The sequence below is a fragment of the Neomonachus schauinslandi genome, chromosome 15, assembly GCF_002201575.2.
Source record: "Neomonachus schauinslandi chromosome 15, ASM220157v2, whole genome shotgun sequence".
NCBI lineage: Eukaryota > Metazoa > Chordata > Mammalia > Carnivora > Phocidae > Neomonachus > Neomonachus schauinslandi.
In genome coordinates this window covers 26475904-26620082 of record NC_058417.1, presented here as the reverse complement: position 1 = coordinate 26620082, position 144179 = coordinate 26475904, and the positions used below count along the sequence as shown (strand labels likewise).

Genomic DNA, 144179 nt, shown 5'->3' with positions numbered 1-144179 from the left:
GCTGAGGAAATGCAAAGGAGTTTGGTCTGGAAGGATAGGGAGAGTGTCAGAAGAGGAGTGGGGTAAAAGGTAAGTCACGTAGAGCTTTGTAGCTCTTTATGTGGGCTTTGGACTTTATTTTATAGATAAAAGGGATTTGTTGAAGGACTAAGTAAAGGAAGGACAATATTAGGTTTGGGCTTTAGAAAGACATTCCAGCAGCAGTCTGCAGGAAGGGTTATCCTGGGGAAGGATTGGAGGCAAAGAAAGCAGCAAGAAGCTTATTTCCATAATCTAGATGAGAAGTGATAAGTCGTGATAGTTGAAAAAGATGGAACAGAATGGATTCAGGAAGACTTGAGAGATTGAATCAGTAAGACTTGATAATTGATTGATGGGGATGACGTCAGAAAGGAAAAAATCTTGACTTAGGAATCAATAGCCTGGGTAGATAAGGAAATGAGGGTTCTATTAACCAGAGTAGCTAGTAGAAGAAGAACAGGTTTGGGAGGAAAGATAAGGACATACTGCCTTTAAGATGTGTGCATGACATTCACGTGGGCAAGCTCCGTGGCTATTAGAAACATCTGTCTAGAGTTGACAGGAAAAATGGAGGCTAGAGGTTGACCAGGGGATAAGTGGGTGCTGAGACCATGAAATTAAATAGCACAGACCAGGCCACTAAAGGGCAAAGATTTTGAGGGCAGGAGGAGTTCCCTACAGCCCCTGGCATAGTACTTTGCATAAAGCAGGCAGAAACTATGAAAAATGCTCAGATACATGCATAAATATACCAATCTGGAAGTTGCTAGTAACACCTAGATGCCCAGAGACCTCCAATTTGGAGTCTTTGCAATTTTACAGACTTACTTTAGGGCCAAACTGGCAATAAGAAGAATGCAAGCAGCATACTAATATTCAAAGAGATTCTAGCCTTCCACTAAATTCCATTTAAAAAACTACTGTTACCACCATGTGTATTTCTTTGCATTTGGTCTTCCAGAGGATACTATAAAATGAGGAAGCTGGGGTAATACAACTTATCAGAATTAGGGGAGTTTAGTTGCAGTTGCTGGAACACAGAAATTGGTGTCAGCGTGTTTGACCTTTAGGAAAGTCATTCTGAGGGCAGCTTCATGGTGTTTTAGGAACTAAGCAATGTCTTCTTCAAATGTCACACAATGTTACAGTTCTTTTGCATTTGCTCATTCTTCCAGCAAACATTGTTTGAGCACCTCGTATGTTCTAGACACTGTGCTAGGGACAAAGGACATCTTCCCACCCTTCAAAGAGCTCACAGTCCAATACAATTAAAACATAACTGTGAAGTATTATGATAGAGGTAAGCACTGTGTGCAGTTGAAGGCAGAGAAAGACAACCCAGCACAGAGGGGAGGAAATGACGGTGGCAACATGGTTAGAGAAGTCTTTTCAGAAGAGACAATGCCTGAGCCAGGTGATACAAGGAGGGGATGAGGTTCCAGATCAAGAAGAGAGGAACTGTAAAGGCAAGGAAGAATAGAATTCAGTGTGGCTGAACGTGGAGGGGAATGGCAAGAGAGGAGCTAGGACAGGTGGAGAGGGACCTCATCAGGCCCTGATAAGCCCTTCCTATGGAGACTGAACTTTTAGCCTGAAAACAATGGATAGTCACTGAAGGATTCTTATAGAGGACTTCAGAATTCTTGTGCTTTTAGTTTTTGTCTTATTTTCCATTCTCCCTCCTTCTGTCTGTTTTGACAGCTTGTCTACCTTTCTTCCTCCCTCCCTCCCTTCCTTCCTTCCTTTCTTCCTTCTTTCCTTCTTTCCTTCCTTTCTCCTTCTTTCCTGTGAGCATGATTTTGGAAATTGCAGCTGATCTGGCCTATACCTAAAGGGCAAGTGATTTATTTATGTTTTGTCCATGCTTGGGCTGAAGAAAAAGAAGGGGTTGTAGATCCCAGAAACGTGAATTTTGATGGTAGTAATAAGCAAAGTTAGAGAATCCCGAAACAATTAATACCACCCAGAGACTCTCCTTTACTCAAACCTGGAGATGCTTATGTTCAGTTTTGAGGAGGGGGGCGTTACCTCCAAGGTGTGGACAGGAATCTTAACTGAAGAGAGATCTACACTCTTGCTACTTAAAATGGGGTCCCTTTAGATAAGTGGAATTTCAAGCTTCAACCCAAACTTACTAAATCAGAATCTGCATTTTTAACAAGATGCCTAGGTGATTCCCATACACATTCAAGTTTGAAAAGCCCTGATCTACAAGATAGGAAAACTGCTTAGCTGGTAAATCTTATGTCACCATGTTGCAATCTGTGTTGTTTTGCATGGCTGATTGATATGTAATCAGTTTGTCAACCTCTATGATTATAAATTTATGTCCCACAGTAAACTCAATCAGGGGTTAAACCACTTGTACTCCACTGAACTTTTCCAAGAAATCTCCTTGGAACCAATGATGTTGAGATTCTTTTAAATAAAAGATTTGCTCTCTGACTGTTGGATAAAAGATTCATTTTTCCCTTATTGTGACAAAATATACATAACAAAGATTTACCATTTTAACCATTTTTAAGTGTGCAGTTCGATAGCAGTAGGTACATTCACATTGTTGTGCAACCATCACCATCATCCATCTCCAGAACTTTCTCATCTTCTTTTTTTTTTTTTAAGATTTTTATTATTTATTTATTTGAGAGAGAGAATGAAGGAGAGAGAGCACAAGTGGGGGAGCAACAGAGGGAGAGGGAGAAGCAGACTCCCTGTTGAGCAGGGAGCCCGATGCGGGACTCGATCCCAGGACTCCAGGATCATGACCTGAGCCGAAGGCAGACGCTTAACGACTGAGCCACGCAGGCGCCCCACCTTTCTCATCTTCTTAAAATGAAACTCTGTGCCCATTAAATAATAAATCCCATCGCCCCCTCGCCCCAGGCCCTGGAAACAACCATTCTACTTTCTATCTCTATGAACTCTAGGTGCTTCATATAAATGGAATCGTACAGTATTGGTCCTTTTCATATTTGGTTTATTTCACCTAGCATAATGTCTTCAAGGTTCATCCATGTTGTGGCTTGTATCAGCGTTTCCTTCCTTAAAAAAGGCTGAATGACATTCCATTGTATGTGTCTACCACATTTTCTTTTTTACCATTCATCCATCAACGGCCACTTGGGTTACTTCTGTTTTAGCTATTGTGCATAATGCTTCTGTGAACATGGATGTAGAAAGATTCATTCCTATAATCAGCATTCATACCAGGCATGCAGCTCCCTTCTCCCAGCATCTCCACATTATTTCCCAAAGGTGTGCCACAATAAACATAAAATTCACAGCTAATGGATGTTCTCAATGAATTTTCTTTAATGTATCAAGTCTCTAGTTGACTCCTCATTAAGAAAAGGGAATTTGCTGTTGTTGGGAATGAAATGTCTGTTCCATTTAGTGTCTCTTTCTGGGAGCAAGGGCCTCCTGAATATAAACTCAGAGCCAGAGCCAAGATATTAATCTGTGAAGCTCAAGTATTGATTTGGTGATGCCATTCTCTTCCCCTGATGCTATTCCTATCAACTCAAATTATCTCTCTGAATATAAGAACCATTTTTTTTCTGGGTGCACCGGGCAGCTGGTGACAAGCTGCTTGCTGATGGGCTGTGACAGAGATGAGCAGTCAGCTGCTCCTGGGCAGTCGAGGTCCTCCCTGCCAGAGTGTTGCTGGTCAAAGGAATTTGCAGTCCTGAAGCCAAGGGGCGGACCGACATCCACTTGGACAGACTCGGGCCTCCAGCCTGATTTCAGTGACCCCCAACAGCGCTCAGAGAAGGGGAAGAGCCCCTGAGCTTATGGTGGAATTATTCTAAAGAATTATATAAAGGGTGTTATCTCCTCAGATTATCATATTTCTTTTCTGGAATCTCCAGTTGACCTGTGTGGCTCCAGGAAGCTGGCGGGACAGCTTTCCCTCGGGCATCCAGTGGAGGCGCTCTTACACTCTCATTTCATGCCCACTGTGTTTCACCCCTGGGTCAACACTTTGGGTTATCAGGTATGTGTGTGAAGAAGAGAGGGATACAATCACACCAGCTCATTTGGAAAATAAACACTGAAACTGGATTTCATTTTCTGTGCAATCACTTTGGCTTTGAAACTCAATCTGGACGTAAAGACGGGAACAGTACAAGTTTCCAATTTTCATGTTAATTCCTGGCCCTCGAGGATGATTAACTATCTAGAAACTGAAAACACGGTTTGGACTAATCTTTTATGAGATCTGATTAAGAGCTTTACAGCGAAGATTTGCGCCACATTAGAAAGGCTCAAACAATTTAGGAGAGTGCGCATGTAAGGAATTTCCTTTTACCCGATTATAAAAGAAGAGCTAGAAATCACAGCCAACTGCACAAGAAAGGAAAGGGTAAGGACCGGCCTATTTGATCCCAAGGAAAAAAGTTTGCATGTTGGTGAGCACATTTGAAGACTTCCCATGAGAACCCCTGTCGAAACCAAAAGACATAACATGTGATGAGGTTACATGCATGTGGAGTCACAGCAGCATGCGATGTGTTGTAAGGATCCAAGGGAAGTCTGGGGACCTGCATAAGATCATAAAATATCTGTAGGCCACTGCTTAGGATTTACACTTTGCCTCCTCCTGGGTTTTATCCTGATCTCTCCACTTGAAACGCCTTCCCCTGTCCTTTTCCCTCTCCATTAATACATGCTTACCAAAATCTCTCCACCCGACACCTCACAGACTGACACCTCTTAGCCATAATCGTTCTTTGCACCCTTTCAAAATGTGTGTGTTTTGGACGCCTGGGTGGCTCAGTCAGTTAAGCATCTGCCTTCGGCTCAGGTCATGATCCCAGTGTCCTGGGATCGAGTCTCACATCGGGTTCCCTGCTCCCTGGGGTGTCTTGCTTCTCCCTCTGCCTGCCACTCCCCCTGCTCATGCTCTCTCATTCTCTCTGATAGATAAATAAATAAAATCTTAAAACAAAAACCAAAATAAAAACACCGCAATGTGTGTATTTTATATGTCCTAGGTCAGCCTACCTGGCGTTAATGATATACTTCTTAGTGGTCACTTTCAAGACATTTTTCACATGTGTGGTTTGTGCTCTTAAATCAGTCCATAAGTTCTTTGAGGTAGGTACTATTTGAGGGTGTATTTCTGTAGGGTGTCCTAAAGCTCAAACTTTAATATGCATGGGCCTCAATAGGGGATCTTGCTAAAATGAAAATGCTGATTCAGCAGGAATGGGATGGGGCTGAGATTTTGCATTTCTAAGCAGCTTCCAGGTATTGCTGCTGGTTGGAGGACCACCGTTTGAGTAGCAAGACCCTAAAACACCCAGGATGGTGCCTTAGGATTTACACTTTGCCTCCTCCTGGGTTTTATCCTGATCTCTCCACTTGAAACGCCTTCCCCTGTCCTTTTCCCTCTCCATTAATACATGCTTACCAAAATCTCTCCACCCGACACCTCACAGACTGACACCTCTTAGCCATAATCGTTCTTTGCACCCTTTCAAACAAGTAAACTTGTTTGAAACATAAACAAGTAAAACTTTTTATTGGTAATAGTTCCAGCCAAATTTCTCCTGTGAGACCCTGACCCCTTCAAGTAAATGCTACCTCACGATCAAAGGTAAGTCCTCTTCCCTTGGGTCATGACACTGCCCTCTAAACTAACTGAAGCCTGAGGACATGATTCTGTTATAATGCAATTGTTTGAATTTGTGTTTAAATTCGAGCAGTATGAGTGGTTTTACTAATGTCATTTGAGGGGACTGGTGAATTATTTGGGTGTACATGGCCCAGCCCTGATACGCTAGGCCACTCTTGATAAGAGCCACAGTTAATTAGCTGATCCCATAAACTAGAGCCCACACTAGCCTGCATAGAGTGTGGAGAGCCATAACTCGCCTTCTGGATAAGGGGCCCTCACTTTTCTCCCAGATGGGTTAAGTAGGTGGAGGCCGAAACCAAGCTTACTTTTGTTGACCTGTGTCCAGTTAAGTCTCTGTTTCCTGTAAGAAGTCCTGCTCAGTCAGAGGCCAAAAGCCCCACCTTAGTTTCACCTTCAAAACTAGGAAAATCAGTCTTTGACTATACTAAGCAGACTTCAGTAAATGCTTTTGAACCAGGAGGTTCAGACCAGAAGGATTGGCGGGCACGAATGAAGCTACAGAAATGTCTGACTGGTCTCATGACCTGGCACCGATAGGAGGCCAGTCCAGCCTCTCAGGACCTCGGTTTGCTTATCAGCATAATCAAGGTGTTGGACTGGAAGCTTCTTATCAGCGCTAAGAGTCTGTGGTTCTGATCACCATATCAGGGAAAGGCAGGGGAGACAAGAATTCCACACTTGGCTCCGTGACAGCAGTGTGCCTGGGAGCCTCTTGGGGGGCTCTTCTCCTCTTGCTGGTCTCAGCCCCAGTGCTTGTCCTAACCAGGCGCTAAGTTACCCTTTCCTAGACAATTGGGTGCCTCACATCCACCAGCCTGGTGTAGAAAGGCTTGAAAAGATATACCCTGTGCTGCCACCTAATGGCTCCGATTCTCTCCAGGCGATTCTTCAGCACCATTTGGATGTTCCAGAATCTCTAGGCCCTCTATAAAACACAATCCACCAGCGATGAGAACCTAAGGTGAGAGAATAAACATAGGGTACCTCCAGGGGCCACCTCATCACGGGAATCAGGGACTATGACTGTAAGAACCATAACTTTTTTTTTTTAACTTGGTGATTTCCTCCTTGTTATTTCCTGTCTGTTGCCCCGTAATGATTAACAGTAAAACTCTAAAAACAAAAAGGGCCAAGGTGTTTGTTTTCAAGGGCAGCAAGGAAGCAAGGAACTGGGGGAGACAGCACTCCAGGGGCTGGGGTAAACAACTCCAGGGGATGGAGTGGGTGGAAGGAGCTGAATAGCTGGAAGGAAAGCAGGTTGAGTCCTCAAGCTCATTTGAAAAAGGAAAGAGGGGGTGGAATAAAGTTGTGTTCTAGGGCGCCTGGGTGGCTCAGTTGGTTAAGCAACTGCCTTCGGCTCAGGTCATGATCCCAGGGTCCTGGGATCGAGTCCCGCGTCGGGCTCCCGGCTCAGCAGGAAGCCTGCTTCTCCCTCTCCCACTCCCCCTGCTTGTGTTCCTGCTCTCGCTGTCTCTGTCTCTGTCAAATAAATAAATAAAATCTTTAAAAAAAAAAAAATAAATAAAGTTGTGTTCTAGTGGGAATGAGGGTAACGGTCTTAATAGCGTTGTCATTCTTTCCTGTTTTGTCTTCAGATGTACCAGTCTATTTTCAATCCAAGAAGATGAAGCTGTAGACTAGTGTTCTAGTTCAGGGGCCTTTGTAGGAAATGATACTCCTAGAGTGAAGATCCCCAATACAAAAGTCTACAGAAGGGCCAGGCAGATAAGGTACCTGGCTGGGGTCGGCCACGGGTAAGACTATCGCGAGTGGGGGACTGTGGGGAACTGGGGAGCACTTACCCCATCTGGGGAGGCAACAGCTGCTCAGCCCTAGGTGGTTATGGCCCTAACCAAATTGTATGCTCACATTGCCTGATCTTTCAAATCTTCAAGAGAAGCTGGAAATTTAGATTATTATGTGAAGTCTCCTTATTTTTAAATGTTGGCAGCTAATGCTACTTTTAAAACAAACAACAGCTGGGCGCCTGGGTGGCTCAGTGGGTTAAGCGACTGCCTTCGGCTCAGGTCATGATCCTGGAGTCCCGGGATCGAGTCCCGCATCGAGTCCCGCATCGGGCTCCCTGCTCGGCAGGGAGTCTGCTTCTCCCTCTGACCCTCCTCCCTCTCATGCTCTCTGTCTCTCATTCTCTCTGTCTCAAATAAATAAATAAAATCTTTAAAAAAAATAAAAAATAAAACAAACAACAGCAACATTGTGTGGGCCAAATAAAACATGTCAATGAGACATATTTAGCCCAAAGGCCAACTTTTTGAAAACTTGGACCTAGAGCAGTTTGCATTCTGGAATCTCAAAGCATTAGGAGGCTCCTTGTGAGGCATATGGTCTGTCAACAATAGCAAACTACAATCAAACAAGCAAATGTCAGATAAATTGGGGAAGTATTAAATGCTTTGTGTTTAGATTTGTTGGTTTGTTGATTTATCATATCCAGGTGAAAGCTTTGAATACATTCATTCAATGAATCAGGAAGCATTGATTGAGCACCTAATATATGCTAAGTAATGGTAAGTAAAACTTTTTCTGTAAAGGACCAGATAGCAAATATTTTAGGCTTTGAGGGCCAAATCGTCTCTATCACAACTACTCAGCTCTGCCAGTTGTAGTTACAAAGCAGCCTAAGACAATACATAAACAAGTGGTGTGCTGTGTTCCAATAAAACTTTATTTACAACAGACAGCAGTCCAGATTTGGCCCCTTGGCTATAGTATGCCTATCTCTGATCTAGAAAATCTTAGGGAATTTGAAGCCTAATGCAACAGTTTTCTTTAAGGAAATCTACATGTTTATGCTTTGCCTATTCAGACAAGGAATTAGGGTGATATCACTATGATTTTAAGTTATATTTATAAGTAGTTTACCCCAAATATTACTCTGTTATCATTTAGTATAATACAGGCTATCATAATTATTCTATAAACATTAACAAGTTACCATAAACATTGGAAATAATGCTGGTCCAACCAAGCTACTGAAGTTAGTTTGGCAAGACTATCTGAATATGAATTTAATTTAGGATAATTTTTCAGAAGGAGAACCATTTACGTGAAAGAGTACTGAATAGTTGACTGAGCTAGTTATCTTAATGGTGTGATTCAATTCCTGTTTTGATTGCATGTGAAACTGTTGTGAAGAGATAACATAAAGCTGAGCAAACCTGCTTGTCCTCTGAGTCCTATGGGACTTACTAACTACTTGGAACTTTCAAAAAGATGTTATAAAGAGAACAAATGAAGAATATATCACTTTTATCTTTCTATTCTCAGTGAAGTAATAGTACATAGAAGATGCTCAAAAAATTTTTGCTTTATAAATGGAAGGCAACAGACTTTGGTTGGCCATGGTAACTTATTTAGATGTCACTTTTGTGAAATATTCACTAAAGATACCTAGCTATTTACAAGCCTATAGATACGTGTGTTTGGGCGCCCAAAAGCTCTTTGTAGCTCCCTTCTCCTTCACTTTCTTCTACTGAAGACTGCCTTGCAGGGAAAGGGACCATGATGTTCCAATTCTGGCCAACAAGATATAAACATAAGGATCTGCTTGGGGCTTCTGAGAACATTTCCTGATAGGGACTGATTCAGTTTGACCTCTTATCCCTTCCCTCTTCTTCCTGACACAGATACAATACCTTAGAAGTTCAGTAGCCATCTTAGAATGGGACAAAAGCGACAGACTAAGGATGGTGAAGTAAAAAAGAAAGAAGAAGCCTTGACGACATCATTGAGCAGCTGCATTAGCCCCGAACTGACCACATTTGGGTTTATTACATGAGAAGAAATTTAGTCCCCGTGGGGTAAAGCCATTGTTTGGCCTTCTATGACTTGCAACCCAACCCAATTCTATCTATTTGGGGGCTACTTAGAGTTTCCTTCTATTCCTTTTTTTTTTTTTTAAGATTTTATTTATTTATTTGACAGAGAGAGATAGCGAGAGTAGGAACACAAACAGGAGGAGTGGGAGAGGGAGAAGCAGGCTTCCCGCAAAGCAGGGAGCCCGATGTGGGGCTCGATCCCAGGACCCTGGGATCGTGACTTGAGCCGAAGGCAGACCCTTAACGACTGAGCCACCCAGGCGCCCTGAGTTTCCTTCATTCTTATACTCCATCAGCATTGCTCAGGAGATGAAATTTCCAGCATCCAATGCAGCTGTATTAATTTTCTGACTCTTCCTGTGCCACTTTGGAAAGTTGTGTTAAAGACATTTAAAATCTTGTTATAAACTCAAATAATATATAAAGATCAAAATTCGTTTGTATACTTAGGAAGAAGTCCTATTACAATACATCAAGTTCAAAGAAAATGTTTTACAACATAGCTTCTAAGAGTATCAAAGGTATTGTCAACAGATTGTTTCTGAACTTGTTTTAGGTAGCAAACACTTTATGCCAACAAACTATCCAAAAAGTATTTAATAATATATGAATATGGTGTACTTTTTAGAGTTTCATGGCCCCTAAACCATCATATTTTGTGACATATACATTAGCTTTTAAAGACCTTTCAAATCTTGGATTTTAGGAGCACCCAGTTGCCAAAATTTGGGCAATTTGGGCATCAAAAAATTAATGATGGTAATGGATTATAACACATTAAATGAAATGTAAAAATATCTATGAGTTCACAGTGATTCAAAAGCATGCCAGCTAGTAAATGTAGATGAATAAGGGAGTTTGCAACTGCCAATATAGTAATTGCTTCAGTGTACCATCATTAACAGATGCTAAAGCTATTGAGTGAAAGGATGTTAGGGAACAAAATAATCACATGGCTTCAAAGTAGCATCTCAGAGATCAGTTAATAATTCCAAGAGGAAGATGTACCTTTACCATGGTGAGACCTGGTAAACATACTCTTCCAAGCAGTCAAACTTCGGCATCAGCAATGGTAAGACAATGGGCACTGATCTTACACACTAAGAGGTACACAACACCCCCTAAGCAGAATTCTTTCCTGAATCTAAACAAGGAAATAGTCAAGCAAATCCAGAATTTGGAAAAAAACCTGTATAAAAAAAAAAAAACTAGCTTAAAATGTCAAGGAAACCACCAAAAGGCAGAGATTTTTCTTGGCTAAGAGGGAGTAAGCAGATAACAACCAAATGCAATGTGTAAATCTTCATTAGACTGCACCTTAGAGGAGAAAAAAGTCTGCTTATGAAAGACATTTTTAAAATCTTTAAAAAAAAAAAAAAAAAGGGACACCTGGGTGGCTCAGTCCATTAAGCATCTGCCTTCGGCTCAGGTCATGATCCCAGGGTCCTGGGATCGAGCCCCGCGTCGGGCTCCCTGCTCGGCGGGGAGCCTGCTTCTCCTTCTGCCTGCCGCTCCCCCTGATTTTGTGCTCTCTCTCTCTCCCTCTCTCTGACAAATAAATAAATAAAATCTTATTTTTTAAAAAAAGACAATTTTAAGACCATTGGAGGAATTTGAATATAGAGAATATATTCAATTGCATTATTGAATTAATGTTAATTTTCTTAGGTGTGATAGTAGTAGTATTGTGGTTATTTATTAGAATGTCTTTTTTCTAGAAGATCCATATTTTAGGCATTTAGGGGTAAAGTGTCATGATGACTGCATCCTACTTTTTTTTTCTTTTTTTAAGATTTATTTTTAGGGGCACGTGGGTGGCTCAGATGGTTAAATATCTGCCTTTGGCCCAGGTCACGATCTCCAGGTCCTGGGATCGAGCCCTATGTCGGGCTCCCAGATCAGCGGGGATTCTGCTTCTCCCTCTTCCTCTGCCTCTCCCCCTCCTTGTGCTCTGTGTGTGTGTCTATCTCTCAAATGAATAAATAAAATCTTCAAAAAACATTTATCTTTATGTAATCTCTACACCCAACATGGAGCTCTAACTTACAATCCTGAGATCAAAAGTTGGGGAATATTAAAGTGGAGACTTAGATACATAAATGAAAGGAGCACAAAGATTGGTTTAAGGGGTATTGAGATAATGTCCAAGTTTTCTACACTATTCTAGGATATGCTGGTTTGGTTTCACCTGGAGAATCCTGCACCTCTTTATCACACAAAGTTGTATCGCAGGCAGACTAGGCTGAATCCCACCCAGGGTGATCACCTGTCCCGGTCTGACCAGGACCAAGGGATTTCCCAAGAATGGGACATTCAGTGCTAAAATTGGGACAGTCCTGGGCAAACTGGCTCTAAGGTCACCCTAATATTTCTACTTACCACCTATGTGACCTTGAGCAAATCATTTAGCTTCCCAGAGTCTTGGTTTCCTCATCTATAAAAAGGAGATTACATATGTGCTACAAAATGGATGAACCTTGAAAATATTATGCTAAGTGAAAGAAGTCAGACACAAACATCATATATTATAGGATGATTCCATTTATATGAAATTTCCAGGATAGGCAAATCCATAGAGACAGATAGCAGATTAGTGCCTGCCAGAGCCTGGAGGGTATGATTGCTAAGGGGTATGAGATTTCTTTTTGGGATGATGAAAATGTTCTAGAATTAGATAGTAGCAGTTGTACAGCCCTGTGCATAAACTAAAAAAACCACTGAATTGTACATTTTAAGAGGGCAGATTTTATGATATATGATGATATCTCAATAAAGCTGTTATTTAAATAATTGAGTAACACAGCATCACCAACAATTCCACTCTTAGGAATAGGTAAATCTATAGAGACAGAAACAAAATTAGCGGGGCGCCTGGGTGGCTCAGTCGTTAAGCGTCTGCCTTCAGCTCAGGTCATGGTCCCAGGGTCCTGGGATGGAGCCCCGCATCGGGCTCCTGGATGCTCAGCGGGAGGCCTGCTTCTCCCTCTCCCACTCCCTCTGCTTGTGTTGCCTCTCTCGGTGTGTATCTCTCTGTCAAATAAATAAAATCTTTAAAAAAGAAAAAGATTTTATTTATTTATTTCACAAAGAGAGAGAGAAACAAAATTAGCGGTGACCTTGGGCTGGGAGGCGTGGAGGAAAATGGGGAGTGACTGCTCCTGAGAGTGGGGTGTCTTTTGGAGGGATGAAAATGTTCTAAAATTGATTGTGGTCATGGTTACGTATCTCTGTCAGTATACTAAAAACTAATGAATGGTACACTTTAAGATTTTATTTATTTATTTGAGAGAGAGAGAGAGAGAGATCAGGAGCAGGGCAGGGGTGGGGGAGAGAGAGAGAGAGCATGAGTCGGGTGAGGAGCAGAGGGAGAGGGAGAAGCAGGCTCCCCGCTAAGCAGGGAACCCAATATCAGACTTGATCCCAGGACCCTGGGATCATGAACTGAGCAGAAGGCAGATGTTTAACCAGCTGAGCCACCCGGAGGCCCCATTTGAATGGTATACTTTAAATGGGTGAATCGACTTGCATGGTATGTGAATTATACCTCGATAAGGCATTAAACAGGTAATACGGTAAAAGTATTTTAGGTTAAACAAAGGAGATTATAATACCTGTGTGAGGTCTAAATGAGTCTTTGCTCTCATAACGCTCACACCCCCTCCCAAAACACACTATCACACCAAATCATCATTGTGTAGGCTTTTTTTCTTGCCCACTGAGCTGAGAACCGTTTGATAACAGAAACTTTCTAATTCACAGAGGGCCAGTTTCCTGGGCATGGAACCTACTCAGTCACACAAGACCCCTACTCAGAAGAGCCCCACATTTGGTTTAACGCTCTGCTGTCACTGTCTTGAAATTCTTAATATCTGAATGAGGTGCAGGCGACCCTCATTTCCATTTTGCACTGGGCCCGGCAAAGTTTGTAGCTTACTGAATCCACCTTTGTACCCCCAACATTTAGCATAGTACTGATGCTCAGTGGGTGTTCTCTATCCCAATCCCAGTACCCTGAGACTTTGCTCAGAACAGCTCATTGACTTTCAACACCGATTTATCCAGAGTCTCCTACGTGCCAGGAAGCGTGTCAGCAGCTGGGGACACCGTGGGGAGCCAAAGCAGGCAGCAGGCTGCGGCAAGGGACTGGCTCAGAAGGAGGCTGTTCCCGCAGGTAAATGTGCCCACCTAACCACTTGTCTCAGACAGCAGTGACAACGTTTGACTCATTTGTACTTTCAGTTCAAGAAAAACACGTCACCTTGGGATCCGATTTTGCAAGTTCTGCTTTATCACAGGAACTAGAAGACTCTGATGAATGAGGATGGGACTTCAGTTCTTTTCCATGGTGTGAATAAAAAGTCGACTCTGCCTTTTTTTTGGTCTGTCCCAACACAAGACCCCATACTTTAACGATAGATGAAGAGATCTGTCAGCACCTTTTAATTCCATTTAGTTCCTATGTACAAAACACTAGGCTAGGCCTTGCTGCTGCTAGGAAGATTGCAGCTAGATCTTTTTAAGCTTGTCACACAAGCTCTTTGGGTAGTGATTCCGGTGGGCTACAGCATCATGGCAAGTCAGCAGAGAGCAGCTTGAGTCAAGACTCTGAAATTCCTGATATACCTGCCTTCCACTTGCTAGATGTTCTTAATTATGGTGAATTCCAGGGGCAATTCCTTAATCTCTCTGAACTTCAGTTTTCCAATCAGTTCATTGAAGGCTGGTGTCCAAGGGCTATAGTAAAGATTAAAAGAGATAGTGCACGCCTAACTTTTGGCATGGTGTCTGGCACTTAGTAAGAAACCCACAATAAAAACAAAGGCTAAAACATTTTTCCCTTCCTACTTTTTTTTTTAACATATAATGTATTATACGTAAAGACTTCTTTGTACTTTTTGTAGATCTGTTCAAGATTGTGTTTGCTTTCTTTTAAAATCTTCATTGTTGTATAGGCATAATGTTCACATAATCAAAAAACAGCAACAAAAAGGACTTGGTTTCTGGAAATTGACAGGACTGGGTTTGATCCCAGCTCTGAAACTTATTCTCTGAGTGACTTCTATATAGTGACCTGTGTAGTGAAAACAATATTACCTAACACACCGGATTAATGAGAAAATGTACCTGGAGTACCCAGCACGTTCAAATTTCTTTCTTTTTTTTTTTAAGAATTTATTTATTTATTTGACAGAGAGAGACGCAGCGAGAGAGGGAATACAAGCAGGGGGAGTGGGAGAGGGAGAAGCAGGCTCCCCGCCGAGCAGGGAGCCCGATGCGGGGCTCGATCCCAGGACCTGGAATCATGACCTGAGCCGAAGGCAGACGCTGAATGACTGAGACACCCAGGCGCCCCACATTCAAATTTCTTAATAAATGTTTCTTCTTCTTCTTCTTTTCCTCCTCTTTTATTATTATTTATTCTGCATTTCCCTGTCTGAGCACAAGAAAAAATACTGGGTTCTTACTCTCTAATAATCCACACATATAGTCTATTTTCTAGCACATTGATGTTGGGTTTTTTTTTTTAGTATTTAATGAAATTCTCATCCTATATCCATTTTATGATGTTCCCACCTCTGGCCCTAATTTGACAATGCAGTGAGGCCTCTTTGTTAACGAATTTTAGTGTCATTTGAAAAATATGTTTACTAGGAAATCTCTTTAATGGACCTCAATTCTGTGGGCTGTTGTATCTCTTAACACTGAGTAAACAATGGGGAGATTTAAATCACTTGGCCCACTCACCAGTGAAACTGTTTTCAAAGATCATCTACATTTCATTTCCCCGGTAAGTAAAAACTATGTCGGCTGAGAAGATCATAGCCCTATTTGGGAATGTCCTTGAGATCTTATATATGGCCAGGATTAACCCTAAAGGCAACACTCACTGTTTGAGAGGCCTTGTGCCATATAAATGAATCAAACACAGATCTTATCTTCAAGGAGTTGGAAATTGTATAGAGATACGACATGTATATAAAGAAATTAATACAGGATGCCTGGGTGGCTCAGTCGGTTTAGTGTCTGCCTTTGGCTCAGGTCATGATCCCAGGGTCCTGGAATTGAGTCCGCCTTGGTCTCCCTGCTCAGTGGAGAGCCTGCTTCTGCCTTTAAAAAAAAAAAAAGAAGAAGAAGAAGAAAGAAATTAATACAACATAGAAAGCAGTAAATGTCCATTATGGACATTTGGGTCAATGTTTGTGTTGCCCCCAAATTCATATATTGAAATCTTAACCCCCAATGTGATGATATTAGGAGGTGGGTCTTTGGGAGGTGATTCAGCCCTCACAATTGGGATTAGTTCCTATAAAATTAGTTCCTTTTATATTAGTTCCCCAAAGAGGTCTCCCACTCCTTCTGCTATTAGAGGACACAAGACAGTGGCCATCTATGAACCAGGAAGTGGCTTCATCAGACCCTGAATCTTTTGGCAGCTTGATTTTTTTTAAATTTAATTTAATTTTATTATGTTATGTTAATCACCATACATTACATCATTAGTTTTTGATATAGTGTTCCATGATTCATTGTTTGTGTATAAAACCCAGTAACCATGCAATATGTGCCCTCTTTAATAGCCATCACCAGGCTAACCCATCGCCCCAGCCCCCTCCCCTCTAAAACCCCAGTTTGTTTCATGGAGTCCATAGTCTCTCATGGTTCGTCTCCCCCTCCGATTTCCCCCCTTCATTTTTCCCTTCCTACTTTTTTTTTTTAACATATAATGTATTATTTGTTTCAGAGGTACAGGTCTGTGATTCAACAGTCTTACACAATTCACAGCGCTCACCATAGCACATACCCTCCCCAGTGTCTATCACCCAGTCACCCCATCCCTCCCAGCCCCCACTACTCCAGCAACCCTCACTTTGTTTCCTGTGATTAAAAATTCCTCATATCAGTGAGATCATATGATACATGTCTTTCTCTGATTGACTTATTTTGCTCAGCATAATATCCTCTAGTTCCATCCACGTCATTGCAAATGGCAAAATTTCATGTTTTTTGATGGCTGCATAATATTCCATTGTATATATATACCACATCTTTTTTTTAAATTTTATTTATTTATTTGAGAGAGAGAATGAGATAGAGAGAGCATGAGAAGGGGGAGGGTCAGAGGGAGAAGCAGACTCCCTGCTGAGCAGGGAGCCCGATGCGGGACTCGATCCCAGGACTCCAGGATCATGACCTGAGCTGAAGGCAGTCGCTTAACCAACTGAGCCACCCAGGCGCCCTATACCACGTCTTCTTTATCCATTCACTGTTGATGGACATCTTGGCTCTTTCCATAGTTTGGCTATTGTGGACTTTGCTGCTTTAAACATTGGGGTGCATGTACCCCTTCGGATCCTTACATTTGTATCTTTGGGGTAAATACCCAGTAGTGCAATTGCTGGGTCCTACAGTAGCTCTATTTTCAACTTTTTGAGGAGCCTCCCTACTGTTTTCCAGAGTGGCTGCACCAGCTGGCATTCCCACCAACAGTGTAGGAGGGTTCCCCTTTCTCCGCATCCCCGCCAACATCTGTCGTTTTCCTGACTTGTTAATTTTATTGGCAGCTTGATCTTGAACTGCCCAGTCTCCAGAACCATGAGAAATAAAATTCTGTTGTTTAAGCCACCCTGTCTATAGTATTTTTGCTATTCCAGCCTGAATGGACTAAGACAGTATCATAAGACAAATACGGAAAAAAAAAACACAAGTTCAGGAAAAGATTTATTTCTGATTGAGAAAGTTAGGAAGGGCCTTGTGGAAAAGGGAAACCTCATACTGGCCCTCATGCTTGGGCCTAGAGAGATGGGAATAAATTGGACATGCAGGAATAAGAGTGATCTTGGAAAGAGAAAGTTACTACCAGTATTAAAAAAAAAAAGTGATGGGGGGGGTGCGTGGGTGGCTCAGTCAGTTAAGTGTCCAACTCTTGGTTTCGGCTCAGGTCATGATCTTGTGGTCATGGGATCGAGCCCCAAATTGGGCTCTGCGCTCAATGCAGAGTCTGCTTGAGATTCTTTCTCCCTCTCCCTCTGCCCCTCCCCACTCGTGTGCACACGCTCTCTCAAATAAATAAATAAAATCTTAAAAAAAAAGTGATGGTGACAGTTTCCACATCATGGGAAATGCTACGATTTCCTCTTCGTTTTAGGAAAACAATTGATGGACCTTTTGGTTACAAAAAGCAAGGTCTAGGGCGAAGAAGAAAAGTAGAAGTCAAGAGGCAGCTGAATTGCCCTGAAGAATCCAATAAACTAGTGTCTCCCTTGGGATAAAGAGGTTGTTCCAGAGTGAAATGATTTTGACTTCCTTTTGAGAGGCTCAGGGCAGGAGTTTTTGGGGGGCTTAGAACTCGAAGAAGTAAGGAGGCAATGAGATTCTATAAAAAGAGTGCAGTTGGCAATAGGGCATCAGGTTGTGGGTCATGAAATATGGCCAATAACTAATTCCCCATGCCCGGAAGGGCCAACCAACTTCAGTATTGGCCATACCTATTAAATACCTCCACTATCCCATAGACTTCAGTATGGTCGCATCATTCTTCGAAAGCTAGGACAGTGGTTCAGGGCAGGAGGTGAAAAGCCCCAACTGGGAGAAGGTAAAAAAGCTCTGGGTAAATTCAGAAATATTGAGGAAGGGGTTGAATTTCCTATAGGAGGGGGCTCAAGTTCAGGGAACTGTGATCTGTGAAGGCTGGAGGACTTAGGGAGATGGGGAGTACATGACTGGCAGGAAGAATAAAAACACAGAGGGAGCAAAACAGGACACACAAGAGTAGAGGGACAAGTGAGAAATTGGTTGGGCTGAAACAAAGGATAATAATAATCATAAATAATAATTCATATAATACTAATAATAGCTAACACTTCCAGAGTGCTCACCGTGGGCCAAGCACTGTGCTGTGCATGCATTAACCCATTTATTTTAGAAAGAGGGGCTGCAGTCAGATCATGGGATGCTCTATGTGCCAGGCTAAGGAATGCAGGCATATTTTACTGACAGTGGGGAGGTTTCTGAGCAGGTGTTGTTATGAAGGAAAAGAGAGGAATCAGAATTGCTTTAATAGGGGAGCCTGAAGACCCCCTGAAATTTTGAGTAATAGTGAATCACACTATTTGTGTGAATAGCCATATATTTCTTTTTGGGGGGGGTCTTTTTTTAAATTTAAATTCAATTAATTAACATATAGTATATTATTAGTTTCAGAGGTAGAGGTCAGTGATTCATCAGTCTTACATAATACCCAGTGCTCATTACATCACATGCCTTCCTTAATGCCCATCACCCAGTTACCCAACCCCCCCCACGCCCCTCCCCTCCAGCAACCCTCAGTTTGTTTCCTGTGATTAAGAGTCTCTTATGGTTTGTCTCCCTCTCTGGTTTCGTCTTGTTTTATTTTTCCTGGGCTTGTTTCTTTTAATAACCAGAATCCTGCTGTATGTATTGTTCTTTGATGTCCTTGTTGGAGATGTTCTCAGCCTAGCACACTCCTTTTATCCATTATACATTCCACAGAATTAAAAATATGGAACGCTTCATGAATTTGCGTGTCATCCTTGAGTAGGGGCCATGCTCGTTGTCTCTGTGTTGTTCCAATTTTAGTATATGTGCTGCCGAAGCGAGCACAGCCATATATTTCTTTTTCTGGGGAGAGCCGATTACTTCCATCCAATCTTAAAGGTGTCTGAGACTTCAAACAATGCTACGAATCACTGACTTAGCAGTTTCAAGCCTAGATGAACAGCAGCATAATAGTAGCATTGAAGGAAAAAGGGGTCCCAGGCAAAGAAGGAAGGGTGGGTTTGGCTGGAAGAGTTGACATGATCACGTCCCTCTGCGATCTACTGCTTTGACGAGGACGCTGTAGGTGGATCTTCCAGTGGGCACTAGAGATGGAGAACCCGGCCCTCCAGAGACTATAAGCTGCAGCTGCAGGCAGGGACCTGACCTCCATCACAAGCTGGAATTTTAATGACATTGTCAAGGAGAACAGAAAAGAAGGCCAAGGACAGATCTTTGAATATATTGAATCTGCAGTGCCTCTTCCTAAGTGCTTCCTGACATTATTTTTCTCTACCCAGGAAACTCACATTTTGAACTTTAGTTCCTAAAATACATTAAATCACACTGTGGAGGGGCAGGAGGGGTGCACATAATGACTACTTATGTGGTTCACTTCTCATCTGAGGAAATTATCTTTTCAAAATGATCAGGTGCACCTGACCCTGTTAGAAAGCGTGTGGGTATTTTTGAGCTAAGTTAGGAAGTGTGTAGGATCATTGTTATCACTCAGGATCTACTTCTAGCCCAGTGTTGGAATCTCAGAACCCACAGAATTTCTCCTTTCCCTGGAGAGGAAGAAAAAGATACCTGTTACTCTTTCCCTGCTCATGCCAGGAAAGCTACTTAAAATATTTAAGTTGATACAAATTGATAGCTTCTTCCTCAATCAATGGTCCCCACCCAGCTTTACTACTGTGTGGAAATACCTCAAAGAATAGTCAGCATTTTCCCAAGAGTTTGTGGAATTTTGTGTGGGTATGTGATTTCAAGAAGAAAGGAGCAGCAGTTCTGATCTGTCACACCTAGAAACTACTTAGTTGTCAACATCATGGAACTTTGTAGAAGCAGTAAAATGTCTGTAAATGGCCATCATGGTCACCATAGCTAACCAGACACTGGGTTAAGGCCATATATTCATTATTCATGTAATCCCCACAAAAATCCCATAAGATAACTTTTGTGTATGGGTCTGATTTTATGGACACAGAAATTGAGGCCTAGTGAACAAAATTCATGTTCCTAACCACTGCCAGATTATTCCTGCTTTCCTCTGGGGCATGACCCATCTGCAGACCTTCACACAGCTGCAATCTAGCCTTTGGGCCTGGGCCATCCAGTCAAGCGGGCAGTCGTAAACACCCTTAGATCTTCCGAGGTACACGTGAACTCTGCTTACCTAGGCATCCTTCTCCCTGGCTCTGAACTTTGCCTGTCTGGATCTAAATGTTCTCACTTCCATGTGAACTTCAAACATTGCTGGTTTCCCTTAGCGAGGTTGGGCCCCACTACCTACAGAAGTTGGGGGCACCGCTAAAGAAACAGGGACCTGGATTCAACACACCCCCTGAAGTGAGGCCAGTCCTAAGAAAACACTCAACTTTTGCAGGCAGACAGAAAAAATACTGGCAGATTAGAGATACGGAGATGTACACCCAGGAGTGAGAGGGAGCTAGATCTCTGAAGGGGAGCCTTTAGATGGGCAAGACCAGGTGTTGTAGGGCAAAAAGCATAACCCAGAATATCAGAGGCTTGCTGATAGGAAGGTAGCCCAGGGGTGAGAAACTCCAGAAGGATCAATATTTAAGAACCAAGACAGGTGTCATGGGATGGACTTTCCCCCCTGTACTCCCTATTATGGGTTGAATTGTGTGTCTCTTCAAAATTCATATATTGAGGTCCTAAGCTCCAGGACCTTAGAATGTGATCTTATTTGGAAATAGGGTCCTTACAGATGTCATTAGTTAACATGAGGCCATTATGGGGGGGGGGTGTCCCTAATCCAATATGACTGGTGTCCTTTAAAAAATGGGTAATTTGACACAGACACACAGACACACACGCAGAATGTCATGTGAGAGTGAAGGCAGAGATCAGGGTGATGCTTCTACAAGCCAAGGAATGCCAAAGAAGGCCAGCAAACCCCAGAAACAAGGAGAGGCACAAAACAGAATCTTCCTTACAGTCCTTAGAAAGCATCAATGCGGGGCGCCTGGGTGGCTCAGTCGGTTAAGCGTCTGCCTTCGGCTCAGGTCATGGTCCCAGGTTCCTGGGATCGAGCCCCGCATCGGGCTCCCTGCTCGGCGGGAAGCCTGCTTCTCCCTCTCCCACTCCCTCTGCTTGTGTTCCCTCTCTCTCTGCGTCTCTCTCTGTCAAATAAATAAATAAAAATCTTTAAAAAAAAAAAAAAAAGAAAGCATCAATGCTGCTGACCCCTGGGTCTCAGACTTCTAGCGGCAGGAACTGCGAGACAATAAATGTCTGCTGTTGAGGCCACCAGGTTGTGGTACTTTGTAAGAGCAACCCTAAAAAACGAACACACTCCCTTTCTCTAAAATTGTAGATCTGTTCCATTCTGCTTCTGGCCAATCTAGTCCTGGTTTCCTGAACCAAGTCCTCAGAGGAAGTTGATGCAAGCTGAGAGCTTTTCGATCAAAATGGCTCCTGCAGTTTGCAAGGCACACAGAGCTCACTGGAAGTCAGCAGGCCATGGCTGCCTCTGCACTGTGAGGACATTCTGTCCTCTACGCACTGGGGCTAGAGGGAGGGGGTCCCCAGTGTGGAGCTAGGTGCTAACTCTCTCGGGGATCAAAATATTCAACCCCAAGTCTGGAGTACGGTTTTTGCTTAACCTGGCTCCTAAAAGTCTTTGTTCTCAGCCTCTCTCCCCTTCACCGTCATCAGGCTGTTACCAATTTGCCTTTAGTCACCTGATGAAGGCAGCAGGTTTCCATGGTTACCTGCAAGCATGCAGCCAGGTGTCATTCCTTAGAGGCCACAGGATAAAGCAAATAACAGGGTCTCTGGCACAATAAAAAGGACCTGGATCCGATGATCAAAATGGGGTCCTGGGGGCAACTGGGTCTCAGAAGCAAGTCAGAAGCCCAGGAATGAGAGCTGGGCATGAAGGCAGAGGCAGAACAACAATCCTCCAGTAAGTACTTCCGGCTGCGGGATGCAGAGCCCTTGCTATGACCCAGGTGCTACACCCCCTACTTCATGTACATTATTTCCTTTTGGTCCTTGGTTACTAAAGCCCTCTGTTTTAACAAAGAAGGAACTGAGTTTATGTGACGTATTAAAGATCACGCAGCTGGTAGGTCAGAGAAAGGATTTGAACCCAGGCGCGGAATATCTTCCATCTATCCCTGCAGATCTGCTTTCTGGTCTTCTCCACCCCATAGGCTGACGTGCGCGGGCTGCATCCACAGCCTCCCTCGCCCCTAGCTCCAGCTGAGTGTGTTACTGGAAAGTCCTGCTGATACAGGGGGAGGAAAGGAGAGGCTGCTTCCGGCTGGCTGTGCCCCAGGGCAGCCGCCTTTCTAGAATTCTCTTCCATTTTCTCTCCTTGTGTGTGTGTGTCTCGGGCTGCTATTCTTGGCAGTCACTGCTCTATCCCTTGTGGTTGCCCGGGACCACTCTTTTGTGGGAAACTCCTTTCTAAGCATCTTCTTTCTGATGAGACCCTGACTGCGGCCGCAGGTCTGACAGGTGCTCGTGTTGAGTCCCAGAGTGTTGGGCCAGAGCTCCTTAAACCCCGGCAACCTACGGACAGGACTGGTCTCTGAGATGCGGGGCTGTGGGAAGACATGCTGAACCTGAGGTGCCCGTCCGGTGGTTAGAGGTGTGGGGAGAGGGCCACAGCACAGACTAGAGCATTAAGCAGGGTCTGATACTCACCCCCAAGGACTTTCACTTCCTGTGTGGCCTTTCCTGTCCCAGCAGCTCCCTAGTGTAGAGTTACAACAATGAGTTTAGCTAACTGTACATTCAGAGCGAACAAGACTGCTCTCACTTCAGACACCAGCTACATGTTTGTGGGTTCCCAGGACCATTCTCACTTCAGACTAGCTGGCTATACATTCAGAGATTCCTATAACCACCCTCAATTCTATAATTTGCTAGAACAACACACAGAACTCAGGAAGCACTATACTTATGATTACTGGGGTTTGTTTTTTGGTTTTTTAGATTTTATTTATTTATTTGTCAGAGAGCGAGAGCACAAGTAGGGGGAGCAGCCGGCAGAGGGAGAAGCAGCCTTCCCACGGAGCAGGGAGCCTGACGCGGGACTCTATCTCAGGACCCTGGGATCATGACCTGAGCCGAAGGCAGACACTTAACCAACTGAGCCACCCAGGCGTCTCACTTACGATTACTGTTTTACTACAACAAAAGAATACAAATTAAAATCAGTCAAGGAAGAGACATAAGGGCAGAGTCCAAACAGAGCTTCTGGTCCTCTTCTCGCCTTGGTTCATGGAGTCCTGACCACTCATGTATGTATGACAGTATGACTCTTGGTTTGATGTATGACAGTATGCTCATGACATTGCCAACAAGGGAAGTTTACCCAAGACTTTAGAGTTTTTACTGGGGCTTGATCATACACTGCCTGTAAGATCAATGCAGTTGATAGGCCATTTCCTGAAGAGGGTTTAGCTTGAAATCAGGCTTAGGGTTAGGCACAAGATCATAAGATAAAAGTGACTTTGGATAACATGGGAAGGACTGAAGTACAAGCTCGTGGTTATGATTAAAAATGTACTGGAAGTAGAGAAAAAAAACATTGATCTTGGTCTTTTGGGGCAGTAGATCACTGCAAGTGGGTGAAAGAGATCTTTGTTGTCTACAGATTAAATGCAAGCTGAAACATTTCTGTGTGTTGCTTTTACTGACCTGAGAGTAAACTTCACTCTGCAGCTCTCTTTTATCTATATTGTTCCTATTGCACGGACAACTTAACCCTTTATTTTTAGGTTCATTTCTACTTTTATACATGGAATGCACGTATATAATAGTATGAAAGTTGCCTAATGATTTTTTTTTTTTAAAGATTTTATTTATTTATTTGAGAGAGAGAATGAGAGACAGCACAAGAGGGAAGAGGGTCAGAGGGAGAAGCAGACCCCCCGCCGAGCAGGGAGCCCGATGCGGGACTCGATCCCGGGACTCCAGGATCGTGACCTGAGCCGAAGGCAGCCGCTTAACCAACTGAGCCACCCAGGCGCCCCCCTAATGATTTTTTTTTTAAAGATTATTTATTTGACAGAAACATAGAGAGCGAGCACAGATAGGCGGAGTGGCAGGGAGAGGGAGAAGCAGGTTCCCCGCTGAGCAGGGAGCCCAACGCGGGGCTCGATCCCAGGACCTTGGGACCATGACCTGAGCCAAAGGCAGCTGCTTAACCGACTGAGCCACCCAGGCTCCCCTGCCTAAAGATTTCTATAAAAAATCAGTCCCCTGCCACATCCTTCTATACCTCTCAGTTCTACTCCCCAGAGGCAATCACTTCAACTCTTTTAGCTGTTTTTTTCTAATATTTGTTCCTCTTTCTAAATAGAATATTTTATTTAACTTCTTGACTGATTTGAGATATAATCTACTGACTCCCCACTATGGTAGATGATTTTGTTTCTCCATACCACCTTTCCCATTTCCCTTTCTCCTATGTTCCCTGCATAAGCACATCAACACTTTTTGTTATACCAAAGGCAGTGTTTACATTATTATGGCCAAGCAAATGCTGTTGACGGACAAGCCAAGTTGCCTTCCCAACCACACCTCCTTTCTTAAACAATCTTCATTTATCCTATATTAAAAATTGCCATGTGTTTTTCTTTGCTTATTTGTCCATGAACCCATCCAATTTTTCCCAAACATTTCAATACGCTGTCATCTACATACCAAGAATGTGCCCCAAATATTCACATATGCCACTTCCACAGTTTTCCCAGAGCTCTCCCAGAATCTTCCTTTGTGCTCCTGTGTAGACAGAATGTTCTCTGGAGCTGTACACAGCTGCCAATCTGGAAATTCCTAGCCTTTTATTTTTACGTGTCATTGAAGTGTAAAAAAACGAACAAAAAACCACTGATGCTTATACACTATACATTCTAAAGTGTCTTTTTCATAATAAATCCCTATTTGAATTTTAAATAGTAATCTAATAACTCACTGTTTTGAAAACTGGAAAATAAAGGAAAGGAATGAGGCATTTCTTCTGCCATTCTGCTTTTTCTATTCTAGCCGTATCCTTGGGTAACCACATGGTAGGTAAAAGAAAATTTCTCTTTATGGAACTTCCAGATAACAAATGATACAAGCATCTTTGAGATAAAATATCACCATTTTGTAATTCTTTTCTTTTTTCTTTCTTTTTTTTAATGTAGGCTCCACACCCAGCGTGGAGCCCACTGCGTGGCTTGAAGTTATGATTCTGAGATCAAGACCCGAGCTGAGATCAAGAGATCAAGACTGAACCACCCAGGCACCCCACCGTTTTATAATTCTCTTTTTTCTTTTTAAGATATTTATTTATTTATTTAAGAGAGAGAGGGCACATGAGTACGTGCAGGGGGTGGGAGAGGTGGGTAGGGAGAGGGAAAGGGAGAGAATCTCAAGCAGACGCCACGCTAACCACAGAGCCCCATGCAGGGCTCAGTCTCACAACCCAAGATCACGACCTGAGCTGAAACCAAGAGTCAGTCGCTCAACCAACTGAGCCACTGAGATGCCCCCCATTTTGTAATTCTTAACAAACTAATGGATATAGTCACTGAGCATCAATGACTGTTGATGTCACTAAAAGACAACCAGATATAATGTGCCTCTCAGTGAAAGAATTCAATACCACCTATAAAGTAGTGTTGGTTAAAAAAAAAAAAATCAAACTTGAATCTGATTAAGCATTGATATCCAATTACCAATATACAGGAAATACAGATTAAAAAAAAAAAAAAAGGTAAAATTGCACCACAGGGTGCAGGCAGCAAAATCCAGATTATGGGAAATTTTAGGACAAATAACCCAACTAATAAATTGCAAAGAATATAAAAATGGGATGGTAAGGGAATTTAAAATTTAAAGAGATTTAAAAGACATGATGGTACATTGCAGTATGGGGTCCTTATTTTGATCCTGATTCAAACACATTTGATAAAATTATGACATTTATGAGACATTGGAAATTTAAATGCTAAATATTTGATTATATTAAGAGATCAAGCTTAATAATTTGGTTTGATCAGATTGTTAAAAAAAATTGTTATCTTTGGGGTGCCTGGGTGGCTCAGTCAGTTAAGCATCAGACTTGGTTTCAGCTTGGGTCCTGGTCTCAGGGTCGTGGTATCGTCTGGAGTTGGGCTCTGCGCTCAGGGGGGAGTCTACTTGGGATTTTTCTCTCCCTCTCCCTTTGCCCCTCCCCCTGCTCACAAGCACTCACGCACTCTCTCCCTCTCTCAAATAAAATAAAAATCTTATCTTTTTGACATATATATGAAAATAATTACCTAGAAGCTCTCTGAACCCTGTATTATTGGGGACTTTTGTGGAGGCATCATCACATAGGCATGATGGATCTTCTCTGGATTGGAGAATGGGGGTAAGGGGGAGAAGAGGGGCTAAAATTTCCAAGCCTCTAGCCATGGCTTAGTCTTTCTGGTGACTGTCCAGAAACCCACCAAGAGTCACCTCATTAGAACAAAAGATATTCCTATCACCGAGGAAATGACAAAGATCTTTGGAGCTCTATGTCAGGAACCAAGGTCAAAGACTACATGTTAGAACAAAAAATTCCTCTCCTACCCCGTATTTACAAGAGTTTTAGGAGTTCTGTGCCAGGAACCGAGGGCAGAGACCAATATATATATTTCTTATTATTTCACAGTAGATTATTTCCATAAAATGGTATCTCACTTTTAACATTGTGATACAGCCTCCAAGATTTTGTCATGATGATACCTTATTGAAAATAACAGCAGCAGTGATCCCAATAGTTAACATTTAGGGAGTCCCAGGCGCTGTGTTAAAAGCTTTCTATGCATTATCTCATTCAGCGCCCACCACAACCTTATGAGGTTGATATTATTATTGGCTCTATTTCATAAATGAGGAAACTAAGGCCTTATTTCAAGTCCGTGGAAAGTCCCAGACTCCCACCCAAGGATATTTAAGTGCAGAGTCTGTGCTTTTAACCTCTAAGCTATCTTTCCTCTAAATTAGGAAATTAAATTTGAGCAAGATCATTTATTTGTTTATACCATTGCCTTGTTCCAGAAAGGATTTTAGGCATCTGGTTAAGAAACTTGTCCAAGATCACCCAGACAATAAGTGATAGAGCCAGGAATCAAATCTCTTTCTCTCGTGAACTGTATAAACTAAGTGAGATAAGACAGATGTAGACCCACATCATATATTTCCTCATAAACAAGGGAAGGAGAAATGGGGACATTTTCTTTGGCTCGTTTTCATTTTCATTCTGGTTAGACGTGTTCTCAGCATTAAAGTTGCTTGCTTTATCTTTAGAGAAAGAATGAATAGGGCAAGAGGGATTCCAGAATAACAGGCCCAGGCAGTTCTGACGCGGGCTGGCCCACGACAAGTCGATGGAAGGAGAAGGCCTGAGACTATGGTGAGAGACGTGCTTGGTACATGGCAGGCAGCCTATAAACATGGCTTGGTAAATACAATCTTCGGGAGGAAGGGAGGGAGAGAGCAAAGAGAGGGTAGTATAAGGAGACAAAGGAGAGGAGTCATGTGTTCGGGGAAGTGGGGAGAAGGGAAAGTGGTGGGGGTGGGCACTTATACCTGTTCAAGTGTGAGTATAAAAATAATGATTGAATTTGGTCGTATAGGGTTTCAGAGAAGAAAAGTATGAAAGATTAACACCACCAAAACAGCCATTTTTAAAAAACCACATATCCTAAAAATCACTTCTCTCAACTCGAGGACAGTCCCTGCAAGTCTGAGCAATAGAGTTTTGTCGATCCCTCTGGATCCTTTCTTCTTGAGTCTGTAGCACTGACCTTCTTAAGGCTAATACTTAATCCATTTTTTTTACCCCTGAGGCTCAGTCCACATGGGGTTGTATAAAGAACTAACTTTTCTTGGCAATAACTTGAAAAATAAATAGAATGAAATATATACTTTTTTTTTTGCCTAAAAAGTGAAACATTGAAACATTCACTTGCTTTCAGTTTGAAACATTGAAACATTCACTTGCTTTCAGTTTGAATTATTATAAAAACATCGCAGGACCTGTTCTTAATCTTTCTTCTTTTCTTTTCTTTCTTTCTTTCTTTTTTGTTTTTCTTTTATGAAGGAGCCTGTCTCAACTTAGTATCCTTAACCAAACATGCTTTAGTCTCAGGGCAAGAACCAGCTATAAAGAAAATACAGTTCTTTTAATAGCAGCTCTTTTGCCCCGGCTGTTCACTGAAAGCTAACTATGAAGGCAAGATGCATTTGAGACTTCTCATTAAGAACCATGATGTTTTACTTAAGTTGGACTATGCCACTTGGATAATGTGAAACAGAAGTCACTTACTGAGAGGCAGGGACAGGAAGAGGAAATGGCTGACCTATAACTAGAGTTCTCCAAAGGTGGTAGGTACATTTATTAATCTCTTGGGACCTATTTCAGTCAGCAACTTGAGCTGCCTAGCACGTGTGTTAAGTAATGTTTAAATCGTTAGAGTGCACATATAGGAATTTAACATCGCAGAAATAGGATTTTTTCCCCCATCCCTCCTCTCTAGACATTTCCTTTTTTGCCTAAACTATGCAAACAACATTCAGAAAAAAAAAAAAAGAAAAAGAAAAGAAAAGAAACTCAATTCAGGCTTGTTGGATAGAATCCTGTGCAATATTGATCCTTAGAACTTCTCTTTTGTCACCAGACATGGACAAAGAGTCCTCTGTTCTCAGTAAATTAATCTAGGGCAAAGAAATTTCCACATCTCCTGCGTTTAGTTCGGAGTTCCTTCTTTTTCCAAAGGTGGCATAATGTATATATTTATTTTTAAATACACGTATTCTTTTTTAAAGGTAAGCAGTTTAATCTTCTTTTAAGGATTCAAAGAACACTTCTCTGAGGTAATTGAAGGAGTTGCAAATTTCTAAAAAGTAAATGACAAAACCATGATGTTCTAGAAATATATAGAAACATGCAAATAGTAGAAAATGTATCATTATGATTGCCAATGGCTAAAAGCCTGACCTACATTAAATTTAATCCCTCATTGACTACTTCATAAAGCCTCAGGTCCAATGCAAACACCAGCCCTGACAGAAATACAACAGAGTCACAAATGTATTAGCCTCAACTGCCCAATAAAATGATTTGAAACCTAGAAGATACGTGCCCTGATACTATTTTTAAAAATTATGACTGATAAGACATTCTCAGCTCTGAGAAGCCTTGAAAGAAAAATGACTCATTCCATAAAGGCATTTTTATAAGGCAAGTGGATTTAGAATATAACGGTGACATTTAGTCATTGTAAAGGAGATAATTTCATGAAGAGTAATTTGATATTTATAACAGCATCATTGTCAATTAAATTTTGTAAAGAGTAAAAGTGAATCAAAGGTCCTTGGTGAGCAAAGAAAGATAAAGTGGAAGCTCTATAACGGGGTGGTTAGAGGTTAGAAGAGAAGAAGAAAAACAGAGGGAAGGTTGCACTAATTGTTGCAGTTTTTCGTTTTTAATTCTACTGATGTTTAGGTGGACTCGCAGCATTGTAGCAGAATCAAAGCATTTAGGATTATATAAATGTATATAAATCCAGGTTTCTTTTTAAGATTTTATTTATTTATTTGATAGAGACACAGCGAGAGAGGGAACACAAGCAGGGGGAGTGGGAGAAGGAGAAGCTGGCTTCCCGCTGAGCAGGGAGCCTGATGCGACCCGATCCCAGGACTCTGGGATCATGACCTAAGCTGAGAGCAGACGCTTAACGACTGAGCCACCCAGGTGCCCCTATAAAACCAGGTTTCTTATGGCCAAATCTTCTTGTGGATTTCATATTTACCTTTATTTTTCTCTTTGGATTACTCATCTCATGTGCTAGTTTCTCTTCTGCAAAGCTTCCTTAAGATTTTGTTCTGTTACAAGTTTTGGTTGGTGACCCATCCTTGAGAGACAGTTGTTTACTACTTCTAAAAAAGCCACACACAAAGAGTGTCTCCATTGTTCTTTGGTTACACATTCCAATCTATTCAAATTGTGAACCAACTTGTTTTTCTGTTGTTTGCAGTCTATAGCCTCATATACCCTGCATTACCTTCTGAGGACAATGCAGGTATTGTAAATGTCAGAAGCATACGTAAGTAAGTAACCAAACTCCATTGTATAATATATTGTGCCAAGAATGTATTTTTCACACATGGTGTGTTAGTGAAGAAATAAAACCTTGAAAGTAAAGTGTTTTCTATTAGGCTACTTAATATAGAAATGGTGGGTGCCCTGGGGCAAAAATTAATTGATGTTTAGGCATAACCTAGTGATTTTTAATTGAAACCTGGCTTATTTTACAAGTGCAAATCTGGGAGCTAAATCACATTTTGAGTCTATGGATTTATTACTGGAGTAAGTTTATGCTGAATTAGCTTTTATAAAATGTGCTTTCTTAGAAAAATAGCATTAGCTCCAAAATATATGTTCTTTGGTCACTTTATTGCACCCAAAACAAAATTACTGAAATTTGACAATAGCATAAAACATATACCTTAATTAATAATAGCACATATTTGAGGGTAAAGTATGTTTAATAATTGTTTTCTAAGATCCTGGCATCTGGATTCACATCACCTGACCAGCAAACAACTATTTCATTATTTTTTTAAAGATTTTATTTATTTATTTGACAGAGATAGACAGACACAGAGAGAGCACAAGCAGGGGAGCAGCAGAGGGAGAGGAAGAAGCAGGCTTCCCGCTGAGCAGGGAGCGATCCATCCCAGGACCCTGAGATCACAACCTGAGCCGAAGGCAGATGCTTAACAACTGAGCCACCGAGGCATCCCCAACTATTTCATTTTTAGGACAGAGAATATGAAACTTTATCCCTTAGTTATGAAGGCTATGTTTTACTGAAACTATTCAGTAGTTCCCCTTTATACGCAGTTTTGCTTTCTGCCATTTCAGTTTCCCCGCAGTCAGCTGCGGTCAGGAAGCAAATGGTCCTTCTGATGGATTCTCAGAAAGTCCACAGCAGCCTAACACTATGTCACAACGACTCCGTCGCTCACCTCGCTTTGTCTCATCATGTAGGCATCTTATCTCACGTTACCAGGAGAAGAAGGATAAGTATAGTGATGTGGGAAACAAAGGCAGAAGAAAAATTATTAAATTTCCTTGCTACCCACAGCCCACTGACAAGTCCTGAAACAAGCAGAGTGACATTTCTCTAGGGAATAAACTGCCTCGAGGTTGACACTTTGCTAAGGGCAAAAGGCAATCTTAGCTTGATGACCCCCCACCCCCGCCCCGGATCCTGTAAGTCTACTTTAACATATAAAAATTCCTTTGGAAACTTCCTTCATCTCTAACCCCCCAAGATACGTGTTGGCAATCATCCCCCAAGTATATGACCCACCGCTATACATCTGAAGGGTCTCATGACTAAGGTTTTATTAGACGGTAATAAATGACCTTTTCCCAACAGTAACTAGCCCCCTCAAGGTCCTGGAAACCTTGCTTCCAAATTCCTGAGACTTAGGCTATCCCTAAACCCCTCCCAACTTGAAAGTATATAGTGGGCCACTCCTCAGGACCTCAGTGCACCTCTTTCTGCCCATGGGTCCTGTCCCCGTGCTTTAATAAAATCACCTTTTTGCACCAAAGACATCTCAAGAATTCTTTCTTGGCAGTTGGCTTCAAATCCGAACGTCTTTCCTACATCATATAGTACAATATTTTGAGAGAGAGAGAAACCACATTCACATAACTTTTATTACAGCATAGTGTTATAATTATTCTATTTTATAATTAGTCTGTTGTTAATCTTACTGTGCCTCATTTGTAAATTAAGCTGTATCATAGGTATGTGTGTATAGGCATACCTCATTTTATTCCACTTCACTTTATTGCATCTCAGAAATACAGTGTTTTTTACAAATTGAAGGTTTGTAGCAACCCTGTGGGGAGCAAGTCTGTTGGCTCCATTTTTCCAGTAGCATTTGCTCACTTTTTCTCTCTGTGTCACATTTTATTAGTTCTCACAATATTTCAAGCTTTTTAATTATTGTATTTGTTACAGTGATCTGTGATTACCTCACTGAAAGCTCAGATGATGGCTAGCATTTTTTAAGCAATATTTTAAAATTAAAGTATATATGTTGGGGGGCGCCTGGGTGGTTCAGTCGGTTAAGCATCTGCCTTTCGGCTTGAGTCATGATGCCAGGGTCCTGGGATTGAGCCCCGCATCAGGCTCCCTACCTAGCGGGGAGTCTGCTTATCCCTCTCCCTCTGCCTCTCTCCCTGGCTTGTGCTCTCTCTCTCAAATAAATAAAATATTTAAAAAATAATAAAGTATATACGTTGGGTTTTTTAAGACATAATGCTATTGCACAGTTAATAGACTACAGTATAGTGTAAATATAACTTTTATATGCACTGGGAAACCAAAAAATTCATTTGACTTGCTTTATTGCGATATTCCCTTTATTGTGGTGGTCTGGAACTGAACCCACAATATCTCCGAGGTACAGGGAAAAACATGGTAAATATATATATAGGGTTCAGTACTATCTGCGATTTCAGGCATCCACTGGGGGGTCTTGGAACATAGTCCCACGGGTTAGGGGGTTGGAGAGGAGACTACTGCAGTATATTGTTATAAAGCCTATTTTCTTTGTGAGCATCTGCTTCAAATTTTTATTCATTCCTTGGGGTTTGTAGCTTGGTAAAACACAAATGGCAAATATATTTATCTAAAAAGTAAAAAAAAATTCATGACTCAGTTCTAACTCCCCAATTGGAATTTTAGAAGATCAAAAGGAAAGTAAATGATAAATGCTAATTTTTTTTTAAAGGATAAAAGAACAGAATGCCTGGCTCATTTACTTCTAAATAAGACCTGCATGAAACCATAAAAATGGAAATGTGTTTATGTAACCCATTTGAAATCTAACCAATCCAGAGAAAATATCGGCCCTCACTGGATATATCAATACAGAGTTTTGCAATAAAAGAAAAGAAAAAGGGACCAAAATAGTAAGATCCAATGGTAATTTCCTTTTCTTAAATAGTTTTTCTCTACCACATACAGCTCAGAAACCTTTGCTTACATACCCAAATGAATTAAGTTAATATCCACAGATGATGGTTTGCCTCTTGGTATTAGGGGAAAACAATGGTGAACACATTGCACAAAGACATTCATTTGTTCATTCACCCACAAAATCATTCAGCAGCTAGTGTGTGCCAAGCACTGTGCTCAGTTTATTCAAGTGCCAAATGCCTAATGGGACAGGGTAAATTTTCGAGACTCTCTGCGGTGAAATGGTAAGTGTATCTGTAGATTGCCTTTCATTTTCAACTCATTGTTTCATTGAAATTCATATTCTTTTAGACATTTTCTCTCATATTGAAGGCTAAATATAATTTTTTAGAGAAGGTTAATTTTAGATCTTCCACTTTATAGACTCAGTCTGAATATGTTGTCTTTCACATTGTCCCAAGTGAATTATCCCATGTTTTAAGGTCTGTGTTCGGAGTCTGTCAGTCCTCTATCAAAGCCTTGTTTAAGCCACTGTCTGTTGAAAGGGTTAGTGAAATAGCTGTGAATGTTAAGATCATGTGGGTCAATGTTATTACTTCGATCAGAGATTTTTGCCCAACCAAGAGGACTGAATTTGACATCTATTCAAAATAATGGATCAGTTGGTGGCAATATATACTCTTCTTTCTGGGTTATCTGCTTATATACCTGTCACTGCTAATCTTTTTTTTTTTGGCCTAAAAAAATTAGACTTCTTGGCATCCCCCTCAATCCTTCCCCCACTGCCTGCAACAGTCTCTGTTAGTATTCAGATAAGACTTTTTAGATTTTTTTTTTTTAGTTTAGAGTTGGACCCTCATTTTAGCTCCTTGATTTGAATTCTCTAATTCTGGTGAAATAGGATTCTCCAGTATTAAATCAAGATGTCTCCAGGGTAACAGCAGACAAGTGGTAGGATATGCTAAATAAGGCTATGAGCCATTTCAAATATTATGTGGAAAGCAAGCAACCAGGAATAATCAAAGGCACGACAGAATTTCAAAGGAGGGTACTCCTTGAATGAACATATATTGAAGAAATAAAATGCATGTAGAACAGAGTCAGGCATATTATCTTTTGTGAAACAAAAGAAGGGGAATAAAAAAATATATTCATATTTGATTATATTTGCATGAAGAAACACATGGAAGAATAAACCCAAAACAATAAAAATTGTTATCCATTAAGTAGAAGAGCTGGAGTGGGGCAAGGGAAGGAATGGAATCTATTTGTGTATACCGTTTTATTTAGTTTTGACTTTTAAATCATGAAATACCAAATTAAGTTGAAGTAAAAAAAACACTTGGAAGATGGGGATCCTCAGTCTAGATCAGGATCTATAAAGTTATCTTTAGGCTTTTCCAGGGGGATCCTCAGGCCAATTGCTTCCACCAGTCCCAGGAATCTCCAACCGAACCCCCAATCTTGCTAAAGTACTCAATTTTCTGCAGCCTCTATTTGTTTGTATTTGATGCAGATGTCAGAAAACCCAATTCAAGCTAATCTAAGCAAAAATTAAAAAAGAAAAAATTACTGAGTGAGCTAAGCCAAAAAGTCCAGGCACAGCTTAACTCAGGCATTAAACTACAAAACACTGGGATCCAGTCCTCAGCTCTACTTCCTGACTTAGTTCTGTTCTGTAGCTGCCAGTCATCTCTGGCAGCCACGGGCAATCAATTCCACGATGACGAATTACAGAAGAAAGACCATCTTTTCCTCCAAGAACTCCAGAAAAAGTCCCAGACTTGAGTCTTACGGGTTTTGACTGGCCTATTTTGAATCATGCGCTCATCTCCCAATGGGTCACCGTAACCAGACAGTTAGCATGCTACCATTAGCTTAGCTGAGGTCACATACCGCGCTGTGAGAGCAGGAGGGAAGTCAGCTTCCTGTGAATTGTGTTGGTGGAGAGGAGAAATATTATCCCCCAACGTGAAACTGGGGTATATTTCAGGAAGGGATGTTAGATGCTGGTTGGTAAAAACACTAAATGTTTACCACCCCACCCTCTCAGAAAGACTCCCTTATCCTTTAGGGACTTTACTCATTGTGCCCACCCCTACCAGACACCTCAAGTTTTGGGGAGACGACCAAAAGTAGCTTTTTCAAAAAGATTTGAGACTCCCTGAACTAAAATGAGTTTCTCCCCCTAAACCAGGCTATCCAGAGAACGTTCTACTTTTGAAAGCAGGTCAGAAAAATGGCCATTTTAATCAAGAAGGAGCAGAAGTTAAATAAAAATCACCCAAATCCCGAAGACTGAACTTCATGAAACAGTTAATGATGAGCAGTTTAGTAGAACTGTCTTTCTTGAGAGAGACAAGACAATAAACTATTTTTGTGTTATTCTTTTGTTATAAAAGCTGGATAATTACTTGGGCCTTTAAACCCTCTTTGTATTTCTGAATGACGACCAGAGCCAGGCTTTAAATAAATAAATACTCCGCAAGGAAAAGACTGAAAGGAGGCTTTCTTTCCAGGGGAGGTTCTACCCTGTTATTCCGTGGCTGGTCTCAATTAGCTTTCTGCTGCCGCCACGCATTAGTGAAAACGGCAATGGGCGTAAAGAACATGCCCATAGATCTGTGGAAGATTTCCATTTTCTCTTCATTTCTGGCACCACTGTAACACTCCAGTCCAGGACACATAATCAGTTCGAGTGCATGAATAAAACTCTACTATATATAGTATGAGTGAATTCCAGGATGCAAACTATATATAGTTGAGCTAAATAACAAGTTTGGTCTCATGTTACTCAGCTTGGCAATGTTTAAAACATGAAACAGTTCTTTCCAGTCACTCCTTGTTGAATGCTGGTCCTTACTGGTGCACCTTTGTGCACCCTTACTTTCAGCTAGGCTGTTGTTACGTCTGTTTCTGGACTTCTATCAAGTAGTCGCTGTTTCTGTCTGACTGCCGTGGGTAGAAATGGTGCTCGCATTTCTAGGCAGGAAGAGCTCAGGGCAGCCATGTGGTTGGGGAGTTGCCTGGAATCTTTTTGGAGGTTACTTGGAGGGTGCTGTTGGAGACTGCAGATGGAGGGCTGAAGGACTCACCCAAAGCTATCTTTTTGTGCTGCCACGACCCATACACATCTTTTTGTGTGTGTGTGTGTGTGTGTGTGTGTGTGTGTTTTGTGGAAACTGCTCATTCTGGCAGGCACTTATCCAGCCAATTAAGTAAAGTTCATCTAACAGAAAATCTCTATTTTTTCCCTCTGTACTGCCAATTTCCTTGAGCAGGGCATTGAGGGATCCTATGAACATTTATTTGGACGTTGGGGATGCCAACATGAACAAGATGGTTCTTCTCAAGTTGTCCATGGTCTAAACTGGAGTGGGGGTAAAGAGACACACAAAAACAAAAATAAGATATATGCAATGACTGGTACTTTAATGGTGCTTTGTAAAAGTTACATTGTGGGCACAAGGGAAGGTTCCATTTACCTCAGATCACGCTCCCTATTTGAATCTCCTCTCTAGTCTAGAGCAGCTCATACATTGTTTTTCTCCCACATTCAACTCATTTAACAAATATTGAGTATTGACTCTGTGCTCATTGCTGGGGCTGCAGCTGTGTTGGATTTTTATTCCAGTTTGGAAATAAGATAATAAAAAAAATAAGATATTATATAGTGATAAAACAGGCTAAGGGATAGATAGGGACTAGGGAGGGGGCGCATAAAAGGGGAAAGTTTGCAACTATAGGCAAAGAGATCACAGAAGGCACATGTGGGGAGGTAACATTCAGCTGAGACATGATTGGTAAGAAGTAATCAGCACATAGGGAGATCTGAGGACAAGTCTTGCTCTCAGGTAAAACTGGAAGGGCAAAGATGGTAGGCAAGAAAAAGTTTGGAGTGTCTCAGAAATGGAAGGAGGCCAGTGTGACTAGAGCCTAGAGTGATGGGGCCAGTGATGGGGGTTGAGGTCAGAGAAATCAGTAGTGGCCAGATTGTGAGGTCTGGGAGATCTTGGTGGGGTATTTGAATTTTATCTTCAGTGCAATTTGAAGAAGGGGTTATACTTTTCCAGTATCAGGTAATGTGTGTCTCATCCAGGGCACTCTCTTCAGCATCTAAAGGAAACAGAATTAGTAATTACATTATTGGCTGTTTGGTGAGCACAGAATTAAAGCAAAGGTAAACGAAAGGTCTTGAGAGACATTTTACATAGGCTAGCTATGGGTCCATACCATTGGGGATTTCCTCTTTTGAATGTCTGGACATTTGTGAGCCCCAGATACTACATTGCCTTGAACAGGTTTTTATTCCCCAGGTTTCTTTGTTTCTTAGGGTTGATAGGAATCCCTGTCCATTTGTGTGTGTGTGTGTGTGTATATTTATCACACTGTCACCTTTCTTTTCACAACTTTCAATATCTTGAGGATCCTTGGTTTATAAATAACATTTAGTCACCTCTAGAATCTAATCCAAAGCCTACTATATAATGGATCCTCATAGGAAATATATAGTTATATAATATCCCACCCATGCTTAGTGAATGATTGTTAGAATCAATCCTAGAGAGTGAGACTTCCTGACTTGGTCTTTTGGTTTAGGGGTGAGTCTTCCTTTCAGGCTTGTTACCCTATAATTACTGACCATAATATGAATAGGCTTTTTAAAATTTTTTTAAAAGATTTAGTTCCAGTATAGATAATATACAGTGCTATGTTAGTTTTAGGTGTACAATATAGTGATTCAACAATTCTGTGCATTACTCAGTGTTCATCATGATAAGAGTGCTCTTAATCCCCTTCACCTACTTTACCCAACCTCTGGTCCACCACCCATCTGGTAGCCATCAGTTTGTTCTCTAGAGTTAAGAGTCAGTTTTTTTTGGTTTGTCTCTTTTTGCTTTGTTTATTTTATTTTTTAAACTCCACATATAAATGAAATCATGTTATTTGTCTTTCTCTGACTGATTTATTTCACTTAGCATGATAACCTCTAGGTCCCATTATGTTGTTCCCAATGGCAAGCTCTCATTCTTTTTTATGGCTGAGTAATATTCCATTGTATATGTATAACACTTCTTCTCCTTCTTCCTCCTCTTCTTCCTTCTCTTCCTCCTCCTCCTCCTTCTTCGTCTTCTTGTATACCCCATATGGTTTATCCATTCATCTATCCATGGACAATTGGATTGCTTCCATATCTTCGTTATTGTAAATAATGCTGCAATAAATAGAGGGGTGCATATGTCTTTTCAAATTAGTGTTTTTATTTCCTTTGGGTAAATACCCAGTAGTGGAACTACTAGATCATACGGTAATTCTCTTTTTAACTTTTTTGAGGAACCTCCATACTGTTTTCCACAGTGGCTGCACCACTTTGCATTCCCACCGACAGTGCACGAGGGTTCCTTTTTCTACACATCCTTGCCAACACTTGTAGTTAATATGAATATGTGTTTTTTTTAAGATTTTATTTATTTATTTGACAGAGAGAGACACAGCGAGAGAGGGAAACAAGCAGGGGGAGCGGGAGAGGGAGAAGCAGGCCTCCTGCTGAGCAGGGAGCCCGACGCAGGGCTCAATCCCAGGACCCCGGGATCATGACCTGAGCTGAAGGCAGACACTTAATGACTGAGCCACCCAGGTGCCCCAATGTGAATATGTTTTGATGTAAAATAGAATCTTTACCCAAAGGATCTGTCCACCTTAAAACCCATATAAAATGAGTAGAGTAGTGATTCTTCTTTTGGGAACTCATCTGCTCATTCATTCAGTACACGGAGCCCCAGGCAGTGCAGTGGGTGCAAGGGATAGAACAGATGCATGATGTACTCCTAGCCCCCAGGGCTGATAAAGCTTTTATGTGTATCTCTGGTCCTCAAAATGAACAAACTGTCCACTTACAAACTGTATACTTGTAACTTCCTGGATTTACATGGTGTGTTCTCCATGTACCTTACAAATATGTCTTTAATTAACTTCCCAAGACTAACAGCCACCACAACTCCTGCTTTCTCCTCTCTCCTCTCTCTTCCTCCTTCCTCCCTCCAGAGCGCTTGCTGCTGTTGCCATGACAACCAGAATGAAAAGCTTTGGAACTTTATCTTTTACTATGGGTACATGCCTCCCCACAAGGACATTATTGTACATCAGCCAAACTGGACTCTGGGGGCTCTTCTTTAAATATACCATTAAGTCGTGTTGAAATTGGAACTCTAGAGGCAAGATTATGATGGTATTTAATCAGGGACCTAGGAACTCTCACGTCTTGTTTTCAACTAGCCATCTCTTTCTTTGAGGTCTTCAAAGAAAATACGTGCATTAATGACAAAGCAAGGTATAGCATGCTTCTTACTAACTGTGGCTTTATGTCTAAACCCCAGCTGACTTTCTAGTGAGTGCATCCAGGCTTGGTGGAGATGGCTTTTGGCCTAAGCCTGGTTGGTCTGAGCAACCTGCTTGACGAAGAAACAACTCAGATCTGTCCTCTGAGCCCCAGGCTCTGATAGCCATCTGCCTGCTTGACATTTCCCTTTGGATGACTCATAGACATCTTCACCTTATCAATCTTTCCATCCCTATTCTTCCCCTAGTCTTCCTCCTCTCAATAAACAGCTCTACCATTCAGCCAGTGGCCCAAGCCAGAAACCTGGGCATCATCCTTGAGTCTTCCCTTTTCCTGGCCTTGCCCCATCCCTGATCCCTATCAAGTCCTGTCAGCTCTATCTCTGACACAAAACTCGAAGAGGTCTACTTCTCTACATCTCCACTCTCACCTCTTTAGAACAAAACGTAGTCGTCTTCTGCCTGGATTGTAATAGCATTCTGACTCTTCTCCCTGATTCTACTTGTTTTTTTCTGAAGCTCTTTCCTTCCAGAGAGCAGCTAGAGTGAGCTTCAAAAAAGATAAATCGGATTGTACCACTTTGCGCTTTGAAACTCTTCATGGCTTCCCGTGATACCTGGAATAAAATCCATATTCTTCACCTTGACCTACAGGGCCCTGCCCTGAGCTCTCTGAGCAAACTGTCAAGCCTCATCTTGTACCACTTTCCACCTGGCCTCTACTCCAGTCATACCTTTCTTCCTTCAACTCCTCATATGTCTTGCAAATATCTGTCTTTGATTTCCTTTGAAGTAAAATAACTGCCATAGCTCCTGGTTTTCCCAGCATGCTCCTTTCCCCCACTCTAAGCCTTTATGCTTTCAGCTCCTTTTGCCTAGAACACATCTACCCCACCCTTTGCTAGCTCTTTTCTCAGTGGCTGCTTCCTTCTCAACCTTGAGGTCTCAGTTCAATTTCACGTTCTCCACAAGCCCTTCCCTGGCCACCCTATCCAAGAGTGCCCTCCCCCACTAATGATCCTCTATTAGTGCATCCTCTTTATTTCCTACATAATACTTCCCAGAACATATAACCATTTTGTTTACTTGTTTGTGTGTTTACTAAGTTTGTCTTCCCAACTAGGAAAGTCAGCTCCTTGAAGGCAGGGACTAGATCTGTTTTATTCACAATGAATGGCACATATGTAGAGCATAATTAGTTAGATACATGAATGATCCTGCCTAAATTCTAGTAGCAACTTCTGCAGCCAGGAAAGGAATAAGAAACGTTTTTCCCGTTCTTCTTTCACTCTCTCAGTCAGGGTCTTGATGGATTATACAAATGAAGAATTTTGTTTAAAGATTTTATTTATTTATTTGACAGAGAGAAAGAGCGAGCACAAGCAGGGGGAATGGCAGGCAGAGGGAGAGGGAGAGGGAGAAGCAGGCTCCCTGCTGAGCAGGGAACCTGATGTGGGGCTTAATCCCAGGACTCTGAGATCATGACCTGAGCTGAAGGAAGACGCTTAACTGCCTGAGCCACCTAGGTGCCCCTAGATGAAGAAATTAAGGAATTATTAACTGAGACAAGGGCAGGGTTATGAGAGCCAACACAGGATGTGGAGATACTGAAGACTAGCAAGAGCATTGAGCGATTATACCCCAAATGGTGGGGGGGGGGGAGCAGATGAATGGTGTTCCCAGGGCCCAGTAAGACCTGGAGCTATGGAGGAGGGGTCACCCAGCTAGAGATGTAGTCTGGAGAGACTGCCAGAGTGGCAGCAGCTAAGCAGGACAGTAATAGAATAAATACCCAAAGAAATACCCATCCTCCCTCTCCTCTTACTCTCTTCTCAGTGATCCATGCCCTTCCTTGGCTGAAGTCAACTGAAAAATAGCCGGCAAGGGAACGCAGGTGAATGAATCCATTTGTAGCCCAGCCTTTCGAAGCACAGAGCAGGTGATAAATGGAGAATAATCAGCAGAGACGTTGACTCCTAGCAACTGAAACTCAGGCTGGTCTTGCTCCTATGACTTAGAGGTCAATCGAATTTGGAGTTTATGCTTGGAATTTAACTACCATTTATAACATTATGCCTAAGGAAAAACCATTTGGATTTCTAAACAACCAACTTACTAATAAACTTGGGAACATAATTCACTAGGGCGTTGGAACCTGCCTTTATAATGAATGAGTGGGCGAGGTGTTTTTATTATTAATAAGCATAGCACAGCCCACTAAAAAAAAAAAAAAAAAGGAAAAAACTCTTTTAATCTTACTTGGCCACCTCATAAATCAAATTATGGAGCATTTTGATGATATACATAGTATCCTCATAAACTACATGGGACCATTATTTGGCAAATTAGATTTCTAGGTCCTGTCAAACCAGTTACTGAGAAAATATAGCTAGATTTTTTTTTTTTTCTGAGTCAGAAATTCTTAAGGTCTTTGAGTTCCAGTTTTCATCCTGCTCTGAACAGTTGCTGTGTTAGAATGTCCATTTCTGGCTCATTTTGGCCTACAAATAGGAATTGCACCCTGTTGATTTTAGGGATATTGGTTATCTTGGAGTTTTCACAAGGTCTTACAGACTATGCTGGAGGAAAAATAAGAAGTGAAATGCAAGTCTTCCTAAAAGCTGACAATGCAGCTTTGGGGAAAATGTCATTTCATCTTTGTAACTTCAGCCCTGGAAGTTGGGCTGGGTTGCATAGCTGGGGGAATCATAATGTCAATATACAATTCCTCTTTAAGAATCTTTATTTTAGAATATGACTTGAATGCTCAGACAGCTATATTGAATATCTCAATAGGAGCGGAGGGGCCTTAGCACAAAGAAGCAGCTGCCCAATATATTGTATCTTTGTTAATTAAATGCCAGATCTGTGAATGGAGCTCCATAGCAGCAAACAGCAACCTCATTTCCAATTCATTTCTCTCTTTGCTTAAAATGTCCTAAATATTGGAAACAAGAACTACCAATATTTAGTAAGAATGTCCCCGGGCACCTGGGTGGCTCAGTTGGTTAAGCGACTGCCTTCAGCTGAGGTCATGATCCTGGAGTCCCGGGATCGAGTCCCACATCAGGCTCCCTGCTCAGCAGGGAGTCTGCTTCTCCCTCTGACCCTCCTCCCTCTCATGCTCTCTGTCTCTCATTCTCTCTCTCGCAAATAAATAAAAAATTTAAAAAAAATTATAATAAGAATGTCCCCTACTTTGTCTACTCTCTGCACTGTATAGCAAGAGAGCATGCAACATATTTATTGTGTTTATTGATTTATTTACATTTACAAAATAATAGAATGCCCGTTTAAGAGAGGCTTGATTGTATCTTTCCACAGTATAGAAAAGAGGCAAATTATTCTAGGCTTTTAAATGTTTGAAACACAGAGGCTTGTAAGGAAAATTCAAACTGCCTGTGATTTCCCTCTCTTCTGAGATTCCACAGACAGAAAATCCTCTCCTAAAAAAACTATATACTACATGGCACAGATCCCGAGGGAAGCAAAGCAGGGTGGATGGCAAAGAGAAACATAAACTCAGGGGAAAAATACTTGGAGAGCCACTCTTTAACAATAAATATCTTAATTAAATCACCAAGGACCTTATTCCATAATGCTATGCACCAGGTGTTTCTGCCTCCATTTTGATGCTCAGCATCATTCCCCTTTCAGAAATGACACATACTGTTGGGGTGTATCCAGCTGAAACACACATCAACGTAACGTGCAATGCTATTCAAATATGGGTCTTTTTTTCAGTGTGTATATTAAAATGGCCTCATTTCTTTCACTATCTGTGGACTGACCTTAATGGGTCACCCAGGATAAAGGATGAAGTAGAAATAAGGCATTTCCACATTTATTGACACGAAAATACAATAACTGGAGATTTATGGAAACTAAGCTTAAGAAATGCAAGGCATTTACTGGTTTCTTTCAGAAACCTCTCAGGTGTGGGAGAAATACGTGTGAGATTTGGGCTTTCGTTTATCCAAATATGAGGATTTTGTCTGCTAGAGTTAACCGACTGATAGTAGGTGGAAAGGATTAGGGTGGATCTTATTTGGCAGGCTTCTGGGTAGAAACCCATATGCTCTCTGACATTGATTATAATTATTTTTCCGTCATTCCCAGGTTAAGTTCTTAGCAGGAATGTGAGCCAACTCTCTCCCTAGGAAGGCTCCTGCTGTGAAACCATCTTTGGCAATGAATCTTTAACAAAAGATCAGGAACTTGACATTTCTTTTTAAGCATGAGAAGGAAATGTGTGCAACGCTGGAAGCAAATATAGGGATAGAGAGAGCTTCTAAACGGTTGCAGGAAGGAGCAGTGAAACAGGAAGAAACATTACCTAATATACCAGTGGTTTTATTTTTGCAAAACAGCAACCAATGACTAGGTATGGGATATTAGACTATACACTGTTACACTTTAATACCTTTTTAAAGTAGAAGGGGGTCGATGTGTTTAATTGTTATTTTGGACCAGGTGTATCTTTATGATTTTATATTCAACTGATCTTCGAGGAGATTGTTAGGACATTGGCTGAAACAGAAATTTAGGATGACAGTATGAGAAGCAGAAAAGGCAATCATTCTTGTTCTAATTGACTGGACCTGCAGAGTTTTAAAAAAATATTTTTTCAGAAAGAGCATGTACATTCAAATTTGTGAATTTATTAATCTAAGTCGCGAGGTGGGTTTTTGGTGAAAAGGTTAAATAAGTACTCAGTATGCTTCCATGGGGTGAGAATTTTTCATCCTCACACTGTCCATCTACAGTAAGGAAATTGCTTCAAAATTAATTTAAACAGCAACAGATGCTAAAAATGGCATGGTGGACAAAAATTACCAAATTAAACATAAAAGAGTGTCAGCTTCTCTTCTAAAGGATGACTATTTCTACCTCATGGCTTAGTGCACTGTAATGATTGGTTTCCCCATTAAAATCAAATGCAGAATATAATTAAGTAAATCCTTCAGGTTGTCTTTTAAAATTCCACTAGCTGAAGGACTCACCAGAGGAAGTAATAGGTACTTTAATAAATGCCTTCCACCATAAATTTAGCTCAGATGTGGCTTAAAGTCAGCTCAAACCTCATCGTAGGCACTTTTAGCCACTGGACTGATAAATTTTTTTTTTTTTTGCTGAGTTAGACTCTTCTAACCTTTTGGATAAAGCTCCTATTGGTATTCCTCTTCCTACCTTTGTGAAAACTTTAGCCAAAATAGATGTGTACATGTTTATACATGAGAATGAGATTAAATGAAAAGTTTTGATTTAAAAAGGACACCACATATTATTGAAAACTGAAATGTATCACGGTAATGGGCCTGTGCAGCTACATTAAAATTCATTGCAGGAGGATAAATTACTCACCCTTGTAATAGGGTTTTTAAATATGGAAAATGTATATTGTTCTTCATGTTTTAACATGTAGATTTACATTCAGTTACAAAATCACAATTCTATTTCTATCTCAAATCTCGATTGTCATTATTATATCAATAAAAAAATCACATCTCTAGAAACAATTATAATTACTTGTCCTTGGGGGTCTATTTTTACCTTCTTGGTTGGGCATAACCAATACTTCTTTTCTCACTGCAGGTGAAGATGTTCATCATACTTGGAAAATAACAATTCTCCACCTCTAGGCAAATGAACATATCTGCTAGGATGGAAGAAAGCTAAAGAATTCTCTTCATAGTCTGCCTTATCTCTCTCTTGCATTAGCATAACAGCTAACACTTATCAAATGTGCAAGGCTGTCTGCTAAACATTTTACATGCATTCTCTCATTTAATTCTCATAAAAATCTTAAATATTATATGTAAGCCCCCCAACAATCCAATGAGATAGGTAGTAATATCCTCATTTATACTGAGAAAACTGAAGCTTAGGGAGATTGAGTGGCTTGCCCAAAGTCATGCAGGGAGGAAGCCATCTCTTATAACCCTCTGTGTCCCTTGTGTCTTCCAGGAAGCAGACACTGAGATGGAGTTAAGAGTTAAGGAGTTGATTTTGGTGAAATGCCTGTGATAGAAAAAAGGGGGAGGAGGTAGGAATGGATGGGGAAAGCCTCTGGACCCTGATGTGGATCTGCCACTTGTGAAAGAAAAATAGGGAAGAAACGGGATCGAACAAGGATTGGAACACGAGTTTTGGCCAACTCACTTGGAAGTGCTGGAGCAAAGGTTGACAATTAGAGGAGACCTGTGTTGGGCAGAAAGAGTCAGGCCCTATTCTTCCACCATGTTCAGTTATTGTCTAGGGGCTATTCAGGAAGAGCATGGCCTCAGCTCAGAAACTGAGGTAGAGTCTGAAGATGTTGCTGCTGGAGATCATCAGCTAATTGCTTTCCTTGCAGCTGGGTGGAAGTTCTTTCTTGAAGAGAGATCCAAGTAACGCATCTTCCTAACTGTCACAGTCTACGCTTTCACCATCCAGATCCACTATTTCATTCATATTTGGGGATCAGCTCCTTCAGGATTCCAGTGGATCTTTCTTCTTGCAGAGAAACTTAGAAGAAGGAGCTTAGTAAGATGAACTATAGTCCTCGTCACTGCAGTTGGTCTTAGGGCCACAAGTGGTACTCATCCTCTCCCTTCTCCACTGTCCATTCTAAATTTACTTGCCCTTAGCTATCATCTCTACTGGTTTCAGTGACTTACCTGGTGGTGGAACACAACCTTCATTTCTGAGGGGTCTGAGCCACTGGTAACCATACCTTTCTTGGCTTTGGTTGCTGCACTTGTCCATCTACATTTTTAGTTGGGCAAGGGGATACCATAAAGCACCCAAGTGGAATGCCCGGTTTCCATAAATACTCCTCCTTGCTCCCATTTTGTAACAACAATCAATTACTTCTGCCAAGATGGTGAGTCTTCTTGCTTGCTCATCCATGGACATAGGGATTGAAAGTGCCCAGGCAGTAGCCATAGCTTGTAGTTCAAGTGGAGCTCTTGCTGGTTCCCCAATCCTGAATTTTTATTAGGGCGACTGCTCTCAGCCTCCTTGCTCTCCATCCTTGCTTTCTTTGGATGATGTATGTTAAGCAATACCCACATTGGCTGCCTATCTATTTTGCCCCTTGGTATGCCATATTCTATTAACCATCTCCACAACTCTCTTTGAGTCAAGCCCCCTTGGCTGCCATTTTACTTTGCTGGTCATTACAATAATTGTGGGATTCCCACCCACCCCCAGCCTCAGCTATGGTAGTTAAGTGCTGCCTCCTGGTCTCTATTGCTTCAGGGCCCCAGCAGGCCCATTTCTGTCAGTGAGCTAAGCCCTGTCAGTCTCTCCTACTGGCAGCCCTAGCCACCACGAAATTCTTACTGATGCTCGTGCTTCTCTCACTAGCTAGCGTATTCCTGATAGCTCTGACAAATGAAGCATAGTCTGGATGTAGGTTATATACATATATGTAATATAATTCTTTGGTCAGTCGCCTGGCCTCACATAAAATATCTATTCCAACATGTCTACTTCTCTCACAGAGAGAGCTGCAGGCAGAGGGAGAGGTAGAAGCAGGAGCAAGGAGCCTGATGTGGGACTCACATCATGATCTTAGGGTCGTGAGATTGAGCCCCGTGTCAGGCTTTGTGCTGGGCCTGCAACCTGCTTAAGATTCTCTCTCCCTCTCCCTCTGCTCTTCCCTCCTCCCTCTCTAGTAAAAAAAAAAAAAAAAAGTAGTTGGGTTTTTTTTTCATTTGAGTATAGTTGACACACAATGTTATATTAATTTCAGGTGTGCAACATAGTGATTCAACAACTTTATACATTGTTTATTTACAATGGCCAACTTATGGAAGCAGCCCAAGTGTCCATGGATAGATGAACGGATAAAGATGTGATATATATATCACATATATATGTAATGGAATATTATTCAGCCATAAAAAAATGAAATCTTGCCATTTGTAATGACATGGATGGAGCCAGTGAGTATAATTCTAAGTCAGTCAGAGAAAGACAAATACCATATGATTTCACTTATATGTGGAATTTAAGAAACAAAACAAATGAGCAAAAGAAAAAAGAGACAGAGAGAGACAAACCAAGAAACAGACTGTTAACTCTAGAGAACAAACTGATGGTTATGAGAGGGAAGGTGGGTAGGGGATGGATGAACGAGGTAATGGGGATTAAGGAGTACACTTGTCATGATGAGCACTGGGTGATGTATGGAATTGTTGAATCTTCATATTGTACACCCAAAACTAATATGACACTGTATGTTAACTATACCGGAATTAAAAACAACAACAACAAACCTCTATACATTATGCTGTGCTCATCACAAGTCTAGCTTGTCATCATGCAACACTATTAAAATACCAGTGACTGAATTCCCTATGTGGTACCTTCTATGCCTGTGACTTATTCATCCTGTAACTCAAGCACATATTTTCTACTCCCCTTCATTTTGACCATTCCCCCACCTCCCTCCCCTTTGGCAACCATCAGTTTGTTCTCTGTATTTATAGGTCTGATTCTGCTTTTTGTTTGGTTGTTTATTAATTTTATTTTTTAGATTCCACATATAAATGAAATCATATTATATTTGTCTTTTTCAGTCTGACTTATTTCACTTAGCATAATATCCTCTAGGTCTAAGATGGGTAGACTTTGGTGAGACCACTTTCCCTAGACCTACACCTTCCCCTAGATCACCTTGATCTGAATCTTAAAGAAGGCACCAGAGTTCAGTGGAGCAGATACCAAGGCTTGGAAAAACTGCAGATTTGTTGGGATCAAAGTGTTAACCTCAGAAGGTTAACTAGGAAGTTCCTCAAGGATCTTGTAAGGCTAAGTAGGTAAAGATTATATTTTAAAGGAGATTGATCTTTAGTGGGGGAAAAATGTGCTGAGTGAGAAGGTTTAAAAGGGGATGGGATAATTAGTTGAAGTGGAGAATTATTCTGGATTATCACTTAAGCATCCTGGGCATGAAGCCAAACCTCTTGGGTTAGTATTTCTTCTCCTTTTCTTTCCAGGATTACACAACAGCATAGCCTTCTGTCATTTTGCTTTCTTTGTCCATTAAACAGGCAACAGATGATAACCTGCTGTCTTTTTGGACCCAGAATATTTGGCCATCCTCTTACCCTTAGTGATACCAAAAATCAATGACATTTTGTTATTGATATATTAATCCTGGACATCTTGGGGTGGGGGGATGCCATGATGGTGAATGAAGCTCTGATCCTTTGGAAATCAGTGCTCATGTCCAGGTACCAAACAGTACAAGATGCTAAGAACTTGAAAGCCATGGGCGCCTGGGTGGCTCAGTTGGTTAAGCGACTGCCTTCGGCTCAGGTCATGATCCTGGAGTCCCGGGATCGAGTCCCGCATCGGGCTACCTGCTCAGCAGGGAGTCTGCTTCTCCCCCTCCCGCTCCCCCCTCTTGTGCTCTTTCTCTCTCTCACTCTCTCTCTCAAATAAATAAATAAAATCTTTAAAAAAAAAAAAAAGAACTTGAAAGCCATATATTTAGAGAAAACCTCCAAGGACAGACTTCCAAATAGGGACAAATTTTGTATCAGTATGCCACTCTTCGAGCTCTCTTGATGATATTATCTTTTGCCATGAAATGTGGGTTATTATAGCGATAGGGGAAGAGAGGCTAAATGAGAAAGGATTTTGAAGCATACCCTTCAAGGAAACGGCTCAAAGCATCACATTGCAGATTCCCCTTTTGTACTTGGATTTCACAGGGACAGTAACATCTCCTAAGTTACTAAATCTAACTGGTCTTTGTTCTTATTACCTCTTTTATTTAGCACTTCCCTCATATTAGATATCATGCTAAGTGTTACATGTATCATTCCATTTACTTCTCATGGAAATACCTATGATATAGGCACTGTTAACATTCTCACTTCATTCAGAGAAAATTGAGGCATAATGCCAGCATCAGTTAGACCTTGGTTGTGTGTAGCATCTGGATAGTGGGAAATAAGTGACTAGCGAGGGACTCAGAAGAACAAACACTGTTAAGAGTAACTTAAGAAAGGCTAAAGCATCATTATCATAGAATAAGAGGATGCAGAACTCAGAAAAGTGCTTTCCTAATGTTTTTAGGACTCTTGAAAGAAATAGATTAGATTAGACTTTTAAAATTAGAATTTTCATTTATTCATATTTTATCCCTTCCATGAGTTGGGCACTATGTTGGGACTGTGAATATAATAATGAACAAATGGAGTTCACAGGCTATTAAAAGATCATTCAAACAATGGTAATATGAGAAGTGCTATAATATAGGGCAATGTTCCCAAAACTTTTCTGAAAACGAGAATTCCCTGGGTGACTTGTTAAATATACAGATTACCAGGCTTCTTCCATGGAAATTCTGAGGTCCTGGAATATGCTTTTTAACAAACACCGTAGCTGAGTCTTATATTCAGAAAAGTTTGGGTGTATGCGCGAATGCTTTTAGTGATCAAAGGTGGAGTGTCTACCCAGGCTGGAGAATTAAGGATGGCTTCACAGAGGATGGGATAGCTAAATAAGAGGTGTAGGGACAGGAGCCATTCCATTCTCCAGCAAGGGGACCCTCGTATTCCAAAGTGTGAAAGTGTGAGCCAACACTGACCTATTTAGGATAACAATTAGACACTACTGGGACACAAAAGATGCAAAAGGATGTAGCAAAGGCTAAGGCTAGAGAGAAAGTTGGTGGTCAGATTATGAAGATTCTGGAATGCCATGTGAAGAAATTTAGATTTTAGGAGATTTTAAATGCTTTTAAAAATGTGTATTTGGGGGTACTTGGGTGGCTCAGTCGATTAGGTGTCTGACTCTTGATTTTGGCTCAGGTCGTGAGATTGAGCCTCACACTGGGCTCCAGGGGGAGTCTGCTTCTCTCCCTCTCCCCCCACTCCCCCTGCTCATGTGTGCATACCCTTTCTCTCTTCTCTCTCTCCTTCTAAAAAAAAATAAATAAATCTCTAGGGAAGAAAAAAATGTGTATTTAATCACAAAGTATAAGGAACTTTCTATATATATATATTTAAAGATTTTATTTATTTATTTATTTATTTATTTTATTATTATTTTTTTTAAAGATTTTATTTTATTTATTTGACAGAGAGAGAGAGAGAGATAGCGAGAGAGGGAACACAAGCAGGGGGAGTGGGAGAGGGAGAAGCAGGCTCCCCGCAGAGCAGGGAGCCCGATGCGGGGCTCGATCCCAGGACCCTGGGATCATGACCTGAGCCGAAGGCAGACGCTTAACGACTGAGCCACCCAGGCGCCCCAAGATTTTATTTATTTATTTAGAGGAGGAAGAGATGGAGGGGGAGGGAAAGGGAGAGAGAATCTCAAGTAGACTCCCTGCTGAGCGCGGAACCCACCACGGCTCAATCTCAAGACCTAGAGATCATGAGCTGAGCTGAAATCAAGAGTCCGACACTCAACAACTGAGCCACCCAGGCACCCCAATTCTCTCATTTTAAATAGGAAGCATTTAAAAATATTTTCTACTTCATCTTTAATTTAGTCTAGCTCTAATTTTGTAGTCTGGTCCAATATCCTGTGATTATTACATCAAGACAATGAAATGTTGCAAAACAATCCTTCTTTTATAAAACAATTAAGTTTCTAGAAAAATAACCCATGTTTTCCTTTTGTCCTGTCCCTTCAAGTTTTCATTGTTGAAACTTTCTAATTGCTTTTAATGTTTAAAAATGTACTATTTTAAAATAATTTTATCTAAAAAATATTATACAATTATTACTCTAAGATAAAGCCTTGGATTAAAAACTTATTTGGATATTTGTGGCAACTAAAACAGAAAATGTGAGGCATTAGAAAAAAATGGCTTTGGGGCGCCTGGGTGGCTCAGTCGGTTGAGCAACTGCCTTCGGCTCAGGTCATGATCCCAGGGTCCTGGGATCGAGTCCCACATCGGGCTCCCTGCTCTGCGGGGAGCCTGCTTCTCCCTCTCCCACTCCCCCTGCTTGTGTTCCCTCTCTCGCTGTGTCTCTCTCTGTCAAATAAATAAATAAAATCTTAAAAAAAAAAGAAAAAGAAAAAAATGGCTTTGGAAAAGGAGTATCTTGCTGAATGTAGACATATGTGTTCTTTATAAGAACAATTTATATTAGAATCTATTGTTATTTATACAAATTTTAATTGAGTGGAGAACTGTATGTCTGTCCAGTGAAGTTTTGTGAAAAGATTAATTCATTTTAGGAAAAGAAGTAAAATTATTAAACAGAAAAAAGAATAATTTAGAAAAAAAAATAGTGTGACTCCATTAGCAATTTATCCAAGGAAGCAGTTAGTTGTACGTGTGAAATTGGGGCAGAATGTGAGCAGGCTTCATTTTCTCCTGTTGGGTCATCTTACTTAGAATGATGGGTGGTTGAAGTAAAACAGAAGAATCTCAAACATCATCTGGGTGAAGAGTTCTCGACTCTCATTCTGCATTGGAATTACCTGAGAAGCTTTCAAAAAATGCCCTTCCTCAGGTCCATCCCTTTGCCCCTACCCCCTCCCACTCTGACTCAATTGGGTCTGGTGAGGGCCCAGCATCAGTACTTGCGTCCATGTGTGTTAAAATACAAAACACAAAATTCACCATCTTAACCATCTTTAAGTGTACAGTTCAGTAGCATTAAGTACATTCATAATGTCATGCAACCATCACCACCATCCAGAAATTTTTCATCTTCCCAAACAGAAATTGTACCTATTAAAAAATAACTCCCCATTCCCTTCTTCTCCCAGCTCTTGGTAATCACCATCTTACTTTCTGTCTCTATTGATTTGACTATGCTAGGTACCTCATGTCAGCGGAATCATACAGTATTTGTGGGGTTTTTTGTGTGACTGGCTTATTTCACTTAGCATAACGTCTTCAAGTTTCATCCATGTTATAGCTTGTGTCAGAATTCATTCTTCTTTAAGGCTGCCAGCATCAGAAGTTTATTTATTTATTTATTTATTTTTAAAGATTTTATATATTTGACAGAGAGAGACACAGCGAGAGAGGGAACACAAGCAGGGGGAGTGGGAGAGGGAGAAGCAGGCTTCCCACCAAGCAGGATGCGGGGCTCAATCCAGGAACCCTGGGACCATGACCTGAGCCAAAGGCAGACGCTTAACGACTGAGCTACCCAGGCGCCCCAGCATCAGAAGTTTTAAAAGCTCCACAGGTAATTTTAATGTCCAGAGCTGAGACCTACTCATCTTGTCCAACTCCCTCCTTATTCAGATGAGAAAATTGAGGTTCAGAGAGAGGAAGTGATATTCACTTACCATCCACTTATTCATTACATACTTACTGCCCAGCTACCATGTTCTAGACACTGTGCTGGATGCAGTCAGGTTCACACAAGGCTGAGTAAACTTGAACTCAGATCTCCTGATTTGAACACTTTGGACAGTTTCACAGGTTCTCCTGCTATAAGACACCCTTTCCCTTATGTTTAAACAACTGCAAATTTCAATAGCAGTAAGATATATTATTTTCTACTCGGGGGCTATTTTGGGAACCGATTTTTAATATGCTTTTCTGTAGGCTTCTATTTAGGATCACTTTATTTTCTCTAATTATAATCAAAGTTAAATATAGTAATCATGAGTCAAGCCAAACTATTAATTTAGTTGGGAACAGCTCACTTATAGTATCTTTAAGTTTACCCTCTACGCCAAGAACTACCTGGTAAATAAAAACATAGCAGAAAATCCTTAAAATGCTATTTCTCTAAAAGATGGGTGGGAAACCTCTAGCTTTCAATTTAATTTCATCTGGCCATGGGACACATCCAAAGAATTCATGCTTAAGGCCATGAAACTATAACCTTATTTTAAAGCATATAATAGCAATACCCTTAAAATGTATTCTTTGTGTAATAAAAATCAGTCAATAACGTCCAAAAAACAATTTTAAAAAGCACACAAAAGGAACATTTCATATTTCTTTAAAGATAAAATCATGAATTCATTTTACTTACATAAATTTTATGTCGTGATAAAATATACATGACATAAAATTTACCATTTTAACCATTTTTAAGTGTATAATTCAGGAGCAATACGTACATCACAGCGTACTGTAACCAGCACCACTATCTATTTTCAGAACTTTTTCATCATCCCAAACCAAATTCTGTACCCAGTAAATTATAACTCTCCATTCTCCACTCCCCCTTAATCCCTGGTAACCCACTTTATACTTTCTATCTATGAATTTGTCTGTTCTAGGTCCCTCCTATAAATGGAATCATACAGTATTTGTCTTTGTGTCTGGTTTATTGCATTTAGCATAATGCCCTCAAGGTTCATCCATGTTGTGGCACGTGTCAGGATTTCCTTCCTTCCTAATAGTCCATGATATGTATATACCATAGCCACTCATTTTCGGATGGATATTTGGGTTGTTTCCTCTTTTGGGCTATTACAAATAATGCTGCTATGAATGTGGATGTACACATGTCTGTTCCAGTCCCTGCTTTTGATTCTTTTGTGTATATACCTGTGTGCAATTGCTAGATCATATGGTAATTCTGTTTAATTTTTTGAGGCACTGCATTACTGTTTTCCAGAGAAGCTGCACCATCTTATATTCCTGCCAGCAGTACACTAGGGTTCCGAATTCTCAATATCCTTACCGCTTTTAGTAAAATTTTAATCTTATTTATATAAACTTTATTATATAATTCTTGATATCAAAATGTTTTTAACCTCCTCATCTTTAATTATTCTGCATTTCTAGGTTGCATGGTCCCTTCTCAGTCCAATATAATGTATATAGTGGCTAACTGAACATAATAAAAATAAACAAATAAATATTTAAAAAATAAAATAAAATAAATTCTTATTCTTCTATCTTAAACATATGCCTTCTCTGATTATAAAATATGTTCTCATTGAAAACCTGCAATTCATGTAGTCCATATTTCTCCAGGTTTCACCAAGCTGAGAATACTGATAGGGTCACACTAGCAGTAATATCTGAAATTTCCCTGCCTCTTGCTCCCAGGCAAATCTGCCCTCCTCTTCTGCCCTGCCTGCGGTATTCCTGGAAGTCCTCAGGAAGTCACCCTCTGAGCTTGGGTACAGTCACTGGTGTAATTACTCAGAATGCCACTGGAGGGCAGCAGCTCCCTCTCACCCTTGACCCGAGCCCTGGAGAGGATGCGGCCATCAGGTCCACAGCATTTGGAAAACAGAAAACAGAAAACTCTTCAAGCGCTGCAAGGCAACTATACAGAGACAGGTGGTATTCCTCTTCCATGCTTTTGGTCAAACTTTGTCACCTGGGTTTCACGGAGTCCTGTGTGGGAACATGAGCACAAGTCTGAATCCAAGATTAATAACTGATTGAGAAAGTAAAAACAAAAGTCCGTGACAGCCTGTAGCCGGCAGCTAACAGCTGGCCAGAGTGTTCCCCCGCTGAAGATAAACAGTTTTCACAGAATAACAGTAATTAGACAAGGTCACTCTGTGACTATGGTGGAACAAGACAATAACATGACCACACCATAATCCTATCTGAACATGGACGGAGGGAGGACATTAAGCAACCATGAAAAGAAGGAAATACTCCCCTGTTCTAGCAATGAGTGACTCCAGCCTTGCACGTAAAATTTAGATATCCAATCGTGGAATTGTCCCTGCTTCTTGACAGAACGCAATCTGGAACAAACCCTTGCTTCCCCCCAAATCAACCAGCACAAACCCAAATCCTAACAAGACCCTCCCCACTGGTTCTTAACGTAGACACCCCCAGGTGTTTAAGGTTGCATTCTCCCTTGCTACAGCAAGCTTGTAAACCCAAGTTGATTTGACAACAGTTGTATTGCCTGTGGCTTTTGGCTGGCAGGCCGTGGTGACCGCTCTGCTTCGTATTGCCTTCATCCCCCCTCCTCTTAAAAACATTCTCATGAAAATTGATGCCTGCAGAATGACTGGGTTTTAGGTGAAAAAAATTTTTTTTGTATTTTCTGAAAACTTTGCAACGAACATCGAATAATTTTATAATAAAGGAAAGAATTATACCTTTAAAATAATAGAACTCATTTGCCCACTACTCCCTTGGTAGGGAAACTTTGAAAACCCCTATAATTTTCTCCTTGGCTTACACATCAAAATGAAGTACTGTACCCTTTCTCTTTGTGTCAGTTTTCTCTCTCTTCATTTCTCTTCACTTTGTACTCTTTACATGTTTTTCTTGGTTCACGCATGTATTTTCACTTCTTTTATTCCATTCTTCCCTCTGTAAGTTGTAATGTGAGGGTCTGTGCTCTCAAATGGATAGCAGCTTCTCAGAAATGGCGCCGCTTCCTCCTGCCTCACTTGGAAAATCACTACTAGATTATGGCTTCTTCCCCTTTGACTATGCACGGGACTTCAAAATGCTGCTTTACGTGGCACTCCAGGTAGCTACAACTGACATCCAGGGGCTGACCTTCTAGATGAAAATGGTTTGTCATCTCCTGACGTAGGGAATAATCTTGAAAACTAACCCCCACCCCCCGCCGCTTTTCATAATTTATGATCACTTCACCTAGGCTGGGGTAATACTCTTCAACAGTCCTTAAAGAAAATGATATTGGAAGGATGATATTTCTACTACTTAGATTAGGGATGCCTGGGTGGCACAGTTGGTTAAGCGTCAGACTCTTGGTTTTAGCTCAGGTCGTAATCTCAGCCCATGTTGGACACTCTCTGTCCCCCTCCCTCTGTCCCTCCCCCCCCTCAAATAAATAAATAAATCTTAAAAAAAATAAACTACTTAGATTAGAAGGACAAATGTGTTCATTTTTCTGGTTCTCTAAATAACTCATTATAATTAGGAGCATGTAAGAAATGCTGCTAATTATGAATAGATCTATCTTATCTACTATAATGAGACTTTTATATAATAATAATAAACTGTTTTCCTTTATTAAATCTTCTAATTCCTAAATTTTTAATGAGTAAATTTTACTTATTGAGTACCCCCCAGTTAATTTCAACCAATGAGATTTTTAGAGCTAGGACCTACAACTACATTTAATGTATCAGAGTCATGCATATCCTTTTTTATGTTTCCCTAAATAAATCGAAGTTGAAGCTTTTGTAACTTGTCAAAGCTTCTGTCCTGGAAAATACATTTCCCAGACTAGCTTAAAGGAATGCATAGGAACCATTTTAGTTTTTAGCACAGAGCCCCTTACAATATGATCACTAGAGACAGTTCCATTTTTCATATCTTCCTGTTCCTACTGGCATTAAATTTCTTTTTTTTATCACTGAAAAGCTCACCACTTCTCTCAGTGTTGGGGCCCAGATGAAAATCTTTGCAAGGTCAGAGAAAGCAAAATTATTATAAATAAAAACCACTGATACAAATGGAGAAGTATTAATAAGATCAATGTTCCCTCTGTATTGTTGCATTCCTGAGGCATATTTTTATTCTGATCAAAAAGCCTAAAAATTTTTGAAAGGTACAGAAAAAGAAACAAGCAAATAAACCAGTTTTGCCTTTTCTTTTTATTTCATTGATAATTAATATATCCATTTATACTTAACTTTGTATATAACCAAAGTAAACATTTATCATAAGCTTTCTATGTGCGATGCCCTATTTTCAGAGTCTCATGTGTATTAATTTGCTAATTCAGTAGACAACCCTAAGAGATTAATACTATTCTTATCCCTATTTTAAAAATGTGCAAACTGAACCACAGACAGATTAATAAATTACCAATGTTGCCCAGCTAGATATGTGGTAAAGCTAATATGAAACTCCAGAAATCTGGCTCTCATAGCAATAACCTCTTCTCCACTGGATACAATCTCCTCAGATAGCAAGTAGCCCTGATCCAAGTTTGGCCAACCTAGGCCAATTGAATACTCCTTCCTATAATTCCTGTCTTTTTTTTTAGAAATAGAGGGTGTGTGCACTTGCACGCTAGTGTGCAAGGTAGGGAAGGGACAGAGGGAGAAGGAGAGGGAGAGAATCTTAAGCAGGCTCCACACCCAGCACAGAGCCCCACTCCGGGCTCGATCCCACAACCCTGAGATCACGACTGGAGCCGAAATCAAGAGTCAGACGCTTAACCAACTGAGCCACTCAGGCACCCCCTATAATTCCTGTCCTAAGCCATGGGAAAGGGCTGCAAATATTTGGAGTCTGTGTATCCCAGATGACCATACCACCTGTGCCAAAAGCTTGTCCTGCAGTTCTTGCCTCTGACCCTCTAAAGATTTATTTATTTATTTGAGAGAGCGAGAATGAGAGAGAGTACATGAGAGGGGGGGAGGGTCAGAGGGAGAAGCAGGCTCCTCCCTGAGCAGGGAGCCCGATGCAGGACTCGATCCCGGGACTCCAGGATCATGACCTGAGCCGAAGGCAGTTGCTTAACCAACTGAGCCACCCAGGCGCCCACCTCTGACCCTCTAGATCTGCCTTGTTTCCAGTTGAATCCAAGCCTGCTTTTCCAGCCTTCCTATGGGTTCTATAAACTTGGCACATTAACCTCCAATAAACTCTCTTCTGCTTGAGTTGCCAGAATTAGTTTGTTTCTTGAACCAAAGAATGCTAATAGATACCACTGGAAGTTAGGGAAGATGTCTACCATTTCTTTACATTCTCTCTGCTATACTAGTGCTTTCCACAAGGGAGGTACCTGGCTCTGGAGCTCAGCTGCCTGAATTTGATCCCAGCTCCACCAACTACTAGTTTCCTTTCTAAAAAATAGGGATAATAATAGTACCTACCTCAAAGGGTTCTTGTGAAGATTAAACGAGAGAAATATAAAGTGCTTGAAGGGTATCTGCCATAGAGTAAGCACCCAGTGAACGTTACCTTGTTTTATTATCATCATCATCCTGATTTCTACTCTAATAAAATTATTCCAATTATGTATGCAATATACAGTAGTAATTTTAATCTACCATTAAAATTTAATTCTCCACATATTTAAATAAGATGTTTTAAAATTAAATTTAAAAATCTCCAGAGAGAAAATCTCCGAATGAATCTGTATTTATGAAAAGATGCACTTGGGGTTCTGCAACAGCCTTTCCTTTTAATACATATTCTATCTAGTGAAATATCTCTTCTTATCTTAACCACTTTCTGAGAGACAATGCTGCAAATACATTAATTTTTCATGTAAGTAGGTGAGTATCTCTAATGAAACATTGTAATAAGTCTTCATTCATGCTGAAAAGATAATCTTGAAATCTGTATAGATAAAGCCACTTCATTTTTTTTTTTAAAGATTTTATTTATTTATTTGAGAGAGAACACATGAGAGGGGGGAGGGTCAGAGGGAGAAGCAGACTCCCTGCCGATCAGGGAGCCCGATGCGGGACTCGATCCAGGGACTCCAGGATCATGACCTGAGCCGAAGGCAGTCGCTTAACCAACTGAACCACCCAGGCGCCCAAAGCCACTTCATTTTATTTTATGTAATTAATGAAGTTTAAAAATACGAGTTTTGGGGGACGCCTGGGTGACTCAGTCGGTTAGGCGACTGCCTTCGGCTCAGGTCATGATCCCAGGGTCCTGGGATCGAGTCCCACATCCGGCTCCCTGCTCCGCGGGGAGCCTGCTTCTCCCTCTGCCTCTGTCTCTCTCTCTGTCTCTCATGAATAAATAAATAAAATCTTAAAAAAAAAAAATACGAGTTTTGGGTAAAATTTACAGGAGTTTTTTTCTCTGGGAAGAAGGTTGAATTCACTCTGGACTTTTTCGGTATAGCTAAAGTAGATAAGTGATTGTCAGATTCGTGAATTAGCTAAGTGAGAAACATACATTAAATTATTTTTTTCTATTGACCTGAATTATCTTAATTGGCTTCACTGAACTTGTTAGATAAATATTCAGCCCTCAAATTGTCTTTTCTGTTTAGAAGGTCAAAGCATGCATGGAGAATGGTTTTTGTTTAAAAAAAAAATGCAGTTCCATCTAAAATAAAGGCGGGTATCTGTTAAATATCATACTGTCAAAGTTAAGCTATCACTGCATGTCATTGCTTTTTTTTTTTTTTAAAGATTTTATTTATTTGACAGAGAGAGCACAAGCAGAGGGAGAGAGAGAGAGAAGCAGGCTCCCTGCTGAGCAAGGAGCCCGATGTGGGACTCGATCCCAGCACCCTGGGATCATGACCTGGGCCAAAGGCAGCCGCTTAATCAACTGAGCCACCCAGGCGTCCCCATGTCATTGCTTTTAAAATTAAAATTTCAATTATGAAACTAAAATGAATAGGTGAGCGTTCTCATCATGAAAAGGAGACCAAAACAAATAAATAGGACAGAGAAATTTAGAGGTGTATGCAAGAAACAAAAGAAAACATCAAAAATAATACTATTAAAAACAACTTCAGAGAGAGAAGAGGGGATATGCACTCATGAAATAATAGCGTCCTTGGAAATTGAAAATATTATAGCAGAAATAAAAACTGTAATAAATGATTTGGAAGGTGAGGTTGAGGAAAGATGAGGGGGGAACCCAAAAGATGGAAATTGGAGAGAGAGAGAAAGAAAATTATAGAATCACTGCCGAATGTCCAATTTCTTTTTTCTTTTTTAAAGATTTATTTATTGGGGCACCTGAGTGGCTCAGTCAGTTAAGTGTCCAACTCTTGGTTTTGGCTCAGGTCATGATCTGAGTAGTCGTGGGATCAAGCCCTTTATTTATTTATTTTAGAGAGAAAGAGAGAGTGGGAGCAGGGCACGGGCAGAGGGAGAGAGAGAGACTCTCAAGCAGACTCCATGCTGAGCACGGAGCCCACAGGGGGCTCGATCTCACAACCCTGGGATCATGACCTAAGCCGAAACCAAGAGTCAGACAATCAACCTACTGAACCACCTGGGAGCCCCTGTCCAATTTCTACTTAAAATGTGAACATCTCCAGGGCAAGGATTTTATATGTTTTGTCCACCGTCTAAAACAAAGCCAGACACATACTAGGTCCTCAATAAGTATTTTTTAAGGTAAGGGGTTGGAGAAATAGAAAACAGGGGAAATAGAAAGGAGCAAATTATCACAGTACAAGAACATTCTCAGCATAGTAGGAAATCAATTTCCAGAGTGAAAAGATCCACTTAGCACAAGAATGGGGAAAGACCCACAACAAGATACATGATTGTGAAACTTTAGAATGCCAAAGACAAACCCTCCAGAGAGGAGGAAAAAACCCATGTAAAGGATCAAGAATCAGAGCATCTTTGAAGTTCCCAAAGCTGGAACTATGTTAGACACCAGTTAGAAGTTCTCATCATAGACACTGGGGAGGGTATGTGCTATGGTGAGTGCTGTGAATTGTGTAAGACTGATGAATCACAGACCTGTACCTCTGAAACAAATAATACATTATATGTTAAAAAAAAGGGGGGGGGCGCCTGTGTGGATCAGTCCGTTAAGCGACTGCCTTCAACTCAGGTCATGATCCCAGGGTGCTGGGATCGAGTCCTGCATCGGGTTCCCTGCTCAGCGGGGAGCCTGCTTCTCCCTCTCTTCCCCGCTTGTCCTTTCTCTCACTATCTCTCTCTCTGTCAAATAAATAAATAAAATCTTAGAAAAAAAAAAAAGAAGTAGTAGGAAGGGAAAAATGAAAGGAAGGAAATCGGAGGGGACGATGAACCATGAGAGACTATGGACTCTGAAAAACAAACTGAGGGTTCTAGAGGGAAGGGCGGTGGGGGGATGGGTTAGCCTGGTGATGGGTATTAAAGAGGGCACGTATTGAATGGAGCGCTGGGTGTTATACATAAACAATGAATCATGGAAATAATAACACTTACCTCTGGTCAGTATTCATGTGGCAACCATGGCTAGAAATAGCGCCGTGAGACTCCATGTGGTTGGATTGTTGATTTTTCTTATGTTGTTTTTTTCTTTTTTAAGAGAGAGAGTGAGCCATGGGGGAGGGCAGAGGGAGAGAGAATCTCAAGCAGACTCCCCACTGAGCGCGGAGCCTGTTGCTGGGCTTGATGCCAAGACCCTGAGATCATGATCTGAGCCAAAATCAAGAGTCAGATGCTTAACCAACTGAGCCACCCAGGTGCCCCTGAATTGTTGATTTTTCGATGTCTGGATCCTTTCAATTGTAAGTGACAGAAACTCCACTTAGTCTAATTTAAGCAACAAAGAGAATGCATAGGCTCCCAGGAATGGGAAGTCCAAGGAATAAGGCCTGCTTTGAGCATAACTGGTTCTAGAAGGCAAATCATGTCATTAGATCTCTCCCACATTTCTCTTGGTGTCTCTCCATCTTGCTTCTGTTTTTTGTTTTGTTTTGTTTTCCTGTGTGGCTTCATTTTCAGGTAGGCTTTCTTCACACAGGAGCAAAGATAACCCACCAAATAGTATTCTCACAACGTGCAATTCCTAAGAAAAGAGGGCAACTCTTGCTGCCCCAGGATTTACATCAATCTTTGGAAAGAACTTAGATTATGTCACCTGCTCCCTCTTGGACCAAGTGTGTGTTAGGGGAATTAAGTACTGTGACTGGGCAGCCTCGTTCATAAGCCCTTGCAACTGACAAGCCCACCAGAATCCTGTGGAATGCGAAAGCAATTAACTTTCAAATGGAAAGGATGAAAGAAGACTCCCCCACCCCCAAAAGGAACAGATGGCCCCTTGCATGAGATTTACCCCTAGGAGTCAAAGTTCTTCATGCTATAGGAGACTAAATAAAATTCAATGGTTTTAAGAAGAACACACTTGAGAAAATTGTCCATTGAAGTGTTGGATGGCTTACCTAGAGTTTAATAAGGACAAAAATTCAACCCACAGTATTATGTACATTACTGGATGTATGTTTGTATTTTTAATTTGTAAGTAAATGGTGCTAGGTTTGCAGCTTGAAATTGAAGCCAGATCTTTATCCATACAGCTTCACACAGAGAAGCACATCTTGGAGATGAATATAAGATCTCAACTTATTTTTATCCAAATGTGCCCCAACATTGTACCTAATATCTGTTAGTCATGATATTCTCACAGCCCTGGGTGCTTCAAATCAGATGTGGACTCTACCTCTTTTAAAAACATCTCCCTTGTATACTTTGATAAAGCTCTGGGACCTGATCTGATCAAAACACACTCAATTAAACTTGCATAGTAAATAATCTTTCCTTGTATCTGTCAGAACCTGCCTGACTTCCCATTTCTATATCCTCCTTCTCCCCACAGATATCAACCCCTTAAATAAATCTCAGCTTCTGAAAGGGACTCCTGCCTATCACTCAGAAACTTGGCACAAAAAGTTATGCTACTAGACCAGCTCTGATCTCATGTTCCAATAACTGGGTGTCTGAATTTTCTCCAAGCCCACACTTTCTGGTAATCAGTTCTTAAAACGACACCTTTGTCACCTGTGCCTGAATCCCTGACTTAGGAAACCTGCTGAGAGCCACACTGTCTCTAGACCTGAAGGCTGTGCCTTGTTCTTACAGTCTTTGTTCTTACCAAATCGGGGACTGAAGGTATGCACTATAACCTCAGCCTGAATACCTGGAGATCTACCTGGAGAAGCATTCAACATCTACTATCTGAGACCTTCCAACTTCTTTGTATTGAACCCTTGCTTTCCTGGATTGTAGCCTGCTATCTTTTACTATACCTTCTGGAGATAAACTTAGTTCCAGCAACAGGAGCTCTATCTGTCCCTTTCAATGCTTTTTTTTTTTTTTTTTTTTTAAGTAGGCTCCATGCCCAGCATGGAGCCCAATGCAGGGCTTGAACTCATGACTCTGAGTTAAAGACCTGAGCTGAAATCAACAGTCAAACACCTAACCAACTGAACCACCCAGGCACCCTTCAATGGCTTTTTAATTCAGTAGGGGAACTCACTTCCAGTTCTTACCCTTCTTTACACCTCTGCGGAGAACAAGATTATTTCCTGTCCTGCTGCATTTTCTCAATACCTTGAGTTTTATTTCATGAGAAAGTTACTCTTTGAGATGAGTAAGTTAATCGAGTGCTGGTAGAGGAAGGTCATGCTGGATTGTAGCAATTTTTATGCTTCTTTTGTGCTGCTCTTGTAAAAATAATTTATTACTGTTCTGAATTTTGTCAGTTTTGTCTCTTCAGTATCCTTGGTGTTGGAGAATTAACCCTTTCTAGTTTATAGGACTTTGAATCACAATAATAGCCTTGGACTCATGGGTGGGCCTACAACTGGGATCTGGCCAATTAGAGTCCCACCAGAGTGACTGGCTCAGAGGTTAGGATTGACCAAGGATGGCCAACCAGAGACCCTCCCTAGAATCTGATGTATACAAGTTTGGAGAGAAAAGTGGGGTAGTTACGCTGGGTACTGGGGCTATTCCCTACCACATGGAGAAAGGGTGAGGGCACCAAGAATGAAGATATGAAGCCAAGATATGAAGTGAGAGAATGAAGCAAAGACAAATAGAGATGAGAAATGAGAAGCAGAAACTTTGATTTAACACATACTTCTGTTCTTCCCAGTATGTGAGCCAATAAACCACCTTTTTTTTTTTTTTTTTTTTGCGTAAGCTAGTTTGAGTTGACTTTTGTCTTTGTAATTAATAGTCTGAACTAATAGAACTCTATTTCAAGATATTCATTCACATATCTAACCAAAATCCATCTGCTGGAAGTCTGGGGTTGATCTCTTCCCTACCTTCCCCTTCAAGTTCCAACCCATTAGAAAGCAGATGGAGGGAGGGTTTCCTTGTAAACTATGCTGAGGTTAAAGTGGCTTTAGCCTGAGGCTAAATTAATGTCTCTCCCAATTCCCCTCTTCTGTAGGCCTTCCAAACCATCTCTAGAGAGAGTGGGGTCTGCAAGAAGGACACTTCCTCAGTCAGCAGTGCATAGGGTCATGACCTGTTTCATAAACCCTGTCACCAGCAGAGCGTATCACCCACAGTTGATGGTGTATGACTCTGGACCCCTTTCTCAGTGCACTGTTCCTGCTTCCAATGGCTTGTCCTGATGTCACTAATCACAGGAATCACCTGTGAATTACCTGATGGTGTAGAAAAAAGTGGTACCCTCAGGGAACCTCAATCAGGAAAATCAATTTCTACAAGTCTTTCTTCTATGGAATGTGAAGGAGAGTCACCCCCCCCCTTCTTGGGTTCTTATCTCCTTTCCTCTCTTAGCACCTCACCCTCATTCCTCCCATATTATTCACAGTACCTTACTCACAGGGGTTGGTTTATGGCTCAGAATGGACTACTCAAAGCCCAGCTCTCAGCTTTCTGAATTCAATTCCAGTCTCTTATGTCCCCTTCCTCAGATGCAATAGTCTTTTCTTTTCCTTAGTTATGCTTTCCACAGTTCTAGTCACCCACAGTCAACCAAGGCTCAGAAACAGATGATCGTCCTTCTGATGGATAACCAGAAGGCTCGTAGTAGCCTAACGTTACATCACAATGCCTACATCATTCATCTCACCTCACCTCATCATGGAGGCATGCTATCATCTCCCCTCATCATGAGAAGAAGGGTGAGTACGATACATTATTTTGAGAGAGACCACATTCACATAACTTTTATCACAGTACATTGTTATAATTGTTCTATTTTATTATTAGTTATTGTGAATCTCTTACTGTGTCTCATTTATAAATTAAACTTTACCATTGGAATGTATGTGCAGGAAAAATACATGGTGTGTATGGGTTCAGTACTATCTGCGGTTTCAGGCATCCACTGGGGGTCTTGGAATGTATCCCCCAAGGATAAGGAGGTACCATTGTAATGCCATCTTCAAAACCACTTTTCCTTTCTCAAGACCTTCATATAAGCTCTTCTCCTCAATGGAATTGTTTTTCATGGTCATCTCACTTGACTAGCTTTTTGTCTTCCTTTAGACCTCAAATATGAGTTCCTCAGTTTAAATATTAGCTCCTCCAAGAAATCTTCCCTGCCAGTTCTATTTAATCTAGGACTGACACGTGATCTCCATCTCATCAACCTTGTTTCACAACAAAAAGGAATAATCACTCCTCATCAAGCCTAGCATAAATGTACTCAGGTCTAACTGTTTCTTCAGGTCATTTCCATATGAAGGCTCCCATGTCACATAAAACTTACATTAAATGAATTTCTGTGCTTTTCTCCTGTTACTCTGTCTCTTTGTCATTTAATTTTCCGATGCAGCCAGGGGCCCTAAGAGGGTTAAGGAAAACTTCTTGCCTATACTCGTAGAAAATAAACATGAGAGAAAGGAGTCCCCTTTGCTCTCTCTAACCTGCAACATGAATGTACCTGACATTCCTTGGCCCTCTGTGACTCCCCACAGAGGCCACTGTCAAATGTCATTTCACCTAAACAACAGAAATCTTACTGTAAAAATATTAGTGAGTAATAATTTTTTACTGAAGGTTTCAAGGGAGACAGAGAAGTGGTTATAATACAGCACTAGCAGCACCTTTTAAATATTTCTGCACATTTTTTTCTCCCTAAAGTTACTTAAACATCAACCTCACATATTTCTCTTTCTCAACTCTATTTAACTTCCCTCCTTGTCTTTGACACTCTCACTTCTCCTCCTCCTCTTTCTCCCCCAAGATCTTCGTCTTTGGGTCTCTTTCCCTTCCTAAAGTGGAACAAGTGGTCCTCTTCTGACTTCTTTGGTTTAGGTCCCCACCCCCTTAGTAGGTACTCTGAAGAAAGGCTTTTCTCATGATACACCATCATAGAATATGTGAGAGAGAAAGGAATCCAATCATTTCTCTTTTTTCTTTTTTAATATTACTTTGGTTTGAAATTGCACAAGGGGGGGGAAATTATTTGAGTGTGCAATACAGTAGAGAATATACTAAATTATGAAGCCTTCAAAGACAATCCTTTGTACCTAGACAGAGTGTCTGTTGGGGCACTAAAAGGAGTAAATGATTTGCCTTGGCTTTTGTACTTTATTAGTGCCCAAATGGCTAGTTTTAAATCATTAACAGCTTAACTTGTTAAGGCTTTTCTGTATACATCCTAAAAGAATGCATTGCAAATACCCTCTGTATGATTTTTAACCCACTCATGGTCTCTCTCGCTTAAGGTGTCTTTTATTGTCTTCCAGATGCAGCCCCTTTCTGATTAAAAAAAAAAAAATGTATGGCTGAATCTTTCTTTGAATGAGTAAGAGCTCAAGATGCAATAGCCTGCCTGCAGGTCTTCCTTCCTTTTGCCAGTGTAGGCTGTTAACTATATGAATGTGGTCTAAGGACACTGAAGAAATTTTCAGCATTGCAGCATTCAAGCAAATGTTCAATGTCCAACCAAATAGCTAATTCTACATGGGACAAAAATAGATGGAAATGTGTTATTTGTGGTTCAGCTTGGCTTGCTTTTCTGACTTAGCAAAGAACTGATTTCATTTTTATATTCTGCTCTGTTCTCTACAGTGACTTAAAAACATAGTGTAGAAACTTAAAAAAAAATCATGTTATTCCCAGTGGCCCAAAATAGATATTTTTAAAAGTCTAAAAGCAAAATAGAATGCAGTTCACTATAGTGCTGCTTTCAGTATAATTTAGGGTCTTTTTGGGGGGTGGGTGTGTTAAAGAATCATACCATTTTTTTCCACTGGTTATAAAAGCAATATATGTTTGTGGTGAGGATAGCATAATGCATAGAGAAGTTGAACCACTATGTTGTACACCTGAAATTAACATAACATTGCATACCAACTATACTCAAAAAAAATTTTTTTAAGATATTATTAGATGAAAACATAACTTTTAAATACCTAGTAGTGCAATTACTGGATTGTAGTGTAGTTCTATTTTTAACTTTTTGAGGAACATCCAGACTGTTCCCCCAGAGTGGCTGCACCAGTTTGCATTCCCACCAACAGTGCAAGAGGGTTCCCCTTTCTCTGCATCCTCGCCAACATCTGATGTTTCTTATGTTCTTAATTTTAACCATTCTGACAGGTGTGAGATGGTATCTCATCATGGTTTTGACTTGTTTTCCTTGATGATGAGTGATATTGAGCATCTTTTCATGTGTCTGTTAGCCATCTGGTTGTCTTCTTTGGAAAAGTGTCTATTCATGTCTTCTGCCCATTTCTTAACTGGATTATTTGGTTTTTTTGGGTGTTGAGTTTGGTAAGTTCTTTCTAGATTTTGGATACTAACCCTTTATCAGATATGTCATTTGCAAATATCTTCTCCCATTCCATAGTCTGCCTTTTAGTTTTATTGATTGTTTCCTTCGAAGTGCAGAAGTTTTTTATCTGATGAAGTCCCTATAGTTCATTTTTGCTTTTGTTTCCCTTGCCTCTGGTGACGTATCTATTAAGAAGTTGATACGGCCGAGGTCAAAGAGGTTTCTGCATGTGTTCTCCTCTAGGATTTTTAAAAATATTTTATTTATTTATTTATTTATTTTAAAGATTTTATTTATTTATTTGCGAGCGAGAGTGAGAGAGCACAAGAGAGGGGAGGGGGAGGGTCAGAGGGAGAAGCAGACAGCCCGCTGCAGGACTTGATCCTGGGATTCTGGGATCATGAGCTGACCCAAAGGCAGTCACTTAACGAACTAGACACCCAGGCACCCCAAGATTTTATTTATTTATGTATTTATTTGAGAGAGAGAGAAGGGGGGAGGGAGAGCAGAGGGAGAGAGGGACCAGCAGGCTCCTTGCCAGCACCAAGGGTGAAGTGGGGCTCAATCTCACAACCCCAAGATCATGGCCTGAGTTGAAATCAAGAATTGGAGGCTTAACCGACTGAGCCACCCAGGAGCCCCTCTCCTCTAGGATTTTGATGGTTTCATGTCTCACATTTAGGTCTTTCGTCCATTTTGAATTTATTTTTGTGTATGGTGTAAGAAAGTGGTCTAGTTTCATTCTTCTGCATGTTGCTGTCCAGTTTTCCCAACATCATTTGTCAAAGAGACTGTCTTTTTTTCATTGTATATTCTTTCCTGCTTTGTCAAAGATTAGTTGACCATATAGCTGTGGGTCCATTTCTCGGTTCTCTATTCTGTGCCATTGATCTATGTGTCTGTTTTTGTGCCAGTACCAAACTGTCTTGATGACTACAGCTTTGTAATATAGCTTGAAATTCAGAATCATGATGCTTCCAGCTTTGTTTTCTTTTTCAGAATTGCTTTGGCTATTCGGGGTCTTTTGTGGTTCCATACAAATTTTAGGATTGTTTGTTCTAGATCTCTGAAAAATGCTGGTGGTATTTTGATAGGGACTGCATTAAATGTGTAGATTGCTCTGGGTAGCATAGATATTTTAACAATGTTCTTCCAATCCGTGAGCATGGGGGGGGAAAAAGACAATGCAGCTATTCAGGGGAGGAAGTGGAGTACTTCCTTAGTCAAAGCTACTGTGTCTTGCTTGGAATTACTACAGTAGCTTTCTAAATGGTGTCTCTGAACCCTCTCTCACCCATCTACAATCTGCTCTCCATCAATATCCAGAATAACCTTTTCAAGATTCAAGTCTCCTACTTAAAAATTACGATAGGATTCATCTGGATGGCTTAGTCGGTAAAGTATGCATCTCTAGATCTCAGGGTCATGAGTTTGAGCCCCAGGTTGTGGGTAGAGTTTACTTAAAGAAACAAACAAAAAAATGCAATGGTTTTCCAACTAGTCTTCAAAAAAAGATCAAAATCCTTAACAACGTACAAAGCCTTGAGTGTTCACTCTCCTGCTTAGTCTTTGAACCCCTAGCCTACGAATCTCAGCACAAGCCTCACTTCCCTGACCATGTCTATCCTCCAGATACATACTTTAAGCATTCAATTGAGCTTTCTTTTTTTTTTTTTAAAGATTTTATTTATTTATTTTTCAGGGAGAGAGAGAGAAAGAGAGAGAGAGAGCAAGCACAAGCAGGGGGAGTGGCAGCCAGAAGGAGAAGCAGTCTCCCCGCCGAGCAGGGAGCCTGATGGGGGACCCGATCCCAGGACCCTGGGATCATGACCTGAGCTGAAGGCAGATGCTGAACCAACTGAGCCACCCAGGCATCCCAACTGAGCTTTTCTTAATAGCCCTTTTTAGAGTTATAGTTGTAATTATAAACTCTATGAGGGCAAGACCCAGGTCAATTTTTGCTCACTTTTGTATCTCTAACATCTAGCAAGTACCTGGCATAGGTAATTTGTAAGCACCTGTAATTCGCTGAAAAAAAAAAAAAAGGATGAGCCCTTTCAGCAAGAGTGAATTATCTAGTGCGGTAATGGTGTAACCTTTAATATTTGTACTTTTTGGTTTCTGGGCACCCATGATGAGTTATGACATCATGAGAGTTGACCATCTAACCTGGTTAAGACTATTCAGCTCTACAACTCTGAGATCAAATACATGTCCAGCTTAAGTGAAGTTTTATTTGGAGATCCTCATTTTTAATATCAAGCTAGTCATCAATAACTGACATCTGCTGTCTGACTCTCTGAAAAGTCTTTCATCCCCACCTAATTTCAACGCAATAATTACCACACGGGACTTCTTCCCCAAGTTCTCTTGGCCGGGGTCCATCTTCAGACTTCCCAAGTTCCTCCTCTAGTTAAGGACACTTCAGGTACCCCACTTGGAAATGAGGGCTCACTTTCCAGAATTTGTATCTGACATAGAGAAGGAACATAAAACTCTGTGCAGCATGTAGTTCATAAAATCTCCTCGGAGAATAAAGTGTCTCTTCTCTGTATCTTAGTCAGTTTTGTAGTTTGTGAAACTTCTGTAAGCATGAAGAATAATTTGGAGTTCCAAGAAGCTGTATCTCAGTTATACAGAAGGAGTTGCCAGATCTCCGTTCTGTGTACTTCCTATAATCTGTTTGCGGAGTAAAGCTGAGTTAACAGCAATTGTATCTCCCATGGATACAATGCTCTGTGCAGTTGTCCTGCCTATAATTTGCGTGGAGAAAGTTGTAAGTTGTGTTTTCTGGTTGCCAGAGGGGGAGGAGTGGATGAAATAGGTGAAGGGGATTAAGAAGTACAAACTTCCAGGTATGAAATAAATAAGTCACAGGGATGAAAAGTACAGCATAGGGAATATAATCAATAATATTGTAATCACTTTGCATGGTGTCAGATGTTAACTATACTTACCATGAGCATTTGCATAATATATAGAATTTGTCAAATCATTATGTTATACACCAGAAACTAACATAACATTGTATGTCAATTATACTTCAATTAAAAATTAAATTAAATTAAAATGATGCATCAAAATGTTAAGGGGAAAAAAAAAAGTGTGTCTTGCACAGAGAAGCCATGATGCTCTACATCCCCTAGGCTACTTCCTTACTCTCTGTCTACAGGCCTAACTCAGAGTTCCACGCCCACAGAACTCTTCATTCCCTAAATGCTCCATTTACATCTTCTTTCTCTTTTTCCCTGAAGGTTCATAGTTGTCCTTTCAAAAGATCATTGAATTAAAAAGAAAACCTCCCTTCTTTATTTTTCCATAATATTTATCATCATCCAACATAATAAATATTTTATTTGTCCCCATGAGTTACTGTCTGTTTCCCTTCCCCTCACTAAAATGTATGCTGTATGATGCAGGAATTTTTGACTGTTTTATTCATTGATGGTCCTAGTGCTCAGAACAGTGCCCAACACATAGTAGGTTCTTAATAAATATCTGCTGATGGAATTAATGATGTCTAATCTACAAAATAAAGAACATTCAAGATTAACTATATCTTGCATAGGGTTTAAAGTAATTCTTCATTTCAATTGCTGAGCAAAATTCTCAAATTAAAAAAAAAAAACCACAACCAGCTACTTTGGAAGAGAATGTAGACATGTGGAAGAAATGAGGTGCAGAATTAGGAAATTTAGACTGGAAATAACACCAAGGAGTGAGCACTTGGAGACGGGCTAGATATAGTTATATATCACACATGCGGCTGGAGCCTTGGTTGCTAGAAATAACTGCCCTGAATAATTTCTGGGAGTTTATGTCATCACTGCTCTGCTTGGCTCCACCTGCCCCTAGGTCTTGGCCGCTTGGCTTGCTTCCTTGCCAGACAGGTATTAAGAGATGATAGCAGAGGGGCACCTCAGTTGGTTAAGCATCTGCCTTTGGCTCAGGTCATGATCCCAGGGTCCTGGGATCAAGTCCCACGTCAGGCTCCCTGCTCAGTGGAAAGTCTGCTTCTCCCTCTGCCCCTCCTCCCCTGCTCATTCTCTGTCTCTCTCTCAAATAAATAAATAAATAAACAAATAAATAAAATCTTTAAAAAAAAAGAGAGAGAGAGATGATAGCAGAGTCACGGGTGTTATAGCCATGGGAATGGGGTGAAGCAAATTGCTGGGGGTAAGGACTGGGTTTCCACAGCAGTTTCAGGAACCTGGTCCACCTGACTGGACCAGTGCAGGCTCTGGCTTTCCCAGAGGCTTCTTGGAGAAGCCAGTTAGTACAACTGAGAAAGGCATGGGAAAGGACTTTTTTTGCCCTTCTTTCCTGCCCTCAACAGATTGTTCTGCGACCCCCACAGCCTCTCCAGAGATCTCATATGACCAAGCAACCAGCCTCCTCAAGAAGCAGTGGCCCTTTCCCCCCTTATTCTTCCTTCCCTGAAAGTATACTCATCATCCCTCTTCACACACTCCTAATACACAATAAAAATTAGCTGTCTAAACTTTGTCTTAGGTTTTGTTTTCTAGAAAACCTGGGCTAAGACACAGAGAAGAGGAGTTGTCACAATTCAGTTTTGGAAAAAATGCGCAAAACATAGCCATACTTTTGAGCTCAAATTCTTCTCCTGTGTGCCTTACTGCAAGAAATGTATGCTTCTACTTCAAAATAATTAAAATATTAATATATAGGAAAAGTCAAATAACCATAAGGTGAAAAATTGGTAGAATTTCAAGTGAAGATGAAAAGACATGGAAATGAGATATTGTAGTCAGAACGACCTGTCTAGAATTCATTTTCATTTGTTCATTCATTCATTCATTCATTCAACAAAGAGTAAGAAGCACTAATCTAGGTGCTGGAGACGTAACAGTGAACAAGACACATGGGCCCCTCCCCAAGGAGCTTAAATACTACTGGAGGAGACAAATGATAAACAAATAAGAAATATTTAACATAATGTCAGATGGCAATGAATGATATGAAGAAAAACAAAGAGGAGGGGATAGAGAGTGATGGAATACTTTTTAGGTAGCGTGGTCAGGAAAGGCCTCTGTGAGGAAATCCTAAGCAGATACCTGAGCGAAGTCAGAGAGGTATTCAAGGAAAAGTCTAAGGACTAGCACCCAACTATGCACACACATAAATTGTTAGATTAGCTTTGAACTGAGAATAAATAAATATAACAAGGGAAGGAGAAAAGTTTTTGCCTTTCTTTTTTTATCTCAAAATCATCTAAGCTTGAAGCTCTCCTAAATTCCTCTTGGTGGCTTGTTGTAATTTTTAAAATTAATCAACTTAGCAGAAATTGAAGATACTTTTCCTTCTCCAGTGCAAGGTTATTTTTAATCTTATGTTAGCCCCACACTTCACCTAGTATTATTGCTCTTTATACATGCACCTCATATCCATATAATATGGTATGTACTTTGAAAGCAAAGTCTATATATTTTCAGCATTACATTTCCTGAAATATCTAGCACAGTGTCTGACACAGAGTAAGCAAATAATTATTTGCTGAATTAAAATTTTTATTTTTAATACTACAGGTAATTTTTGGACAAAATCATCTGACTCCTCAAATTTCCTAAATCACAAATAAGTGTTTAGTCTCTTTGAAACTATTATTTATGCATACACTGATTTTTTTTTTTTTAAGAGAGAGAGAGTGAGCGCATGTGCGTGCATGGACAGAGGAAGGGGCGCAGGGGACAGAGGGAGAGGGAGAGAGAGAGAATCTTAAGCAGGCTCTACGCCCAGCACAGAACCCACGGGGCTTGATCTCTCAACCGAGATCATGGCCTGAGCCAAATCAAGAGTTGGACCCTTAACCAACTGAACCAGCCAGGTGCCTCTGCACGCACTGATTTTTAAAAAATAAAATATCTCGTCTTGGAAAAATCTACCTAACCTCTCTGAGCTTTAGGAATAACAATTCTTATTTGACAGTACTTGGTGGGAGAATTTTTAAAAAGACAGTATAGGGCCAGACACCTGGTAGTATTTGTTGGTCATTCAATCAATAAGTTAGGAATTTTCATGGTGCCTGGGTGGCTCAGTCATTAAGCATCTGCCTTCTGCTCGGGTCATGATCCCAGGGTTCTGGGATCCAGCCCGGCATTGGGCTCCCTGCTCGGTGGGAGGCCTGCTTCTCCCTCTCCCGCTCCCACTGCTTGTGTTGTCTCTCTGTCAAATAAATAAATAAAATCTAAAAAAAAAAGAAATTAGGAATTTTCAAGGTTGATGTAAAACCTGGTTATTTGATCAAAGAATGTGCTAGTTATTTGTTAACAGCATGTGTCATTACTTATTTCCTATGAAGAAACCATGATATTATCACAAGATTCTTTCTTTAATCAGTTTTATTGAGATAATTTACACGCAACAAAATTAATCAATTATCAGTCTATAATCTTTGATGAATGCATACGGTTATATAATCAACTCCACATCAATATGTAGAATATTAACATCACTGTAGAAAGTTTCCTTACGTTCCCTTTGCAGCCAGTTCCATCCTTCCACCCCCAGACCTAGAAACCACTGATTTGTTTTCTGCAAAAGATACTTTTTATTTATTAAGAGAATATTTATGGAGGCCTTTTATTTGGAAATCCTTGAGTTAGATACTTCGTAGAATACAAAGATAAGTAAGACAAGTTTGTGTCCTTAAATAGCTTAAAATCTAGCCTAGCTTTCTATAATTTTGAGATTACTTGCCTACAAATAATATGGGACTGAATTTCAATATGAATTATGCCTACTAACGAGGAATAAGAAGAAAAAGTATTGCAAATGATTCCCTAACTTTTTTTTTTTTTTTTAAAGATTTTATTTATTTGACAGAGAGAGACACAGGGAGAGAGGGAACACAAGCAGGGGGAGCGGGAGAGGGAGAAGCAGGCTTCCTGCCAAGCAGGGAGCCTGATGCGGGACTCGATCCCAGGACCCTGGGATTGTGACCTGAGCCGAAGGCAGACGCTTAACGACTGAGCCACCCAGGTGCCCCTGATTCCCTAACTTTTAGAACACCGAGCAAAATAATGTACCTTCATGAATGTCACTAATTATGATTTCTTTTAAAAGGCACAAATTTATGATTGCACGATGTCCCAAATAATTATTGAAAAGTAAACTATTTTTAAAATCAAGTAACATACATACAGGAAAAAAGTGCAGAAATCCTAAGTGCACAGCTTGATCTTTCCAGGTTATTTAATGTCAACTTAGACCAGTTTTCTGACCAATACAGTAAAAAGACAACATCCTAAAGCCTTTTGGTTTAGAAAGAATAATTATATCTTGGGAGGAAAGAAAGAGATAAGAAAATGATGCCCTGTGAAGGCTCACATAGAATTGTGAGGATAAGCAGTGAGAAAATGGATGACACATTAAAATTCATGAGGAGATGCCATTTAAGTTCCATGAATAACAAAGCGATTATTATGCAGGATGTTTTTCTTTCATCATTACAGAAAGACACAAAATCATTATCGTGATCTGCCATGTGTTTTTCCTTTGTTATTAGATGCCGGGACAAGCCTATTAAATGTTTTGTGTTACCCAGGGGAATGGTCACTGGTGAGAAATGGTGGTCTCGGTGCACGTGGCTTTCTATGGTTCTGATTGTAAGTATATTTATACCAAAGGAAAGGAACAAATTAAAAAGAAGGGAAGAATGGCTGGGTGGGCATTTTCTTGTGGTTACAAAGAACTGAATCTATTCTTAACCTTAACGGGTCTTGCTTCATGCTTTACTCTTGCCAATTTCTAAATAGACAAAGCTGGTATTTGCATTTGGAACTTCCTTGGTCAATACAATGGGGACTACAGTTCATTTCAAAGGGGGTAATATATGCGAATTGAGGAAGGGTAATAACATCAGGAGAAAAAACAATCTGGAAAAATACTCCTACAAACATTCATATAGCGGGGTCAAAATTTTACCCATATTATAATTCCAATATGCAAAGAATAGATTGCTCTTTATTTTCTTCAATGAACATAATTTTCCTTGCAAGCTTCCATAGTGGGAGCAAACAAACAAACAAAACCCCCCAAACTTTAAGCTTGCCAATTCAAGGTTATAACCTTTTTCAGTTTCAATAGTCACTATTGAATAATACATTTTCTTTTGGGTGGGTGCAAAATCTTCCACATTTCTTCCTTCTTACCCTTGCTTCTCTTCAAAATAGTGTCTGGCTGTATTGAAGGATTTGTGATCTCATGGTGTCAGGGAGAGAAGAGGCCTCAGATCCCTGTGGGGTCTCAGGATGCAAATTTGTCCTTGTGGCAAGAATGGCCTCTAGACTGGCGGCCGATGAGGGCCATTTTGAGATGTGGCAGGTCTTACCCGGCCTTTAGGTAGTGTGCTGGTATCATCCCTGGGTCTGTGGTTTAGGCAACCTCTCGAAACACTGCAGCTTCTTAGTTTCCACGAGACGCTTCCCCATTTCTGTGCTTTCTGACCAGCATGTTCCTGGGAGGCCACATGGGAGCCAGGACCACTGCTCCCAGCCAATCCATCCATGCACGTCTCTCTGTCACTGCTGAACAGTCACTGTAGTGGATGTTGCACCAAGTCAAATAGAAGCAGGGTATGATCCATTTTCTCTTCAGCTTTCTCCTTATGCTATTTCACTTATCTCCCTTCTCTAGAAAGTTGCCCTAGGGAAGAACACTTAAGTCACAGGGATCTAACCCTTCTTTCCCCTTTCAGGAGCACCCTCTACCCTCTACTTCTTCTCTTTCTAAAGAGGCTTTCTGCATATCCTTTGCTTCACTAGAGGGAGTGGGCACTATATGGCTCCATCTTAGTGGCAGACAGGGTATCTTTTCTATGGCATCTATGAAAGACACCGTTAGGAGTGGATCCTGATAGGATAGGGTAAGTTGTCTTTGTCTGCAAGACAGCTGGGAACTGGGGTTTACAAAATACTGTTCTAGCTTCTTTTTGAAGGAACATTAAATGCTCCCTAATTATATATTGCCATGGTGCTCAAAAATTGTGACCATCAAGGAGAGAAAAATGAAATTTGTGATTTCATATTTTAGTCTGCTCATTATTTAGGCTTTTTATGAAAACAGAATTTCAAAATGGCTTTCAAAAAAATGCCTAGCTGAGGTTGAGATGGGTTACGTTGAGGAAGAGTACATTCCAATTCTTATTTGGAGGACTTTGATTCCATTTCTTTTTTATTTGGCCTTGTGCTTTCTTCTCTGTCTTCTCAAGCAAGAGAGAAAGATTAATCTAATATTCCCAGTGACAAAAGACACACTTTGCCTTGAATCTATGGATAGTGAGAAAACCCAAAAGATGGAAACAACAAAGCTCCCACAAGAGATGTGTACCTTTTATATGCCTCTATTTCTTTCCTTCCTTTAAAAAATACCAAATATTGGCAAAGGGAGTGTTTTGGATGCATCGTATGGACAGAAATACAGTCTTGGATCTCAAGGATCTTCTATCTTCAACTTTTCTACAAGCGGTTAGAGAGTCATAGAGATAACTAGAAAGACATGTAGTATGGTACAGTGCCTTTCCTGTAAGCTGTGTTTACAATTGATGTAGAAAGACAATTTTGTAGTCTCCTTCAATGTCCTCATGACCAGTCAAAATATGTAATTATTTATTTGCACAAAAAGGCTTAATTACCTAGATTTCTCTGTGAGACAATGTTTTGGGAGTTTTAATTAGAGTCAATATTTCAGATATACAGAAAAGTATAGAAAATAACATGGTAACCATCTATGTATGCAACAGCAAATCTTAACATGTTGCCATATTGTTTCAGATTCTTTTAAAAGAAACACAAATTACAAATGTATTTGAAACAACCCTCCTTCATTTCCTTCCTACTTACCATAGGTAACCTGTATCCAGAGGTTAGTATGTATCCCATGTTCTAAAATTTTACTATGTAGTTATGTGCCCATAAGCAATGCTATTATTTTTGTGTTTAAAATTTTATTTAAATGATATCATGCTGTTAAGTATACTTTTGCAACTTTACTAATATAGTAGAATTTATTTCTACTATCCTATTTTGTGTTTTCCATTTACCATGCTTTTTCTTTACTTCTGTTTCTATACTTTCCTTCCTTCTATTGAGTTATTGAGTTGTTTATCTCTCATCTCTACTGCCTTGGATGTTATATTAATATGTATTAATATTTAAAAATATTAACCTTTATTTATTATGGGATGAAAAGGAGTTTCTCTGGTAAAGAGTTGCAGTTTCAGGTTTATTTACAGAAAGCTTTATGTAACATAGAAAAAGTATCAGGAAAAAAACTTGCTATTTTCTTATAAGCTTATACAATTTTAAAATTGGTCTTTTCTTCATTATAATTATATATATCTTTTAAACATTTTTTTTTGGTTGGTTGGTTTTATCCATTTTCCTTGGATACTTTCTCTTTGTTGAGAAGTTCATGGTAGTCAAGTGTATTTTCTTTCTTTCTTTTTTTTTTAAGATTCAATTTATTTATTAGAGAGAGAGAGAAGAAAAAAAAAATGAGGGGGGGAGGGGTAGAAGCAGGGTCCCAGCTCGATCCCAGGACCCTGAGATCATGACCTAAGCAGAAGGCAGACATTTAACCGACTAAGGCACCCAGGCACCCTTACTATATTTTCTTCATAGTGGTAAAATCAACAACTTACTTTGCTTCTCTTTTACATTTATGAAAACAATATACACTTTCATTTTATTTATTCAATGTTTACCTTTAAATTTAAAACATGCACATTCAACTGGGCCTAAAATATTGTCAGCCTCTTTTGAACAATACACAATATTAGAAGATTCACACTCCCGTTATTTCTGTTCTTATAATATTTTGGTTTCACCTTTTCAAAAATCCTCTCATTTTAGAAGTATTTATCATTATTGCTTTTTAATACTCAACATTAATTTAGATTTACCAGTATTTTTACTAAGTTGTCTGTTCACAATTCGTACTTATAGAAAATTTTTCCTGGGTTAAATTTCCCTCATCTTGAAGAACACACTTGAGTATATTTTAGGCAATGATTTATTACTAGTAAACCATTTTAGTGTATGTCTGAAAATATCTTGATTTCAGTCTCACTCTTGAATGACAGTTTGAGTACAGACTTCTTGATTATTTTCCACTAACAATGTGGTGATGCCTACTATTCTACTGTCTTTTGTCCTCAATTTTTGTTGATATCTGATAATGTATTATTGTTCCTTTGTAGGAAATCTTTTTTATCTTGTTGCATTTAAGATTTTCTTTCTATTGTGTTCTGTGTTTCGCTTTATTTAGGTGTATATGATTTTTATTTTTTCCTTTATAGGGCTCAAAGATTCTCTACTCAAATATTATTTTTTTCCTACTCTGTCTATTCCATCACTCTGGAACTCCATTTAAACATATAATGGACATTTTTATTCTATTCTCCATATCTCTTATTTTCTTTTTCATATTTCCCGTCTCTTCAAAGGTAAGTGGTACATTTGAGGTGATTTCCTCAGCTTTGTCTTCTACTTTATTCCTTTCTCTTCATTTGCTTAAACTCCACTGAGTTTTTAATTTCAATGATTATTTTTTAGTTTTGAATGTTTACTTTTATTATTTTTTCAATCTTTCTGTTTATTTTTATAATGTTCTCTTGTTTCATTATGGTTTCTATTCTTTTATCGTTTTAATATTTTAAAACTCTTATTTTATAGTCTCCTTAGGATTTTCCTATTATTTCTAGTTCTTGGGGTACAGTTTTTCCTGGGTTCCTGATCTCTCTAATGATGGTTTATTTCTTCATGTGATGTGCACTTTTTGTTGTTGTGAACTCATCTTCAGTAGGGTATGCTTACTCTATGGAAATTACATTGTCCTCTGAAAGTATCCTCACAGGAGACAGTCCCCACATAACAGTTTTTAATTTTTAATAGATTTGCATTTCCTATCTGTTTCTGGTATCTAAGGATTTCCTTTTCTTACGTTTTATCCAGCATATATATGTTTTTGTTGCATGAGGCAAGACTGGACCACTCAGATTTAATTCACCAGCTTGCTGAAAGTCCCATATAGTGAAAAAGATGAATTTTCTGTCTAATTTAAAATTGAATAAGAAACATAGCTAATTTAATGTAAAGTAAAAATTATGTATAAGTGTAAAGTCTTAGAATTATCAACTAAAATGCCAGCATTTTAGTAATCCTTAGATTACTAAATTAGATTTGTTTCCTTTGTCTAGATTATGTTTCCTTTGTGTGTGTGTATTTACTTTGTGATGAGATTTGTAAACCCAGTGGCACTGGATAAAGCTTGGCAGTATTTTATAAGAATTGGGTTTAATTTTGCTTAGTCAAATTTCATGTACTAGATGGAAAAGCACTGAAAATGAAATTTTAGATAAAAGCCTACTGTTGCAACAAATATCCACATTTAATAAGTAGGAATAAAGCTATGACACATTTCATAAGGGGGCCACACACAGTTGGCAGAAAGAGCAATGGCCTGGAGATTTGGAAAGCTGTACCCTGGGCTTTGCTTTGCCTCCTTCTAGTTGTATGAACTTGGGCAACTCACTGAAGATCTTCGAGTCTCAGTTTCCTCTTTAAAATAGGGGGGCTGGAGTTTAAAATTCCATAATTCTAGATAGTGCAGAGATAGTGTCATCTGAAAATACCTTGAAATCCTACCACTCCCAAATAAAATAAAATAAAATAAAATAAAAGGTAGAGAAACCCTGACACAAATTGCTCTTTTTAAAATAGAGTGTCATATTTGGGAAATAAAGTGAAAAAAGGGGGTGCCTGGGTGGCTCAGTCAGTTGAGTGTCTGCCTTTGGCTCAGGTCATGATCTCAGAGGCCTGGGATCAAGCCCTGCGTCGGGCTCCCAGCTCAGCAGAGAGCCTGTTTCACCCTCTCGCCCTGCCTCTCCTCCTGCCTGTGCTTTGGTTCTTTATCTCTCTGTCAAATAAATAAATAAATAAAATCTTAAAAAAAAAAAAAAGAACTGTACTTTGGATGACAGAATTAAGAAAATTAAAAGACAAGCCATAGACCAGGCCAAAATATTTGCAAAGCACATAACTGATACAGGACTTGAATCCGGAATCTATAAGTAACTCTCAAAATTAAATACTGAGAAAATAAGCAACACTTCCCTCTCTCATGCAAGTTGACAAAAGACTTGAATAGACACTTCATCAAAGATACACGGACTACAAGTAAATACATAAAACAATGTTCGACATCACTGCCACAGAGATATGCAGATTAAAACCATAATGACATGGCACTACTACTTATTTGAATGGGTAAAACAAAACAAAAAACCTGATAATACCAAGTACTAGGAAAGGTGCAGGGCAACTGGAATTCTCATATGTGGCTGGTAAAAGTGCAAAATGCCCCAGTCCCTTTGGGAAAACAGTTTTGCAGTTTCTTATAAACATACATTTATCATTTAACCCAGTAATTCCACTTCTAGGTATATACCCAAGAGAAATGAAAATGTACAGTCACTCAAAAACCTGTATGCCAATGTTTGTAGTGACTTTATGCATGATCACCAAACCTGGAAAACACATATATGTCCCTTACCTAATGAACTGATAAACAATTTGTGGACTACTACTCAGACAAAAAGGATTGAACTATTGATATACACTACAACTATATGCAACTCTAGATGAAACTCAAGGTAATTATGCTGAATGAAAGAAAAAGCCAGACTTAAAAAGAATACATACCATACGAGTCCATTCATATCACATTTTGGAAGAAACAAAACTATAGAGACAGAAAACAAATCAGTCATTTCCAGGGCCTAGAGGTGAAGAAGGGGGTTGACCACAAAGGAGCATAAGGAAATTTGTTAAAATGATGAAGTGTTTTATATCTTTTTTTTTAAAAATTTATGTTTACATTATACTGTAGTTTATTTATTTATTTATTTTTAAATATTTTATTTATTTATTTGACAGAGAGAGACACAGCGAGAGAGGGAACACAAGCAGGGGAGTGGGAGAGGGAGAAGCAGGCTTCCCACCGAGCAGAGAGCCCGACATGGGGCTCGATCCCCGGACCCTGGGACCATGACCCGAGCCAAAGGCAGACGCCCAATGACTGAGCCACCCAGGCGCCCCTGAAGTGTTTTATATCTTTATGATAGCAGTGGTTACAAACCATATGCACTTGTCAAAACTCATAAAACTCACTACTATACACTAAAAAAAAAAAAAAAAAGGATGCGTTTTACCATTTGGAAATTACGTCTCAATAAACCTGACTACTCTCAAAAGATTTATAAACAAGACTGATCACAGATTTTAACGTTAATACTTAAAATATAACCTCCTTTTAGGGGCACCTCACTGGCTCAGTTGGAGGAGTGTGTGAATTTGATCTTGGGGTCATGTGTTGGAGCCCCACTTTGGGTAAGAGATTACTTAAAATAAATAAATAAACTTAAAATAAGTATAATCTCCTTTTCTCTCATTTTTTCAAATGAAAAAAATTGTATCATAACTGAGAAATTAATAAGGAAAATAAAATATTAAAATTTAAAATATCTAAGTATCTAAATTAAAAATTAAAATATCTAAAATCTATGGCCTTAAAATAAGTAATATTAGGGGTGCCTGGCTGGCTCAGTTGGAGAAGCATATGACTCTTGATCTCGGGGTTCTGAGTTCGAGTGCTCGCTTTGGCAGCACATATACTAAAATCGGGGTTGTGAGTTCGAGCCCCACGATGGGTGTAGAGAGTAGTTAAAAATAGAATCTTTAAAAAAAATCTAAATATATACAGATTTTAATATAATAATATAATGTTAGTAAGTAATGTTAAGGTTAGTAATTTTTTATCTTTTTTCACTTTTTGATCTTATGAGTTAAATGTCAATGAAAAAATTGTTTTTCAGAGAAATAATACTGTTTCATTTTTCTTTCAAATAATATTGATTCTAAAGTTTCAAATAAACCCAGCTTGCCACCTTCAGGCAAGTGAAAGATTTACAGAGACTATGACTGGAGATAGAACATTGATTTTGTAGATTTCTCAATAATCCTTAATCATATCTTGATCACTCCATTATTAGTGCCTTTGTGAGATTTCCTCTATCCAGGATCTTTCCCTGGCATTTACTGGAATATTCCCAATTTTCAAATCTCAGTTCAAATGCCACTAACTCCGAGAAGCCTTCCCTGATCACTCTAGCTAGTTTTTCCTCTTCTAAATATTTTATCTCCGTGAATACATGTAATGTCATTGAAGGTAGGGATCATGTCTTACACATATTTTTATGCCTCTGTATGACTATTAAAAAGGATACATGTGGTCGCCTGGGTGGCTCAGTCATTAGGCATCTATCTTTGGCTTGGGTCATGATCCCAAGGTACTGGGATCGAGCCCCGCATCGGGCTCCCTGCTCGGCAGGAAGCTGCTTCTCTCTCTCCCACTCCCCCTTCTTGTGTTCCTGCTCTCACTATCTCTCTGTTAAATAAATAAATAAAATCTTTTAAAAAAAAAGAATACATATAAGAGTTGTGTATTCTTATATTTGCTGAATGAATACATGAATGAATGAATAGGAAGTTAGAGTAATCATTGAGCCTTCTTTTGAAAGAGGCATTATTTTACTAATAGAATAATGGAATTCTACACTTTTATTCAAGATTATATGCATACCTGTAAAGCATCAATTTTTATTGGCAATGGTTAGAAGTGTCTCACTCCTGGGCGCCTGGGTGGCTCAGTTGGTTAAGCAACTGCCTTCGGCTCAGGTCATGATCCTGGAGTCCCTGGATCGAGTCCTGCATCGGGCTCCCTGCTCAGCAGGGAGTCTGCTTCTCCCTCTGACCCTCCCCCCTCTCATGTGCTTTCTCTCATTCTCTCTCTCTCAAATAAATAAATAAAATCTTAAAAAAAAAAAAAGAAGTGTCTCAATCCTTATCAATCTCTCAATTAAATTATATCACTGATGAATGATTCAATGACTGCTCGGTGAGGGGCTCTGTGATACTAACTCAGATCTTAATATCTGCTCATCAGAAACATGAGATTAAAAAGAGAAGAAAGTATGATGATTTCTCTTTTTATTTTTTTATATGAGATTGACTTAGACCTCTGATTCCCTTTTTTTAAAGATTTTTTAAAATTTTATTTACTTGAGAGAGAGAAAGAGCAAGCATGAGTAGGGGGGTGGGGAGGGGTAGCGGGACAAGCAGACTCCGCACTGAGCAGGGAGCCTGATGTGGGGCTTGATCCCAGGACCTGGAGATCATGACCCGAGCTGAAGGCAGACGCTTAACCGACTGAGTCACCCAGGTGCACCCCCCCCTTAAAATATTTTATTTATGAGAGAGAGAGAGAGAGAGAGAGAGAAAGAGAGAGAGAGAGACTGTGCACGAGCAGGGGGAGGGGCAGAGGGAGAAGCCGACTCCTGGCTGAGCAGGGGAGAAGTGTGATGATTTCTTTTACCCTCAGTTACATTGATTCATGCCGCAAAGGAAACAACGCGTCTACAAGCGTACAAGTCTTCCCATCTAACAGAGCTTGCTGAGATTTACAGCCACACTGACATGCCATCTGATGTGTACTCCAAGTAAAGCTGGTTAATGACCTGGAGCAGGTGCAGGACTCGAAGCTTTCAAAGCTTTACTTCTTTCATCAGCAATCCTGATTTTCTAAACGATGAAGCCCATCAACCCCACTCCTACCCAAATATCCTGGTAAACCTGGGTATAGTAGGGCCTCATGGGGACCCAAACATTTTTGACAAGGTTTTGGAGCATCTCGGCACAGGACCCATGGCTATGACCCACACGGCCAACAACTTGGAAAGGTCACCTTGATTTATTTATTTACTTTAAAGATCATTTATTTATTTGAGAGAGAGAGAGTGCGAGCACGCATATGTGGGGGGAGGGGTAGAGGGAGAGGGACAAGCAGACTGCTGAGCAGGGATCCTGAAGCAGAGCTAGATCCCAGATCCCAGGACCCCAAGATCATGACCTGAGCTGAAGGCAGACGCTTAACCGCTTAACCGACTGAGCCACCCAGGTGCCCCCTCACCTTGATTTATTTTTAAAGGAGTAGGGTTCCACATTTGAGGATGGTTCATCTTCCTGAATTTCTTCCATTAGAACTTCCAAACCTTTTTCTTTTGACCACTTTGAGGGCTCTATTCCTTCTCTTGTTCCTCCTTTCTCATGACATTCTTCCTTCTCTCTTCCCTCTCCCTAGTTCCAGTCCCAATAGTCTTGAGAGAACATAGTTCTTCATGCACAGGAGGCTCTGGTCTTGGCCCTTAGGTCGGCAGTGTCCTTGGATCTTTGTTTCTGCTCTGGTGGGGGCTGGAGAGGAAGAAAGGCCTTTGGTTTACAAGTAAGTTAGAAATAGGGAAGGAAAATACAGAGGAACAATCAGATTTATATTTTGGGATACAAATCTGCCACAAACGCAGATTTATAATACTGCCTTAACTAAAAGTTTGTTCTGTCTCTTCCAACCCTGCATCCTTTCTCAAAATGTGAACTCACTTTTTCTCCTTCATCAGTACCTCTGTGTTTCAACTCTCCCAAACACACCTTCTAATTGTACCTCAGTGATTTCATTGACCACGTCTCTTTAAAATTACCATTTATACACTGTAGCAGTGGCATCTTGTTCTGGCTATTCTTTTCTTTCCCTTTCATTTAGCTTAGTTGATTCTAACCAAACATCTCCAAATGCATCATGCATATTTTCAATTTGCTCCCTAATTCTCTTCTCACCCACTTACAGTCTGGCTTCTTGCTGCCTCTCTTTACCAAGACAACTATTGTTTTGGTCAAATTCATGAATTGGAAAAAAATGCATGTACTTTGACACCACTGCTCACTCTCTTTCTGTGACTTCCTGTTGTGATTAGCTTTCTACATAGCACCACTTGTCTGGTGTTTGTAACTTTCTGGATTTTATTGTATTAATATCTTTGATAATTTTTCTTATGCTCCATTAATTTCTTTTAAGTTGTAACATTGATTCTATAGTCTCCTTTCTTTCCTGAAGATGATTTAAAATTTTTATTCCATTTTGTAAATCTCTAATATTGAGCCTCCTTCATTTTGGATGCTCAGAAACAAATTGCTTGGATTTAAGAACATTTTGAAAGACTATGAAATAGCAGAGTGCAATTTATATTTCTCACACTTTTTTTTTTTAAGATTTTATTTATCTATTTGACAGAGAGAGACACAGCGAGAGAGGGAACACAAGCAGGGGGAGTGTGGGAGGGAGAAGCAGGCTTCCCGAGGATGTGGGGCTCTATCCCAGGACCCTGGGACCATGACCTGAGCCAAAGGCAGACGCCTAATGACTGAGCCACCCAGGCGCCCCAGCAGTTGGTACATTTTTAATGAGCACAGAAAAATCTTGGAGTCCAATGACATCTTTTGAAGCCTGATCAGACAGGAGCATACTGGCCTTTAGTTAATGGTGAAGGGACAACTTTGAGTTGTATTCTTTGGTACTAAGTGTTGGTTAATTCTAATAGTAGGGATGGTTGAAAAGCCCAAGAAAAATCTTCTAGCATTGATTTTGTTACAATTGACACTATTTACAAAGTTGGAAGATTCTACAACAATAAGATCTGCCCGCCAAAGTACCTTTTCTGAAAAAGTCACCCCACCTGATTGTTGCATATTTGTTTAACTTTTCTGTTATTGTGGTTTCCAAGAAATCCATATCCATCAAGTGAGTTTAATTCTTCTGAAGATCAATAATTCACTCACCATCCAGAAAATTCAACAAGAATTGAAGGCCCATTCTGAATCACTTTGCTGGGCTGAGTGTACCGTGGTTTTCTAAAAGTTCCCGCTCTAGTTGGGGGAAAGGGGAATAAAATAAATTGAAATGCAGGGCCCTATGGAGGAAATGAACAGCGTGTGGGACGGAAGCTTTGGACACTACAGAACTAGAAGTTCAGCTCTGCAACTCAGTAGTTCTGAATTGAACCGGTCATTTCAGAATGAGCAAGGTGAGAATGTGTTGTGGAACGATGCACTCTAGGAAGGTTCCAGCTCCTGGCAAAGGGTCACATCACGTTAGGTGTGTGAAGGCAGAACAGGGTTACAGTGACCACAGTAGCTTAGAAGAGGGGTGTCATCTGGCTCTTCTGAGCAAAAGAGAAGTAGGAAGGGATCCTTCCGGACCTTGGGGATGGCATCAGCGCCCTAGGCGCAGCGTACACCAACAAAGGCAGGAAACCCTCGGGACTGGGCCCTCGGCTGGTAGCCCAGCCGGGTCGCGCCAGCGGGGAGAGCTTTCCGGCAGCCGCGCGCCACGTCAGCTAACAGCTCCTCCTCCCCTCGTTCCAAGTCGCACGCGCGGAAGTAAACACCTCGACGTCATCAGGGCGCGTCTTTGTCTTTCTCCTCCCATCTCTCCAGATCGGTGGACGTGCTCACCTCCGCTCCGGGCCAGGTCTATGTCCCGGTTTCCCGCCGTCGCGGGCAGGGCGCCAAGGCGGCAGGAGGAGGGTGAGCGGTCAATAGACCTTCAGGAAGACCGGCCTTCGGCTCTTTCCATCGCTGATAGAGGTGCGGTCCGCGGGACGCTGCGGAGGCCAGCGGGAGTTTCGGCATGGGGGTTTTGGGGTGATAAAAGTCCGCTTTTGGCGGGCAGAGAAAAGTGGAGAGGAGACCGCAGCGTTCTCCTTGCCCTCCAAGCCGGGGGCGAACTTTGCGTCCAATGAGCACTTTGGTGTAGAGGGGAGCGGTCCCAGATCCAAGTTGGGTGAAAACCTTGCTTGGGGGACAAAAAAGTGAACCCCAACACCTAGGCGCGTTCTCCTCTTAAAGAGGCTCATAAAGCCTTTGTTCTCTACCCATCCATTCCCCCCCGCCCCCCCAACTCGCCGGGCCGCCAGCCTGCCTTTGGGTATGGCATGAAGGGAGCCAGTTTCCAGGAGCCAGTTTCCATGGTTACCCACCACTTGGCCTTCTGGGATATCAGTCACTCTGAACAGGGACCTAACTTGAACCATGAATCAGAAGCAAACACAGGTGGCTTTTTTTTTTTTTTTTTTAAATTCAGCTGAGAGTTTCCCGCTGTGTTCTAGCTTTTGGTCTATTGTTTAATAAAATTGGGTTTTGCGCTTCTATATAGGTATGCTTGCATATACATTGCTTTGTGCTAGGCTTACATTGTCAAGTACTCTGAGTCATGCATTAGCAAATGCTCATGTTGTTAGATTTTACTAAAAAGTTGTTCTGGGCTTGTAAACCCTCACATACAAATTGGACATAGATGATTTACCTGAGAAGTCATGGATTGATCCTTTCCAGCCCTAAAATTATATTGTCTTTCTCTATTCAGTTCTGGGAAATTGAGTCAAAGATATCTTTACAGTCCTTTTAATTGCACAATTGTTTTTCTGTTATTACAGAAGAGAAAGGATGCACATCACAGGAGGGAGGAACTACTCCAACTTTTCCTATTCAAAAACAAAGAAAAAAGCTTATTCAAGCTGTGAGGGACAATTCATTCCTTATTGTTACTGGAAATACAGGAAGTGGTAAAACAACTCAACTACCAAAATATCTGTATGAAGCAGGTAATTTTATTCTGGGATAATATTGGGAGTATTTAAAAATATATCCTCTTAAAAGCTAATAGGACTTCTGCATTGCACAAATACCCACCATTTGTTCTACAGTCCCAATTTTTCTCTTGGCACATCCTCCCTACATCTTCCCTGCTTTTTTGTGGTCTTATTTCATATTCAGGAATTCATATGATTTTTCCATTTTTAATTACTGTAATAATCTCAGTTATAGGTAGATACTGATTCTCTGTATAGAATGAGGTTGATTTGCAGTATACTCTTAACTGGTATTGAAATAATTTACAGGAATATAGTGATATCTGTTGCTTACGTTAGTATTTCTTGGTTCTTTTTCCAGAGTATTATCAGGTAAGTATTTATTCCCTGACTCCATAACCCAAGCCAGCTAACAAATTACCCTTAAAGTGTCTTTTCCTTCAATGTGGTAAAACTTACTATCATAAGGTTGGTATAGAGCAAAATTATACTGGATGTTATTCATATAAAAAATAAACATTTCTTAGCTGATATTAACTTATTCTAATCCATCAAATCTAATGTTCCATTTATTAAGACATTTACCACTGTTTTACATACTATTAATAAAGAAAAAAATACCATTAACTGTAAGACACATCTTTCTTTCAGAGATACTAAAATGGTAAAAAATGAATCTATGAAAGGTGGTGTATTTAAACTTTTGTGGCAAAAGTAAATCTTTAGGAAGTCTGAAATTTTATGGGTTCCTAGGACTTAAGCATTTTTGGCTTACTCTTTTTTTTTTTTTTTAAAGATTTTATTTATTTATTTGAGAGAGAGAGCATGAGAGGGAGGAGGGTCAGAGGGAGAAACAGACTCCCTGCCGAGCAGGGAGCCCGATGCGGTACTCGATCCCGGGACTCCAGGATCATGACCTGAGCCGAAGGCAGTCGCTTAACCAACTGAGCCACCCAAGCGCCCCTTGGCTTACTCTTGAAAGTAAATCTTGACTGAAATTGGGGGGGGGGGGGAACCTAATAAAATGTGTATTTTAATGGAAAATATGTATTCTTATTTTTTATTACTACTTAAATTTCCATGGTGCATTTGTAAAACAGTATGTTGTTAATTTGCAGTTTTCTTTTGGAAACACTTGGAACAGTTTGTGTTGATTGGTCTGAAACAATTTAGCCCTAATTGGAAACAATTGTTAACTTTTTTTTTTTTTTTTTTTTTTACCTCTGGTTTTGATAGGGTTTTCACAACATGGTATGATTGGTGTGACTCAGCCACGAAAAGTAGCTGCTATATCCGTTGCTCAGAGGGTTGCTGAAGAAATGAAATGCACTTTGGGATCCAGAGTAGGGTACCAAGTTCGTTTCGATGATTGCAGCTCTAAGGTACAAAAGTTTTATTGTGGTTTAAGTCCTATAGACTTATAGAAGGATTGGAGAAAGTTATGAAAGATTTTAACTTCAAATTTGTGTTTATATTTTAAAGAAACAAAGCCCAAGATTAGAATTAATTTTTGTTGTCCTTTGTTAAATGATTTAGCTCTGAAGTGCCTATTAGTTTTACTATTTTCTCCCTTCTCAATTAGTTTATAAGTGACAGTTATGTTTATTTTTTTAAGGATTCTCTTATTTTATGGTTTTTTAGCTGTAAGAATCCTGGACCTGTACCTTACACTTGTAATCTTTGAAACAATTTTTTATTGTACTAAAATATATATAACGCAAAATTTACCATTTCAACCATTTTTAGGTGTTACATGTCATTGGTATGAAATACATTTACAGTGTTGTGTATCCATCAACACTCTATTTTCAGAATGTTTTCATCATCTCAAACAGAAACTATATCTACTAAACATTAACTCTCCTATTCCCTCCTCCATCCAGTCTGTGGTAACTTCTATTCTACTTTCTGTCTTTACAAATTTGCCTTCTCTAAGTACCTCAGATAAGTTGAATCATACAATATTTGGTCCTTTGTGTCTGGATTGTTTCATTTAGCATAATGTTTTCAAGATTCATCCATAGGGTGTATCTGTATTCCTGAAGTCAGCTTAGCAAAGTCAGTAAGCATATCTTCTGTATTCACGGCACCAAGTTTAAAATTGTTTTCTTTTTAGTAGTTAATGGTTATAATTTACATTCCTTCAGGATTTTTTAATCCTGTACCAAATACAAAACAATCCCTAATTAAATATGGTCCCTAATAGGAATGGCCATCAATTATGACACACAGTGACTCCCCAAAATACTATCTTTGCATTCCTAGTGGTTACTGCTGGGGAGTTTTCTTTCTTTTTTCTTCCCTTATGTGTATACTGTTGTTAACTTCTAGCTTTTAGACCTTATTCTCACCTTGTTTTAATGCTAGGTGACAGACACAATTTTTTAAAAATTTTATTTATTATTTATTTGTCAGAAAAAGAGCACACAAGCAGGGGGAATGGCAGGCAGAGGGAGAAGCAGGCTCCCTGCTCAGCGGAGAGTCTGCTTCTCCCTCTCCCACTCCCCCTGCTTGTGTTCCCTCTCTCGCTGTCTCCCTCTGTCAAAAAAATAAATCTTGAAAAAAAAAAACCAAATAAAATAAGCAAATAGGGAAGAAAGAGAGTGAGAGGAAATTGTGCACCTAACTATTTCCTCTGCCTTTTCTTCTGAGTCCTCTAAAATAGTGGCTCAGGGGCGCCTGGGTGGCTCAGTTGTTAAGCATTTGCCTTCGGCTTGGGTCATGATCCCAGGGTCCTGGGATCGAGCCCAGCGTCGGGCTCCCTGCTCGGTGGGAAGCCTGCTTCTCCCTCTCCCACTCCCCCTGCTTGTATTCCCTCTTTCGCTGTCTCCCTCTCTGTCAAAAAATAAATAAAAAATCTTTAAAAGAAAGAAATAGTGGCTGAGACAGGGAGATGGATCCCATTTCATTGTTGTTTCCCACAACTTGCTCACGGGAAGCCATTGCATTATCTTACCACTTTCCCCAGACTATTTTATACCTCCTTATTGGCCCCTTCTGTTGCTTTATCCCAGAACATCCACCTTAGTTCCTTATCTCTGTCCCTGTATAGATCACAAGTTTTACAATTTACCATCCTTGTTATTAGACTAATTTATATACTTTATTTAGTCAGATTAGGTGGATCACTTAATGGCTGCACATTTGGGGGGGGAATTTAGTATGCGAAGCAAGGGTGAATTTCTCTAACACTATATATATATAAGTTGATACACTCTGCTGTTTGAACATCAGGAAACTGCAATCAAATATATGACTGATGGATGTTTACTGAAACATATTTTGGGAGATCCAAATCTTACCAAGTTCAGTGTCATCATTTTAGATGAAGCCCATGAGAGGACTCTAACTACAGTGAGTATTTTAATATGCTGGTTGTTTATTAGTTTACTTATTTGGGGTAGCTTTTACCCTGTAGAGAATTGCTTGGTCTTACTTACATTTTATTCTATTGAAATAGGAATTCTTTGGTTAGGAAAGCAAGATATTTAAAATAAGTTGGTTGGTAGGTGTACTCGTGACTTATTAGAAATTTACTTTTTTTAATTGTGCAAGACTGTTGAATCTCAGATCTGTACCTCTGAAACAAATAATGCAATATATGTTAAGAAAAAAAAAAAGAAGAAGAAGGTAGCGGGAGGGGAAGAATGAAGCGGGGGAAATCGGAGGGGTAGAGGAACCATGAGAGACGATGGACTCTGAAAAACAAACTGAGGGTTCTAGAGGGGAGGGGGGTAGGAGGATGGGTTAGCCTGGTGGTGGGTATTGAGGAGGGCACATTCTGCATGGAGCACTGGGTGTTATGCACAAACAATGAATCATGGAACACTTCATCTAAAACTAATGATGTAATGTATGGGGATTAACATAAGAATAAAAAAAAAAAGAAATTTACTTTTTTTTTCAGGACATCTTATTTGGTTTATTGAAGAAGTTATTTCAGGAGAAGTCTCCTAATAGGAAGGAACATTTGAAAGTTGTGGTGATGTCAGCAACTATGGAATTAGCCAAGCTCTCTACATTCTTTGGAAATTGTCCAATATTTGATATACCTGGAAGGCTTTATCCAGTCAGAGAAAAGTTCTGCAATTTGATTGGCCCACGAGACAGAGAAAATACTGCATATATTCAAGCGGTATTACTTGGCATCCTTTTTGTGTCTTTTTTTATATTTATGATTCTAGTTGATTGAGTAGTTCAGTAATTTGTTTGTTCCCTTTTATTTTAATGGCGGCCCTTATAGGTCCTAGAATTTCAAGAACCAAATTTAATTTTTCTGTGGAATAAGGGGAGGTGGTTGGGAGTGGGGGACTGTATTTCCATCAGCATATTATGCTTGTGTTTCTTGCTTTAGATTGTTAAAGTGACCATGGATATCCATTTGAATGAAATGGCTGGAGACATCTTGGTTTTTCTGACTGGTGAGCATTCAGTATCAGGTTTAAAAATTTTACTACTTATGTAAGAGCAGAGTGTGGCATCACAGTAGTGTTACTTTTGTTGGAAAAACTGGGCTTTAACTCATATTGCCTTAGCTTTGTATGATTATCTGAAAGTTTTAGATATTCTATCTTATTTAAGATATATAAGATAATTCTATACTGCCATAAAAACTGCCAGTCTCATGAGTAAACATATGTAAAACACACTGACCTTTTAGTAAAAAGATATTGAATGGTAAAGTATTAATATTTTATTAGCCTATCTTATATAGAGCTGTTACCATACCAAACAGTCCTGGATCTGAATGATTAATTCCATTATTTCAAAAGACATCTTACTAATTCATTTCTTCTTTGAGTGGTGGGATGGTACTGTGTGATAGCAGTACATAAGGTGTTGAATCCGTGTCTCATAGACAGGCCTTTTTTGGAAGTCAAAAATAGATTAAATCCTAAACTAGTGTGATTCTTCAATTAGCAGCATCCTACTAACAGAAATGAGTCATTTTATCGCTCACCTCCTACTCTGCCTTGTACTGATGTCAGAAGTGAGACATTGTAATGGTCTCTGCCTTTTTCCGGTTACTTAAGTATTTTGAAATACACCTAAATGCAGTATCTCCTGGACTAGATTCTTCTATATTAATGATTAACTTTACTGAGTCTTCCTCAAATACTGTGTTAACAAGATGATAGGCTTGAAGATTATAAACATTTTTATTCCTGTAGCGGTTTAAATTCCTTGGAAACTCGTGTTCTATTTTCAATTCTATTGTTGAGATTTGGTTCAATTTATGTGTTCATCTTCTTTAGATCAAATGAGATTGAAAATAGCTATTATGCAAAAATAATCCAGAAGACTTCTCTTTTTTTCATTCTTAAATTAATTTTGCTGTTCAGTTGCTGACATTATTCTCCCTCCCTCATTTCAGGTCAGTTTGAAATTGAAAAAAGTTGTGAGTTACTTTTTCAGATGGCAGAGTCTGTTGATTATGATTATGATGTTCAAGATACAACTCTGGATGGTTTGTTAATATTGCCATGTTATGGATCTATGACAACAGGTAATTACTAGAATAGAAAATTTGACTAATTTTTTAAAAAAAAAATTGAATAATTACGTATGTACAGAGTAGTATACAGATCCTAAGCGTTTAGGTCAGTTAATTTTACGAACAACTCATTTTATAACCAACACCCAGATCATGAAATAGAACTTTAAGGGAACCAGCATTCCTTGAGAGAAGTGATTTTTTTCTCAAAGTCTTTTCATACTCACTTTTTCAGGAGCCTTGGACCACCCCCCCCCACCTTGATATTATTTAAGAGTGGCCTGTGTCCTCTCCCAGCAGAACAAAAATATTGTTGGTAATTTTTTGAAATTAGGACTATAATTTCTTGATAGTAGTACCATAAGTCAAACCTAATTTAGTATTGCCAAAGAATTTCTAGAGATCATGTACATCCAGGTACATCTGAGACTAAACATAGTGGGTTGTTTTCTTTTGAAGTAGCACACAGTCTGCTTTTCAAGAATGATGCTGTTCTTTTGTAATTTCAAAGAGCAAATGCAAACTCTTATTCTGTTATTTGTTCATAATAAATATTGTTGAATTAGGTTTAGAATTTATTTAGTAAAACTACTTTATTATGGAATTTGATATGTAAAAAAGGGAAGCTATTTAGAGTTTGATTGTGATTAGCATTAAATGTGTAAAAAACATTTGAATGTTTTTATATATATATATTTTTATGTTTTTATATTTTATATGTATTTTTGTTTTTGTTCAGTAGGTGGTTCTTAATCTTATGTTAACAAAAAAAGTTAGGAATATGTGTTTTGGTAAATAACCATAGACCATGTGCTATTTTAGAAATCTCTTTTGTGATGGTGGCCCTTGCCCTCTGTATGGAAATCTATTTTTAGGTTTTTGTATCTTTAAGGGAATTCTTAGGGTCTTTATTAGATATTTAAGGTTTTCATTGTTTTCTGGAGATTTGATCCGCTGGCTCCTTTAAATTTATTTTGTTTACTGCTGAGGTAATTCAAAACTCATTAGAGTTGCTTTGTTATTAACCATTAACAATATAAATTTTTTTTCTATATATGTAATTTCATTCTTTCCTTTGTTACTGTCACATTGAAAATAGCATGCTGAGTCTGCTATTGCATCTTGTTTAATGGCCTGAAATACAGTTTTTATACTATTAAAGGTTGTGAATGACCTCCTATTTCTCAAATCTCATGGTTTTTTTTTTCATTAGTTTGTATTTTGATTTTGTGATAATAATAAGTCTCCTTGAAATGCTGTCATCTGGGAATAATACTTAATTACCTGGTTCTCCTGACCACTCTTTCTCTAAGTGTGCTGCCCTCCCACCCTTCCCAGCCTTTGTTCCTCTCTAAATGTGACTGTTTTTTAAGGTTTTATCCTTAGCTTGCTGTTTTCTTAGAGTTCTCTGTTTTGGAGAGGTTGACTATCTCTAGTTAAGTCTCACTCCTGCATTCTGGAATTCCTGGATCTTCTCACAGGGCTTTCTAGTCTGTGTATCATGTCATCCTAGCTCATTCAGTCCAAATAAGTGACAACTCCTACAGGTTGGTTTTTTTTTTTTTTTTTTTAAATCTTGTCCAGATCATTCATTCTTCTTTTTCATTTTTCATTGTCATCATTAGAGTTGGGATCCTCAATTTGCTTTCCTGAGTTGTTAACATAACCTGCTAACCTGTTTTCCCTGATGTAATTTACCATCCTACCTGCAGTGGTAAGCATCATCCTTCAAAAGCACAGCTCTGATTGTATCATTTTCCTGTTGGGTATCTCAGCCATTCCTTATTACCAGCTAAATTAAAATGCTAACTTAATAACTTGGCATTCATTATCCTTCCAGTGTGATTTCAGCCTGGTTTCAGCCTTAATTCCCAGGGTATGAGATTTTCTCTGTTGGCGTGTATGTGTGAATGGTAAAGATGTAGAGCTGCCTGTCAGTAGAGCCATTACTGAAGGGTTTTGTTTATTTTAGTTTCCCTTCTGGTTCCAAGGGCACTCTAAGGGCAAGCTGCTGGTGATCTATTATGAGCATAATAATATTTATGGGAGCAATTTCTAACAATGCAAAGAGGCATTCAGATGGAGCTGATGAGGTACTGAGTAATGGGTGAGGTAAAGTTGTGAGTGGCAGGTTCCTGGGATCTTAGGCTTTTTTTTTTTTTTAAAGTCTGGCTAATAGAATATGGCACTTATTTTTTTATTATTGCTACTTCGGGTGGTGGGGAGAAACACTATTAAAATGTTATTTCCTTTATTTCCTATTATGTCTTAGGAACATAAAGCTTGTGCTTGGGAGTGAGGAGAGGGAAGAAGGGTTTCCTGCTTGTAGCCTGTTGTGAGGAGGGTTCAAAAATGACTCAGATCTAGGTTTAGTGAAAAGTGAAGATTATGAGGTGGATATGTTGTATTTGCTTTTATTTCTGGGCTAGCCATGAGGGTAGCTGATTGTTTTAAAGGGACATCTTAAGATACCTCCCTAATTGACAAAAAATTCTCAACTGTCAAATGTGAAGAGGTGCTGTGGTATCCCTTCTATTGCCAAGATTATATGATCCCACTCCCTGGGCTGAACTCTAACCCCCACCCTTTGAGGTGTTTCTCTCAAGCTCAAAGTGTAAGCAGTATTTTTTTCCATTTCCGTCTGCATCTTTTTTGTGACAGCATTTGATATTTCCCTTCACTTGAACTCCTCCTTTTCCCTTTTATTCTCTCCTCTTACTGGCTGAAATCTTGCTGTTTTGTTTCACGAGTGCAACCACCTCGATAAAAACCTTCCCTGATTTCCCACCTCACAACTGACTTTGATCTCTTCTTCGTTTATACCTCTTGTGGCACTGAACACATTCTCCCTGCGTTATGGTTGCCTCATCTCCTTTCTGAAATTGTGAACTACTTGAGTATTATGTGTTGAAAAAGTCCTGATTAGATGTTTATTAAAATGAGTTCCAGATTTTTCACTTTCTGCTAGACATTATGTTATATCTTGTATGAAAACGCTAGCTGTGTCTAGAACCTTATTCTTGTTTCCCTCGAATCTTTTTGCTCTTCTGACTTCCCTCTTTTGTTCAAGATTTTGCAATTCTTCAGGTTTACTGAAATATACCTGTTACTTCATAAGCAACAAATATTTGCATGGAATTTGACTATTTTAGCACTATAAGTAATTATCGAAATTCAGTGCTGCTTAGCCTTTTTAGAGGGTGGAATCTGAGATTCTTTTTAAAAAATAATGAAAGCCATGGTTTCTTTCTCTAGAAAAATGCACATATACCCATAAATATTTTTCTTGCATAATCAGACTTTATTGAACAGATAGAGACTAAGTGATGTTCCTGAGGTCACGTGGTAAACCTGCATTTGGTAACTGGTTATCCATTCAGTAGGGGGTGAAAAAATAGTACATGTGTTTTCAGAATACCTGAAGAAAAGGAAAGGAGCTTTACCTTGGATTAGTGCAAGTTTCTCTCAAGCTCAAAGTGTAGGCAGTATTTTTTATTACATTTCTTTTTTTATTTCCAGTATTTTAAAAGAGGAAAACTGCACATTTAGATTATTGCATTAATCTAAAAGTAGTTTTATTTCTTTCTTTTTCCTGCAAAACAAAGACATTATCTCACTTTGGCAAGTACCTAGAATTTGGCTATGTCTGTGATAATTTCCTTAAATGTTAAGATTAAAGATGAGGGGGGAATAAGGCTAATGAGCTTCATATAAAAACTTTTACTCTAGGGGCGCCTGGGTGGCTCAGTTGGTTAAGCGACTGCCTTCGGCTCAGGTCATGATCCTGGAGTCCCGGGATCGAGTCCCGCATCGGGCTCCCTGCTCGGCAGGGAGTCTGCTTCTCCCTCTGACCCTCCCCCCTCTCATGCTCTCTCTATCTCATTCTCTCAAATAAATAAATAAAAAAAATCTTTAAAAAAAAAAAACTTTTACTCTACTCTCTCCAAATGGGAAAATTTTTCTTTTGTCTTACAAAGCAGACATAGTTGTAAAGAGTACATAGTTGTAGAGTATGTAGTTGTAAAATATAATCAGAAAAGTAAGAAAGATAATTAAACTTAGATATCACCAACATGGTTAAGTGATAATCACTATTAATATTCTGAGGTGTATTCTAAACTTTTTAAATATATTTAAATATATTTTTAACATAAATATATTTTTATTGTTTAGCTTTTTCTAACAAAAAATTGCATTTTGTTATATATGTTCTTTAATGTTTTTTCCTTTAGCCTTTTGTAGAAATTTTTAAAGTGTAGAAAAGTACAAAAACAATCCATTTCCCACTGTGCAGAATTAACACACTCTCAGTGTCTTCACATTTTTGCTCCAGTTTTCCTTTAAGAAAAACTATTCAATTAAGGAAAAATGGTAACAGTTTCATTATAAAGAATTCAAGCAGTGTCCAAAGTTACAAAGGTAAAAGTAAAGAAATCACCTCAAGTTCCTCCATATAAAAATAACCAGCTCTGTGTGTGTGTACATATAGAAGGATAAGGAAGTAAACAGGTGGGTTGATAGAAATACTTTTTAAAGTGAGATTATACTAAAACTGCTCATCTGTGCCATTCCTTTTCTTCCTTATAATGGTTCAACTTTGGTCTGTTATATATACTGGGAATACATGGATCTTTGTAAGATTTTATTTAAGAACAGGTATTGTACTTTATTATTTCAAAACAGGTTTTGTTAAGATTTTCTCGACTACTGAAAAGAAAACAATTTGAGATTGCTCAATTAGAAAAGATGAATTTTCTAAACAAATATGGGCATATCTTATGGAAAACAAATACAGCCAGGCATTTAATTTTTTTTTCTTCTTAAGGTATATATGTACTTACTGTTCTATTGTATAATGTACAATTGTAGATATATGTAACAGCTTAAAAAGATGTTATGAAACATACAAATAAATATGCTAATAATTTCTTTTCATACCCCCAATAGATTGTCTTGTATACTCACTCACTGGAATGATCACTCCTAAGTTTTGTTGATTATTGAAGTAGAGTGATCCACCCAAACAATCCTTTGCTTTGAAGTTCCTTGATCTCTGTACACTTACACACTCTATAAGTGATCTTTTCCTTCATCCCACTTAAGCCACCCATTCAGAAGCTTCCATCCTAGACTTTGTCATTACCATCATTTCTGATCTCAGTTTTAAGCATCTTTCTGTTTTTGCCAGATACTCTACTGTTTGTAATTCAACAATTTTCGGAGTGCACTGACACTTGTCCTTTATCAGCCTTCACTTCTTTCACCCGTACCATAATAATTTCCTTGCAAACATTCTCTTTTTTTTTGTTAAGATTTTATTTATTTATTTGACAGAGAGACAGCAAGAGAGGGAACACAAGCAGGGGGAGTGGGAGAGGGAGAAGCAGGCTTCCTGGCAAGGAGGGAGCCTGATGCGGGGCTCGATCCCAGCACCCTGGGACCATGACCTGAGCCGAAGGCAGACACTTAACAACTAAGCCACCCAGGTGCCCCTGCAAATATTCTTAACTCTCTTGTCTTATTTTGTGCTTAACCTGGCGGGAGAGCAAGACTGGCCAAATCTGTCTTACTAATTTTACACCCAGGCCTGGGAAGAGCCAGGAACCCAGAAATACTCTCTTACCAACTTTCATGGCTAATTCATTATTTTCTTTTTAGACTTTCCTTCATGTACATTAACCACTTCCCTATGGTTCACAAGTTCATTTTTCTTCTTTGCAAGAGACTAGCCTAATCAAATAGAGTATCTCTTGGACCTTATTCCAAATTCCAGGAGATTGCCCTAGCTTGGGGGAGATGTTTATCTTTGGTCCCATAAACTATGGTTGGAGGAACAAGGTACTATAGTACAAGCATTGTTGCTGGGGTTCACTCTTGAGACTGTGTGGATAGGGGAAATAAGTATGGTGTTACTTGCTTAGAGAGGTAGCCATCAGAAATATACCCCAAAGGGTGAAAACCACTTAGCTAGTCAATCTTTAAGGTAGAGAGAGGTCCTTAATGTGTAGTCCATGGATGGACTGCAGTGAGTCCCTGAAAACCCTGAAATTGTTTGAAGTGTGTGTGTGCACATGTGTGTATACGTGTGTGTATACATATGTGCCTTTTAATGGAGAAGAGGGCCACAGCTTTTAAATACTCTCAAAGGGAGCTATGACCTACATAAAGGACTCTGCTCTAGGGTTTATTTTAGCAATAATAATCTGTGATTTAATGGATCTAGAAATGTTAGCAGTAAAAGGTGAGACAAAGATAAGTTTTGCTATTTTGAATTCAAGATAATTAAAGAGGTGAAGGAAACATAAAAGAAGTAAGTTTTTCAAAAGTGGAGTTTGGGGGCGCCTGGGTGGCTCAGTTGGTTAAGCGACTGCCTTCGGCTCAGGTCATGATCCTGGAGTCCCGGGATCGAGTCCCGCATCGGGCTCCCTGCTCAGCGGGGAGTCTGCTTCTCCCTCTGACCCTCCCCCCTCTCATGTGCTCTCTCTCTCTCATTCTCTCTCTCAAATAAATAAATAAACTCTTAAAAAAAAAAAGAGTTTGGCAAATGCATGTTGTAAATTAACATTTTCTCTTTACGTGTATTTTAGATCAACAGAGGAGAATATTTTTGCCACCTCCACCTGGAATTAGAAAATGTGTCATATCCACCAATATTTCTGCAACATCTTTGACAATAGATGGAATCAGGTACAACTTTTAAAGTTTCTTTTAAAGCCAAGGAAGCCACTTAGGTTTGAGTTTGCTCCTCTGTGCCCTCCACTAATTTCCTTCTCACCTACTTGTATTCACTTACCTTTTTTTTTTTTTTTAAAGATTTTATTGATTTATTTGACAGAGAGAGACACAGCGAGAGAGGGAACACAAGCAGGGGGAGTGGGAGAGGGAGAAGGAGAAGCAGGCTTCCCGCCGAACAGGGAGCCTGATGCGGGGCTCGATCCCAGGACCCTGGGATCATGACCTGAGCCGAAGGCAGACGCCCAACTGACTGAGCCACCCAGGCGCCCCATTCACTTACTATTTTTTATAATTATTGTTTGCCATGATTAGGAAATGGAGTAGGAGGTACACATAGTATTCCTGATCATACTTTTTAACTACTTGTATTTGGCAATTTGTAGCTTTCTCTTCCCAAACTTAAGATTATGTGTAATGCTTCGTGGGTTTCATTATTCATTATTCATTGAATAGAAAGCCAAAGCTGTTTTTCTGTACTCATTATCACCATATACCTAAGATGATATGATAATTCCCTTCTCATCTGGCACCTCCACTTGGTGGGGTCGTATGTCCCAGTGTTTAGCTGAAGGTACTGTTTCTCACTTTTCACCTTTTTGTGAAATGAACTATAATGTGAGTCTCTTTTTTGATGTAATCAATGATGCCATCAATTTTTGGGTAAATGTAGTGGAGAAACACTGGGAAATTTTAAGTCTAGACTGATGGTTAATGTGAAGTTCTTTTAGTGTATTGAACCACAGCCCTTTTGGATATTTATCTTTTATCCAATATATTTTATGTCCTTAATTATAAAAGTCTATCTGTTTGCCCCAGGAAGGCTGTACCTGAATCTCAAAGATCCTATATCTTTCTTTTGGGTAAAATGATCACCCAGATCTAAGAGGAAGTTTAATTTCCTTTGCTTTTCTCCTTTACTTTAAAAATAATTATTTCACTAAGGACTTGGACTTCTTTGGAGTAAGTTTACCTCTGTAATTTTTTGTTTCCAGCAAAGCTAAAATCATTAAATAGTTTTGGAATGTTCCCTTAGTGAATGGTAGACTTACTACTATTCCTAACTTATTTACCTGACTTGTTCTCTGTTTAGTTGACTTAAATGGTGTTGTTAAAGGCTACCTGGAAATTAGATTCTAAGCCTATTAGAGTGGTCTAGAGGTGACTTCCAAGTTTGTTTTTTTTGGGAAGAAATTCACATAATGTAAAATTAACATTTAAAAGTGAACAATTAGTATTTAGTACATTTACAGTGTTGTACAAACACTAACACTACCTCTGTCTACTTCTAAAACATTTTTATTACCCCCAAATAAAGCCCTATATCCTTTAAGCAGTTACTCCCCAGGCCCCCTTCCATTCCAGCCTTTGTCAACCACCAGCCTATTTTCTGTTTTTATGGAGATCCTATTCTGGATATTTCATATAAATGGTCAAACAATGTGTAAACTTTTGTGTCTGGCTTCTCTCACTTATCATGCTTTCAAGGTTCATCCACATTGATGAACCTTGTGTCAACACATCATTCATTTTTATGGCTGAATAATATTCTATTATATGTATATGCCATAATTTGTTTATCCATTTATCCCTTAATGGTTAATGGACATTTAGGTTATTTCTACCTTTTGGCTCTTATGAATAGTGCTTCTATAAAAATATGTCTACAGGTATTGGCTGAGTACTTGTTTCAGTTCTTTTGCGGTATATGCTTAAGAATGCGATTTCTGGGTCATGTGATAATTCTGTGTTTGATATTTAGAGGAACCTTCAAACCATTTTGCACATTGGCTTAACCATGTTACATTTCCATTAGTGATGTACAGGGGTTCTCATTTCTTGACTTTCAAGTTTTACGTTTAATATAAAAGTCATCATGTAGTTGTTAGTTTGGTAGAAAAGGAGAATCCAAAGTGGTTAAAAATCAACAAGTCTTATTTTCTAGAAGCTTAACTGGTTTTCATTCTTCTTAGATATGTGGTAGATGGTGGCTTTGTGAAGCAGTTAAATCACAATCCAAGATTAGGGTTGGACATCCTGGAGGTGGTTCCAATTTCAAAGTAAGTCTCTATTCCAAGCTTTTTTGTTCAAAGAACAGTTTGTTAGGTCATTTTTAACTGGTTTGGGGGTATGATGTTAGCTACTTAGAAAACTTCCAGTACATTTTGGGGCCTTCTGGTTTTTTTTCTTCTAAAGGAGTGAGGCGTTACAGCGAAGTGGCCGAGCTGGCAGGACTTCCTCAGGAAAATGCTTTCGGATCTATAGTAAAGAGTTTTGGAACCAGTGTATGCCTGACCATGTGATCCCTGAGATTAAGAGAACTAGTTTGACATCTGTAGTTCTGACCTTAAAGTGCCTTGCCATACACGATGTTATAAGGTACGTAGACAATTTGAAAAAAGAAAAATTTGTTAGGATGGAGCCAGGTTATTCCTCAGAATTCTTTTGAAGTATTTGACTCCTACATCCCCCTCATTTTGAGGTTTAGCTAAACCCAAATAAAAGGCTTCTTTGCAGTGCTTTCCTGTGATTTGATTCCTTGCTCCTATTTTAACCTTGGCATAATGGGGTACTTCATGCTGATGTTTATTTGGATCATTGAGTGGCCACTGCTTATCTGTAATGAAAGGTATATAATGACCCTTATTCCAATCAGAAAGTGGTTTTCTGGTAGCATCTTTTGTATGACTAACATTGTAGCAAGTACTGTGAGAGATAGAGTAATACTCTGTGGTAGTATTTTGCTTTCACTAAACTTAAGTTATATTAGAGAAACAAGATTCAGACACATGAAAGAAAGAATGGGACAACTGTTAAGTTACTCAAATGTTAAACTATATAATTAATTGGCATAGGATAGAATATTGTTGTAGGGTTGAAATTTCATATTATACATGTTAGAGGAAGTAATGAAGGAAAATACTGTTCTTGGTCTTGATTTTAGGCTAAATTGTCTGCAAATGTGAAAGGGTCAGGAACCTTGGGAGAAGGTGACCGTGCATTCTTTAAATTCATAAGAAGGGAAATAATTACTAGGTATATCCAAATATGTCTTGTATACTCTTGGAAAGCCAATTAAAATATTTTTTGGATAGTTTAAAACTAGAGGTTTTCTAAATGAGAATATAGATCTTAGAAAGAGGAAAGTGTTTAATTATGAATGATACCAATGAGAAAGAAAAATCACTTAAAGAAATCAAAATGGCTAAACAGAAAGCTTTCAGATGAACCCAGATTTTAAAATAATATTCATAATATGATTTTTGTGAATAATATATAATTATAAAGCAACATATAATCAAGAATAAATATGTATTAGAAAAATAGGAATAATATTAAGAGTGGCATATAATGAAGAATATATATTAGAAAAGTAGGAATAATAATTACTTAATATCATCTGCACTGAGTTATTTTTCCATCTTAAGTTTTAAGACTTAGAATGTACTAAAAGTCTCCAAAATGCTAGAGACACACACACAAAAACGATTTCTCTCTCTCTTTTTAGGATTTTATTTTTAAGTAATCTGTATACCCATTGTGGGGCTTGAACTGAAACCCCAAAATCAAGAGTCACATGTTCCACCAGCTGAACCAGCTGGGTGTCCCTTTCCTCTTTTTATTTTTTTTTCCCTCTCTCTTTTTAATATGTGTGTAGAATAAGGGGAAATAGAGCCAGTATTAACTTGCAGATTTGGGGTTATCTAAGAGAACTTATGCAGAACAGCTTGCCAGAAAATTGTGAGAAATACAAATGTTTTGACTTCTTCATTTAGGAAAAGGGCAGAATCTGGAAACAACTGCCCAGTGTGCTTCAAATTGATCTTCAGCAAATTCTAGCAGAGTTTATTAGAAAAATGGTTTTAGAGAATTTAATGGTGATTTATAGTAATCCATATGAATCAAAATGGTTCACAAAGAATATGTCATAATAAACCATTTCCTTTTTAGTTTGAAGACAGAACTGTCCACATAACGGGTGCACCATAAGAATTTATTGAATGATAACCTAATATCTCTTGTTTTCTACACAGTACATGATAAGTTTATATCTATCTATTATGTATCTATTCTATCTGTCTTACTCATCTTTGTGAATAAGGTGACAGTACTGCTGAATATAGTTGCCAAATAGCCAAATCCAGAATGTATTGATTAATTGCTTAGCATAGCCCAGATGGAGGTTTTGCTGATTGTATGCTGAACTTTGCTCTTTCCTCATGAGCATTGTCAATGAAAATATTAAAGATATTGAAGTCATGGTTATAGATTGCTGGAAAATGTCTTGATATCTAATCAGTAGATGATTAAAACTGGAGGATTTAGAATGATTTTTTTTTTTTAAGATTTTATTTATTGGAGAGAGAGAATGAGAGAGAGAGAGAGCATGAGAGGGAGGAGGGTCAGAGGGAGAAGCAGACTCCCTGCTGAGCAGGGAGCCCGATGCGGGACTCGATCCTCGGACTCCAGGATCATGACCTGAGCCGAAGGCAGTTGCTTAACTAACTGAGCCACCCAGGCGCCCTTTAGAATGATCTTACTAGGCAAAAATCAACAAGGCAAAAGTCTGAAAGATTACATCTTATATCCTTTGTTTTGGTTATACATTAAGGAGATACACGTGGAAAAGATCTGAAATTATCAGATCACCACAACTTAGTATGAGCTTGCAATTTGTATTCTGTTTAGAAAATAAAAAATTCCTACTGGCATAGACTTTAGTTATGTTAATAGACTGCAATGTCCAAATGACTGGAATTACAGCATTCCTGTTCTGTGTTGGTCATTCTACATTTGGAGTTCATTTATGAGTATCATCACATTTTATGAGGATTTTGACAAGCTAGCGTGTTTCTAAAAGATGGTAATCAGGTATGATGGGTCTTTTAGAAAGCAAATAATACAAGCAGTGCTTGCAAATTTGGTAATTGGTATAATCAAGGGAGAAAGGTAGTTTTTACAAATCTGAAAGGGCACCCATGTAGAAGAGGAAGCTGACTCGTTTGGTATTGCTCTAGGACAGGGGTCGAAAACTATGGTCCAGGCTCACTGGCTGTTTTTGTAAATAAAATTTTATTGGAACACAGCCATGCATATTCATTCACGTATGGTTGCTTTTGCTACAACAGCAGAGTTGAATAATTGTGACAGAGACCATATGGCCTACAAAACCTAAAATATTTACTATCTGGCCTTTTACAGAAAATGTTTGCCGACTCTTGCTCTAGAAGATACCAGGACTTGTTGGTACAAGTTGTAGGAAAACTGACTATAGAACAGTCTGCGAGATTTTTGTTTATTTGTTTTTAAATAGAGCTGTGAATCCTGGAATGGACTTTTATGTAAGGTATTGGACCTTTTGTCCTTTGTTGGACTTTTTCAAGGTGAGAAATTGGAGTAGATGACTTAACCATCTCAAGACTTATGGTGAAAAAAGCAATCCAGTGCAGATAGTATTAAGTAATTATTGTTATTATTAAGATAATATGTATATATACTCAGGCTTGGTTATATGCCACCCTTTGTGAATATTATTGTCTTATGTTCATTAATAGTATTGTGATTATGTAAGAGAATGTTTTTATTTTCAAAGATTTTATTTTTCATTTATTTATTTTAGAGCTAGTGTGCACGTGAGCAGGGGGAAGGCAGAAGGGTGGGAGAGGAAGAGGGAAGGAATCCCAGGTGGACTCTGCGCTGATTGTGGAGCCCGATGTGGGCCCCATCTCAGGACTCTGAGATCATGACCTGAGCTAAAACCAAGAGTGGGACACTCAACTGACTAAGCCACCTAGGCACCCCTAAAATGTCTTTATTTTCAGAGGATGCATGCTGAAGTATTTTGTGGGTGAATTGGCATGTATTTGTACCTTGTTTTCAGATAGTTCAGGAGAAAATAAGAATATACATAAAGCAAATACGGTAAAATTAATCGAATATACTTACCATTTTATTAAAAGCCATATTGAAGTACTGTTAATCAACTTATAATGTTTGCATTTTTTCTCCACTGGTTTATAAAATTGTAATAAAAATTGTGGGCTACAGAACAGAGTAGATTTGGCATTGGCTATGAAGAATGGGGCAGGAATAAGATAGGTAGAGAAGAATGATGAGTGTTCCAGCTAAGGGGGATCAAAAAGAAGTATTTTTTGAATTAAATAGAAGAGTGTGATTCAGCACTGAGTTATACTCCTGAAACCAACATTGCACTGTATGTTAACTAACTAGAATTTAAATAAAAATTTAAAAAGAAAAAAGAGTGTGATTCAGAAAAAATAATTTCCTCCTTTGCTGAAGGCTGATCATGATCATAGAATGCTTAGAAAAAAAAAAAAAGAGGAGGGCTTGAAAAAGAACTAAAACCTTTAAAGAAATTTTCAAGTCTGTATAAAATCTTACAATGGTCAAGGAATGGAATCTTATTCATGTCTAATTTAAACACACAGGTTTCCCTATTTGGATCCACCTAATGAGAGACTCATTTTGGAAGCTCTTAAACAACTTTACCAGTGTGATGCTATTGACAGGTAAAACAACAACAACAAACCAACCACAACAGATGTTAATCTCTTTCTGTTCCATTTTATTATTTTTAAAATTTTTTATTTTTAAGTAAACTCTGTGTCACACATGGGGCTCAAACTCATGACCCCAAGATCAAGAGTCACATGCTGTACCAACTGAGCCAATCAGGCACCCCACTCTCTATTTTATAATATTTTATTTTATTTCACTTTATTTTATTTATTATTTATTGGAGAGAGAGAGGGAGAGAGAGAGAGTGTGCCGGGGGAGGAACAGAGGGAGAGGGACAAGCAGACTCCACGCTGAGTGCAGAGCCTGACACAGTGCTTGATCCCATGACCCTGAGATCATGACCTGAACCAGAATCAAGAGTTGGATGCTTACCTGACTGAGCCACCTAGGCGCCCCCTCAATCTATTTTTCAAATAGGGTTCTTAATAGTTTCCTTTATCAGTAAAAAATGATTTGTTTAAATTGAATGGATTGTTTTATCTGAAATTAGAATTTGTCCTCAGTTTTTCTTTGCCACAATTCTGAATTTTAAAATTGTATGATAAAACTATGTTTATATTTGGTATTATTTAACAAGTAATTTTTTTTTTTTTTTTTTTAAAGATTTTATTTATTTATTTGAGACAGAGAGAATGAGAGAGAGAGCACATGAGAGGGGGGAGGGTCAGAGGCAGAAGCAGGCTCCCTGCCGAGCAGGGAGCCCGATGCGGGACTCGATCCCGGGACTCCAGGATCATGACCTGAGCCGAAGGCAGTCGCTCAACCAACTGAGCCACCCAGGCGCCCTTAACAAGTAATTTTTGAGTACCATTTCAGTACCAGGCTTTAAGCTGGGTATATGAAAATAAGAGAGCCAGAGTCCTTGTTCTCATGATTGTGTGATGGGGAAAGATTTGGTAATTATCATTCTCTTATTTCTTCAAGGACATCCTCTATGCTTCTGTAGCATTTTGTGTCTTTTATTATAGTACTTTATTCTGCCTCAGTGTTTAATTTTTTTGGATGTATTGGCCCTTGAAAGGGAATATATCAGCTTGATGTTTTCTTTTATCAATGATCAGTGTGTCATGTTTCTTATATTGAATTGAATTTCTGGAGTTGATTTAAGGTAATATAAACTATATCTGATTTATTTTGAATGATGAACATTTCATTTTTACTCTCCCAAGGTAGAAAGACTTAAGAGCCTTTTCTTTCTATTAAGGAGTGGCCATGTGACCAGATTGGGTTTGTCTATGGTGGAATTTCCTCTCCCTCCACATCTGACATGTGCAGTAATAAAGGCTGCTTCTCTGGATTGTGAAGATTTACTACTTCCAATAGCAGCAATGTTATCTGTGGAAAATGTCTTCATTAGACCAGGTAAGAACTTTATTGATGAGTTTTTTAAAAATTAATAGACTTTATTTTTTAGAGCAGTTTTAGGTTTAAAGAAAAATTGAGGATAAGTACAGATGCACAGTTTCCTCATGATTAACATCTTTCTTTAGTGTCGTACATTTGTTATTGATGAGCCAATATCGATACATTATGATTAACTAAAAGGGTCACTTTATTGTATATTTGGGTTTTGACAAATCTGTAATGACACATTTCCACCATTACAGTAATATACTAAGTAATTTCACTGCCCTAAACATCCCCTTGTGGTCCACCTGTTCATCCCTACATCCCTTCTCCCAAGCCCTTGCAATCACTGGTCTTTTTACTGTCTCGATAGTTTTCCCTTTTCTAGAATGCCACATGATTGGGATCATACAGTACATAGCCTTTTCAGACTGGCTTCTGTAGCTTAGCAATGCACATTTAAGGCTCCTTGTTGTCTTTTTGTGGCATAATAGTTCATTTCTTTTTATTGCTGAACAATATTCCATTGTATGGGATTTATTTATCTTTTCTCCTATTGAAGGACATCTTGATTGCTTTCAAGTTTTGGCAGTTATGAATAAAGCTGCTGTAATCCGTGCACAGGTTTTTGTGTGGACATAGGATTTCAACTCACTGCTGAGTTGTACTATAATAATATTTGTAAGAAACTGCTAAACTATCTTCCAAAGTGTCTGCACCATTTTGCATTCTCACCAGCAATGAGTCTGAGAATTCCTGTTGCTCCACATCCTCACCAGCATTTGGTGTTGTCATTGTTTTAGATTTTGACCATTCTAATAAGTGTGTTAGTGGTATCTTGTTGTTTTAACATGCAGATCCCTGATGACAAATGATGTTAACCATCTTTTTATATGCTTATTTGCCATCTGTAGTTTTGTTTTTTTTTTTTTTTTTGGTGAGGTGTCCATTCAGGTCTTTTTATTTTATTATGTTATTTAAAGATTTCATTTTTAAGTAATCCCTATACCCAATGTGGGGCTCAAACTTACAACCCTGAGACTGAGTCTCATGCTCTACCAACTAAGCCAGCCAAGCGCCCCTGGATCTTTTTAAATTGGGTAGTTTTCTTATTGTTGAGTTTTAAGAGTTCTTTGTATATTTTGGGTAGCAGTCCTTTATCAGGTATGTCTTTTGCAAATATTTTCTCCAAGTCTGTGGTTTGCCCTCTCATTCTTTTGATATTGTGTTTCATAGAGCAGAAGTTTTTAATTTTAATGAGGTCCAGTTTTCAATTACTTCTTTCATGGGTCATGCCTTTGGTGTTAATATTTGAAAAGTTACCACCATACCCAACATCCTCTAGGTTTTCTCCTGTTATTTTCTAGGAATTGGATGTCCATTTGTTCTAGCCCCATTTGTTCAAAAGGCTATCCTTTTTCCATTGAAATGCCTTCCCCCCTTGTTAAAGATCATTAAACTATATTTGTGTGGGTCTGTTTCTGGGCCCTGTATTCTGTTCCATTGTCCTTTTTTCCTATTCTTCTGTCAATTCCACACTGTCTTGAATATTGGAGCTTTATAGTAAGTCTTGAAGTTGGATAGGGTCAGTTCTCTGACTTTGCCCTTCCCCTTCAACACTGTTTTGGCTATTTTAGGTCTTTTCCCTTTCTATGTAAACTTTTCAACCAGTTTGTTGATATCCATAAAATAAGTAGCTGGGACTTTATTTGGGATTATGTTGAATCTGTAGATCAGGCTGGAAAGAACTGATATCTTGGCAGTATTGAGTCTTTCTTTCCATGAACATGAACTATCTCTCCATTTATTTAGATTCTCCGGTAATTCACTGGGCATTTTTTATTACCATATATCTAGCCCTATGAGACATGAAACTGAGGATAAACGGATTTTACATTTTGTTATTCTTTAACTTAGTTGTTTGAAATAGAGAGTTTATAATGTTCCTGGCTGAGAGTTTCCTTTCATTGGTAAAGGGAGATCGTGTGGTAGACCTTTACCCTGTTAGAGTACATTAGTAATATATTAACTTTTCTTCCCTAGTCTCAAAAGAAATGGAAGTCCTAAGAGAATTGTTTTGAGGTTCCCGTGTCTTTAAACTTCTGCTTTCCTTTCTTGGTGTGTCAGTATGGCACACAACTTAGTCTCATAGCAGCTTTACTTTCTTCTAATGGGGGTGGGGGGGCGGTCACAATTTCTTTCTTTTTTTTTTAAAGATTTTATTTATTTGAGAGAGACAGAATGAGAGAGAGTGAGTACATGAGAGGGGGGAGGGTCAGAGGGAGAAGCAGACTCCCTGCCGAGCAGGGAGCCCGATGTGGGACTCGATCCAGGGACTCCCGGATCTTGACCTGAGCTGAAGGCAGTCGCTTAACCAACTGAGCCACCCAGGCACCCCGGTCACAATTTCTTTTTTAAAGAGCTTCTGGGAGAGCCTGGGTGGCTCAGCCAGTTAAGCTTCTGACTCTTGATTTTGGCTCAGGTCATGATCTGAGGGTTGTGAGATCAAGCCCCCATGATGGGCCTGCTTAAGGTTTTCTCTCTCCCTCGCCCTCTGCCCCTCCCCCCTTGAATGAATGAATGAATGAATGAAAAATAAATAAATAAATAAAAGACCTTCTGAGTAGTGTATCTTGCCTGCAGCCAAGACTAACAATAGTGTGTGCTATCATATTGGCCATATCCCTTTATAGGCTGTGAGTGTGTGTCCAGATTGGTTTATTTATTGCCAAGACTATAATGGAGGATACATTTTTCTATAAAAATACTCTGGTTTAATCAGTGGGCTGCCTAGTCTTTTTTTCCCCTCCCCCCTAGATTGTAGTTTTAAGTGTCAGAATTTTGGTTCTAGTAAAACCCCTAATTACAGTTGTTTTTTTCTAGTGAAGACTAATATGCAAGGGCTCTTGGGGGCCTTGGGCTCAGGTCATGATCCCGAGTCCCAGGATCGATCCCCGCGTCTGGCTCCTCAGCAGGGAGCCTGCTTCTTCCTCTGGCCCTCCCCCCTCTCTTGCTCTCTCTCTCTCTCAAATAAGTAAATAAAATCTAAAAAAAAAAAAAAGACTATATTCGGTAAATAAGGTTGGCTGGGTGGTGGGTGGGGGATGGGTGAAATGGATGAAGGGAATTAAGAGAAACAACTTCCAATTATAAAATAAATAAGTCGGGGCGCCTGGGTGGCTCAGTCGTTAAGTGTCTGCCTTCGGCTCAGGTCATGGTCCCAGGGTCCTGGAATCGAGCCCCGCATCGGGCTCCCTGCTTCGCGGGAAGCCTGCTTCTCCCTCTCCCACTCCCCCTACTTGTGTTCCCTCTCTCGCTATGTCTCTCTCTGTCAAATAAATAAAATCTTTAAAAAAATAAAAAAAATAAATAAGTCATGGAGATGAAAGTACAGTATAGAGAATACAGTCAGTAGTGATGTAATAATGTTCTATAGTAAATACGCTTACTGTGGTGAGCATTGAGTAATGTATAGAATTGTTGAATCACCGTGTTGTACACCTGAACCTAATGTAGCATTGTATGTCAGCTATCCTTTAATAATAATCTTTAAGTAAATAAATAAGTTTGGCTGGGTTTCAAAGCTAAAAATATTCTAAAAACTATTAAAGAGTATTGAAGTGAGAGTCAAGAGATCAGGGTTCTAACCTGACTCCACTGCAACCTAATTATCTGACTATCGGCCTAGTTTTTCTGGACTTCATTTTTCATTTGTAAAATCAGGGAGTTAGATTAGATTAGGGTGATCCAAGCTAATAATCTTGTAAGGCCAGAAAAAGGAACTGGTTTTCCTCATTGGAATTTTTAAATAGATGAAATCACTCTGTATTAGCTCTTTTTTCTTAATTACCTTTCTATTGGAATACAATTTCAAACTTACAGAAATGTTGAAAGAATAGTAAAGGAATTCCTTTATACCTTTTACCTAGTTTCAGCAGTTTTTAACATTTTGCTGTATTTGCTTTACTATTCTTTTTCTCTTTCTCTGTCTCTCTCTGTATTTATGTATGCATTTTATGTCTTTTTTAGAATCATTTAGGAATGTTACACTCCCTTACCACAAAGTATTGGTAATGTATATTTACTAAGAATAAGGGCAATCTCTTATTTAACCATAGTACATTTATCAAAATTAGGAAATTTAATATTGACACAATACTATTATCTAGTCCATCAAATTGTCCATTGTCCCTAGAATATACAAAAGTAGTTTTAGAATTCCTAAGATAAACCACTGTCTGCTTACAGTTTTTATTTATTTATTTTTATTATTATTATTTTTTAAAGATTTTATTTATTTGAGAGAGAGAGAGACAGAGCGAGCGAGAGCACCGGTGGAGGTGGGGGAAGCAGAGGGAGAGGGAGAAGTAGACTGCCCACTGAGCAGGAAGCCTGACACGGGGTTCGATCCCAGGACCTTTGAGATCATAACCTAAGCCGAAGGCAGATGCTCAACCAACTGAGCCACCGAGGTGCCCCTACCGTTTTTATTTTTGTGGTAAAATGTACACGTAGTGAAATGTATAAATCTTAGGTGTATAATTCAATTAATTTTGCGAAGTGCACACGCCCATATAACCTGTACCCCTGTCAAGATATGGAATAGTTTTACCACTCCGGAAAATTTCCTCAGTGCCCCTTCGCAGTCAGAATCTAACTATCCTACCTCTCCCCAGTCAGCTATTTCTCTATTATTATTTTTTTTAGGTTTGGCTTTTCTGAAACATCATGTAAATAGATTTACATGTACATTTTTGTGTTTGGCTTCTTCTGGTCAACATAATGTGGTGAGATTCATCCATATTGTATTTATCAGTGCTTTTGTTCTTTTTATTGAGTAGTAATTTGAGGTGTGAACATACTACAGTTAGTTTTTTTTTTTCCATTATCCTACTGATAGACATTTGAATTGTTTCGTGTTTGTTGCTATTTATAAATACAGCTGTTAAGGGGCACCTGGGTGGCACCGTCCATTAAACGTTGGACTCTTGGTTTCAGCTCAGGTTGTGATCTCAGGGTCCTGAGATTGAGCCCGGGTTGGGCTCCAGGCTCAGCGTAGAGTCTGCTTGTCCCTCTCCCTGCCCCTTTGCTCCTCCTACCCCACCTTCTTACACGTATGCACTTTCTCTCTCTCTCAAATAAGTAAATCTTAAAAAAAACAAAACAATGGCTGTTTTGAACATTCCTGTGTAGGTCTTTTGTGGATGTATATTTTCATATCTTTTAGGTAACTACCTAGGAACAAGTTGCTGCATTATTGAGTAGGCATATATTTAAGAAATTGCCAACCCGTGGGTGCCTGGGTGGCTCAGTTGGTTAAGCGACTGCCTTCGGCTCAGGTCATGATCCTGGAGTCCCGGGATCGAGTCCCGCATCGGGCTCCCTGCTCGGCGGGGAGTCTGCTTCTCCCTCTGACCCTCCCCCCTCTCATGTGCTCTCTCTCTCCTCTCATCCTCTCTCTCAAATAAATAAATAAAATCTTTAAAACATAAAAAATAAATAAATAAAAAATAAAAAAAGAAATTGCCAACCCTTTGGGGTGCCTGGGTGGCTCAGTAGGTTGAGCATCCCATTTCGGCTTGTCCTGGGATCAAGCCCCCTCCCTCCACCTCCCCATGCAGCCGTATATCAGGCTCCACACTCAATGGTGAGTCTGCTTGGGATTGGGATTCTCTCTCCCTCTGCCCCTCCCCCTGCTCACATTCTCTCTTGCTCTCTCTCAAATAAATCTTAAAAAAAATTAAAAAAAAGAAATTGCCAACCCTTTTCCCAAAATGGCTATGCCATTTTAAAATTCCATCAGCAATGTTTGTACCACATGTCTTCCTCAACATTTGGTATTGCCTGTCATGTTATTTTATTCATTCTATTACGTATTGGTGATCCCTCCTTATGGTTTAATTTGCATTTTCCTGCTGACTAATATTTTTGTGCATTCATGTGATTATTGGCCATTTATCTTCCTTTGTGAATTGTCTGTTAAAATCTTTTACTCAGGTTTTAAATTTATTAAAAAATGATGGAATGTCTGAGTTTTTAATTTATTCTGGACACAAGTTATTTGGTAGATATGAGTTGCATGTAGTTGTTCCCACTCTGGGCTTTTCTGTTTACTTTCTGACCCGTGGCTTTTGATGAGGGGAGCTTTTGAATTTTGATAAGTTTCATACATCAGTTAACTATTTTTGTGGTTACTATCTGAATGCTAAAAGATTTTTTCCTGCCTTAGGATCATGAAAATATACTTCTCTCTCATATTTCTATTGATACTTACCTAGAAGCTTTACAGTATTGAGCTTTTAATAAAGTTTAGTACAATGATCCATCTGGAATTAAGTTTTGTATATGGTATTAGGTAGAGGTCTAGGTTACTTTTTTCCCTCTGTGAATATCCACTTATTCCAACACATTTATGAAAAAGATTTCTTTCCCCCACTGAATTGTATTGGCACCTTTTTAGAAAAATCTATGGACTATATATGTGTGACTCTATTTCTGGACTTTATTCCATTGATCTGTTTGTTTATCCTTATGTCAGTGCCACTTTGTGTTGATTACATAGCTTTATGATAAATTTTGAAATCAACATTGTGTTCGTTTTTCGATACCCTTGTGGTTATTCCATATTCCTTGCATTTCTATATAAATTTTAGAATCGGCATATCAGTTTTTTCAAGAAAAAGCCTGCTAGAATTTTGATAGGGATTGTATTGAACCCTTTATTCTTGTTGCTCTTGGTTAACATGTCCTTGTTGTAGGGCTGATAATATACATCTTTAATCACAGTTTACTCAATGAATACTTTATTGCCTCTTGTAAAATACAGGAAACCTTGCAACAATTTAGTTCCATTCACTCTTCCATCATATGTGCTATTGTTGTCATATAAATTACATTTACATATGTTATAAACTTCAAATACAGTATATAATATTTCCTTTAAATCTTCATATGTCTTTGAAAGAAGTTGAGAAGAAATGAAAAATTAAGTCCATTCCAGTACTGGAAGTAGAAGGTCAGGTATTGGTTTAAAATTTTTTTTTCTTTTAAAGATTTTATTTATGTATTCTAGGGAGAGATAGTGCACCTGCGTATGTGCCTGCCTGCGTGAGCAGAGGGGAGGGGCAGAGGGAAAGGAAGAGAGAGAATTTCAAGCAGACTCTACGCTCAGCATGGAGGCCGAGGCCATTGTGGGGCTCGATCCCACCACCCTGAGATCATGACCTGAGCTGAAACCAGGAGTTGGTCGCTCATCCGACCAAGCCTCCCAGGTTTTAAAATTTTTGTTTAGAATCTTCTGTCTGTGGATGGATTGTTGACTCAACTTTTTAGCTTTTTAGGTTGTTCAGGTCTTAGGTTATTTGTTTGTTTTTAAGATTTTATTTGTTTATTAGAGAAAGAGAGCACGAGCAATGGGGAGGAGCAGAGGGAGATGGAGAAGCAGATTCCCTGCTGAGCAGGAAGCCCGATGCAGGGCTCTATCCCAGGACCCCGGGGATCATGACATGAGCCAAAGGCAGACACTTAACCAACTGAGCCACCCAGGTGCTCAGGTCTTAGGTTTTAATTATGTGTTCTTTGTTTTTTTGTTTGTTTGTTTTTGTCAAGTCCTTGCGTTGGTTTTTGGTATCTTGAAGGCCTTTATTTGGGACCTACACTTTAGGAAAACATTATTTGAAAGTGAGCTATATTTGTAGGCACTCAAGGAAAAGGGAGACTTCCCTTTGTTAGCCTAATACTTGGCCTTAGATATCTGTGGACATAGATCTAACGCTTTAGAATATTCAGATAATATAGCCAGTAGGAATATGTCTTATATTCTGTACTTTGATATGGTGAGGTGTTTTTTTTTCTTTAAAGATTTTATTTATTTGAGAGAGAGGGAGAAGCAGATTCCCTGCTGAGCAGAGAGCCCGATGCAGGGCTATCCCAGGACTCTGAAATCATGACCTGAGCTGAAGGCAGACGCTTAACCTACCTACCCTCAGCCACCCAGGCGCCCCTGGTGAGATATTTTTGATTAAGTCTTATGTTTGTGAAGCACTTGATGTCAGTCATGTTAATGGATATGAAACATGCATTACCCCCAAAGCACTAAGGTAACTCAGAGATTCAGCGTTTCTAAATTCCACAGAATGAAAATGCAACTATAAAATAGCAGTAGCCTTTTCTATTGTTATGTCAGATATAGGATTGAGGTTTTTTTCCCCTTAGATACTGACCTAGGCCTCTTTTTTTAAAAATAGGTAGTACATAGGGGCCTGGGTGGGTGGCTCAGTCGGCTAAGCGTCTGCCTTCAGTTCAGGTCATGATCCCGGGGTCCTGGGATCATGACCTGAGCCGAAGGCAGACGCTTAACAACTGAACCACCCAGGCGCCCCTATCAAATATATTTCTATGTTAATAGGCCCAACAACACAATTTTATCGGTAATGTTTCATGCAATTTCTTTTTAAGTCACATAAGGGGACATAATAGAAGAAATAATTATACTCTCGGGGTGCCTGGGTGGCTCAGTTGGTTAATAAGCCTCTGCCTTCGGCTCAGGTCATGATCCCAGGGTCCTGGGATCGAGCCCCACGTCGGGCTCCCTGCTCAGTGGGAAGCCTGCTTCTCCCTCTCCCACTCCCCCTGCTTGTGTTCCCTTTCTCACTGTGTCTCTCTCTCTCTCTCAAATAAATAAAATCTTAAAAAATAATAATAATAATTATACTCTCTTTTTTATTTACCTACATGTTTACTTTTACCAGTGCTCTTTTTCAGTGTCAAATTACTATCTGGTGTCACTTTCAGCCTGAATAACTTCCTTTATTATTTCCAGTAAGTCAGGTATGCCAGCAATGAATTCTTTCAGGTTTTGTTTTCTGGGAATGTCTTTATTTTGCCTTCATTTTGAAAGATCATTTTACTGGATATAGGATTCTTAGGTGACAGTTTCTTTCAACACTGTGGATAAATATACCATCCCACAGTCTTCCAGCATCCATCATATCTATTGAGAAATCATCTGTTAATTTTATTGGCATTCTCTTGTGCATAATAAGTCATTTTCCTTTTGCTGCTTTTCAGTATTTTGGCTATTATGAGTCTGGGTCTTTTTGCTTTTATCCTACTTGGGGTTCATTAAGCCTCCTCAATGTGTAGATTAATGTTTTTCATCAAATTTTGGAATTTTTCAGCCATTATTTCCTTAAAATTTTTTCTACCTCTTCCTCTTCTTTCTGGCAGTCCCATTATACAAGTGTTCATGTGCTTAATGGTGTCCCACATGTCTCTGAGACTGCTCATTTTTCATCGTTCTTTTTTTTTCTCTGTTCTTTGGATTGCATAATCTCTCTTGATCTATATTTTGCTGATTCTTTCTTCTTCCAGCCCAAATCTACTATTGAGCCCCACTTAGTGAAGTCTTCCTATTTTTTATTGTACATTTCAGTTCCAGCAGTCAGCTACTGGTTGGTTGTAGGTTGTACTTAATACCTTTAAGCTAGTGATGTTTGCACCCTTTCCTGTTGAATCAGTGTTATGTGGTTTGGACACTGCTTTCACGGTTCAGAGTTTATGAGTTTGTCCTGTGTTCAGCCATAGACCAGAGGCTCAGATGTTCCCTTTCCTTTTGTACCTCCTCAGAAGGTACAACCTTGGAGATCTGCATAGTCTTTCAGAACATCAGGACAACTATGGGTTTAGCTGGTTTCTCTGATCTTTCTGTTAAGTTTTTGGCCTGCCTTAATTTCTTGCTGGTCTGCCTCTAATGGTAACAGATTAAGCTGTTAGTTTCCACTGATTGCTAGCTGATTGCTCTGTTGTTTTTGACAGTGCCCTTGGGGCATAAATTACTCTATAGTCTGATCCAAATAAAGTTGGGCACCTTGGCAGGGGGAAAGTATTGCTGGTTTTTAATAGTGTTTGTTTCTATCGTCTTCTGGGAAGAACCTCTGTGCTGTGGAGCAGGAGCTGGGAGTTGATTGGGAATGGATGGGCTCTTCACTGGCTGCCCCACCAAGATCCTCCCTATAGAGCAGAAGCTTGAAGTGGGAGGTGGTGGGAACTGGTGCTTTGGTTACCACCACTGCCCAGTATACATCTTCCTTAGCATAAAGCTTGGTGAGATGGCATCTGTGACTGCCAAAAACAAAAACAAAAAAACAAAAACAAAAACCTGGTATAGCTCTAGGAAACTGGGAGTAGTGGGAACTACCACTCAGCTGCTGAACTCACTAGAATAGCTTTTCTGCAATCCAGAGCTGTAAGGGAAGGGAAAGCAGTAATTCACAGTCATGAGCTGTTGGGCCTTGATCCTCCTTACAGAGTAGGAGCTGGAGATGAGGGAAAGGCTGCCACTCTCTGGCTGCTAAGCGCTCTGGAATAGTTCTTCCACACAGAACTGTGGGGGTAGAGTGTAGTTCCTACTCGAATGTGATCCTTCCTTCCGTTCTTACTGAAGTACATAGATTCAGTCAATCTCCAGAGACTTTTGAATGATTGTCTTTGGTAATTTTGACTGGCTTAACAGATGTCTGTCTGGGACAGAGGTTTCACCTAACTCCTCACATCACCATTTCCAATATATGTACATAGTTAAATATTCAAACACTGCACAAAGAATTAAGTGAAAAGTAAGTCTTCCTCTCCTAAAGATGTCCTTAGGTCTGATTCCTAGAGGCAACAATTGCTACCGGTTTTTTCGTCATAACTTAGAGAGATACTTTGGCATATATATATAAAATTAATTTTTAAACCTGGATCATGAAGAACTTTAGCTGCTGCAAAATGCAGCTTCAGGATTTGAGCATGTGACTTGCTAGGATCTTGTTACACCCAAAATGTGTATTGGCTTTCCAGCTGCTTCTATAAGCGTTTGTAGTCTTTATAGGTTAAGCAGTCCTTTCTGGCTTGAGTCTTGGAGATCACCTAATTTAGTTTATCATATACTTACTGGTAAAACTGGATAGTATTCTCACATCTAACACTAAATTAAGATTATAGATATCAAGATGATCACACTGTCAACATTTTTAATGATCTGTCTTTTGCTGTAGTAAACTGTATCCAATATCTGCTAGTATAGATGTTGTTTTAAGTCAGACAGTAGAGTGAGAGCTGTTAAATATTTTTTAGGTGGTAAAAAGCATTGCCTTAAAATGGAACAAATTTAAAATAACACTGGGTTGATTCTGCAGTCTTTAATTATGTTAATTGTGACATTTTTAGAAATAAAGGGCATTTTATGTGCATGTGACACTTGTGGTTTTATTCCCCTGTTTCAGCTCTGAGGACTTATTATTGAAATCCTCTGTTTTGTTTTCTGTTTGATTGCTATATAGAAAAGTATTGAATTATCTTCCCAAATGGAGAAGTTCAGCTGATGCAACCTTGTTTTACTGCTTCACCTTGTTACTTACAGTTCTTGCTTCAGTAGATCTACCTATTTGCAAGACATAAAACTGATAATAGAATTTCATCTGGGGACGGGGTGCCTGAGTGGCTCAGTCGTTAAGTGTCTGCCTTCGGCTCAGGTCGTGATCCCAGGCTACTGGGATCCAGCCCCGCATCGGGCTCCCCGCTTGGCAGGAAGCCTGCTTCTCCCTCTCCTACTCCCCCTGCTTGTGTTCCCTCTCTCGCTGTGTCTCTCTCTCTCTCTCTGTCAAATAAATAAATAAATAAATAAAATCTTAAAAAAAAAAAAAAAGAATTTCATCTGGGGAAAGATAATAAAGAAAGTGATGAGTCTACTGGAAGGTAATTAAAGATGGATAGTCAGACTGTTGTTTAGCGGATAAACTTGCTGAGATTGTAGGAACTGTGTGTGATATGGGTTTTGACTTTCCTATACATATCCTGAATTTACTATGGGACTTCTGCCTGTTTTAATTTTAATTAATTAGATTTTGGAGGGGGAGAGTCAGGGAAAAGGAACAAAATAATGTTATCTGTTCTCTTGACTTTGAGAATAATGGAGGAAGAGACAAAGAGAAGGTAGCAACGTGGGATGGACATCCAGGGAAGCGATATGCTCTCTACATTTTTAAAAATGTGAGCAGGTAGCCACTGTAAACAACAGGGATCCAACACTAACCATGCAGAGTTAATCTTCAGAAAATATGAGCTGAGCTTAAAATTGTAATCTACACTAAAAGTTGTTGCAGTTCTACTGACCTTTTAATAAGAGATGGTAAGCCACCTGTATAAATTATGCTAGGAGGTATTATAGCCAAATTGAATGGTTGGCTAGAGGCAGAGAAAATAAGAACTGAGCCAAGGTAGGAAGCTTCTCTGAGGCTTTATAGCCCAGGGGTCTAAGGCAGCTGGTGCTCTACATTTCTATAGAAGGAAACACAATTCAGGGATCCAGGGGCCCCTGTCTGATAGATAGACTTGTTTCCTAGTGTTGGGAGCCGGGACAGGGTGATGCTCAAGTCTAGTGCAATTTGACTTTTGGCATAATACCTTTTGGGCAGTGGTGATTCAGTACTTGAAATTAAATGTTTTGGCTTAAAAATCGGTTTCCCTGAGTGGTTCGGGAGATGGGAATTGTATTTTCACCTTGGCAGGCCTGTTTGTATGGTCTGTAATTAATCATATTCTCCTTTTGTCTCTAGCTGCTTCCTTCATTTGTTACCTAGGTAACAAAGGTGGAAGCTACTTAACGCCTGGGATGAAAGACTTTTTATCTTCATGAGTGTTTTCTTTAATCAGATTGCTTTCCTCCTAATACCAGAACTGCTGCTTTGCAGATTCACATCGTAGTCTATATAAGTGCTGCTCTCTAGTATCAGGCATCGTGGTGCCTATGCTAAATCTAGTTGTGATGGGTATACTGAAGGAATAGGAATTGTGGTATGATGTGGTAGAATGAATGAAGGAACCCTAGGAAATTTTGAAAAAAAAAAAGTGGAACTGAAAGAAATTTAGCTTGGGTAAAGTACTATGTGGGGAACTTGGGCAATCAGAGAGCATATCAGTGCTGAGTGGGATTGGGTCCATGTCAGTAACAGATAAATCTCAAAAACATAATGTTGAGCAAAAGAAACTAGACACATGAAGTACATTTATACAAAATTTAGAAACAGGCAAAACCCTTCTGTGGGGTTAGAAGTCAGGATCTGGTTACCCTTGTGGAGGGGAATAGATAGTTATTGGAAGGAGAGCAAAAAGAGGGCTTCTGGATGCTAGTCATATTCTGTTTGTTGATCTGGGTGTTGGGTATATTGGTATGTTGTGTTTGTTAACATTGAGCTATGCAGTTATGACCTGGTAGTTTTCTGCATGCATGTTTTACTTCAATATAAAGTCAAAAAAAGGAAAGAAAAGCTTGTAGTAGTTCAGTTCTGCTTACATGGTAGTCCTGTCTAATTGCCCTTAATTAGGAACTGGATAAATAGGGACTGGTTAAATTGTGTTATGTTCCTTATACCCCTGGGGATACAATGTAGCTATTTTGAGAATGAATATTTCTACATGTACTGACATGAAGCCATTATTAAGTAAAGGAAGTTTCAAAACATATAACCCATTTATGTAAAAATAAACCATCATATGCATACGCTGGTATATACATAGAAAATATCTTGAAGGCATCAGGGAAATACAAATCAAAATCACAATGAGATACCACCTCACAGCAGTCAGAATGGCTAAAATTAACAAGTCAGGAAACCACAGATATTGGCGAGGATGGGGAGAAAGAGGAACCCTTTCTGTAGGTGGGAATGCAAGCTGGTGCAGCCACTCTGGAAAACAGCATGGAGGTTCCTCAAAAAGTTGAAAATAGAGCTACCCTATGACCCATCAATTGCGCTACTCGGTATTTACCCCAAAGATACAAATGTAGTGATCCGAAGGGGCACCTGCACCCCAGTGTTTATAGCAGTAATGTACACAATAGCCAAACCATGGAAAGAGCCCAGATGTCCATTGACAGATGAATGGATAAAGATGTGTGTGGGTGTGGGTGTGGGTGTGTGAGTGGGTGTGTGTGTGGGGGGGGGTGTGATTATTACACAACCATCAAAAAAATGAAATCTTGCCGTTTGCAACGACATGGATGGGACTAGGGGTATTATGCTAAGCAAAATAAGTCAGCCAGAGAAAGACAATTATCATATGATCTCACTGATATGTGGAATTTAAGAAACAAGGCAGAGGATCATAGGGCAAGAGAGGAAAAAAATGAAACAAAACGGAACCAGAGAGGGAGACAAACCTCGGGAAACAAACTTAGGGTTGCTGGAGGGGAGGGGGGTAGCAGGATGGGGTGGCTGGGTGATGGACATTGGCGAAGGTATGTGTTGTGGTGAGCGCTGTGAGACTGATGAATCACAGACCTGTACCCCTGAAACAAATAATACATATGTTAATAATAAATTTTTTTAAAAAATTTAAAAAACATAAAAAAAAATATCTTGAAGGATGCACATTCAGTAATTAATAGTGGTTAGCCTTGAGGATTAGTTTGTGGGTAATGTGACAAAGTGGTAAATGTTGAACTTTTACATAATTTTTTTTACTGTGAACATGGGTTACTCTTATAATCAAACTTAAAAAATAAATTCTAAATACCATTCTAAAGGCAGATGTATTGGGAGAATTATTATTACTATTCTGGTTAAATATCCAATAGAAAAGGAGTTGTGGGAGTAATTAGAGCCCCCCACCCCCCAGAAGAGTTAATATAGTTCACTCTGTTCCGCTGTAGATGATGAGGCAGATTTTAATGACTTTGAGTAAACAAAGTGATTGTAGGCATTTGATGTAAAGTATAACTAAATTGCCTCTCTGATTGTCATTTTAGTTGATCCAGAGTACCAGAAGGAAGCAGAACAAAGACATAGAGAATTGGCAGCTAAAGCTGGAGGATTTAATGACTTTGCAACTTTAGCTGTCATCTTTGAACAGTGCAAATCAAGGTATGTGGAATAGTTCTATGTACTAGAAAGTTGTCAGTTTGAAATATAGCTCCAATATGTGTTTACTGTGTGACTTTAGACAGTAAGATTCAGTGGGGGTACTGTTGACCTCAAGGTATTTTTGTGAACATTAGTGAGATTTATCTATGTCAGGTGACTGTTACTAAGTAGGCATTTATTATATAGTATTAGTTCTCTTCTTTTTTCTCTCCCTAAACCTTTCCTGAAGATGACCTTATAGAGTTTTGGTTCTGTAGAAGTAGGTTAGATGTGAAAATGATTGTATATATTTGTTAAAGCATCTATGTATAAGAAGAAATTCATTTATAAATTATTTTTAATTCACTCAGAGGCACCTGCATTAGTTTTTTCAAATTCCTTAAAGTGCTTTCTCAGTAATTGGACAAGTCTCATAAAAGAACTGACTGTTGCTTATTTGTTTCTAGTTTTATAATAGAAATGAAAATGTTAGACTGTCTTTTTGTTTTTTGGTTTTTTTAAGTAAACTCTGTGACCAATATGGGGCTTGATCTCATAACCCCGAGATCAAGAGTCACATGCTCTACTGAGTGAGACAGCCAGGTGCCCCTGTTAGACTGTCCTTCTCTTATAGAAGTTATTTTCAAGATACCAGTATTTTTGTTTTGCAGTGGAGCTCCAGCTTCGTGGTGCCAAAAACATTGGATTCATTGGAGATGCTTATTTTCTGCATTTCGTGTTGAAGCTCAACTTCGAGAACTAATCAGGAAGCTTAAACAGGTAATTATTATAATGATCTTCTCTTGAGTAGCATTTTGGCAAGATTCTCAGAGTACTGTCCCCCAGCTATGGAAATTATGAGGTGTTCTGATCTCTGATTTGTAGAAATAGGCCCCATTTCTAACTGTGAGTACCAAGAACTGTTACCTCTTTATCCTTTGGGGGAGGTTCTTTTCCTGGTCTTGTGTGGTTGCCTTACATCTATATGCTAACCAGTGCTCAGCTGAACACTTGTGGAGGCCCTTCTGCAAATCTCTGGAGTTTTGTCTCTATCAAGTTCTCTTCTCTCCTGAACTCTTGGCCTGTGAACTCTAGTCGTCTTAGTCTTCCTGGACTCTCAGCTCTTTCTCTCTATGTTTTTTAAATTCTTTAAATTTTTTTTAAAGATTTTATTTATTTATTTGACAGAGAGAGAGAGAGAGCACAAGCAGGGGGAGCAGCAGAGGGAGAGGGAGAAGCAGACTCCCCACTGAGCAGGGAGCCCAATGCAGGGCTTGATCCCAGGACCCTGAGCCGAAGGCAGACGCTTAACTGACTGAGCCACCCAGGTGCCCCAGCTCTGTCTCTTTAGCTCAGGGAGTTCTCCAGGTTCCACTTGGGTTTTTCCTTCCTTGAGCCTTCATCCAGAATCTCTCTCAAGGTTGACTGTAAGCTGGGGCAGTCATTGGGCTTACTTCATTTATTTCCCATACTTCATTTATTTCTCAGAGATCACTATCCTTTATTGCTTGATATACAGTATTTTGGAAATCATTATTTCATATGTTTTGTACATTTTTGGTTGTTTCTAAGGAGAAGAGTAAATCTGAGCTCTCTTTTTTTTAAGATTTTATTATTTATTTATTTGAGAGAGAGTGCGATCGAGGGGAGGAGCAAAGGGAGAGGGACAAGCAGACTCTGTGCTGTGCGTGGAGCCTGTCATGGGGCTTGATCCCACGACCCTTGAGATCATGACCTGAGCTGAAATCATGAGTCAGACGCTTAAAACAACTGAGCCACCGAGGCGCCCCAAATCTGATCCCTCTTACTTCATATTGGCCAGAGACACAAGTCTCTAGAAATGTGTAGTTTTCAAAATAAAAGATTATTTCATATTATTCTGTGATATTACCACTGTATATATATACTATTATTTCTATAGCAAAGTGATTTCCCAAGAGAGACCTTTGAAGGCCCTAAACATGAAGTACTACGAAGATGTCTTTGTGCAGGCTATTTCAAAAATGTAGCTCGAAGGTAAGCAATATGAGCTTGAGAAATGGATAAGAAATACTACTGTATTTGACTACAATGTTGAACTATTTAATATTAAAGATTGATGATTTATCTAAGCCCTGTGATTATCAGGACATCAATTACAATGACTACCATAATTGTCACTTGTGTAGGGGGAGCTGCAGTGGCTCAGAGTGGGATATTGGCGCTCAAGTTCAGTAAGAGGGAGTTTGTAGGATTCATAGAACAGTTTGTAGGATAGCTGTCTAGCATGGGGGATCAGCACCTAAGTTTAGTGACCAGGGTTTTCTTGCAGAGGGGTGGCTCTATGTGGAGTATGAAAGACAAATATGTTGAGCATGGCATCTCTGAGGAAGAATAGCTTGGTGTGGAGTGTCAGCAATTGAGCAGGAGATGGAAGGCACTCATACGGGAGGTGTTTGGTGTTGAGTTTAGAGTCTGAGTTTAGAGTCTGAGTGTAGTGAGGGAGGGCATCTTCTTAGGGGAAGGGGTAACAATGGTGATGATAGGAGACTCATTATATACAAAGGAATTGATCACATAATTAAATATATTAAAGAAGGGTGAAGGTAGTATTGGAAATACTGAAAGGGAGAAATAGGGGTGGGAAAGTACAAGATGAGCCCAGAACATCTTATTTTGCCAGCAAGCAAGAAGTGATCTATGAGGTTTGAGGCCATGTTAGAAGTACACTGGAGCTAGCCTGAATAGGCCCCGACTGATCCAATATAGGACATTCTAAGCATCAAAATAAATATTGATAGTAATGGATTATATAGCCCATTAAATAAAATGTGAAATCATGGGTCTATGGTCATATAAATTAATGAGTAAATTAAAAGTTTAATGACAAATGGAATTAGTTGAGCACCTCTCCACAAAAGTCTTATTAATTACAACGGGAAAGGGGAAAAGTAACTTTTAATGGAGAAACCTGGCAGATGCTACCCAAATGAAGCCATCAAAGTGAACACCATCAGTAATGAAACAAATCGAAATCATGTTCTTCCTGATAGGATATAATGAAAAATACAGCTTCACTTCTGTGATGTTCTTGCCAAAGATGTATAACCTAAATCTAGTCATCATGAAACAAACAAACTCAAATTGAGGGGCATACTACAAAATTACTATTCAAAAAGCTGTCAAGATCCTGAAGATCAAAGAAAGACTGGGGGAGTATGCCATTATGAAAGAGACTAAGGGGACATGAAAAGTAAAATTAATACTTGATTCTGAATTGGATTCTTTTGCTATAAAGGATATTATTAGGACATTTGGATAAAACTTTATTGGGGTCTGAGGGTTAGATGTTAGTCATGTTCAGTGTTAACTCCCTGGTTTTGATGGTTGTATTATGTATTATGGTCATGTAGGAGAATGTCCTTGATTATAGGAAATATACACTCAGATATTTGTGGATGATGAGGTATAAGGTTGGCAACTAACTCAAATGGTTCAAGTAAAAAAGATTTTTGTACCGTACAGTATATAAACAATTATAATGCAGTCTGATCTGAGTTATAATGGGAGTGTTTATAAAGTATTATAGGAAATCATCTGTGGTGATGATTGAACTAGGGCTAATATTTTGACAAGTTTTTGGAATAACATTTATGTAGGGAAGTATAGAAGAGGATAGAAATTTCTTTAAAAGATTTTATTTATTTGAGAGCGAGAGAAAAAGAGAGAGAGCATGAGCGGGGTGGGGGGAAGAGGGAGGGGGAGAGGTAGAAGCAGGCTCCATGCTGAGCAGGGAGCCCAACGTGGGGCTCAATCTCAGGACCCTGGGATCATGACCTGAGCCAAAGGCAGACGCTTAACCAACTGAGCCACCCAGGCGCCCCAGAAGAGGATAGGAATTTGAAGTTAAGAACATGAATTAGAGAAATGATAGGTGCAATGTTCTAATTATCAGATTTTAGAATAGGGAAAATTATCCCTTTAAAAAGAGATGTAGCATACTATAAAGAACACTGTATTTAAGTCAGAAGACCTATGTTTGGGACTTGCTTTCACCATACATTAACTCTGTGATCTTTAGAAGGCTAGTTGATTTATTTGAATCTCAGTTTTGACTTCTTAATAAAAATGACTTGCTCTCAAAACTCACAGGTTGTTTTGAGGCTTTATTATAAAATCATTTTGGAAACTTTAAAGCACAAATACAATATTATTGTTGATATTATTACTTATTAACCAAAAATCTTTGTACTTAACTGAAATGACTGTTTAGGTTGTATGTAATGAGAAGTTGTATCATTATTTAAGAGGAGTTGGTAGAGAAATTGTAGTGACACTTGAAAAAGTTTAAACTTATGCTTATAACACTTTTTGTGGTAGAACATATTATAATTGTTTATTGTTAGACTTGGTGCTCTACTTATTTCATTGTTTTACTGTTCTTGTCTTTATCCTTTGATTTTTGTTTTGTTTTGTTTTTTAGATCTGTTGGGAGAACGTTTTGCACAATGGATGGGCGTGGAAGCCCAGTTCACATTCATCCTTCCTCAGCAGTAAGTGCCTTATTATTATTAAAGTGTCCTATTTTTTTTTTTTTTAAGATTTTATTTATTTTTGACAGAGAGAGAGTGTACAAGCAGGGGAAGCAGCAGGCAGAGGGAGAGGGAGAAGCAGGCTCTCTGCTCAGCAGGGAGCCCAACGTGGGGCTCGATCCCGTGACCCTGGGATCATGACCCGAGCCGAAGGTAGACGCTTAACTGTCTGAGCCACCCAGGCGCCCCTAAAGCGTCCTATTTTTAATAAAGGAAAGAAATTTGTAAAGGTGTAGGACTAAGTCATGCATAAATGTCTTCTACTTTTCACTTTGAGGGTAAATTTAGCATACATCTTTATTACATAAAGCTGTAAAGGTACTGGTTGGCCCATGCCTTCTGTTTGATTGAAGAATATAGGAATTAATTCAGAGGAGTTTGGGCTGTTAGTATGTGGCTGGTCAAATGTGGAATGAGGCAAGTTACTGAGTTATCATCCTTAAATGAAATCTTTTGTATAGCTTCATGAACAAGAAACCAAACTCGAATGGATCATTTTTCATGAGGTATTAGTTACCACCAAGGTCTACGCAAGAATTGTGTGTCCAATCCGTTACGAATGGGTGAGAGACTTGTTACCCAAGTTGCATGAATTTAATGCACATGATTTGAGCAGTGTGGCCCGACGTGAAGTGAGAGAAGATGCAAGAAGGAGATGGACAAATAAGGAAAACGTAAAGCATCTAAAGGGTGAGTCAGTCGCTTGTTCTAGTGATATAAGTCCAAGGAGCATATATGTCCAAATTCTCATATAATTACAGAAATACTGTTACAGGGCGTAGATTCTGGTTCTGTCTCCTCAGAAAGCAAAGATTGGTCGGGAGTCTCAGACTTCGTTACTTTGACTTCCTTCTTTCCTTCCAGTTAATCATGTTTTCCTTAACTCCTCTGTCCAACATTATTAACAACAGTATCTGTTGAGCTTTTACCATGTGCTAACAACTGGCATTACCCCATTGAGTTTTCACAATAACCCCATGAGGTAAGTACATATCCCCACGTTATAGATGAGGAAATACTTAGCAGTTACAATAATTTGCTGAAAATCCCATAGTTAATAATTCATGAGTCTAGATTTTGAACCCAAGGAAATTGACTTGATAGTCTATACTCTTTTTTTTTTTTTTAAGATTATTTATTTGAGAGAACACAAGGAGGGGGAGCGGCAGAGGTAGAGGGAGAAGTAGCCTCCTCACGGAGCAGGGAGCCCAGTGCAGGACTCAATCCCAGGACCCTAGGGTCATGACCTGAGCCAAAGGCAGATGCTCAATCAACTGAGCCATGCAGGCACCCCTTGATGGCTTATACTCTTAATCATAATAGCATACTGCTTCTCAGTAGTCCTTTGCTATTTTTATTTATAAAATTTTGTGAACTATTACTTCAGAACATCTTTTTTTTCCTACGGGATCTTTCTGTAAAATGTTAGGTCTCTAGTTAGGAGGCATAAACAGTTATACTGAACTAGGAGATAAAGTTTAATTTTCAGCTCACGTATACAAAAAGCTTTTCAGTAAAGCTTTCTGGGCTGATTTTTTAAAATAAGATTTTATGTATGTATGTATGAATGAATGAATGAATGAGACAGAGAGGGCACAGGGTGGGAAGGGGCAGAAGGAGAGAGAGAATCTCAAGCAGGCTCTATGCTAAGCTAGGGCTTGATCTCTCAACCCTGAGATCATGACCTGTGTCGAAATCAAGAGTCGGGCACTTAACACACTGAGCCACCTAGGCACCCCTATGATTTTATAATAAAGGTCAACTTGGGGTGGAAAGACCAATGCCTTTTTTTTTTTTTTAAAGATTTTATTTATTTATTTGAGAGAGAGAGAATGAGAGAGAGCACATGAGAGTGGGGAGGGTCAGAGGGAGAAGCAGACTCCCTGCCGAGCAGGGAGCCCGATGCGGGACTCGATCCCGGGACTCCAGGATCATGACCTGAGCCGAAGGCAGTCGCTTAACCAACTGAGCCACCCAGGCGCCCCAAGACCAATGCCTTTTAAAAATAGATGTGTTGAAATCAGTGGTTGTCAGAAGCTGGGGGTGAGAGGAGGGGCTGACCACAAAGGGACAGGAGGGAATTTTGGGGGTTGAGGATTCTGTCTCTTGAGTTTGGTCACAGACTGTAATGTACTTGTGAAAATTCATAGAACTGTTTACTAAAAAGGGTATATTTTATTGTAGATAAATTATACCTTAATTTTTAAATGAAAAAAAATACATAAACTATACAGCCTCATACAAAAAATTAAGATATATAAAAGATAGAGAAATGTAAATATAGATATCTGCTGATGGATTTTCACCAGCATTACCATTCCCCCCACGATATATATATATATTGTTGTGAAGACCTAACAATATACAACTGGCCAGAAGAAATGAGGGTCATGTCCTCTGCATTTAGTAACATTTATTCATGCCCTCAGCTAGAATTATGTCTAATTCCAAGAACCCATGTTAATTCTCATACCAGTGCAAGAACTTAAGAGTCTAAGGCAGTGGGGCACCCCGGTGGCTCAGTTGGTTAAAGTGTCAGACTCTTGATTTTGGCTCAGTGATGATCTTAGGGTTGTAAGATCGAGCCCCGCATTGACTCCACAATGAGCCTGGAGCCTGTTTGGGATTCTGTCTTCCTCTTCTGAGGCTGATTGATGGAGCAAATTGTATTATCCTTTTTTAACATCATGAGAAATAGAGTGGTAAGGAAATTTGCCCAAGATCTGGAAGAGTCTTTAGAAAGGTAGTGTTTTGTTGCAGTGTATAACTGTACTACATGTTTGAATTAGGGTCGGTTATTCGAACATTTAGGCCTTCATGCTTGCATTTCTTTCTCTCTTCCTTTTCTTCCCCTTCCCCTTCCCTCTTTCTTTCTTCTTCTTTTCTAACCATAGACTTAATTTGTTTCTTTTGAAAGAACAAAATTTAATTTCCTTTTTCCCCCCCCTTAACATTGAAAAATCAGGGCATCTCCTTCTTTTAACACTTCTTGTACTGAGTTTCACGACTAAAGTTTTACTGGATTAATTTGTAATGTTTTCAGATGGAATCTCAAAAGAAGTCCTAAAGAAAATGCAGAGAAGAAATGATGATAAATCCATATCAGATGCACGTGCTCGTTTTCTTGAGCGAAAGCAGCAAAGGTCCCAGGATCACAGTGACACACGGAAGGAAACAGGCTAAGCAGTGAACCCTCCAATTCAGGAAGTAGGAAAAGCGGCCAGGAAATGTGCTTCTACTTTGCCATTTATATCAGACAGCACTACCAAGAGGAAGTGGTCAGCAGCTGTTACTAGCATACAAGCTAAAAGCAAATCCAAGTTCATCAATACCAATAAATGAAATTTTCAAAGAAAAGATTGAATTGCCATTGTCATAGACAATGATATATGAAACCAATGAAAGACAATACATGTGATATTTTCCTCACTTCAGTTTTGCTGGCCTTAACTGGTATCAGATGCTGTCACTGAGATATTTTCAAAGAACATTGAATTGTATTTAATCAGCGTGTATTCCATTTGCATTTGAAGCATTAAAAATTATTTTCCTTAAATCTCTTTAAGGCCTTCTTGTTGCTGTTAGAATAGTATTATATCAGGTTATCAGGTATGTGACCATTTCCTTCAGAAGGCTGAATATAAGAGGTTTTTACTCAGCAATACTTAGATGTCTAACCGTTTAATTGCTACAGAGCTTTATAGATATTTAGAGAAAAGACTTAATCAATTAGTAAATAAGAAAATTGCCTATGGCAAGTTTCTTTGTTGAATTAATATTAATCCTTAAATTGATTTTTCTGGGATTATACAAATTCCTTTTTATATAAAAATATATTGTTTAAAACAGTAGCTATAGCCATTAACCAAAGGACAGATGATATATATATATATGTTTTTTTTTTAGCTGTCCCTACATACCTGTATCAGCACCATGTATGTAGGTGTGACAGTGTTTCAAACAGCCCCTCCACCTGGCCTACTCTCTTGCCTCCAGCTGCTTGGGTAGGACCATTTAAACATCTGTTATGCTGATCTTGAGATGGGAGTTTTTCAAAGCAGCCAACACCACATCACCAGTGTTTCAAATTGGAACCTTGAGGCTAGTTAATATCACACTCAGGCCACACTCAGCACTTGCCCACTCTGTTGTTTACTGCCTTGTATTCTAGTTATTTGTGTATTTGTCTGTCTCCCCCACTAGATTATACGCTCCTTGTGGGCAGGGACTATGTCTTTCTCATCTTTGTATTTTTCATGGCACCTAGCACAGTGCTTTGCACATAGTAGTCACTCAATGTTTGTTAAATAAAGCTATTAGTGTCATTAAAATTCAAAAGGTAGTATAATGTGTGTTTTTAGATATTTTTTGTAAAAATTAAGAATCTAAATTTTTCATAGGTAACTAACTTTTGCAGTTATTTCCTTTGGCATCTAAACAGTTTTCTGTTCAATATTAGAAACTTGAGCCTTTATTGAAAAACCCTGTGAGGACCCAAATCTGTGGGTTTGTTCTTAAGGTAAGGTGAGTGATGATGGTTCCTCTAACATTCCCAGCATTGTTGCTTTGCTCATTGTAATCTTCAGTGCTCTTGACACTATTTCAGCACATTAGTCTTACCAGGTTCTCTTCTCAGGTATATGTATCAGTGTACTTCCTTAGATGTGGTAGGGCTGTATGTGGACTCTTAGAATAAATGCTCTTTCATTTCAGTAAATATTAGCCACACATTCTAAATCTATAGTACGTAATCACATTTCCCAGTAATGTTCTTGATAGCATTTTCCCCCAGTTCAGGATCCAGTCAAGAATCATATACTGTATTTAATCTCTTTTAGTCTGGAAAATGTCCTCAGTCTTTCTTGGACTTTCACATTGAAGACTTTTGAATAACATTTCTGACATTTTTTAGTAATACAGGCTAAGTTATTATTCTTTTTTTTTTTTTTTTTTTAGAGAGGGAGAGGGAGACCGAATCTTTAGCAGCGCAGAGCTTGATCTCATGACCCTGAGATCATGCCCTGAGCCAAAAATCAAGTCAGACGCTTAACTGACTGAGCCACCCAGGTGCCCCCAGGCTGTTATTTTATAGAATGTCCTCAGTTTGGATTTCTCTGATGTTTAACACATGGTGGGAATTCCATGACTGGAAAACTGCATATGTATTGCCAATGTCTTTCCTAAGGCATCAAATTTGGAGGTACATGGTATTTGCCCCTTATTGGTGACATTAATTTTGATTACTTGGTTAGGGTATTTTGATTTCTTCAGTGTAGTTACTCTTATTATTAAGTAATTTGGGGAGAGATATGTTGAGATTATGTTAAATAGCCTATTCCTCATAAATTACCACCCTCTGGATTTACCATAACTTGATGACTCTTGCTGAATCAGTGTTATTTTTATGGTTGCAAAATGGTGATTCCCCCCCCCCTCATTCTTTCCTATATTTATTTGTTGGCATTGAGAAAGAGCTTTCTTTGAAGAAGAATTTCCAGTAAACAGATGGATGCTAGGAGTAGCATAGATCAAGACAGAGAATTAGAAAGCCCAGGGGCTATTTGAGAAGGGTGGCAAACCAGTTTATTTGGTGCATAGAGTACATGTAGGATAGTAATAGGCTAAAAATGTTGGTTCAGAACAGATTATACAAGGCTTTGAAAGCCAAGCTATGGAATTTGGACTTATTTTGTACTATACAAATGTATTAAAGGAGAATGACATCATTAAAGCTTTAAGGTAATTGTGACAACAGTTTCTATAAAAATAGGTGACTTCCCCTGAGAGAGGCTGTCCATAGGTTAAGAGGAATACTAGATCTAGTTAAGAAGGTGGAAGGAGCCTTGGAGGAACAGTAATGGTAATGGACAAATTTATTCTTTAAAGAATGAGGATTCACCTTCAAATTACTAAATGAAACAAAACAAAAACAAATGACAAATGTTACAGAAAAATGGCCAAAGGACATGTTTTCTCACAAAAGAGGAAACACGAATGTTCAGTAAGACAAGGTACTGAATCTTACTAGTAATTAGGGAAATCCAGTGCAAAACAGTGAGATGCCATTCTTTCTCATCAGATTGGCAACAATCAATATGCCTGAAAAGTGTTGGCATAGAATAAATTGCTCTTATTTTAGAGAACATTTTGGCAATATCTAGTAAAGTTGAAGATGTGCATAACCTATGACCCAGCAAGCCCACCTTTAGATTCATATCCTAAGAACTCTTTGGGATTATATAAAATACTCTGTTCCTCATAAAGTTTGACTCATGTAGATTTAGCATCATTTGATGATTGACGTTCAATACTTAAAAATATGCTAAATACAGCATTCATAAAATTGTTATACTCCATTGTTTCTAATAGCAAAAATGAGAACAGTATATACGTATCAGTAGAGAAATGGTTGAATAATTGTTCTATGTTCTTATGGTCAAATTCTATACAGCAGTGAAAGTGATTTTTGAGACTCCTGATGCCTACTCTTAAACTGCTTTGCAGAACAGGTGAACCAGTTTGCATTCCCAACAGCAATGTCGTAAAGTGCCTGTCTTACTGTAGCCTGTAGTCCCTCAAAAAAATTCTTCTAATTATAGACAAAAGTGCCTCATTTTAATGTTAATTTACATATTTAGATATTCAGCTCTTTTTCCTTATGTTCAAACTGTCTACAAGAAATAACTGATTTGAATTTGATAAGGTCAGATAGTAAATATTTTAGGCTTTCAGGCGATACAGTCTCTCTTGAAACTACTCTGCTGTTGTAGTATAAAAAACAGCCATAGACAGTACATAAACAAATGGGTACGGCTGTATTCCAATAAAACTTATGGACGGTAAAATTTAAATTTCATCTAATTTTCCTATCAGGAAACATTATTCTTTTGACTTCACTTCTTTACCACTTGCACTTTAATCCAGGAAAGCTACTTTTCACATACCCATTCTAATTCAGATTATTTCATTTGTAAGAAAAGATCTTAATTTCATGAAATATCTGAGATTTTTCTGGCTTTTATTTTTCTTGATAGCAGAGTTGATAGGATTGAGCCTAATGTTAGGCATTAATAAATTTAAATTATAATCTTTATTCTCAGAATTTTCAGAGTAATCTATATTACTTGTTAGCTGTTTCTTTAACCTTAAGATATGAATAATAACAAAATTCTCTTGTGAAACTATGAAAGATTTTCAACTCTTTTTTTAAAGATTTATTTATTTTAGAGAGAGTACAAGTGGCGGGAGGGGCAGAGGAAGAGAATCATCAAGCAGCTTCCCCACTGAGTGAGGAGCCTAACGCAAGGCTCGATCTCATGACCCTTGAGATCCCCACCTGAGCCAAAAAAAAGAGTCAGACGCTTAACTGACTGAGCCACCTAGGCACCCATTTATTTATTTATTTATGTATTTATGTATTTATTTAAGTAGGTTCCACACCCAATGTGGGGCTTGAACTCAACCTTGAGATCAAGAGTTGCATGCTTTACTGATGAGCCGGGCAGGCACCCCAACTATTAAAGATTTTCAGAGAAAAGAATCACATTACTTGTCCAGATAAAATCTACATGTTACTTAACCTAATATTACTTGGTGCTCAGCTAATACATAGGAAAGGAGATGGGTTAATCCAAAATACAGCATAGCACCCAGTTTGGTGCCTTTTGCATCTGATAGATGTTTATAAATAATTGTACTAGCTCCAGGTATGCTTATTGACAACATAAGTTGGCCCAGGCTTTGAATTAAATAGGTGATACAGTCAATAAATGTTATAATAGCTTAAGAAATAGGATAAATAGATTTTAAGCTGAGTTTTTAAGGCAGAGTAGAACTTGGACTAGATTAAGAAAGGAAACAGAGTGTGTGATTGGGAGAGGAACCAGAATTAAGCATGGAAAGAATATTAGTGTCACCTTGAGAGGGGCTTTTTTGAAGTATTTTTCAGTTTCCAGTCTGTAATGTGGGCTAACACTAGGTCAAATGAATAATTTGAGTGCCACTCATTCTTGCAGACAGAAAAATGTGAAAGTTGGCTTGGACTCGGGTTATTCTTTTACAGCATATAGCACTTAAGAGACTGCCATTGTGTGCCAGTCTGCTACTCTATTTAGTTACCTTTCAAGAAATGGAATTTTTAAGCCTTCCTCAGTAATGAGGAGTATAATCTCATCTCTACCTCTGATTTGGTGGTTTAGCTAGATAGTCCAAAAATATAGAGATGGTAAAGGGCTGTTTTTATCAGGTTTTTATTTTCACCCTAAAGAGAACTTTTCATGTCTCTTGGTGCTAACAGGGCTGACTCCAAAAAGAAAAAGAAACTTAAATCAATAAATGAGGTAGGCTTATATGAATGCTACATATTTTTCTTTACTGGAATGTTATGGAATGAATAGTTGCGTAGTTATATACTGTACAACGTTATAAACTCACAGTTATTTGGAATAAAAGCAACCAGGAAAAGGAAATAACCAAGTTTTTGGTTAGTTTTACATAATCCACTTTTATCAGTCATGACATGTTAAGTCATTTTTAAAAAAGTAATTTGTAGTGTGTCCTAAATTTGGTACATATTCAGATCAGGCTACATATGTAGGTGTACTTACAGAAATTTCACAGTGATGAACTCGAGGACTTGAAAATTCAGAATTGCTTTCCCCATATAAAAAATTGTTTAATCAGGGGCGCCTGGGTGGCTCAGTTGGTTAAGCGACTGCCTTCGGCTCAGGTCATGATCCCAGGGTCCTGGGATCGAGCCTCACATCAGGCCCCCTGCTCAGCGGGAAGCCTGCTTCTCCCTCTCCCACTACCCCCTGCTTGTGTTCCCTCTCTCACTGTCTCTCTCTGTCAATTAAATAAATAAATAAAATCTTTAAAAAAAAATTGTTTAATCAAAAGATTTTAACATTGAGTATTTAATTTTTCATTGTATGTACTGAAAGGTATTTGTTGACCAAGTAAATTAGATTATACTTCCTTGAAACTTTATTATTGAGTTAATCAAAAACTTTGTTTACTAGATCTGTTTTTACCATTCTGTTCTGAGAGTTTACTACCATAAGAAGGCTGCATACGTGCGTTGCTACTAGTAGAACTACCCCTGGAGTGTGACAGAATTTTAAGATTGCCGAGAAAACATGTTTGTGGGTCATGCCTTGCTTTGGAGGTGGTAATAATTCTAGGAGATGAATAGAGACAGTTCTACGTATTTAGAAAGGAAAGGAAAAAAAAAAAAAAAAACCAGACCATAACAATCATTCCAACATCCTGATCCTCATCGTCCCTTCACTGTATAGAACTTCTCCAGCTCTTGTGACTTATTTTTGGATATGAAGGGGATATAGTGACATGGCATCTGACTCCCTATTGATCAGCAGTGTTATAACTCTTCTGGGTTTTTCTGTCCATAATGCTCTGTGTATCACTCTATTTGAACCAACTTTTCTGAGATGACTTTTTAAGGTAATGTTATGAGCCACTTCATTCCTCTGCTGGAATCTGATTTAACCTTTAGACAACATGGGAGGGGCCTATATAATATGACTAGATTCCAGTTTGTATTCCCACAGGGATTCACTTCGGGATTCACTTGGAACATGCTCAATCCTGACACAGAATAAAGATTCATTATAGATCTTATTTGCCATCCATGATACATTATAAAACTTGTCTGTATAAATTAGATTTAAGACAAGCCTGAGTAAGTGAATGATATTAAGTATAAATTCAGGTCCATCTCATACTAAAAAGGCCATGAAAATTTTTTTCTGGCTTTGTAAATGTTTCTTTTCAGGTGAGCTTTGCCTATAATCAGTGCCTTGTACAGGGCCAAAATAAAGTGGACACTGTAGGTTGACTGATACCTGCGTCAGTGTATTTGATATGCTGCTTTTTACCTAATCCTGAGGGATTCATATCTGTGGCCCTAGGGGGCTGAGATGTTTCAAAGCTGCTGTTTAAATGGCAAAACCACTTACGGGGTAATGTTAAAGTATATCCCTCTTGGTTTCACTAAAATCTGAATTTTAAATAATTGGTACAGTGGGTTAGGCTTAAAGTTCTGCTTTAAAATTAATATATATTTTTAAAGATTTTATTTATTTATTTGACAAAGAGAGACACAGCAAGAGAGGGAACACAAGCAGGGGAAGTGGGAGAGGGAGAAGCAGGCTTCCCGCGGAGCAGGGAGCCCGATGCGGGGCTTGATGCGGGGCTTGATCCTGGGATCATGACCTGAGCCGAAGGCAGACGCTTAATGACTGAGCCACCCAGGTGCCCCTAAAATTAATCTCTTAATGTTTGAGAAATGCCTTTACTTTGTGGCTTTTGCAATGTAGCTAGCTCCCGATGTTTTTAAAAGGTCAAGTTAAAAGGCAGGAGCCTTAATTTGGGGGCTGCTTGAAGATAAACAACTATAGAGGAATCCAGTGAATGTTCTTCTGAGGTGTCATTCTCACTATATGTGTTATATATATATTTTATATAAAACATCATATTGTTATATTTTACATTATATATACATATTATTTCCTGCCATAAAAATTAGAGGTACGATAAAGGTTTTTTGGTATAGGTTTTGAGAAACTGACACTCCTCAAAATAGCATATCAGCAATGCAGTTTTTCTAATGGTGCTTGTTGTGACTCAGAGTGAGGAGCTACTATTGAATATTCTGATAAAAATAGCTTCAAATTGGAAGAATTTAACCACTTTTATTAATATGGCTACTTACTAAAATATTTTCTGGAACTAAAAGCCAGGATGATAATACATTAATAGCAGTCGAGATAGTGGCACCTGGGTGGCTCAGTTGGTTAAGCATCTGCCTTTAGCTCAGGTCATGATCCCAGTGGGGGGAGGGGGGGCCCCTGGGATCAAGCCCATGTTGGCCTCTCTTCTCAGTGGGGAGCCTCCTTCCTCCTCTTCCTCTGCTGCTCCCCATACTTATGCTCCCTCGCTCTCTCTCTGCCAAATAAATAAAATCTTCAAAAAATTTGCAGATGTATTAGAAGACTTTGTCATAGTTAGAAAAAAACCCAAAACCCAGCATTTGTTTTCTGATTTATAAGGTTATCTATCTTCTCTAACTTAAGGTAGCACCTGAAAACAAAGCCATTTGATTACTGCTCAGGTAACTGGGAACAGTGACTCAGCCTTCGGGACTTCTAAACCAAGGATAGATAACCTTTCCTGCCTTTACACCATTAGCAGGGAACAGCTTACTACCATGAAAAACTCTCCTTATTACCTCAGCCAAAATTATTGATCTTTAAAATGCACAGGTTTGAGTTTTAATGTTTATCCTCTGGATCAGCTTTCCTCTTGAAAAATTTTGGATTTATTGATTTGAAGGATATAGTGTTCAAAATGAACTGGTAAATTGTAATCTATTTTTCTTCTGTCTAAATGAGTTCTGAAAATAATGCATTTATTACATTTCTTTGTGTGACGACACAGTAGTCATTGACAGAACCTCAGTGCACTTTTGGTTATATATTCCACACATTCAGACATCCAAGCTAAAATCAATTGCTTTGGGAATTCTAAATGTACTTAAAATTATAGGTCTGTATGAAAATGCAACAGTTATTAACAAATTACAAAAAATATTGGTGGCCCAATCGTGATACAGCTCTTGTATCCCAGATTCTGAGATTAGACATGTAACCTGATTAAGCTACTGCTTTTACTATAATAAAACAATAACTCCTTTAGATTTTTAATTTAGAATTTGTCTACTTCCCAAAAGGATTGAAAGCAGCTATTATTAAACTGGAATTAGAAAGGTTATTTCAAATGTTGCAGAATACAGAACATCTTCAAGCATCTGGCCTAATAAAACAAAACACAATTTTGTCTACCATAAATATTCACTCTTATTCTTTGCATAATAGCCTTCTGTCTCCTCTCTTACCTGCCAAAGATTCTTCTTTCAACCTAAGTATGTGAGATGTATTTTGGGAAAAACATTAAAAGCAATTTAAATGATTAAGCAAACTTCTCTAAGCAAAACTGCTTAACACACAAAATTATTGTATACCTAATAGGGTTTTATGTTTAACTGTAAAGGGCATTAGAAAGAATTACTGTGTACTTGTTTTTCCTCAAGATCGTTCTGGAAAAATAGCCACATCTCTTATAAAGATGAAAGGCACATAGCTAAATTCTCAAACCTTTAATGCATTTGTGCTATTAATGAAATGTTACAGCTTATACCTTAGCAATAAAGTATTGGGAAGGTTATTAATCGATAATGAATGTTGTAGTTATCTTAATGCTGTTGGAAAACAAGATGCTCCAATTTTGAAGCGCTTATATTCCCAAATACTGCTAATTAACTGGCAATGTTAAGGTGGTCCTACTGAAATACACCGCTAGTAGTTAATCCCCTTTTATAAGAATGTGTATTAGCCACACCTTAGAAGAACCTTAAAGGTTTCAAACCTCCCCCTTAAACTCAGTATCGAAATCTTTAAGATTTTTTTAGCCACATCAAATTGTAATCTATTTTTCTTCTGTCTAAATGAGTTCTGAAAATAATGCATTTATTACATTTCTATGTGTGATGACACAGCAGTCATTAACAGAACCTCAGTGCACTTTTGGTTAGGTATTCCACACATTCAGACATCCAAGCTAAAATCAATTGCTTTGGGAATTCTAAATGTACTTAAAATTATAGGTCTGTATGAAAATGCATGTGTATGAAAATGATGTGGTCAAAAAAAATCCTCCTGCCACAATTTTGGTCCAATTCTGTAGCACATATACGATACTCAAAGTCTCTAACTCTGTACTAAGCTAGACCCGTATCACATACATATTATGTCCGCCAAAATGTCCGCAGAGTAAGAAAAGCTATCGCAAGGCCAGCTGAGACACCTCATAAATGGCCTTCACTGTCCTTTGAGCCAATTATTTAGGTAACATACAAAAAAATTGCTAGTTCTAGTTAGAATCCAAGCGTCAGGTTCTCCAAGCGTCAGAAGGGTGTGCATAAGGGCGGGGAGGATCTCAAACCCCATTTCATTCCCCCTCCCTGAGACGTAAGAAACCACCCACGGTATGAAAGTAGGCGGGGGAGGAGTGCTGCAGCCGGCTGCCAAGAAAGCTCTCTGCAAGGAGGCCGTTTCCCTGAGTCACGGAGAGGGCGGGAGGCTGGGCCCATCTGCCCACGCCACGTTCTCTTCATAAGGGACTCAGTTTAAATAGGCAGGGCCCAAAGGGAAAGGGAATAACATCGCCATTCCTCAACTCGGCCCAACAGCCACCCCATTCCCAGGAGACTCTGCATTTCCCTAGAACTCGCTCTGCATTCTGGCAGCAAGGGTCGACCCTCCCCGACCAGCATCACGTGCACCCGGAAGTACGTGGGTGGGACCTAAGCGCCCACGGAAATGACGTAGTCACTGCTAGTCGCATGATGTGGCAAAATGCAAAAAAAAGGAGTGGGGGGAGGAAAAGCAGGAGGCTGGGGAAAGTGATGAGTCCAAAAAAGTAGTCCCTTCGAGTCCTCTAATTTACCCTCGTGGCGCAGCAGTAAGCGAGGCCCTCGGCGCACTGCGCCCCGAATTCCTGCGCCCCACTGCACCGCGGCGCTCCGTGGAGGGGTACATAAGGCGGAGGGAGTGAGGAGACTTGGGCGGAGTTCTGTCGTCGGGATCCCTCCGCAGGGCTCAGCCGTTTCCGGAGTCTGCGCTGCGCCCGGTTCCGCCATTGCGGCTCTCCCGGACCCTGGAGCCTCCGCCCCCGACCCGAGCTCTTTCGTCTGCCTGCCAGTTTCCTGCGTCCCCGGAGAGTATCTTGCTGAGCCCAACCTCCCCCCTCCCCCTTCTCCTCCTCTCCCTTGGAGAGCCCGGGCAGCCACTGCCCCGCAGCCCCAGTGACAGGAGGAGACCATACACCCCGACAGCGCCATGGCCCAGATTCTGCCAATTCGTTTTCAGGAGCATCTCCAGGTGCGGCCGGGCCCGGGCCGGTGAGGGCTGTGGAGAGGGTGGTAGGAAAGGAGAAGCTGGAGTCTGGGCCCAAGTAGAAAAAGCAGGATCGGAGGGGGGTGGGGGTATTGGTGTTTGGGGTAGATGGAGGAGGGGGGCTCTATCTTGGAAAGCTTAAGAGTTAATGATGTGGGGCTTGGATAGAAAGGATGAGAGTCGGGGTGCAAAGGGCAGCGAAGCCAGGCCTGGGTTCGAGGGCCTCTATTTTCACTTCCTGGGTGGTAAGAACTGCGCATTCTAACTCCCTCCCCTTTCGCCGTTTTATTCAGTTCATTCATTTGGGTAGATTGGGCGGGGAGGGGGGGCGATTCTCCCGCGTTTCTTCCAGACCAAGGATTTTCATCCCCTAGGCCAGTGCAGAGCTGTCACCTCCCATTGCTCTTCTCTTCCCTTTCCCCCATCGTGTCTGCACCCAGCAGTTGTGGGGCGGGTGGGCTGGGGAGGAGCAACCTTTTTTCTTCCTCCCTCTGCGGCTCTCAACTGGGAAAGGCACCTTCCCCTGGGGGTGGGGGGGAACGCCGGCGACTCGCCTCTTGCCTTCCCCGAGGCAGTTGGAACAGAAGGTCACTGAAGGAACAGAAGGAGAATAGAATGGGAGAACATATTTCTCAGGGCGGTGTCAGTCTCAGAGTGCGTGGGGTCAAGGTCCCTAGGGGTACTCGTCTTTTTTTCCTTTCCTTACTTCTCTGAGGATGGTGCGGCTTTTATCCCCTCTTTCGTTTTAGGAGGTAGGGAAGAGTTATTCAGAGGTTATCTTGGGGTCTGCTGGAGTGTAGCAGGTAGTCGTGGGCTTGGTGTAAGTACCTCCCTCAGGATTGCTTGGAATTGAACCTAGCCCTGGAGATAGAGCACACCTGCTCTGAGATATGCAAAGTTATTTGGTCTGTAATTGGCTTCCTTTTAGTAGGTTCTAGAGTTCTTTCCCATGGTGCATTTTCCTGTAGGCATCATACTGTCTTATCTGGCAGTGTGCCCGTGGCGGGCCAAGGCAGATGATCTTTGGAGGGCTTGACTGAATTAAGCCTCTTCTGAGCTTCTGATTTTCATAGTTCACCAAGCTGGTTTTACTTTTTTTTTTTTTTTTTTTTTTAAAGATTTTATTTATTTATTTGAGAGAGAGAATGAGATAGAGAGAGCACATGAGAGGCGGGAAGGTCAGAGGGAGAAGCAGACTCCCCGCCGAGCAGGGAGCCCGATGCGGGACTCGATCCCAGGACTCGGGGATCATGACCTGAGCCGAAGGCAGTCGCTTAACCAACTGAGCCACCCAGGCGCCCCAAGCTGGTTTTACTTTGGTTGCAGTAATTTATTCATCTTAATTTGCTTTCTTCCCAAATATTCCCTTAAAAAGCCCTGCCTCATCTGAATCTTCTGAAGGCCTAAATTCATAATGGCAAAAGATGCTGCGGTTTGACATGACATTGTTAGTGACCTGCTGGACGCCATTGAAGGCTATTTTATTGACTTTCGCCAGTTGATAAACATAAAAGATTCTTGTTAATAAAAAGGTTGAATATGAATATTTAGGCTATCAGTAACATAACCTCATGTTTCTTTACAGGTATCTTTGCACGAGCAAGAAATTTTTTTCCTTTATGTCTTGAAATGTATTGAATAATAAATCTAAAAAATAAGTAAAACACTTTCTTTGGTCATCTGTGGTTTTCAGATAACTCACCTGAAGTAATGGAACACTTAAAAAAGGTTAAAAAAAACTTAAGTGACAGAGTGGACACAGAAGTTACTGTTTTTGCTCAATTCAAGTTTTAATTGCTGTGGTTATTTCTGCTAGAGTGAGGTGTAAATGAATGTAGAGGTTTAGGAAAATAATGTTTTTGAGTGTGAGGGGAAAACACAGGCTCCTCACTTAGAGTGTTTCTGAAATATAATCTTTCTGCAGACAAATGTTTGTAAATTATAAACAAAAGCAGGTACAGTTGCTAGTTACAAGGCAGAGGTATCTCCCATTAGTAAACCTTTCTTGACTAGTGGTGGTTTGGGCAGTAACTTTTCATTTCTATTAAAGAGGAGACAAGAATTGTTAAATATTCCCAAAGATTGGAATCCAGCCTTGTCACTAATTGAAGACAGATTTAATACGGGTCTGATTTCTGAGTTTCTGCAAATACTCAAGTGTGAAACCATTTCCTTCTGAAATAATTTGAAGATTTGAGTATAAAGCAGCTTTGCAAATGTATTTGAAGAATTTAGTCATTTTTTTGGTAGTAATATGCCACACCTAAAGTTAAGCTTGCTAGTGTGACTGTATACTCCAGCTGATAATGATTAATTGTGCAAAGAGCCCCAGTCACTAACCTCTTCCAGAATATCCCCTAACTTCTCATTTTTATCCCTTTTTTAAAAGTTAATAAGGATTATTTTTAATTGGTATCTCACGTCTTTATCTGAGTC

The 144179-nt window shown here is 39.5% G+C and overlaps 2 protein-coding genes, 1 non-coding gene and 1 pseudogene across 7 annotated transcripts in view; 2 read left to right on the top strand and 2 right to left on the bottom strand.

Annotated features, from left to right (window-relative positions):
• Nucleotides 1-19015: 19015 nt before the first annotated feature.
• On the bottom strand, nt 19016-19122 carry LOC123326831. The gene has a single exon (XR_006541362.1). It is a non-coding gene; the product is annotated as a U6 spliceosomal RNA (small nuclear RNA).
• Nucleotides 19123-84230: 65108 nt separating this feature from the next.
• LOC110593259 lies at nt 84231-84410 on the bottom strand (annotated as a pseudogene).
• A 2609-nt stretch (nt 84411-87019) lies between these two features.
• On the top strand, nt 87020-132108 carry DHX40 (DEAH-box helicase 40). Of its 4 annotated transcripts, XM_021703889.1 has the most exons (18): nt 87020-87197; nt 88046-88213; nt 89438-89583; nt 91436-91555; nt 92109-92336; nt 92556-92622; nt 93576-93707; nt 100283-100382; nt 102401-102487; nt 102624-102806; nt 106877-106957; nt 108172-108329; nt 123106-123220; nt 123871-123979; nt 125121-125215; nt 127662-127731; nt 128232-128460; nt 130814-132108. In XM_021703889.1, exons 1-18 carry the CDS (start codon nt 87086-87088, stop codon nt 130951-130953), a joined length of 2340 nt encoding a protein of 779 aa, XP_021559564.1. In that variant the 5' UTR covers nt 87020-87085; the 3' UTR covers nt 130954-132108. The 4 variants fall into 4 exon arrangements, with proteins under 4 accessions (XP_021559564.1, XP_044777277.1, XP_021559565.1 ...); XM_044921342.1 differs by lacking the exon at nt 89438-89583 and having other exon boundaries at nt 87038-87197; nt 88046-88128; XM_021703890.1 differs by lacking the exon at nt 93576-93707 and having other exon boundaries at nt 87038-87197.
• A 9401-nt stretch (nt 132109-141509) lies between these two features.
• CLTC (clathrin heavy chain) overlaps nt 141510-144179 on the top strand; it is a 60244-nt gene continuing 57574 nt past the window's right edge. For both annotated transcript variants that reach the window (XM_021704339.1, XM_021704338.1), the window contains exon 1: nt 141510-141728. In XM_021704339.1, coding sequence (XP_021560014.1) covers nt 141687-141728 — 42 coding nt within the window. In that variant the 5' untranslated portion in view covers nt 141510-141686. The remainder of the gene's footprint in view (nt 141729-144179) is intronic.

Excerpts from the sequence above, each read along its gene's own strand:
- DHX40 (XM_021703889.1), top strand. The coding sequence starts at position 87,086 with ATGTCCCGGTTTCCCGCCGTCGCGGGCAGGGCGCCAAGGCGGCAGGAG. Across the intron at positions 92,623-93,575 it reads CATCTTGGTTTTTCTGACTG|GTCAGTTTGAAATTGAAAAA; the intron begins GTGAGCATTCAG and ends CCCTCATTTCAG. Across the intron at positions 108,330-123,105 it reads AAATGTCTTCATTAGACCAG|TTGATCCAGAGTACCAGAAG; the intron begins GTAAGAACTTTA and ends TTGTCATTTTAG.